The sequence below is a fragment of the Bombina bombina genome, chromosome 10, assembly GCF_027579735.1.
Source record: "Bombina bombina isolate aBomBom1 chromosome 10, aBomBom1.pri, whole genome shotgun sequence".
Lineage (NCBI taxonomy): Eukaryota > Metazoa > Chordata > Amphibia > Anura > Bombinatoridae > Bombina > Bombina bombina.
This window is the reverse complement of record NC_069508.1, coordinates 27,357,091-27,478,986: the sequence shown is the minus strand read 5'-3', so window position 1 is coordinate 27,478,986 and position 121,896 is coordinate 27,357,091. Positions and strand designations below refer to the sequence as shown.

The window sequence follows — 121,896 nt, the reverse complement described above, 5'->3', positions numbered from 1 at the left end:
TATATATTTATAAATAGGTATAGATATATATTGTACAAAAAACATTTTATATATATATTTATATATATATATGTATTTATGAATAAATAGAACATATTCTTATGTGAAGAACATTGGAATGTAAAATATTCATATTTTCATGTCGGGTTAGCTCATATGAGAATATGCGATCAGGTTTGCGCAAGAGTAAATATTGCTTTTTGCACTCGTCAGGTTAGCACATGAGCGAAAACAGTTTACTTTTAACTCGTAATACGAACGCAACCCAACAAGAGCAAAAAGCTTACTTCTAGCACAGTTAACGCTCGAGTGGGAGGATTAAATAACGCTTCACTTGTAATGTGGCCCTTCATATTTAAAACTAATATTTGGATGCGAAAACAATCATTATTCTAATGTTAATATTCATTAAACAGCAACATATTAGAGATTAAAATTCTATTAATATTTTAATTATTGACATTATATAGATAATCAGTAGGAGACATATTGACTTTCAAAGGAAACATAATCTTTTAATTGTAAGTAGATTAAAAATATTTTATTACAATACAGTATAGCCAGAATTATTCATCTATGTTTCAGATATAAATATTTTGGGGAGATTTTAAAATTATTTTTAAATCTGCCTTATTTTCATTTGATAATTTACAATCTAAGCAACTACTTACTGAAATAAGAAATTAAGCATTATGCGTATTAATAGAAGTACACTAGTTGTGCATATTCTTTCTGAACTAGTATTTGTAGTTAGAGTTGGTTTAGGAGAGGTAATTTTAATGGGAAGTGTAGTTGTTTGATTTGTTGTAGTAGGTAGGGTAGCTGGGTCATATGATGTAGGAGTTAGGCTAGTTGTGTCATATAGTGTAGTAGGTAGGGTAGTTGTGTCATATGATGTATGAGGTGGGGTAGATGTATTATATGATGTAGGAGGTGGGGTAGTTGTATTATATGATGTATGAGGTGGGGTAGATGTATTATATGATGTAGGAGGTGGGGTAGTTGTATTATATGATGAATGAGGTGGGGTAGATGTATTATATGATGTAGGAGGTGGGGTAGTTGTATTATATGATGTAGGAGGTGGGGTAGTTGTATTACATGATGTAGGAGGTGGGGTAGTTGTATTATATATTGTAGGAGGTGGGGTAGTTGTATTATATGATGTAGGAGGTTGGGTAGTTGTATTATATGATGAAGGAGGTGGGGTAGTTGTATTATATGATGTAGGAGGTGGGGTAGTTGTATTATATGATGTAGGAGGTGGGGTAGTTGTATTATATGATGTAGGAGGTGGGGTAGTTGTATTATATGATGTAGGAGGTGGGGTAGTTGTATTATATGATGAAGGAGGTGGGGTTGTTGTATCATATTGTGTTGTAAGTGGGTCAGTTGTATAATATGGTGTAGTAGGTGGTTTAGTTGTGGGTTCAGGAGTTGCAGGAATAAGCAGAGCTGCCTGTGCTATATTAGATAGATCTGATTTCTGTGATACCTCATCAAAAGCAATCAGAGCAAAATATAGGATGGTGCCATTAGCTATAACAACATTTTCTGGAACAAATGTAAATGTTTCGCTGGATCCAGATGGCTGTGGCGTTATATCAGATATATTCACTGAAGTACAATTTTCAAAATTGTCTCTGAGATCCTTAGGGCTGGTGCTCATCCTTAAGTCATACCTTGATGCTGAAATGAAAATAAGGAGAAATTAAATTATTTTCATTCATGCTATAATAAATGTGCCTATAACCCAGTTTCAGCATTGTGCTTGCAGATTGCATGAAAATATGTAAGTTAATAAATTCTCTTACCGATAAAAAGTTTATTTACATAGAAAATAAATTATCATCCTGGTGCTGAGAATGTCTCCCAATCATCATATGCAATTAAGGGCTCATTTCCATTTATGTGGTAACGTTTGTAAACTGGTGATAAAAAACTTTTATCTCTATTAAAGTCTACGGATACCACCAGTTTCCAAACTTTATCACCTCAATGGAAACTAGGCCTAATCAAGGTCAAGATTTTAAACAGTACTGGTCTGTTCTCCAGCAGGATTTTTTTTTTTACGCATTTATCATTTTGCAAATCTATGTAATTGCTATCAAAATATCTCAACAGCAATTTTCATTCACCTCTGTGGTTGTGCATTCCCTAGTTAGATAAAAGAGTAAATGGTCTAGTTTCCATTGAGTTGGTAAAGTTTGGAAACCGGTTCTAAAAACATTTATCTCCATTAAAGCCTATGGATAATTTTTATGTTACCACCAGTTTCCACATTTTAGCACCTGAATGGAAACTAAGCCATTATTGCCTGTGAAATTTGAATTTTACTGCAAAGGTATTTACCTCACTTAGGCCTAGTTTCCATTGAGGTTTTACATTTTGGAAACTGGTGCTAAAAACATTTACCACAATGTAGAATTTTTATGTTACCTCCAGTTTCTAACGTTTACCACCTCAGTGGAAACTAGGCCTTACTTGTAATGAATATATCATAATGGTTTGTTCCAGTTGTTGCTGTTTATATTTGTTGCAGTTCATATATTCTAACACTAGGGACAAGCATGAGGTATAACAGTGAAATGGGTGTGTTATCTTCAGTTAATAAAATGTTCTTGAAGTTGAACAATGGTGCCTTAATGAGTTCTGTGCATTCTATAACAGGAGATCTTTACATGGTGTCAGAAGTAAACAGATTTATTTCAGTTTGATTGTCATGGCTGCAAGCAGACAGCAAGTGCCTCCTATGGACTTTGATAAAGGCAATGTATCTGAGCACTGGAGAAGATGGAGAGAGCTCATGGAATTATTATTTGCTGGCCCTGATGCTGCACAGTTTCTCATTTGCATTGGAGAGAAAGGCAGAGATATTTGCAGATTATGGAGTGCAAGTGGAGCTATATCTGCTGAAGGTAAAAAGGATCCCAATGTGTTATTTGAGAAATTTGAGGCATACTGTAATCCTAAGAAAAACATAACTGTACAGAGAAAAGTGTTTTATGAAAGACATCAGGGTAAAGCAGAATCTATAGATGAGTGGGTCACACAGCTACATGTCATAGCTAAAGACTGTGCCTTTCAGGACTGTGATATGATAAAAGATAGAATTGTGATGGGATCAAATTCTAGAGAAGTACAGGAAAAATTACTGCTAGAATAGGATCTAACCATAAACTCTGCAGTAAAAATAGCTAGAGCATATGAAACATCTAGAACTCACATGCAGTTAATTCATAGTGACACAGAAGTCTTACACATGGTGCAAAGGAAAAGTGAAAGTAATCTGATTCATAGCAGAAAAGCAAATAACCTGCAGGATTGTGCAGAGCAAACTCTTTACAGAAGCTGTACTAAATGTGGTACAAAACACACTAAGAATACACAGTGTCCAGCACAGGGAAAAATATGCTACAAATGTCAGAAAAACAACCATTTTGCCAGGGTGTGCAGAAACAACACTATAAAGTATAGGAAGTCATTGAATCAAGTGGAGCAAGATGAAAATGAAACTGATAGTGACATTGATCAAAGTACAATATTTCTAGCTATGGTGGATAAAACAAATGTAGAACAAGATGAAGTATATGTTGAGATTCTTGTGAGCACACTAAACATACCAATTAAATTCAAGATTGATACAGATGCACAAGTAAATTGCATTCCTGCTAGCACATATTATGAAAAACTTGCAAACATATGTGAGCTTGAAAAGTCTGGTCTGTCAAAACTTGTTGGTTATGGAGGACACCGGCTACATGTACTGGGAAAGTACTCATATCAATGCATGTTACAAAACAAAAAACGTAAATTGGAATTGTATGTTATAGACACCCCAGTAAACCCTGTTTTAGGGTTAAGTGCCTGCAAACAGCTAAATCTTATAAAAAATAATCATGACTGTTGATCAGTATAACAAAGGTTTATCTAAGCAACAAGTTGAGGAACTATTTTCAGATGTGTTTCAAGGGCTAGGTTGTTTGCCTGGTGAATGCAGCATTAAACTAAAACCAGATGCACATCCAGTAATTCATTCACCAAGAAGGATTCCAATTGCCATAAAAGACAAACTCAAAGAGGAACTGGATCGCATGGTACATTTAGGAGTGCTGAAAAAAGTAGATGAGCCCACTGAGTGGGTGAGTTCAATGGTTGCAGTAGAAAAGAAAAACTCAGGTGCTTTAAGAATATGCATTGATCCAAGAGATTTAAACAGAGAAATCATGCGAGAACACTACAGTTTACCAACTCTAGATGACATCACACACAAGTTAGCACATGCAAAATTCTTCAGTGTATTAGATGCACAGTCAGGATATTGGCAGCTCAAATTAGATGAACAGAGCAGCAGGCTCACCACTTTTAATTCACCATTTGGAAGATGGAGCTTTACTAGAGTTCCCTTTGGTATTGCCTCAGCACAAGAAATATTTCAGAAAAAAGCACATGAAACCATTGAAGGCCTTCATGGAGTAGATGTAATCATAGATGATCTTCTGGTATATGGATCTACACGGAAAGAAAATGATCAAAATCTGTGTGCACTATTGGAACGGTGTCGTGAGAGAAACATGAAGTTAAACCCAGGTAAAATGCAAATCGGTGTTACACAAGTTAAATATTTTGGTCATATACTGTCACAGGATGGGCTAAAAGCAGACCCAGAGAAAATAGCAGCAATACAACATCTGGATCCTCCTACCTCTAAGAAGGAATTAGAAACCATTCTGGATATGTTTAATTATCTGTCGAGGTTTGTTCCTGGACTAGCAGAAGTTACAGCTCCACTAAGAGAACTACTCCAAAAGGATGCACTATGGAGCTGGAATGACTCAATAAATAATGTTTTTGAAGATGTCAAAGGTCTTATTGTGTGTTCATCGGAAACTGGATTACAATATTTTGACCCCAAGAAGGTGGTAACAATACAGGTTGATGCCTCTCAGTTCGGTTTAGGAGCAGTCCTAATGCAGGAAGGCAGGCCTGTTGCATATGCTTCCAGATCAATGACTCCTACGCAACACAACTATGGCCAAATAGAAAAACAAATGTTGGCCATTGTAATTGGTTGTGAAAAGTTTCATCAATACATCTATGGGCAGAAAGTCACAATTGAGACTGATCATAAACCACTTATGAGCATCATGGAAAAACCACTTGTGTCCGCTCCACCAAGGCTGCAAAGAATGATCCTAAGAATACAAAAATATGATATGCATGTAGTATATGTACCTGGCAATAGAATTCCAGTAGCTGATATGCTTTCAAGGACATTTAAGCCTGGACAAGATGAAAGAGAGGAAAGGGACTTGGAAGAGCATGTGCACTCTGTACTTTCACAATGACCTGCTACTGATGAGAAACTTAAAGAAATACAGCTAGCAACAGAAAGGGATGCAACTATGGCCAATTTGGTTACAATAATAAGGCAAGGATGGCCAAACTCAAAAGCCAAAGTGAATGTTGACTTAAAACCTTACTGGAATGTAAGAAAAGAACTGTCAATAATTGATGGGATTGTTTTTAAAGGGGATAGAATTGTGGTTCCCACAGAGCTCAGGAAAGAAATAATAAGAAAACTGCATATAGGGCATTTTGGAATAGCCTTGTGTAAAAGACGTGCTAGGAATCTCTTATATTGGCCTGGAATTAATTCACAGATTGAAGACATGGTCAATAATTGTGCAACATGTCAAGAAAATCAAAGAGCAAACCAAAAGGAGCCAATGGTAACAAGAGTAAAGCAAGAGAGAGCTTGGCAAAGAATTGCATCAGACCTATTTACATGGAACCATAACAACTATCTTATAATGGTAGACTACTACAGTTGTTACTTTGAAATAGTTCAACTAAGAGACACAAAGTCTAGTGCAGTGATAAATGTCATTAAATCTGTCTTGGCAAGACATGGCATATGTGATGAGTTAATATCAGATAATGGTCCTCAGTACTCCTCAATGGAATTCGCAAACTTTGCAAAAGAATGGGGTTTCAAACACACATTGTCCAGCCCACATTACCCACAATCAAATGGCTTAGCTGAAAAATATGTACAAATTGTAAAGAACATTTTGGAAAAAGCAGCCCAAACTAATCAAGGTCCATACCTGTGTATTCTAAACTATTGTAACACCCCAATAGATGGAATTGCATCCCCTTCACAATTACTAATGAGTAGACATTTGAAATCAGTTTTGCCTTCAACACCTACACAACTTGCCTCCAAAGTACAGAATCCTGAAATGGTTAAACAGCGAGTGGTAACATTAAAAAACAGGCAGAAACAGTACTATGATCATGGTCTAAATTTCTAAAACCTTGTGAGCTTGGCGATAGGGTAAGGATGCAAAATTTAGAAGGAAGGTGGAAACCTGCAGTGGTAACCAAAGTAACAAGTGCCCCATGCTCATACATTGTCCGCACCGAGAATGGCCAAGATTACCGGCGCAACAGAGTACATCTGCGTCATAACAGAGGTACAAATACAGGAGTTACAAATATTCCAGATGCAGTGCTTCATGTACCACCAAGGATGTCACATAGTGATATAAATGAGACTCTAAGCTCAACTGATGCTTCACATGTGGACATACAGGAGGGACAATTACTGAGTACAACACCAACCGCACAACTCTCTGATCACAGCTCCAATGTGATTCTTCCTAGCACAACAGAAACAGCACAAGTTGAGCCACCCAGTAGATTCTCAAGATATGGACGGAGAATCAAGCCAAAGTATTGGGAAGATTATGACACTACATAACTGTGTGCTTTGTTTGTTTGTTTGTTTTAGTGCTTGTTTTTTTTGTTTTTTTTTTAAATGTATATTCCTTTATATCTAATATATATTGTTTTATTTTTTTATTTATTTTTAAGAAGGGAGATGTAATGAATATATCATAATGGTTTGTTCCAGTTGTTGCTGTTTATATTTGTTGCAGTTCATATATTCTAACACTAGGGACAAGCATGAGGTATAACAGTGAAATAGGTGTGTTATCGTCAGTTAATAAAAAGTTCTTGAAGTTGAACAATGGTGCTTTATGAGTTCTGTGCATTCTATAACAGGAGATCTTTACATTACTGAGAACCCTAAGGCTTACTTTCCATTTAGGTGGTAAAATTTGGAAACTGGTTGTTACATAAAAAACTCCATAGACTTTAATGAGGAAAAATGTTTTTAACACAAGTTTCCAAACTTTACCACCTCAATGAAAACAAGCTGTTGAAATCATTGAATTATTACTGTCTAGCTTTCCTAGCAACTTTAATTAAAAAAAGATGACTGAGGAGCCATCAAGAAAATATTGTAAGTTTGTTAGTTGTGAGACCTACTCAACTAGGCCTAGTTTTCATTGAGGTAGACTTTAATGGTGATAAATGTTTTTACTTTACCACCTTAATAGAAACTAGGCAAAAGTATGAAAATGTAGTAATGTGTAATTTTTTTTTGTATTTTGTTTTGCAAATACCCTATATAAATGGGGGGGATATGCTTTGTAGTTATGATAACAACACATACCATTGCCCTGGTCCAGGTCATCACCAGTTGCGGTCCACGTCAGAGCAATCATTTGATTCTGTATTCTTGCTTTCAAGTCTGTTATTCTCTCTGGTTTATAGATATCTGGTAGGGGACCTGAGGGAACATTTGAAACAATAAAAGAACCCCCTGAAGCTGTCCTGCTGAATGGTCCGAGGTACAGTTGAGAATTATCATCATTCACTTGAGGCCTAGAGGGGTTCATGCTGATTTCTCCTGCAATAAAAAGACATTTAGTTTGTTTGCCTGTGTATGTTTCATTATTAAATTAAAGTTTTATTAAATACTGATCAAAGTCTCTACAGAAATACAAAAAGGTTCACAATAATATTTTTTACAGTCATCTATAGGTATTTACATTACTGTAAAAATACAATAACATTATTAAATATTGTCAATGGCCTAGATTTCCAGTTGCTTAACATTGCCATACATAAACATCATTGCATGGGGGATTTTTTACTACCTTTTCTAATCCATTTTAAAAACACTTACATTTATAAAAAAGGAAAAATTACTTAAACACATGATAAACAAACAATAACTAAAATAAATGGGTATAGCAGTTGTTTAAGGGATTTTTGTGTTTGAATTTTCACAGTCATTCATAAAAACAAAAGTAGCATGGCTATGCAGCTTGGTAGCCCTTGACGTGCAGGCTTCATGCCCGGTGCAAGTGGTTAACATCGGAATGTAAACACTCGCTTGAAAAATGAAATCACTCAGTCATCAATGTGATCACGTGATTTTAAGGCTGGGATCGGATCACGGAGGACTGCCTACGATGTTAGGCACGCCCCCTAGTCTGATTTTGCATTAAACAAAAGGAGGAGGCTGCGGAACTCAAAAAAAGTTAGGACGTCCCATGCTGTCCTAAGGGCATTAAAACCCAGCACTGTTAAGATGGCATTGAACGTCCTAAGGGCGTTAAGAACACTGCTTTCTAACCTCTCCTCCAAAGAAGTGAGTCAAAGCATCTAAGACGCATTCATCAATGAAGACTGAAAAAGCCCTGTTTTCCCACAGCAGGAAAGAGGATAATAGGAGTAGGTGGTGAATGTATCCTTGCTCACCAAGAATGTGGGGTGACAGGTTCCCTGACTGGGAAGAAAATATGTCCACACTCTGGGGTTGTTAGTATAAATTTATGATACATGTGCAATTAATAATTTATTTTTATGAAATAATAATAAAAATGTTTAAATATCCAAACACTTCATTGCAATCATAAATTAGGATTCTGATGATTCTTTTTAATTTGTTCAAAGTTATCTTTTTTATTAAAAATAACTTGTGCATCCTATATGTAAAACATTGTTGCAAATCCAGCTGCTATATTGTGCTTACGCCAACCTCATTATGCTCTCATGGAAACTATTTAAAGGTTTTTCTTTTGTGATTCAGCAAACAATTTAAAAAAAAAAGTTTTTGATTTACCTCTATTATAAAATTTACTTCATCCTCATGGTAATCTTTGTTGAAGAGATATAGAGATATCTAGATAGGTGGCGTGTATATTTGTGGAGCAGTACATGACAGTAAACACTGCTGCCACCTACTGTTCATGCAAATGTATGACATAGTTATAAAACTGCTGCCATATATTGCTCTAGTCCCGTGCACATTCCTATGCATTCCTACTTCCTTTCCAACAAACGATACCAAAAGAACAAAGTACTTTTTATAATAGAAGTTAAATGGATTTTTTAAAATGTTTTCATTTTACACTCTATCTGAATCACAAAAGATATTTTTTTGGTTTTATGTCCCTTTAAGTTTCAACAGAGGAGACCAAGAAAAAAACTTGATAAGAAAAGTAAACTGGATTTTCAAGGAAAAAGCTGCACAAATAGCAGTGAAACTTAAGTTGGAGATAGCGAAGGTTGGTCAAAGAGAAGGGTAAGGATTGTATACCCACACTAAAAGGGGGTAATCAGACAGCGTGTTGCTTCGGATCATATGAAGAATATCCGTAGACTGACTTTTCCTCGTAATTTGAGTGTTACACCCTGAGTGACCATTTTACCTTTTAATTATATTGTATTTGAATAAATCATTTAAAGAATTTGATCCTGCAGTCTGCCGGTAGGTTTATCAATACGCTTCTATATCTCAGAGCTGGATCATAGCTCTGGAAGATGTGAGCACTCTGTTAATTCCGGCTAATGATTGTCTTCATATACAGTGTTATACTATAAGATCTGGTTTCTCTCCTTTTTGAGGACATCTAATGGGATAACAGCTATAGGAATAATTCCATATGGACTTGTGCCATCTACAGTTTCACAGAATATAAGTATTCAGTGTTGGTTATATGGTAGTTTACTTTTTTTTTTTTAGTGTATTCACTGTTTTCTGAAAACCATAGAGCTTTATAATTGTGTTATAGCCTTGTTTTTTATATTACTTAAAATATATAGTTGAAGGTTTGGTATGTTAATGATTAATGTAAATATGCAAAGTAGCTAAAAGGTAAAGTTTAAAAAGTACTGATTAAAGTGAATGTAAAGTTAACCATATAAGCAAAAGTGAAACGATAGAAGTGAAAAAATGAATGAGAGTTTCATTCATGAAATCGTCAGTATATACTTATCTTCAGATATATTTCCCTAGAAACGCTATACGGATAACATTTTCAGCAATTGATTGACAGAGGAATCATCTGCAATCAACTAATCGTTGTTTCCCCCCAGGGCGTTCCGTATTCGATCTGGTTGATTTCTGTCGATTTCTGTCCGCCGCCTCAGATCAGGCTGACAGGTTATGAAGCAGCGGTCTTTACAAACACGGGGGTTTCAAGCTCCATATGGAGTTGATAAATATGCCCCATAATCTTCATTAGTGATTAAAAAGGGATTATTCTATGGGTTCCATTTATCAAGTGGGGCCAGAGAGGAGCCTTGTTTGCCCAGCCTCGCAGCAATTGGGCAGCATTCGCTGTCCTCATTTAACAATACAGGATCGGATTGGGATGATTCACATCCGCCACACTTTAGGTAGTGGAGAGGTTACGTAACGCGCTTGAAACACTGGGGCTCCGAAGCTGCATTTGCAGAGTAATAAATGGAGCCCTACATCATTTTTCTGAAAAGATTGAAAAACTTTACAAACATACCATTTTCTACATAGCCAGGTATATAGTAAGCACGACTTTTAGAAAGGGCAAGATCACTTTTATTTTCTCTTCCTTCTACACGCACTTTTAAACTATATCTTCCATTTCCTTTGAACTCGGTGAAGTACCTCGAGTAGATTCCGTCATTTTTTATAATATCAGCACCTGAAATACATAAATATTATGTTTATTATATGCAGCACGATCTACTTTATTTTATCTACAAATTCCGTCATTTTGGTAGTTTTTTCTACATTCAGTCAAATAAATGAGTATTTGTTCTAAAGCTTCAAAATTATGAAAAATGCCAAGATAACAACTGATAGACCAGAGATCAGATTAATTAAGGAATTTCAAAGCAAAGTCTAATCCTACATAAAATGTATTATTAAAATAACATGAAACACATTGAGACTGTAATATTAATTATAAAATTATGCTTTAAATAAAAAGTCTTCTCTGTATATGTTTTCTGAATTTGTGAGTTTGCCATTTCTAAAATTTAGAAGTGCACACTGTAGAATTCACAATTTAACCCTGCTACATATCTGCCCTTAATTGTTTGCAGCAGAGGTGATGCAATGAAATACAGCAAAGCAATGTACATTTTACTGTACAAAATGACAGTGGCTAGCCTTGCCTTCAATAACAAGCCCAGATAAAGCATCGATGCAGGTTGGTCATTGAAAATTAATTGCAGCAAAAAAAGATGTTAATGTTTCAGAAAGTTTTCAGACTCAGCTGGTTGAATAATTAATTGCAATGCAACAGAAAAGTCTTTCATTTACACATTTTTTTATACCCCTTTAATTTGTTATATAGAATATGTAAAAGTACATATTCTATATACATATTTTTCACAAAAATTGTGTTACTAGTCACTTAAAATTTGTGAGTAGAATGAATGTTTGTCTTACCACTTTATTAGTATTTCTAATATGTTTATTGATATTTCATTTTTAAAAATAATATTACTTTATAATAATTTATACAATTACCTGCTCCATTGTCCAACAGTTCTTTTGTAACTGGGCTTCCAATCTGTGGTTCAACAATAGCTGTGACTTTTGCCCCTTTGATAGGCAGATACCCTTGGCTTACTGTTGCATACACAACCATAGGATTAGGGAACATATTTATGTCTTTGTTCATCTGTGCACTGACCGTAACAGGAGCTACATTTTCATCAACGGCTTTTGAATTCACTGTTATGCCTATGACTTCCTTTGCTGTAAAACTGTTGCACAGGCTGTACTCCCAAGGCCCTTTCTAGAAACAGAAATTAAATTTTAATATTTTAATGATTTTAGGTTTGTATACAATAAATCACCAATTCATAGTTTAAGATATAAAAAAGAAAACAACAACATATCTTTCATAAAGGGGCATTAGATTCAAGCAATAACTATATAGCATTAGAGAGATTTCATAAAACAACACAGATATTTAGTCATTTTCAAGGACTTGGGTTTATGTATTTACTGGAGACTGTTGATCAATAGCTATGGCTGAGTAAAAAAGCCAGGCTTTGTGTTATATACTTGAAGAGAAGAAAAGTTGAATACATATGAATTTATGTTAATAAGAAAATATATTCATATTAACAAGAATGAACTATCTCCAACGAGAATGGAGTTTTATAGTTATGTAGAGTTTGCTTAGTTCAGTTATTTTTGTTAGATCTAACTTGTTAGTTGTTATAACAAAGTGAGTTATGCTTTATTTAATCATTTAGGAATGTATTTAATTTCTTTAAAAGTTTTATTGATTAAGCCCTAGATTACAAGTGGAGCGCTAATTTATTGTGCGGCCGTAAATGGGCACGCGATAAATAACCAGCCATATTTAATAAAGCGTTTAAATGTGTCTTTACTGTAAATATTTCACATTCAAATGTTCTTCACATAGGGGAATATGTTCTAAGTATTTATAAGTAGATATTCTTTTTTATATATATATATATATGGAATAATCTTGTTGTTGGAGGGCACTCACAGGACTTATTGAGAACATGAATATATCATTTTAATTTTCAAAATTAATTTCACATTAATAACATGTCATTTTGACATTTTATTAATGTGAAATTAATTTTGAAAATTAAAATGATATATTCATGTTCTCAATAAGTCCTGTGAGTGCCCTCCAACAACGAGACTATTCTACATACTAATCTGAGGATAGCACCCAGGCTGTGGGTACACAATTGTGGATGAAGTGCTAGGCCACCGGCTACATATTATATATATATATATATATATATATATATATATATATGTATATATCTATACACACACATATATATATATATATATATATATATATATATATATATATATATATATATAATCTAAAGAACATTAGATATAAATAGAAATATGTATTTATGAATAATTAGAACATATTATTCTATGTGAAGAACAATGGAATATGAAATTTTATTATTTCATGTCGGGTTAGCACACTTGAAAAAACATAATCGGGTATGCGCATGAGTAAGGGTGTTCGTTTTTTTCTATTTTTCACGCTCCATTTAAGTCTATGGGGGAATGCATTAATATGGTCAACTTTGGATACGCACTCTAATTAACACATGCAAAAAGCCTCTGTCTAGTAAAGTTAACACGAGTGGGAGCACAAAGTACCGCTCCACTAGTGATCTAGCCCATAATGGGGAAACTTACTCTAAGGGGCCAATTCAACAAGCTCCGTATCGGCCCCAATGCCTCTGTATCCGAGCAAGCCTTCAGGCTCACCGAAAACAGGAGTTAAGAAGCAGTGGTCTTAAGACCGCTGCTCCTTAACTCGTCTGCCACCTCTGAGGTGGCAGACAGCAATCCACCCCCTGCTAGCGGCCGATTGGCCACGAATGTGCAGGGGGCAGCATTGCGCAAGCATTTCTAGTGAAATGCTTGTGCAATGATAAATGCCGACAGCATACATTTATCGATGTGCGGGGGACATGATCCTCTACAGCGGATCATGTCCGCACGCACTTTAATAAATCGGCCCCTAAGTGTGTTAGAATTTTATTCTAAACCTATGATTATTTAAAATAACAGTCCTTGTAGCTTTAGTTCCTACGTTATGCTGTATACTTATTTATTCACATTTATGCTAATGACCATGGCCAGTATTTTTTTCCAGAAAAGATGGCAACTCTAATTTAACTTATCTTTTTTATTGCATTACTGAAATAGGATAAAGTATTAAATACAATGTTAAATACACACACTTGTAAACTGTAGGTTAAAAACCAAGTTGCAAAAAACTGCTTGCATTTTTAATCAGCAGCTTAACTGTGTGCGTCTATTACATTTTGTTCTATTACTGTTGAGACTATTTCCTCTTCATTTGCAAGCACCCAATGGCAGTGTGGGTAATGTAGTCCCCTTTATCATTTCCTGTTTTGAGGGACTATTATGTGATTATGTATTATGTGACCTTGTAGCAGCAATTTTGGATTTCTCTAAAAAGCTTTAAATGTCTTGACATTATTATTCTGGAACTCTCTTGAACAAGCTAATAATAAAAATTATTATTATTATAATTTGTAAAAATATAAAATTGATTTATGATATTTATAAGCATCAAGTCCCCATTATCTGTCCGAATCACCACAAGTTTTTAACCCTTTAAGGTGCCTACTATTTAGACATAATTTGTTAGAGATTGGTTGCTAAAAAATCCTCTACATCCTCTGTAAAGACAGTACAATTATTTTTAAAAATAATTTAAAACAGGACAGGACTTTAAAACACAAACATTATTTAGCAATAAAATTATACTGGACTCAAGACATTTGTTTAGATTTGGTTAATGTAAGGCTTATCCACTGTAACTAGGAATATTCTAATATTTTTTCAAGAAAAAAATGTAAGTTATACAATTATCACAAACAGTTGTAATTTTTTATGTCTTTAGCTGACAGTACAGGTTGTCATGTTAATATTTTTTTCATAACCATTGACATTTAAAGGATAAAGATTAAAGAGATAAACACAACCTTTAGAAAAAGCGTATCAACTGAATTCCCTACAAACAAAATCCCCATAGATTTGATGGTAAATTTTGTCGAAAATTAATTCGATAAACTTTTGTAAAGGATTGTGTTTGACATTTGACCCATAAATTATCATATCTTTTGATTAGATTACCTCTGCGGTTCCTGGAATTTCTAGTCTGGAAGACTTAGAGATTGTGTCACTGATAAAGTGGGCGGCAGTATATTGCTTTCCCGTTGGGTCTTTCAGTTTGATAGTCGGGACTGAACTTTGCCATGTGACTAGGAAGAATGTTTTGTTTCCCACTGAATTGTCAATAAAGACTGTACCATTCAAACATTCTTTTGGTGAAAGATTTAAAGCAGTGCTTTCCAACTGTTTAAATAAAAATAAAAATTATTAAGCCCTGTAAAAAAAAAAACTGAAACATTTATATAACTTCTATCAATGGACATTGGCATTTGCTCTTCAATGAACCATTCCACTTGTATTTAAAAAAAAAAAAATTGTATTGTAATGGTAAAAAGAAGTAGAGTATCTATTTATTAATGAAGTCAACCATCAATTTCTTATTTAAATGGACAGTCTACATGGTATCAACACGCACCTCAATCTAACTGCTGCACATTGTACACCTCACACCAATCGGTGCCACCTCATGCAAGGCAAAAGTGAATACAGTATGCTAAGGAAACTTTCTTTATTCGGCCGCCCTAATATGGCCGCCAAACTCCTACTCCCTCCTCCTTCCTCCTTCTTGTGGGTTTGGTAGAAATTGCTTCCAGCAATGTGCGTGATTGGATTGGATTACAGGAGACACTCGGGCTGACACATTGTGCATGTGCAAAACTATGGCGCACATCATCAATTTTTTCAAGTGAGAGCCTGATAATTGGATGCTGCTACACAATAGACGTGCCCACGGATTCTCTAGGAGGAGTTATGCTGCCATCCTACAACAAAGTATTTTTTAAAATACTTTTTTCCTTTTGCCATGCATGAAGTGCCACAGGATGGCATAGGGTGCCCTCAGCACAACAATCCCAACAAGGTACTTGAAATCCCATGTAGACTGTCCCTTTAAATGTAAACAAATTGAAAAAAACTTAAATATCATTACACTGTAGGTATAGATTTTGTTTCGTACCAAAAAAGAGAACCACTGGCGCTGTTAAAAACAGCTAGGATTTAAACTACCATATAGGTGTGTGCAAATATAAATTCCTAAAACCTCTCTAGGTAATAAAGTGCGGCAGGGAGTGGGAGGGAGTGGGCAGGCCCTAAGCTTCAGAAATTATTTGTTTAAAGGAACAGGGAGGGATCAGATAGCTACACTACAGAAAAGGGGTTTGGGGTGCAGGGGGGATACTAAATGGCAATCGCGGGAGGAGGTAGGTGATGGGACCACTACACTACAAAATTGTTTTAAAAAAATTATTATTATTATTTTATTTTTTTTAAAAAAGGGTTTATAGGTACTGGCAGACAGGAGGGAGGCAAATCCTCAAAGAAAAGTATGGAAAACAGCACCAAGAGATATGTGGCTTGTGGGGCACAGAACCCAGGATCTGCCTTATCCTGCAAACACTCCAAGCAATGTAATAATTTGTTCCAGCCACCGATAATTAAAAGACCTTTATTTCTTCATCAACTAGGGTCTTAGACAAACATACAACGTTTCAGGCCTGCTATAGGCCCTTAGTCATGTATACTAAACATACACTGATTCATCACTTAAATACTTTACACCTGGTCAATTATTCACCTGTTACCATGTGACTATTCAATGTTACATCACTGCCATCTTGTGGACAGCTAAAGTATATATTCCTGTTTCAGATAAGCATTCTAAACAATCACATTGGAAAGGTTTAAATATCAAACAATATTAAAAGATAAAACCATATGTACAAAATTAAAATAGAAGAAATATTGCACATAATATGCAGATGCTATGTACTTATTTCATAAATACTGATTTCAAACCCTTTCATTTTAGAGTAGGTCTTATAAATTTCAAAAGATTGCTATTAAAGATTATATAGATTACTGTCAGTTAATTACTATAGGCCTGCCTTAATAAAATTCTCTCATTTCCTTTTTAATTTTTTATATATACAGGTAATTTTCAGACATTTCCATCATATTTACTCAGCCCATTAGATTAGGGTTACAATTAGGGTTGAAATCAGTATTTATGAAATAAGTACATAGCATCTGCATATTATGTGCAATATTTCTTCTATTTTAATTTTGTACATATGGTTTTATCTTTTAATATTGTTTTATATTTAAACCTTTCCAATGTGATTATTTAGAATGCTTATCTGAAACAGGAATATATACTTTAGCTGTCCACAAGATGGCAGTGATGTAACATTGAATAGTCACATGGTAACAGGTGAATAATTGACCAGGTGTAAAGTATTTAAGTGATGAATCAGTGTATGTTTAGTATACATGACTAAGGGCCTATAGCAGGCCTGAAACGTTGTATGTTTGTCTAAGACCCTAGTTGATGAAGAAATAAAGGTCTTTTAATTATCGGTGGCTGGAACAAATTATTACATAGACAGGAGGGAGGGTTAGAGAGCTGTTTGAGGGGGGGGGGGGTCTGAGAGGTTGGAGGGTTAAGGGGCTCCTACACTGCAGAAAATAAGAGACAGAGGGATAGAGTTAGAGGGATAGGGATAGATGGATAGAGATAAAAGGATAGAGATAGAGGGATAGGAATATAGATAGAGGGATAGGGATAGAGGGATAGAAATAGATGGATAGAGGGATAGGGATAGAGGGATAGGGATAGAGGGATAGGGTTAGATGGATAGAAGGATAGGGATAGATGGATAGAGGGATAGTGATAGAGGGATACAGAGAGAGGGATAGATGGATATATATAGAGGGATAGGGATAGAGGGTTACAGAGAGAGGGATAGGGATAGAGGGATAGAGATAGAGGGATAAAGGGATAGATGGTTAGAGGGATAGATGGTTAGAGGGATAGGGATTATTGAGGGATATGGATATATGGATTGAGGGATAGATGGATATAGATAGATTGATATAGGGATAGAGATAGAGGGATAGATGGATAGGGAAAGAGATAGAAGGATAGGGATAGATGGATATGGATAGAGGGATAGGGTAAGAGGGATAGAAATAGAGGGATTGATTAATAGAGGGAAAGGGATAGAGGGATAGATGGATAAATGGATAGAGATAGAGGGATAGGCATTGAGGGATAGAGAATAAAGGGTAGGGATGGAGGGAAAAAGATAGAGGGATAAATGAAAAGAGGGATAGGGATAGAGGGAAAGAGATAGAGGGATAGATGAATTGAGGGATAGGGATAGAGGGATAGGGGTAGAGATAGATGAATAGATGGATATAGGGATAGAGGGATAGGGATAGAGATAGAGGGGTAGGGATAGATGGATAGAAGGATAAGTATATTTATTTCCATAAAAATTTTGGCCCATGTACACGGCTTTAACACTAGTATTTATATATTTATGTACTTAATACAACATATTACCTGGATTGCCTGTTGAGAAATATTTCCATTGCCGGCAGAAATTCCATTGAAGCTATCAATTAGTCCATTGGTGCTTAAGTTATCTGTTGCTGAAAATTGTAATCCTCCTGAAACAAATATATAAATATATATAAATAAATAAATCAGTTTATTTATTTAGAAATCCTAATAAACTGTTTGATTCAATTACAAATCCAATAAGGTGTGTGTGTGTGGGGGGGGGGGGGGGGGGGGGGGTATAAATATGGCTCAAAATTCCAAGTCCTATGTTACTATCCAGGACAAAATGTTACTTACCACTTCTAATCCCACCACACCACCACACCCACTACTTCACCCTTTTTTTTCTCCATTCTCTCTTAACCTTTTTCTCCACTTTCACTTTTCCTCTCTAATCTCTCTCACTGCCCTGTTTACACTCTCAGAAGTAACAGTCTAAGCACTAATGAGGTCCCTACAGCCCTAGATGAATAACATATCCTTGCATTTTCATGAATACTTAATATCCCTTTAGATAATAGTTTTAGTACATAGCCCAAAATGTGTGTTTGCCAGTGCTGCAATAGAAATGTACATTCTGCAAATAAAATGTTCCAACTTTGCTGCTTACCACAAGCCACCAGACTCAACATTCACTAACTAACTGACATTCGCTAACATTCCGTTAAATCTTCACTCGCCAATGGCTAGTGGGCTAATGGTAATTTTGAGCCCTGATATATTTATATTTATAACCCCCAACATAAATACCACACACACACACATATATAATGTATTTATTATATGTAACTCTAAATAGGCTTGCAAAACTCTCAACCATTTTACATTTTGTAACATGTACATGTGTTCATCCTTGGGTTGGGACCACTTACAGTCCATTAAGAAGCACTGCTTCCAAATTGATCCTCCATGCCCTCAGGCTTCCTTTTCTAGCCCACAGAAGCCCTTGTAATGCCTACAGACCATTGTTATATTATAAATGGACCACCCTTAATCTTACCCTGGTCAAGATTCTGCTACATATTGGTGCTATGGGCTTGTATAGCTTAAGCCCTCAGAAACATTTTTCAGCATGATAACGATCCCAAGCTCACTGCTAATGCAGTGAAATCATATATGGAGAGAAAAACAGCTAATAAAACACTGACAGTCTTGGACTGGCCTCCACAGAGTCCAGACCTGAATATTATAGAGGCCGTATGGGATCACCTGGACAGAGAAATAAATAAAAGACAACCTAAATCTAAAGAAGAACTCTGGGAAGTGCTGAAAGAAGCCTGGTATAATATACCAGAAGATTACTCCAGAAAACTTCAGGACAGTCTCCCCAAAATAGTTCAAGATGTGCTTAGTGCCAAGGGAGGTCACACTAAATACTGACTTTTGCCTGAAGAAGCCATTTTGTTCTCACAATTTAGTTTTTTTACATTTTGTGTACATATTTCTTGTATTTTCTGTTATCTTAATAGAGACCAAATAATAAATATGGATGGCCATTAAAACTTTACTAAAACAACAAATCTAATGGTGGCCTAAGACTGTTGCATAGTACTGTACATCATGTCATGAAAGCAAATCTAGGCACTTATGCAAACCACAACAATAATGTTCTGTTAAAGCATAACTCACCTAAGGCAACTGTCACATGATCAAAGTACTGTACATATTATAGTTTTGTTTCATGTTTTTAACTGTTAAATGGTATGATTCCAACTTTGCATAAAAGCTTTGCATTTATTATTATTATTATTATAATAAATGCTCTTTGGTTAATCAAGTACATTAATTTTGATTTCTGATGAGCTCACCCGTCATATTTGCAATTTCCTCTAATGCGCTTGCTGCATTTGGTCCCAAGGCAATAACATGAATGATTGATCCACTTTCTTTTATATCAGGGAAGCAAAGACGTGTATCATAATTGTCCTCGCCATCTGTTAGTAGCAATATCTCAGTTCCATAGGAGGAACCATCAAACCCCTTGTTTACCTGAAAATATATTAAAATATAAAAAGTTTGCATACTGCTCAGTTTGGCCATACCCTAAATACTGGTTCTTTATGTGTGAATTTTGTGTATGTAACTATATAAGTGGTCATTTACAAGCAGATTAATAGGCAACTGGCCAGGTACAGGTAGGTAAATAGGCCAGTGGTCATGTATATGAGGAATATTAGGCTTTTGGTCAGGTAAAGGCAGGTTATAAGGCCAGTGGTATGTTACAGACAGGTTATTAGTTCAGTGGTCGGGAACAGGCAGGTTATCAGACCAGTGGTATTTTACAGACAGGTTATTAGTTCAGTGGTCGGGTACAGGCAGGTTATCAGACCAGTGGTATTTTACAGACAGGTTATTAGTTCAGTGATCAGGTACAGGCCGGTTATAAGGCCAGTGGTATTTTACAGACAGGTTATTAGTTCATTGGTCAGGAACAGGCCGGTTATAAGGCCTGTGGTATTTTACAGATAGGTTATTAGTTCAGTGATCGGGTTTAGGTCAGTGATCGATTTACATAATCGAATGTTGATAAGAACGAATATTCTTAAAAATTCTATAATCGAATGTTATTTCCAGTTCTCAAATGTCACTTTCAAATTTGAATGCAACTTTTGAATTAGAATGTCACTTTCGAATTTGAATGTTCATAATAGATCGAATATACACATTTAAAAATCAAATGTGTATATTCGATTTATTAGGAACATTCAAATTCGAATATTACATTAATAAAACACAGTTGTAGACTAGAAATACTATTTTTAATTCAAATATTACATTTATAAAACACAGTTGTAGACTAGAAATACTATTTTGAATTTGAATCCTGCATTTTGAAATGTGATAAAATACATAGCTAAACAATCTCCTATTCAAACTAATATTTTCGAATGTTATTAAAAAATTCGATAACGAAAATTCGAAAAATAGAATGTAAAAAATGCTGTATGAACATTCGTAATTTGATTCAAACGAATGAATGTATCAAATTCAAAATTCATTTTAAATTTTGAATTTTTAGAAACATTTGTCCATCCCTACCAGAGGTATAATACAGACATGTTATTAGGTCAGTGGTCAAGTGCATTAGAAAATCACTTTATTATTGAAATGTTATTGCAATTTTACTTTTCTCTTCTGCAGTTAGTAAGAGTCAAGAATGTTTAACAGCATCTTGAATACTGATAACCAACTTTTCATTTTACTTAATAGCATCAAATAAAGTTACCTGTAAGCCCATCTTGATTCCTGCACATATGTTTGTTCCTCCAGATGCAGAATTTGGAAGCAGAGATGCTAACTTTAAACGCTCAACTTCACTGATTATTTGTAGGAGATTTGATATAACAAATGCATCAGATGAGAATTTGACCAAACCAACATAGGACCCTGGTTCAATGATCTGGTTAAGGAACAGGTCTGCTGCTTGATATAGACGACCTATTCGATCATACTGATGAAACAGCAATACACAGGATTATTGTCATTGATTGTATATGTAAAGCTGATACACATACAAAAACTGTATTATGTATGATCAGTATTATATGCTGCAGATATGTTAGTATAACTGGCACATTCTTCTTCTTTGAAATACATGTATATATGAGATTGAGGTGATCCACATATCTTCATCATATCCAATATGAGAAATATATCATTTGCATTCAACATATTTGTGTGTCTACAAATATGTGTGTCTACAAATATGTGTGTCTACAAATATGTGTGGCTACAATGTGTGTATATATATATATATATATATATATATATATATATATATATATATATATATATATATATATATGCATATATATATATATATATATATATATATATATATATATATATGCATATATATATATATATATATATATATATATATATATATATATATACATACATACATACATACATACATACATACATACATAACATGATTAATCTGTAATATGATCATTTGGGTAAAAATACCAAAAATCTTATATATAGGCAGGTTAATTTATTAATTAATTAATTAATAGCAATTAATCAGAAACCTGGAATACATAATATGAATGAATCCTCTTTTAATTAATAATTGTTGGCTCTATATATAAGATTATTTAATTCTCATAGGTTAATATATTCATTTGGTTTCCATAGAATGGAAGGCATGCTGATATATTTAGGATATACTTACACAGTAACTAAGATAAATGGATATTAGTTAATCTTGCCCCTGTTGTATAGGATTGAATTACATTGTGCCAATATACAGATTTGGTGACTGTGCATTGGGCTATTTAGTTAAATTTACTAATGTAAGTATTATTATGGTCTGGTTTAATACCTTTGTTACAAGATTTAAAAAAAAGTATTTGCAATTGCTTTTTTTTTTTTTTTAATGATTTTTTATTCAGTTTTAGAATGAAAGGTAACACTTGGGGACACACAGGACCCCTGTTCAAACATACACAAACAAAAGGATCGGACACGCAGGTCCAGTTGCAATAGCTGTCAAAATATATATGATACAACATAAGGAAATTGCAGGGATTTGTGGTGAAAATAATTCACCAAGATTGAACCCTAGTGTGGGCTCTGACTATGGGGGGAGGTGGTGCTTATAAATGAAATTTAATGCTCCAAAGAGCAAGTCAGGATAAGTTGCTGTAATATGTAGTAATGGGTTTGTCCATATAGATTGAGGAGCAGGTTCTGCCAACATCTTGAAATGTAGGTAACAAAAAAAAAATTCCAGAGACAAGTGAGATGCACATTGTACCTAGTACACACTGAACCTAGCACTCATTGCACCTAGCACTCAGTGCACCTAGCACCCATTGTACCTAGCACTCATTGCACCTAGCACTCATTGCACCTAGCACCCATTGTACCTAGCACACACTGTACCTAGCCCTCACTATACCTAGCACACATTGCACCTAGCACCCATTGCACCTAGCACTCATTGCACCTAGCACTCATTGCACCTAGCACCCATTGTACCTAGCACACACTATACCTAGCCCTCACTATACCTAGCACACATTGTACCTAGCACACATTGTACCTAGCACACATTGTACCTAGCACACGCTGTACCTAGCACACGCTGTATCCACCACACGCTGTGCCTAGCAAACATTATACCTAGCACACATTGTACCTAGCACACATGATACCTAGCACCCACTGTACCTAGCTCACGCTGTACCTAGTGCATGCCGTACCCAGCACCTGCCTTGCCTAGCACACGCAGTACCTAGCACACATTGAACCTAGCACACATTGTACCTAGCACACATAATACCTAGCACACATTGTACCTAGCACACACTGTACCCAGCACACACTGTACCCAGCACACACTGTACCTAGCACACACTATAACTAGCACACCCTGCAACTAGCACACACTGTAACTAGCACACACTGTACCCAGCACACACTGTACCCAGCGCACACTGTACTTAGCGCACGCTGTACCTAGCGCACACCGAACCTAGCACAAGCAGTACCTAGCACAAGCAGCACCCAGCACAAGCAGTACCTAGAACACACAGTACCTAGCACACACAGTACCTAGCACACACAGTATCTAGCACACAAAGTACCTAGCACACAAAGTAGCTAGCACACAAAGCACCTAGCACAAATAGTACCCATCATACACAGTACCTAGCACAACCTGTACCTAGCACACAAAGTACCTAGCACACACAGCACCTAGCACAAACAGCGCCCAGCATACACAGTACCAAACACACGCAGTACCCAGCTCAAACAGTACCTAGCACACACAGTACAAAGCTCATACAGTACCTAGCACACCTAGAACCCATGCTGCATTAGAGTATACAAATAACAAAATATAATTGTGGTGGTGCTTACAAATTAAATTTAATGCTCCAAAGAGCAAGTCAGGATAAGTTGCTGTAATATGTATTAATGGGTTTGTCCATATAGATTGAGGAGCAGGTTCTGCCAACATCTTGAAATGTAGGTAACAAAAAATTCCAAAGACAAGTGAGATGCACATGGTACCTAGTACACACTGTACTTAGCACCCACTGTACCAAGCACTCATTGTGCCTAGCACACACTGAACCTAGCACTCATTGCACCTAGCACTCATTGCACCAAGCACACGCCTTACCCAGCACGCACCATACCCAGCACACATTATACCTAGCACACGCTGTACTTAACACTCATTGTACTTAGCACACGCCATACCCAGCACTCACAATGCCCAGCACACATTATACCCAGCACACACTGTACTTAACACTCATTGTATCTAACACTCATTGTACCTAGCACACACTGTACCTTGCACACACTGTATTCAGCACACATTATACCTAGAACACACTGAACCTAGCACTCATTGTACCTAGCACACACTGTGTCTAGCACACACTGTTACTAGCACACGCTGTATCCAGCACACGCTGTGCTTAGCACACAGTATACCTAGCACACATTGTACCTAGCTCACATGATACCTAGCACCCACTGTATCTAGCTCACGCTGTACCTAGCACACGCCGTACCCAGCACCCGCCTTGCCTAGCACACGCAGTACCTAGCACACATTGTACCTAGCACACATGATACCTAGCACACACTGTACCCAGCACACACTGTACCCAGCACATACTGTACCCAGCACACACTGTACCCAGCACACACTGTACCCAGCACACACTGTACCTAGCACACACTGTACCTAGCACACACTATACCTAGCAGATACTATACCTAGCACACACTGTACCTAGCACACACTGTAACTAGTACACACTGTACCCAGCACACACTGTACCCAGCACACACTGTACCTAGCACACACTGTACCTAGCGCACACTGTACCTAGCGCACACTGTACCTAGCGCACACTGTACCTAGCGCACACCGAACCTAGCACAAGCAGTACCTAGCACAAGCAGCGCTTAGCACAAGCAGTACCTAGCACAAGCAGTACCTAGCACACACAGTACCTAGCACACACAGTACCTGGCACACGCAGTACCTAGCACACAAAGTACCTAGCACACAAAGTACCTAACACACAAAGTACCTAGCCCACACAGCACCTAACACAAACATTACCCAGCATACACAGTACCTAGCACAACCTGTACCTAACACACACAGTACCTAGCACACAAAGAACCTAGCACACACAGCACCTAGCACAAACAGCGCCCAGCATACACAGTACCAAGCACACACAGTACCCAGCTCAAACAGTACCTAGCGCACACAGTACAAGGCTCATACAGTACCTAGCACACCTAAAACCCACGCTGCATTAGAGTATACAAATAACAAAATAGAATTGTGCTACACTTTAACACTTTGAAAGTTGTATGCCCTAAAGCTATGTACAATGACATCCTGGAAGTAAACCTACTATAAAGGTTTCATAAATATTAAGGAGGGTAGTGCCATAATCAACGGTTATATAGTGAACGTATATGTTCATAAATAACTAGCATAGCTAAACCTTAACTAGAGTATAACAATAGACTGAACGAAAGGTCTCATATATGATGTCTCTTGTTGTATGTGCAGGTTTGGACCATATTGTATGGTATGCATATCAACAAATATATAACACATGATCAAAATAGGGATCCCATAAAAACATATGTGTTTCAAATGGGATAGGGATATGTATTCTTACATGAGTGATATTACTAGGTGTGTCAGTATGGTGTAAGTTATAAAACATCAAATAGTTGGGGGATGTTCAGGGAGATCACTTTTCATGGCTATTTTTAGGGTATTAAGGGCACCTAAGCCATATCCTGCCCGTGGTGTGCGTTAGGTATCTGATATTCTTCCCACTTGCAATTGCTTTTTATAACAGAATTTGTGATAGTAGAACTCAAATTCCTTCATAGAACTGTTAAAGGGATAGTCTAGTCAAAATTAAACTTTCATGATTCAGATAGAGCAGCAATTTTAAGCAACGTTTTAATTTACTCCTATTATCAATTTTTCTTTGTTCTCATGGTATCTTTATTTAAAAAAGCTGGAATAAAAGCTTAGGAGCCGGCCCAGTTTTGCTTAAGTAGGTGGATAGTGCTTGCTTATTGGTGTCTAAATGTAGCCATCCAATCAGCAAGCGCTACCCAGGTGTTGAACCATAATCTTCCAGCTTTTTAAAATAAAGATACCAAGAGAACAAAGACACATTGATAATAGGAGTAAAATAGAAAGTTGCTTAAAATTGCTGCTCTGTCTGAATCATGAAAGTTTAATTTTGACTTTACTAACCTTTAACCGTGTATTGTTATGTAGTTTATCTAGTATCTCCCAACATTTGCAGGGTTGAATATTGTTAAAGGGACACTCAGGTTAAATTAAATGTTCATGATTCAGATACAGCATGTAATTTTAAACAACTTTCCAATTTACTTCCATTAAAAAAAATGTGCACAATCTTTTATATTTACAATTTTTGAGTCACCAGATCCTACTGAGCATGTGCAAGAATTCACAGACTATACGTATATGCATTTGTGATTGGCTGATTGCTATCACATGGTACAAGGGGAGTGGAAATATACATAACTTTGAAATGTGTTATAAAAAAAATCTACTACTCATTTGAAGTTCAGACTAAGTGCTATTGCATTGTCTTGTTATCTTGCATTTGTTGATTATGCAAATCTACTGTGTTTACTGGTCTTTTAATGTTTCTTGTTACATAAACTTGGTAGTCTGTGGTTACATCTAATCTGTTATTGCTACTATAACATTAAGTAAAAAATATTCCACAGGAAATGCTAATTTGTAAATGTTTTTGTTACCAATTTGTACCTTTTATTTTATATTATTAAAGTCTAAAATCGCAATCATTGTGTCTTATTGTGCTGTACGTTAGACTGAGTGTATATGCCAAATACACAATCTAAATGAATTTACGTATTATTATAATTAGTAATGAAAAATTATAGTCACTCCTGGTATCCAGTGACTATATTTGGTCAAAATGTGGTGAAATATTGACAACATAAATTTAAAGTTTTAGTTTCAATAAAGTAGTAGAGTACTGCCATGTTGAAACTTAGATTTCCCTTATCTAATATCTTCTGCTGTGGACAACTAGGGACATATTTAAACAGGCAATAAAGTGACCAAACACTGATCTGTGCAAACAATGGCTGGGTGGAATATGACATTGCTAAAGTAGCCATCTAAAAGGGTATCCCTGCTGTCAGCCATTATGTGCACAGTTTAGTGTTTGGACAATTTAGTGCTTGTTTGATATCTGTCCCTAATTGTCCTCAGTAGGAGAGAGAAATAAGGGGAAAATTTAGGTTCCAACATGGTATTACTTTATTTAAAAAACACATAAAAAACATGGGGATTCATAAAACCAATAAACAAAACTAACAATGTTATATTACAGTAAAGGGGACTAATTAAATAATGACACGTTCTTAAACATTTTATATTACAATGTTATACTGTTTAATGTGCATTTACGTTGTTAAAAGGATACTGAACCCAATTTATTTCTTAATGATTCAGATAGAGCAACAATTTTAAGAAACTTTCTAATTTACTCCAATTTAAAAAAAATGTTCATTCACTTGCTATCCTTATTTAAAAAGCAATAATGTAAGCTTAGGAGCGGGGCCATTTTTGGTTCAAAACTTGGGTTGTGCTTGCTGATTGGTGGCTAAAAGCACCCACCATTAAACAAGTGCTTTCCAGGGCCTGAACCAAAAATTGGCTGGCTCCTTAGCTTAGATGCCTTTTATTCAAATAAAGATAGCTAGAGAACGAAGAAAAATTGATAATAGGAGTAAATTAGAAAGTTGCTTAAAATTGCATGCTCTATCTGAATCATGAAAGAAAAAAAAATTATGTTTAGTGTCCCTTTAAGTTCTTTGTTGACATTTACAACTTGAAATTGTGTATGGTATAGTTTAAGGGGCACACAATTTGAAAGTGCGTTATAAAATGTTTAATTCTGCATAGAAAACAAAAATATAGACTCTGCAATATAATTTCATTATTTATTTTTCCAAATTTTCTAGTAATTTAAAGGGCCATTATAGTAAAATATTACATGCCCTAATCCTTTAGAGAATGTGATTTTACGCGTTATCAGACCTGCTCTACCTCTGAAAAAGAGCAGAGGTGCTGCTCAGGATCCGCAGTGCACTGCTGGTCCCAAGCGGAATCCACAATTAATTCAATAGCAGCACAATTGTTTGTATATCTTACTCATGTAGTGCTGCTGATTGGATCAGCAGCAATATCTGCTCGGGACCAGCAGTACACTGTGGGTCCTGAGTGGCATTTCTGCCGTGTGTTTAAGCCCTTGGCAGGGGTTAAACACACAGTAGAGCAGGGTTGATGGTCTAAAATTCTAGTTTTGCTAACAAAATTACCATGGCTTGCTTTGTCAATTCCAGTAACAACTGGTTCCTCTAGAAAAGGCAGGTATTGGAGAAGTTTGGAAATTTAAAACAATTGCATCAAATTAAAGGATTACTTTCTGTTATAATTTTTAAGCTAAACAACTAACATATTAAAGTTAATAAACATTAATTAAAACCTACTGACCTATATTTTCTCCAAAACGAAGTTTCATAACGTTCTAAAAGTTATATCTTTTATTTGCCGATAATGTCACGTTATCCTGCCCACTATTTTCAGCACTGCATGTTCAAAATACTTAAACCAATAACTTTGTGTTTAAAGCGCCATTTTGAAACCTAGGTATTGTAAACGGATTGGTACAGAGCAAAGGATACCCATGGAGTGGGTTTGGAAAACAATTAAATTTGCAGACAAGATTTCTGATATACGGTAGAGATGTTAATGAAATGCTATTGATAAAAAGCGTATTTGGGGTAGTTAGTTAGAACAGGCATAGAAAATATTTACTTACAGTGGCCCTTTAAGTGTAAGTACATTTAGAAAGTGTTTACACCTGGTCAGTATCCTAAATTATTATGAGACTTAAAAAAAAATTCTAATTAAAGGGACACTGTACACTAGATTTTTCCTTGCATAAATGTTTTGTAGATGATCTATTTATATAGCCCATCTGGGGGTGTTTTTGTAACAATGTATAGTTTTTCTTATTTTTTAATAACATTCTGATTTTCAGACTCCTAACCAAGCCCCAAAGTTTTAGATGCATACTGATGTCTACAGATTCCTACGACTTCTATTTGTATAATCTGTCTCTTTATATGCGAGGGGGGGGGGGGTGTCTGCTGTTCTGGTTTTACCAGCCCTTCTCACTGGGTGTCCCAGCCCAACCTCATCAACCGTGTTAAACTGGGAGCTTCTAAGTAAGTTTTTAAAAGGTTTTATACTGGATTTTTAGATCAGTATTTGTGCCTAATCTTCTTTATAGTAATGTCTATTACAAGCAGTTAGATAAAAATTGGTGTATATCGTTCATTTAAAAATAGTTTTATCTGATACTGAACCATGCTCTATTATAGGTGGAAGAAACAAAATATTTATTAGATGTACTTTTTGATTTATATAAAAGCTTCTAGAATGCATTATGTTTTTCCTCTTAGGGTGATAAATGTATTTCACTAAAAGAACATTCTTACAAGTTTATGTGATTTATTGCAACTATTTGGTAGGGAAATACCTGGTTAAAGGGGCAATATACACCAGATGTCATATAACTGCTTGTAATAGATTATACATACAGGAGCAGCCGGAATCTGTTGACATCAGTATATGGGGGTAGTTATCAAAGCGTCTAATATGAAGCATTCGCGACGTCAAGTACGCTCGCCACACTTCGACATACATCGCCGTCGCGGACCGTAATACGTTCGCCTTAGTTATCAAAAAACCAGTCCAAAATATGCGCGTCAAGTACGGTGCGAAGAGCCGCGTACTTTTGTTAACTAAACAGTCATCGATGTCTCATCGATTCGAGCTTTTCCCAACTTTATTTATATCTCAAGTACATTCAATGAACAGAGCACATAACATACCTTGTCAGCAGATGATTAATATATCTCAATATAGATAGATAGATAGATAGATAGATAGATAGATAGATAGATAGATAGATAGATAGATAGATAAATAGAGATATATTAAGATAGATATATACACACTGCAATTTGTTTTGCTAGCAATATTTTAAATATAGCAAGTAGCAGACATAATTCATATCAAAATGTATATTTCTTGTTCTGACAAAATGTCATATATTGGAGATATTTATCCTTATAGTTTCAAGTGTAACGTGTATGTATATATACAGAGTATATGTATTCAATAACAAATATCTAAACGGGATATGACACAAATATTTACACCAGTGGGAGCTAGATGATCATTGAGACATTTCTTTATATATTAATTCATTGCGCCAAGTAAGGTTCAACAATGTGCACTAAAGAGAGACATACTTGGAGCCTAATTATTTAAAAACATTCATTTTGTATTTGATATTTCAATTCCGGGTCAACATATTTTCTAATTGACATGTTTCTTTTGCAGCATCATATAGATAGATATAGATAGATATAGATATCGATATATATCTATATATCATATATTGTTTGCTATCCCCTTCAGATATATAAATATAATTTACACCTGTGACAGCTAGCTTATCTGTGAGCCTATTATTTTTTATTTTACTATTTTGATATCAATAAATTTTGTCAGGTTATTTCCAACACTGTGCACAAACTATGTAATCAGTAATATTTAGAGAGAGACACACTTGTAGCCTAATTCATTACAGGCATTTTATTTTTAATTAAAATTATATGTCAAGCATTGCATGTCACCTCCCCCCCCCCTCGTGTCTACATATTTTCTAATAATTATTTTTCTTTTGCATCACATATATGTATAGATATCTATATATATATATATAGATATAGATATAGATATATAGATATGAGAGATGTCTCTCTCTCCCTCTCTCTGTTTTTTAGATATATATATTAATATATAAATAAAAAAAAAATATATATATATTTCTCTCTCTCTCTAATTTAATATCTCTCTCTGTATGTATGTACATATTTTTAAATGTCCATTTCCAATATACTAATAGATGTGTTTATGTATGTATATATATCTCTCTCTATATATATGTATATATCTATATATGTACATACATACATAGCAAGAGATATTATGTAATAGATAAAAATATATAAAAATATTACTCATAATACTACAAAGTTACTATTCGAAGCATGAACAATAACATTTGATGTGTATTTTCACTTTACTCAGATAATCTATTTTACTTGAAATAGCAATGCATATGTGAAAGTCAATCATATAACGCTTCTAATTTTACAAATATCTTGCGGACCTTTATACGACAGTGCGGATAAGGTCCGCAAGACCTTGCTGATTATCCTTTCTCTATTCAGCATTGCACCGGCGCTCTTCTGTGCTCCTGCTGCAACACTGCACCCTGCAGACTTGAGGATAATTGACTACCAGCAGGGAGTGTCAATCAACCCGATGGTACTGTTTCATTTCTAACGTTTGAGATTACTGTCCGCCTCATAAGATCAGTTGGACGGGGTTATTGATCATCAGTCTTTATACTGCTGCTCCCTAACTTGGGTTTCTGTTGATTCCTAATTTCCATAATCACATCTCCTTAATAAATGTGTGTCAATGCATCTATGTGCTTTCATTAATCAGCAGCTATTGATTTATAAATATTGTAGCATATTTATACTGTTTTTTTTCTTGTTTTTTGTCATGTCACTATAAATTAATCATTAAATGAATACAGTGAGACATCAATAACTATAAAATAAACAATTTTTATTATAATTATTATATTTTTTTTTTTTTTTTTAAATCCAACAAATTTTAATTATTACATGTCATTTAGGGCATGCTGTATGTGTCGAACTGCCCTGGAAACAGCTGTTAGGGCCTCAGCCAGTTCTTCAAAAAGGGGATTTAAAAATGGATCAGTTTGGGTCCCCTGATCTCGATCTAGAAAAAGAAGAAAATAATGTATGTTAGATAAATTATTTATCAATATTGAATTTGTCAAACATTATATTCTTTCAACTTACATTCCCCCATAGGCACCTCCTCATCTTTCTCCCTAGGCACCTCTTCTTCACCAAAATCCACCTCCTCCTCTTCCTCCCTAGGCACCTCTTCAAAAAACAAATTAACCTCTTCCTCCTCCGCCCTAGCCACCTCTATTTCTGGTGAACCAGCAGCTTGTGGCTCTCCCATTGGCGGTATTTGGTCTTCTGTAATAGATGAATCATAATAATGAATAAATATTAGTAAGATCAATGTCATATTCCAAATTTAAAAAATCTTCCGTTAAAATCAATTTTATAAGTCTGCAAAATGCCTTTTTTTGTTATAAATAAATACATCAAGTGTAAATGAGAAATTAAAAAACAATCCTTTCATCTTTTATAAAGAGATTCTAAATGTTTTCAATCATGATAATTTAATGAATTGTTCTATTATATTTCTAATAAAAGCATATCTAGATTTTCTCTGTAGTTGAAGATTTGTTAATCATCAGAGATGCCTTGATTACATGACACATCCATATGCAATCTTATTACTTCATCAAATGATATATATATAATGAAGTAAATGGATTACCACTATACTGTCAACTTTAAAAAATAATCAAATCTTTATCTAGATTGTGAAAGTAAATCTTTCGTTTTATTGTCCTTTCAACATGATGCCTTTAATAACATGTAAAATAACAAAAATTTAAAAGTTAAATAATTAAAACACAATATGATAATATTCTAATTACCATGAGGAGCTGTTAGAAACCGTGCAGGCAATGGCGGTGAGGAGCGGTTGCTCCGTGGCGTAGCCATAGACACTGGCTGAATGTATCTGGGTATCTGGGCACGCCTGCGATCTGTTAAAATATAAAGTTGTATGTACACATTATAGATACAGGTTAAATATTGTTGAGTTATGTATCTTCAGCATCAATGCATGAGAGAGAAGAGAGAGAGAAGAGAGAGAGAAGAGAGAGAGAAGAGAGTAGAAGAGAGAGAAGAGAGAAGAAGAGAGAAAAGAGAGAGAAGAGAGAGAAGAGAGAGAAGAGAGAGAAGAGAGAGATATAGCTTTATATAGATATATAGCTCTATATACATACATATCCATATGAATCTCTCTCTCTCTATATATATATATATATATTTATATATATATATATATATATATATATATATATATATATATATATATATATATATATATATATATATATATATATATATATAGATAGATATAGATATATATATATATATATATATATATATATATATATAAATATATCTTAAATATATTATTAAACTTTGTTTCATTGTTAATAAACATGATGGAGCATGAATGTTTTATTTAAATTTTCTATAGATTCAATTATGTTGATAATCTAATGTTGCACTAAATTGTATTGCATTGATCCTCTACAGCAGTGTTTTTCAACCAGTGTGCCGTGGCACACTAGTGTGCCGTGAGAGATCCTCAGGTGTGCCACGGCAGACTTACAACAGTGTGACATATTTTTAAAAATCTTTTTTTTTTTATACTCCCAGTGCAGGGGTAGTTTGTAGGAGGCATGGCATAACAGCACAATACCTACAGTATGTGTTTGTGTACATGTGTATATATATATGTGTATATATATATATATATATATATATATATATATATATATATATATATATATATATATATATATATATATATATATATACTGTATTAGGCTTCAATGTGTGATTGTTTTTTAATTTTTGGATGGTGGTGTGCCACAGGATTTTTAAAAGGAAAAAACTTTACCATGGCAAAACAAATGTTTAAAAATCACTGCTCTACAGTAATAATTTTTTGGTGTTATGCTAATTTTTGGTATTGAAGAAAATAAAATACAAAAGAAATATAAAAAATAAAAGGACTGCTAAAAAGGCAATAAGATTGTTGAAGAAATCAAATATATAATCATGTAACACAATAAATAAAATTAAAAAAATGATCCACTAATGTAATTGTTCATTGAATTGCGTCATTTAAGTATCCATTATCTATTAACTTCGAAGACAATCACTTACACATTCGGACCTGCGCTCTCAACGCTTCATAGCGCTCTGTCTCCCGCCGCCTAAGGTCTGAAAACCTTCTCAAACAGCTTCGACGTGTCCGGGTAATCCCGGACACCCTCCTCATCCTCCGCATCATCTCATAGATGATGCGGTCTCGATGTTCGTGTTGAATCCCCCTTACCCCGCCTATGCGACGGGGAAAGTACCTATTCATCCCATACACCAGAATAAGCAATTCTCCCTGGGTGAATGGGGTAGACATACTTGCAACTCAATTCCAAAAAAAAATTTCTAAATTTTTTTAAAGTGCGACGTATATATAGCAATCATAGAGAAATATCATTGGTTGTGCAAGTGTACATAAAAATATCAATATTTGGTTGGCGGATTATATGTAGCACGTGTTCCATTTTTCACATTTTCTAACACATGCGCCACTAATTACTTGCATGTCAATAACAAACAATTTAAAATACAAACGATTGTCGAATCATACGTCCTTTAAATTTCAAATATTGAAATCTTCCTTTATTTAATGTCAGGTATAATGCTGTCGCCTTAAAAAATAAAAAGGTGTATAAATATTCCGTCAACATTCACTTAGGCCCAACTGTTAATTATGTTTGCAATGAATATATTTCAAAAAATAGTGAAAAAACATTGATGTCGACATATAAATAAGTGCTAATAATCCGTCATGCTAGTCTATAGGATGTCATACATATATACTAGTATTCATCCCAAACAAACATTTACAATTCTGCCTGAGTGGATGTAGACAGCATTATTACATAAAAAATATATATTATTTATTATTGCGACGGCGATATACAAAATAAAGCCAAATTTGATTGGTTATTGGTTGTAAATAAATATGATATTCGGTTGGCTGATTGCATGTCTCACGTGTTCACTATAACTTTCTTTGCATGTCTCACGTGTTCACTATAACTTTAAAGTGTACCAAAAGTTTTTGCTTGTCGGTTTATGTTTCACGGGTTCATAACTTGCTGTTTAACTCCTTAACATAAACAAATCATGCGACAGTATTAAAGCAACGTAAAACAAATTAATTTACTTACGGTTTATTGAAATAAATTGTGATTGCCTTGTATTCATGCGGCTACAAAGTAAATGCCAAAAATTAGAGATCCCTCCTGTCGGACAATAGACCTCAAAGTACAAAATAAGCTGACCCCTTTTATAGACAACTATGACACACTGTAGGCATGTATGACACTGTAGACACGGATGACACACTGTAGACAAGTATGACGGCTTATCCGTCAAACAATAATTAATACTGCGACATAGATGTAATATTACAGATTATCTAAGACATCGAGGTCGTTCGATCGTTACATTAAACGGGCGTCATAAATGACGTATTTATATCAATATTAATAGTTTTATAATTACAATAAATAAAAATGACAATTCTTAACTGCTAATTTCGATTTTTTTTCAAGTCTATAAAAGGGAATGTAAAATGGAGTCTAATCACCTATGCTTTACAAGAGCTGTAGGTACAAGAGCTACAAGACTGTTGAGATATTTATTGACTGCTTATTTATTTATTCTCTTGCTGCTATTTTTATCTTTGTCATGTCTGCGCCTGGTAAAACAAAGTCAGGGCGCAGCATACAATTTAATCATGAGCAAAACAAAGTTTTAGTGACCCTTGTTATACAACATTACGATTTTATTATTGGTTCTAAAGCCCAGAAAACCTCGCTCTCCAGGAAAAAACAAATCTGGGGAGCAATCGCTGACAGTGTGTCCGCCGAAGGAAATCATCCAAAACCGGCGGATGCATGTAAGAAAAGGTTTTCGGACATCAAAAGACACTTAAAGGCCAAGCTGTCCAGGGAGTTACAGTCTGCACGTCGGACCGGTGGTGGCGAGCCATATGTGGCTGAACTTACTGAATATGAGGTTCAGCTGCGGGAGAAGCTGGGAGCAAACCTAACGCTCGGTCTGGATTTAGTGGGGCATGATACTGACGAGTTGGCAGGTAAGATGATATTACTTGAAATCTTCATGTTGCACATTTTAGTGATTGTTCCATCAAATGTTTATTAAAGGGACATAACACCAAATTTTTTATTTTATGATTTAGAAATAGAATTAAATGTAGAACATCATTTTAAGTTACTTATATTATCTAATTGGTTTGATTCTATTCAGATTATTTTATGAAAAGCATATCTATATATGCTCAATAGCTGCTGATTGGATGATGCACATAAAAGCATCATGTGATTTGAAAAACATTGTGCATTGCTTTCTCTTCAAATAAGGAAATTTTACAAATAGAGAAAAATAAGATATGAAAGTCAATTGAAATGTGTTTTACATTTATATTCTCAATCGGAATCATGAAAGAAAGATTTTCGGTTTAGTGCCCCTTTTAATATCATTATGTGCAATATTACTCATATTTTATTTCTTGTATTTTGTTGAAGCATCTACCAGTGCAGCAGCTGCTGTGGCTGTTGATGCTGAATCTGAGAGTGAAGATGCTGAAGATGGCGATAATACACTGCTATTGCCCGTCAGTATCCACACTGAATCCAGCCACAGCTTCTCCTCGGCCGACACGCACCCGGACATTATGTGCAGCACCCCTGATGTAGCAAGCATTGGCCGATCTACAGGTATGTTTAATATTATTAGCTTGCTTTGAATTTAATTGTTTTCACTTGTCTGATTGGTCTAAGTTCTAAATATGTATATTCATTTTTATTTATCTAGTTGATGTCCGAAGGGCTTTAGGACCACCTCCAAGATCTACGATCTCCTCCTCAGGTAAAAGAAAAAATAAATATAGAATGTTATCTTACTATCTTTCTTTTAAAATCCTGAATGTAAGCTTAAAAGACAGGCCATTTTGGATTTACCACCTGGGTACCGCTTTTTAATTGTTCTCTATATGTAACCATCCAATCCAAAAACGGTCATCATTTTATTGAAAAATAATGTGCCTGCTGGTATTATTACTTTGTATAGATTTTCAAGGAAATTTAAAAAGAAAAATAATCATTATTGATAATAGGATTAACTAATAATCTTGCTTAATATGTAATGATCTATCTGAATCATGTTTAGTTCTTTCTAGACTATCACTTTGATGATCATTACATATATTTTAATTTACAACTCTTTAGAAATTAAAATGAATTTAAGGATTGGATAATCACCTGTGTATTGCATGACCATTCTTTGAGGCCTATTTACAAAACAACAGTGCGGATCAGGTATGACAGACATAGCTGAATGTGTAGAGAAATAAGTTCTCAGAAATCAGAGCAGGTGGACAGGGTTATGGAGCAGGGGTCTTTAGACTGTTGCTTCATAAGAGTTGTTTTCAAAGAGTCAGTATACTCCCAATAAAAACGTCCCTTAAAGCTACATAAGGAGCTTGATAAATGGACCTCTATGTCTCTCTCTCTCTCTCTCTCATGTTTTAACCGACAAATGGAGTTGTAGGTACTAATTTTATTGCGAGCATCCAGGATTTACACAACATGCATTTATAATCATACGTATAAAGAAAGCTGCTCCATACCCTTGACGCTATTCACCACAATTGAGTCTGATCTTGTTTATTGAACAACACAGTGCTGACGGGCCATTGTCCATGACTCTGAAGGGGGCATTCTCTACATTCAGTGAGTTATTGTGGACATGATCTGCACTGTTGAATCATGTCCAACCGAAAATAGATAAATAGGCCTAGAATATATTCTCTGTGCAACATCATTGTCAATACTCAAGCTCATAACACCATTAGTGGTGCTTGTAATCATGTCATTGATTAATAAACAGAATAAACCGAGTTTTATATGATTTAATTTATAACATTGATGTGTTAAAAATGATGTGGTAGGGTCTTTAATTCTTCAAAAAATTGAATATGATATATTTTTGATACTAAGCCACTTTAAAAGTATAAATTAATATACACATTCTTATTTAGTTTATAAATTTAAGATAACATACAATATACAAATCAGTAATGTTAAAATACTGTGTCTTAACAATTTGATTGTGTTATGATTGATTTAAGATATATGTTTAATATCATATGCATTTAATACTTCCAAATACATTAAGTTAACTAACAATATATATATTTTTTTTAATTTCTTTAGATGCCGAGCGCGCATTACTGACTTCGGAGGAGATCGACTGTTGTCTTCATGAGCTGAGAGGTTTCACAGAGGAGTCGTCCCTGGGAGAGAACCTATTGCCAGAATCACAGGATCAGGGACTCTCCCAGGGAACATCAGAAATAGGTTCTCTCAGCCGTTCTGCCCCTCCTGACCCCGAACAACCAGCTGCTTTGGACCCTGGTGACCCTCATGCCCCTGTTGGTCATGCCCCATCAGCTCATGGCCGTGCTGATCCTGGCCACCGACTGCCTCGCATCACTGATGAGGAGGCAGTTGGGGAAATGTTAGATCTGGCCAGGCAGTACCGGGCAGAACACCGTGAGTTGCGTGGGGCATTACGCTTATCTATTGACCAACAGGGGCAGATATTAGATCGGGTCATCTCAGTAGATAGGGAAAGATTAGATATAGAAAGGGAAAGGTTTAGAGTAGAAACAGCTAGATTAGATTTAGAGAGGGAAAGATTTGAATATGAGCGACGTAGGGACAGTATCAGAATAGAATTAGAGAGGGAAAAATTAGAATTAAATAGACGTATGGATAGTTGTAGATTAGAATTGGAGAGGGATAGGTTAAATTTGGATAGGGAAAGATTAGCTTTTGATAGGGCCAGAGCAGCTGAAGACCAGCTAGAACGGCAGCGTCGGGAGAGGGTGGACGAAGACAACAGGGTTTTAAATCGTCAGATGATTTTAAACTTTGGGAGAAGGGCAACAAGGGAGAGATCACCCCCCCTCTCTCCCTCACCCAAAAGAAAAAAAGATTAGGGTGTTTTAATGTGCTCATTTTATTAGGGTTTTTAATATAATTTTAGGTTTCAATTATTTAAAAATTTAAAAATATGAATAAAATAATTTTAAGTTTTTAACTAAATGTCTTGATGTTTTTATGATTTTTAATTTAAAAATATGTATACAATATTTTTAAATTATTATATGTTTTTCTCTTTTTATGAGTATTAATTTAAAAATATGATTACATTTTATTTTTCTTTTTTTTTTGGTTTGAAAATAAATATATATTTTTAAACATTAACAAATGTGTTTGTTATTACTTGATTCACACGTTACAAATGACTGATGTTCTAATTGAATGCATAAGTAATATATTAAAGGGACACTAAACTCAAAATCTTTCATGAATCATATAGAACATACAAATTTAAACAACATTACAGTTTACTTCTATTATTTATTTTGCTTAATATTTTAGATATACTAATTTGAAGAAAAAACAATGCACATGGGTGAGTCAATCACATGAGGCTTCTATGTGCTGCAACTAATCAGCAGCTACTGAGCATATCTAGATATGCTTTTCATCAAAGAATATCAAGAGAATTTTAAAAATTTTATAATCGAAGAAAATTAGAAAGATGTTGAAAAATGCATTATCTTTCTAAATCATGAAATAAAAAATGTGGGTATCATGGCCCTTTAACTACTCTTATTATTAAATGTTAAATTTAATAAACATATTACATTTTATTTTCAATGAAGATTTATAATATTGAGCTTTTGGATAAAAAAGTTATTATAATAAAGTGAACTTGAATCAATATTTATATTTAAAATATTAATTGTTAACATGTGATATTCACATTTGAAAACACTTTTGCTAATTGATTTTATATCTTTATTTTAAAATTAAAGTCCATACCCTTGGACCAAACTTATTTATTGGTGGATGAATGTATACACCAATCAACAAGAACAACCAAGGTAGTTCAACAAAATGGGTTGGTATGTAAAGTTACAAAAATGATTATTTTATAAAATATATAAAGATTATTAAAAAAAAAAATTGAATAATTAATAATTTGATTACATTTGTATGCTCTATATAAATAACACATAAAAAATCATTAAGTTCGGGGGTCTCTTTATTAGTTAAAACATTATAAAAAATATATTTAGAGAGAGAAAAACTTAATACATAGAGATATTGAAAGAGAGAGGGTTTGTGTTAGAGAAAGAGGGAGGGATTGTGAGAGAGAGAGATGGATTGTGAGGGAGAGAGGGAGAGAGAGAGGCGATTGTGTGAGAGAGAGAAAGAGGGGGGATATTGTGTGAGAGAGAGAGAGAAAGAGCGGGGATATTGTGAGAGAGAGAGAGAGAGAGAGAGAGAGAGAGAGAGAGAGAGAGATAGAGAGAAAGAGGGGGGATATTGTGTGAGAGAGAGAGAGAGAGAGAGAGAAAGAGAGAGAAAGATGGGGGATATTGTGTGAGAGAGAGAGAGAAAGAGGGGGGATATTGTGTGAGAGAGAGAGAAAGAGGGGGGATATTGTGTGAGAGAGAGAGAGAAAGAGGGGGGATATTGTGTGAGAGAGAGAGAGAGAGAGAGAAAGAGGGGGGATATTGTGTGAGAGAGAGAGAGAGAGAGAGAGAGAGAGAGAGAGAGAGAGAGAGAGAGAGAGAGAGAGAGAGAGAGAGAGAGAGAGAGAGAGAGAGAGAGAGAGAGAGAGAGAGAGAGAGAGAGAGAGAGAGAGAGAAAGAGAGAGAAAAACTGTGATGTAGATAAAGACAGACAGCACCCAAAAAAACATGTATAGAACTGTAGTGCATTGCTGCTAGGTCCATTAATGTAAAAAATAATTGTATCTTAGATTTTATATTATTATAATGTGACCGTTAAAATTAATATACATAACATTGAGCTCATGCACGTTAAAGGGACAATGAACCAATGATTTTGTTTTATTTGTTATGCAGATAGAGCATGACATTTTAAGCAACCTTTTAATTTACTACTATTCACTGATGTTCTTCATTATCTTGTTAGATTAATTGTAAATGCAAGAATGTAATTATTTATTCTGGAACATTTATGGTGATAAACCTGTTTATTCTAAAACACAAGTATGCCTAAATAAATGAAATAAAATGGTCATTTAAAAAAAATTAAATACAGAGAATATTAACACATTAATAAATATTTATTGTTATAGCCTTACAAATAACAAAAGAGTCAAGTGTAGATCTTTTAAAAATTTGTTTAATGAGATTTTATTAAACATGTGTCTCATCAACTTTACATTAAACAATAGCAACATTTTCAAAAATAAACCATTTTCAATCAATGGATTTACAATGATATACAATTTCATTCATAGAAACGACAATATTTGCTCAAAGGTAATCAAAAATATATCATCTTTTAGATTACAAATAATAATGTAAAGTAAAGAAAAACACAAATAAAAACTGTATGTTGCACAATCAACTTTCTTGCCCAAAAACCCCCTGGATATAGACTGATCGAGCTTGGACACCCAGAGCATTGTGCTCCATGTCTGGGTCAATGAATTCACCATATTCATTGTCCAAACTCTCCATATCTATATCCGGGATTTTTAGGGCAATATTGTGCAACATACAGCAAACCATAAAAATTAAGGAGACTTTGGAGGGGGCGTACTGAAGGACACCACCAGAGATGTCCAAGCAGCGGAAACGGCTCTTCAGCACGCCAAAGGTGCGCTCAATGACAGATCTTGTTGCCTTGTGTGCACGGTTGTAGCGCACCTCTTCCACTCCGTTGGGGTTTTGGACGGGTGTGAACAGCCACGGAAGACACGGATACCCAGAATCACCTGAAAAAACAAAATAGAGAATTGACATTAGCAATAGGAATGATTAAAATATTTCATATACATATGGTTAAAGCATTGTTTTTCAACCAATGGGCCGTGGCACACTAGTGTGCCATGTCAGAGATCCTCAGGTGTGCTGTGGCTGACAACAGTGCAGTTGTGTACCTCTTTCAAAACTCTAAATATTGGGAGGTATTTGACGGGCTCATCAGGCATCATTTACAACCATGACATTGACATTCATTCACAGACAATCACTATGATTGATTGTGAATGAGTGTCAATATGTCATGTATATTTTGTAGGAGGCATGGCATGACAGCACAGTACAGTGTGTGTGTGTGTGTGTGTGTGTGTGTGTGTGTGAATATATATATATATAAACATATATATATATATATATATATATATATATATATATATATATACACATAAATATAAATAAAAATATATTATATATATATATATATATATATATATATATATATATATATATATATATATACATATATATACATACATATATATATATACATACATATATATATACATACATATATATACATACATATATATATATATACATACATATATATACATACATATATATATATATATATATACATACATATATATATATATATATAAAAAAACACATATATATATATATATATATCCTGTATAAGGGTACAATGTATGATTTAGTAACATTTTTAAATGTAATAAAGTGTGCCACGGACAATAAAAGGTTTCAAATCACTGGGTTAGAGTATGTAATATATATTTACCTATCAGGATTCCCTCTGGTATTTGGCCCTCCTGGAACCGATGGTAGATGGCAGAGTTCCGGAGGACGAAGGAATCGTGATTGCAGCCAGGGAGTCCAGATCGAACACTCATCACCCTCAACCTGGCGTCACAGATGACCTGGATATTCAGCGAGTGATTGAATTTCCTATCCCGGTAGGGCTCTTCTTCATCCCTGGTAGGCTGCACTAGGATGTGAGTGCAGTCGATGGCCCCCAATACCCTTGGCAATCCAGCTCGATGGTAGAACTGGAGCTTGACAGCATGCCACTCCTCCGGTGTGTTTGGGAAGTGGACATGATGGACTAGGCGTCGGTGCAAAGCATCCAGGACAACCTTCAGATGACGTGAGAAGGTTGTCTGGCTCATACCAACGCCTAGACCTGTCACAGCCTGGAATGACCCAGTTGCCAAGAAATAGAGGACCGCCAGAAGCTTTACCATCCCAGGGATTGCCCTCGTTCTTCTAGTGAGTGGCTCGAGAGAGTCCGCGATCTCGACATAGAGCCTCTCAATAGAGGCCCTATCCAGTCGAAATCGACGGATCACCTCTCGGTCACTGAGGGCATGGAGCCCAATCCTTGGGTAGAAAACCCTTGGCACTCTCCGGCGTCTTCCATGTTGTATTGCAGCCATCAACACCCGTCTTGCCCTGCGTCTCCTTAATAAAAGCACAAAATTGACAACATTGAGGATGTCCATCCTCAAACCAGGAACCAAACAATAATAAATATAGCTGCAAGCAGCGATAGAGGTGGCCATGCGCATTGACATTGCAATGGCATACAAGCAGCTAAGTCACAATATAAAGCTTTATAGAATTTTTTAAAATTCTAACATTAGCAGTTGGAAAAAAAAACATATTTTCGAAAATGTTGCGTTTTTCATGATGGCTGCCCTGCCATATGACCAATACATTCATCACAATCAGATGTAACTCTAGGTCACAAGATATTGTTTTACAGCAAATTTCACAGCTTTTACATAAGCGGTTGCAAAGAAAGCACATTTTCGAAATTTTTACGTAAACCAATATGGCTGCCACAGCTTGTGACCAATTCCTTCAACATGAACAACTGTGACTCTAGGTCACAATATAAGGTTATACAACAAGTTTCACAGATCTAACATAAGCAGTTGCAGAGAAAATAGATTTTCAAAATATTCGCATAAAACAAAATGGCTGCCAGATCATATGATATACAGTCTCCATATCATGCACAATAATTCTCACTATAGATGTCAATACACATGGCAAAAATAAAGCATTTTTGTAAAACGGTTTTTGTTTTATTATGAATTTAAATAGATCGTTAAGCAATTTTGAACAATTCAAAATGGCTGCCAAACCACATGACGTATCAACTTTTCTTGAACAAATCTGAATGTTAGTCATAAGATAACTCTATAAACAAAATTTCAAGTCTGTCCCATAAGCGGTTTCGGAGAAGAAGATTTTTATAGTTTTTAAAAATGGCGCATACGAAACAAAATGGCTGCCAAGCTATGCGATGTATGGCTTTCAAATTGCACATACTAATGCTCACTATAGACCTCTACAATTTGCAGAAGTTTCATGAAAATTTGCAAATGTTTTATATCACGAAGGCGACTGCGCAATGTGAATTTTAACTGCAATATTGTCTTTAAGGGTTATGACTATGTGTAATCATGTGTCTATTACACTGTAATATTGTTAAATATTGTAAAACTAATGTATAAAGTGCAAAATTACGCAATTAAATGGCGATAAAAAGGTTAATGTCTCACAGCAGCCATGTTGATTATGGAAAAATCGCAATTTTAACAATCTTGGTAGAGGACCTTGCAAGGAGCATACGTGCAAAATTGTGCTTTATTGCACTAAGCGGTTTAAGAGAAGAAGAGGTTTAAAGATTTTCGCAAAATGCAAGATGGTTGCTACATCATGTGACCAAGTCACTTCTGTTGAGCAATGGAAAATCTAGGTCATAGCATCATTATGCCCAGCAAGTTTCAAAGTTGCAACATAAGCAGTTCCAGAGCTAAAGATTATTAAGCAGTTCTCGAAATTTGTCGCAAAAAACAATATGGCTGCGTAACCTTATGATCTATGAGTTCAATATTGGATGAGATGTAGCATTGCAATAGGCTGTACCAGCATACCTGATTTCAAGAGTTTAGCATAAGTAATTTGTGTTTTGTGAGCAATTGACTCAAAAGAGGAAGTATTGAATTGCAAATAATTACGATAAACATAAAACCGATATTGCTGCCGCATCATGTGACTGATTCTCTCCTAATGAGCAATTATGAATCTAGGTAACAATATAAGACTGTACAGCAAATTTCACAATTCTTACATAAGCGGTTGCAGAGAAAATAGACTTTCGAAATTTTTGCGTAAACCAAGATGGCTGCCCAATCGTAAGATATACAGCCTCCATATTAAGCACAATAGTGCCCACTATAGATGTCAATAAACATGGCAAAAATAAAGCATTTTTGTAAAACGGTTTTTGTTTTATTATGAATTTAAATAGATCGTTAAGCAATTTTGAACAATTCAAAATGGCTGCCAAACCACATGACGTATCAACTTCTCTTGAACAAATCTGAATGTTAGTCATAAGATAACTCTATAAACAAAATTTCAAGCCTGTCCCATAAGCGGTTTCGGAGAAGAAGATTTTTATATTTTTTAAAAATGGCGCATACGAAACAAAATGGCTGCCAAGCTATGCAATGTATGGCTTTCAAATTGCACATACTAATGCTCACTATAGACCTCTACAATTTGCAGAAGTTTCATGAAAATTTGCAAATGTTTTATATCACGAAGGCGACTGCGCAATGTGAATTTTAACTGCAATATTGTCTTTAAGGGTTATGACTATGTGTAATCATGTGTCTATTACACTGTAATATTGTTAAATATTGTAAAACTAATGTATAAAGTGCAAAATTACGCAATTAAATGGCGATAAAAAGGTTAATGTCTCACAGCAGCCATGTTGATTATGGAAAAATCGCAATTTTAACAATCTTGGTAGAGGACCTTGCAAGGAGCATACGTGCAAAATTGTGCTTTATTGCACTAAGCGGTTTAAGAGAAGAAGAGGTTTAAAGATTTTCGCAAAATGCAAGATGGTTGCTACATCATGTGACCAAGTCACTTCTGTTGAGCAATGGAAAATCTAGGTCATAGCATCATTATGCCCAGCAAGTTTCAAAGTTGCAACATAAGCAGTTCCAGAGCTAAAGATTATTAAGCAGTTCTCGAAATTTGTCGCAAAAAACAATATGGCTGCGTAACCTTATGATCTATGAGTTCAATATTGGATGAGATGTAGCATTGCAATAGGCTGTACCAGCATACCTGATTTCAAGAGTTTAGCATAAGTAATTTGTGTTTTGTGAGCAATTGACTCAAAAGAGGAAGTATTGAATTGCAAATAATTACGATAAACATAAAACCGATATTGCTGCCGCATCATGTGACTGATTCTCTCCTAATGAGCAATTATGAATCTAGGTAACAATATAAGACTGTACAGCAAATTTCACAATTCTTACATAAGCGGTTGCAGAGAAAATAGACTTTCGAAATGTTTGCGTAAACCAAGATGGCTGCCCAATCGTAAGATATACAGCCTCCATATTAAGCACAATAGTGCCCACTATAGATGTCAATAAACATGGCAAAAATAAAGCATTTTTGTAAAACGGTTTTTGTTTTATTATGAATTTAAATAGATCGTTAAGCAATTTTGAACAATTCAAAATGGCTGCCAAACCACATGACGTATCAACTTCTCTTGAACAAATCTGAATGTTAGTCATAAGATAACTCTATAAACAAAATTTCAAGCCTGTCCCATAAGCGGTTTCGGAGAAGAAGATTTTTATATTTTTTAAAAATGGCGCATACGAAACAAAATGGCTGCCAAGCTATGCAATGTATGGCTTTCAAATTGCACATACTAATGCTCACTATAGACCTCTACAATTTGCAGAAGTTTCATGAAAATTTGCAAATGTTTTATATCACGAAGGCGACTGCGCAATGCGAATTTTAACTGCAATATTGTCTTTAAGGGTTATGACTATGTGTAATCATGTGTCTATTACACTGTAATATTGTTAAATATTGTAAAACTAATGTATAAAGTGCAAAATTACGCAATTAAATGGCGATAAAAAGGTTAATGTCTCACAGCAGCCATGTTGATTATGGAAAAATCGCAGTTTGAACAAACTTGGTAGAGGACCTTGCAAGGAGCATATGTGCTAAATTGCGCGTCATTGCACTAAGCGGTTTAGGAGAAGAAGATGTTTGAATATTTTCGCAAAATGCAAGATGGCTGCCACATCATGTGACCAAGGCACTTCTCTTGAGCAATAGCAATTTCAGGTCATAGTAGCACTAAGCACAGCGAGTTTCAAAGTTGTAACATAAGCAGTTCCAGAGCTAAAGATTTTTAAGCGTTTGTCGAAATTTGTCGCAAAAAGCAAAATGGCGGCCAGAGCATGTGACCTATGAGTTCAATTTTGCATGAGATGTAGCACAGCAATAGGCTGTACCAGCATACCTGATTTTAAGAGCTTTGCAAAAACAGTTAAGCAGTTATGGGCAATTGAATACAAAGCTTGGCGGAATAAAAAGAATAATAATAATAATAATAATAATAATAATAATAATAATAATAATAATCCGAACAATAACAATAGGTTGTCCTGCAACTTTGTTGCTGGCCACCTAATGAAAAGCAGTGATTGAACAGCCCCTTTTATAATGCCTAGTTTCACAGATGTGAACATTTTCAGTAATTAATTAAATTGGTGCAGCAATCATTACCTAAGACATGGCTTGCACATTTCGTTAAGTATCGCGTCATATAACGCTCAATTAAAGTGACTAATTAATCAACTACTAAATACTAGTGACGTATATGTCTTTTTTATCGCGTCATTTGACGAGCACAATACGATGTTCATAAACATATCTTATTGAGCCATTCAGCTGTGTATCACCTGTAAGAAATGCAGGTGTCTGTTTAATTATCAAAATTATTTATTCAAAACACATGAGTATGTTGCTCTAGTTTCAAGGTTATTTCATATTTTTCTGTTTGGATGGCAGCATTATGAAGGTGAAAAAGGTCAGTGATTACTGTGTTTTACTATTACATATTAGAGAATTAAGATTTTTCAATCCTAATTCACAAAAATGATGCTGTGTTGAACATTATGTGAAATATTTTCATATTCTTGATGTGATTCCTAATAACATTTACAACTCAAATGTATTTTGAAAGTGCAGTTAAACATTGGCATAAAGCTGACATTTATAATTATTGTAGCTACAAAAAGGGATCCTAGCAAATGACTGAAATCATTTCAATGTATTTTTATAGTACATAGTTACACAGTGACATAAAGCCATGAAATTTATAAAGGCATTTTATCTCCAAAAAGGGATACTAGCAACTGACTTAAAAACATTATCAAACATTATCCTAATGATTTACCTTAGCCTCAACGATGCTGCCATCCAAACCAAATCAGAATTCATATAATGCCGATGTAAATTTGCATGTGTTTAGTATAATTGATTGATAGTCTAATCTGTATTGTGTGTAATTAAATAATAGCCTCTTTTGTATTGTGTATAATTAATTGATAGCATTATTGCTGTGCATTGTTTTCATTCTTTTCCTATCCTTTGTGTGCCTGTGTTTTTCATTTTCAAAATTATAACATTTTCTGTGCATTGTTTTCATTCTTTTCCTATCCTTTGTGTGCCTGTGTTTTTCATTTTCAAAATTATAACATTTGCTGTGCAGTGTTTTCATTCTTTTCCTATCCTTTGTGTGCCTGTGTTTTTCATTTTCAAAATTATAACATTTGCTGTGCAGTGTTTTCATTCTTTTCCTATCCTTTGTGTGCCTTTGTTTTTCATTTTCAAAATTATAACATTTGCTGTGCATTGTTTTCATTCTTTTCCTATCCTTTGTGTGCCTGTGTTTTTCATTTTCAAAATTATAACATTTGCTGTGCAGTGTTTTCATTCTTTTCCTATCCTTTGTGTGCCTGTGTTTTTCATTTTAAAAATTATAACATTTGCTGTGCAGTGTTTTCATTCTTTTCCTATCCTTTGTGTGCATGTGTTTTTCAGTTCCATAAACTGTAACAAGTGAAAAAAAAAAAAAAATTCCCATAGTTTTATTAGGTGACATGATCGACTCGAGCCCATTAATTACTATAGGATCCGCAACCTCTGAGGCGGCGGATTGAAAATGAGGTACGCTGCGTCGGATAAGACGCGAGCGTAAGTGGTCATTTTTTGATAACTATCAGAAAGCTTCTAATTGTGTCGAAGAGCAGGGCGAAAGCATTGGAATCCGCAAGTTTTCCAGAGGTTTTCTACTCTAATCGATCTGTGTCGAATTGAGAGCGCCGAATCGTATGTTACGTCACCAAAAATCAACTTCGTCCGATTTAGACACTTTGATAACTGAGGCGAAGCCAGTTCGCGACATGTACGACACGGATTTCCGGCGGATTTCAAGTAGACCTTTTGATAACTACCCCCCTATATCTGATACTTTGGGGCTTGGTTAGGAGTCTGAAAATCAGCACAATGTAATTTAAAAATAAGCAAAACTATACATTGTTACAAAAAAACACCCAGATGGGCTATATAAATGATCATCTACAAAACATATATGCAAAGAAAAATTGAGTGTACAATGTCCCTTTAATTAATTTACAACATGTTTTATGTCATTTATCATAAAATTATTAGGAGACACCTATATCAATCAGACACTCATTAACATAAATCACAATCGTTATGTAGATAAAAAAACAGAGAACATAGGTATAAAATACGTACAGATGCCATGCTTCCTGACACATCCAGTACTAAAGTGACGACTCTTCCTTGATAGTGCAGAAGTGAGACGGTTGGGACAGGAATACTGAAATCTGTCTTTGGAGGAGTAGATATGATGTCAGGGGATTTATTGATGACGTCCCATGTGCTGCGGGAGTTGCAAATTCTGTTTTGCAGGGTTGGCGCTTCAGTGTTGTGATTGCTTGAATTACAGAATTCAGAAACCTGGAATGCGTAAAATAAATTAATCCTCTTTAAATTACCTTTGTACTATGAAATGTTCCATCCTCTATAGAAAAATTATACAAAGAGAGAAGCGCTCTACCAGGAACAAACAACAGCTCAGTAGCGTGTTCTATGGCGATTTGCTACCTAGAAAATGCCTCTTTTAGCTCAATTGTGCTTTTCACAGAAGAAAACTTTCCTGGAGTATGGGCACTAAATCGTTTTGTGTGCCAATATGCGCTGGTATTACAAGTAAATCGCAATGTGAACGCAAGCTCGCTTTCGCATTGCTAGGAATGATTGCGCTCATGAGAGCATGCTTCCATAGGTTCCTATGGGAGCCTCGTTCTGATGCCATCAGAGACAGCATCAGAACCTCATGCCGCAAATGGGCTAAGTCGAGCAGCGATGGACAGCATTCTTAAATATATATGTTTATGGATATATGCATATATATATGTGTTACTATGTGTATATACAGACATATTAACACGTAAATATATATGTATATAATCATAGACATATACAGTATATTTACATTGCGGTCTATGGGAACACACTTTTTAATGACGTTTTTTTTCTAACACCCCACAGCTGCCAACTTTAAAGCCCCAAAACTGCCTAGTGCCGTTATTTTGTATTTTAAAAAAACAAACAATGCTAGATTTTGTTTTTTGCCATTTTTTGCAGTACAGCGGTCCCACCCCTTGCTCTCTCTCTACCCCCCCTCTCTTTTGCTCTCTCTTTCTCCCCTCTCTTTTGCTCTCTCTTTCTCCCCTCACTTTTGCTCTCTCTCTCTCTCCCCCTCTCTTTTACTCCCCCCCTCTTTTACTCTCTCTCTCTTCCCCCTCTCTTTTGCTCTCTCTCTCCCCCCTCTCTTTTGCTCTCTCTCTCCCCCCTCTCTTTTGCTCTCTCTTCCCCCTCTCTTTTGCTCTCTCTCTCCCCCCTCTCTTTAGCTCTCTCTCTCCCCCCTCTCTTTTGCTCTCTCTCTCCCCCTCTCTTTTGCTCTCTCTCTCCCCCCTCTCTTTTGCTCTCTCTTCCCCCTCTCTTTTGCTCTCTCTCTCCCCCCTCTCTTTGCTCTCTCTCTCCCCCCTCTCTTTTGTTCTCTCTCTCCCCCCTCTCTTTTGCGCTCTCTCTCCCCACTCTCTTTTGCGCTCTCTCTCCCCCCTCTCTTTTGCACTCTCTCTCCCCCTCTCTTTTGCTCTCTCTCTCCCCCTCTCTTTTGCGCTCTCTCTCCCCCCTCTCTATTGCGCTCTCTCTCCCCCCTCTCTTTTGTGCTCTCTCTCCCCCCTCTCTTTTGCGCTCTCTCTCCCCCTCTTTTACGCTCTCTCTCCCCCCTCTTTTGCGCTCTCTCTCCCCCCTCTCTTTTGCGCTCTCTCTCTCCCCCCTCTCTTTTGTGTTCTCTCTCCCCCCTCTTTTGCGCTCTCTCTCCCCCCTCTTTTGAGCTCTCTCTCCCCCTCTCTTTGCGCTCTCTCCCCCTCTCTTTTGCACTCTCTCCCCCTCTCTTTTGTGCACTCTCCCCCCCTCTCTTTTGTGCACTCTCCCCCTCTCTTTTGTGCTCTCTCCCCCCTTTCTTTTGTGCTCTCTCCCCCCTCTCTTTTGCTGTCTCTCTCCCCCCTCTCTTTTGCTGTCTCTCTCCCCCTCTCTTTTGCTGTCTCTCTCCCCCCTCTCTTTGTGCTGTCTCTCTCCCCCCTCTCTTTTGTGCTCTCTCTCCCCCTCTCTTTTGCTGTCTCTCTCCCCCCTCTCTTTTGCTGTCTCTCTCCCCCTCTCTCTTTTGCTGTCTCTCTCTCTCCCTCTCTCTATCCCCCCTCTTCTGCTCTCTCTATCCCCCTTCTTTAGAGCTCTCTGTCTCTTAGCCGCTGGCCCCAGTATCTGGTCACGTCCGGCCCCGCCAGTGCCATGCCCGGCCCCACCCCACATCCTGCCTGGTCACACCCACATCGCACCAGCCCGGCCACGCCCACTCCGCACCTGCCCCGTCATGCCCACTCCACCACACGCCGCCAGGTTAGTTGAAAGGCCAGGTGTGTTTGTCTTTGCACGCAGTCTCTACTGTGCATGACAGCTTCGGACAAACACACTTGACCTTTTATTATATAGGATAAAATAATGCCCTCTATTTTGAGGGCATTTGGGGCACTTTTAGAAAATTAACCAGAGATTGGATCTCTGGTTAATTTTTGCAGCGTTAATTGCTACTACTAGGTCGCAGTAGCAAATTTGCCCATTTGCGGGAGTGCGATAATTTAGCGTCCCATTTGTAATCTAGCCTTATATAGTTTTTGCACAGTGATTGAAAATGAGAGTAGGGTTACAATGAACACCTGATAATATTTTCATGTGCTTGTAAAATGGAATAAAGAAATATGTTTACCTAGTGAAAAACAGAAATCACATCAACGTAAACTTAACTGTAAAAAATATACATGAAACCATAAGGCTTAGGTTTAAGTAACAAACTACACAAACATTTCGTCAGTCATTTTGATGTTTCTGTATATTCTTTTTATTATGGGATATCCTTATATATATATATATATACATCAAAAAGCTTGGGACCCCATTTATCATTGTCCATGGGTAGAGAGTTCCCAACCAGGGTTCCCAACCAGGGAACCTGTCCACCAAGGTTCTGCTGCCAGCATTTATTATCACGTAAGTAGATGCTCTTGCAATGCCACATTCTGCTCATTTGCAACCAATTGTCTGAAAGCAGAGTCTGTCACTCACCCCAATTGGATTGACTCTCTAGTCTCTAGTAAAAAACAGTAGTCTTAAGATAAATCTAATTTGCATTCCACAAGTAAGAAACTCCTGTTGAACATCTTTACCACTGAGTGAACTGGTGTCATTAACTGATACTTACAGAAGGTAGTGCCTGCATATACATAATGGACTCTTTTACAAATTGATTCTTCTCAGGTATAAAGACACAGCCATCTTCATACAGGCCAGTACTAGAATCATGTAGGCAAGGTTGTAGGATGCAGTCAGCTCCATCACATTGCTGCTTTCTGTTAGTACCAGTAATGTCAAGAGAACACCTAGTGAAGAAAAATATGGATGTTATCTATAAATATAATAATGCTGCATTTTAATTTACAGATTAAAAAAATCTTAAGTGTAAAGACAGCCGAATTTCCACTATTGCGCGTGATAACCTACTCCGCCATAGAAGTCAATAGAGCAAAAAAAAAAAAAAAAAGAACCACTCACGTGCTAACCCACTAGCATATTCTCAAGTGTGCCAAATATAAATATTTTACATTCCAGTGATCTTCACATAGAATATTATGATCTATTTATTAATAAATACATATTCCTACATATATCTGATGGCATTTCGATACAATATACTGTATATCTATATCCTGTATACACATGATTATATATAGGTATAGATATATACAGATATATATATAGAAATATCTATTTAAAAAAAACTTATAACATATTTCCCAATGTGAAGAACATTGGAATGTGAAATATTTACAGTAAGTTTAGACCTTTATTAAACATGAATATTGCTCAATTGATCGCGTTTACTTTCAACTTGTAATACATGCGCTACTTGCGATACACTCAAACAGGCGCAATAAGCTTGATATCGCTCACTCCAACCATTAGTGAGCTATTGTAATCTGTCCCTAAGAGTTGTTTGAATATTACAGAACAAAATAAAATAAAATATGAGAGTATGTGTGTGTGTGTACCTTTATATATATATATATATATATATATATATATATATACATGTGTGCATATACATTACTTTTGTCACTAAATGATCAGTGCATACATTTATATACAGTATATACGTGTGCATATACATTACTTTTGTCACTAAATGATCAGTGCATACATTTATATATATATACATGTGCATATACATTACTTTTGTCACTAAATGATCAGTGCATATATTTTTATATATATATATACGTGTACATATACATTACTTTTGTCACTAAATGATCAGTGCATACATTTATATATATATATACCTGTGCATATACATTACTTTTGTCACTAAATGATCAGTGCATACATTTATATATATATATATATACGTGTACATATACATTACTTTTGTCACTAAATGATCAGTGCATACATTTATATATATATACGTGTACATATACATTACTTTTGTCACTAAATGATCAGTGCATACATTTATATATATATATATATATATATATATATATATATATATATATATATATATATATATATATATATATATATATATATATACGTGTGCATATACATTACTTTTGTCACTAAATGATCAGTGCATATATTTATATATATATACGTGTGCATATACATTACTTTTGTCACTAAATGAACAGTGCATACATTTATATATATATATATATATATATATATATATACGTGTACATATACATTACTTTTGTCACTAAATGAACAGTGCATACATTTATATATATATGTATACATGTGCATATACATTACTTTTGTCACTAAATGAACAGTGCATACATTTATAAAGAGATAAATACTGTACCGTGTTGCTTCTACTTTACCACTTCCAGAAATGTAAAAAGGCGCCTCATTATTGTACTCGTCATACACTCCCCATCGCAGATGAGCCCATTCATGAACAAATACTCGACCTGAAAACAACAGAATAAAGATGTCATCTCCCCAGAACCATATGCAGCTTTTCAAGACAAGAGGTAATTACTTAAACTATTCTTTAAGCTGAAGGAACTTTTTAGCCTGTTTAAAATTATTTTTGAAGAACATTAAAGGGAAATGTAATACTTTGATAATGTAATATAAACTGTATAAAGGGATAGGACAGTCAAAATTAAACTTACATGTTTCTGATAGAGCAGTGATGGCACCCCAGATGTTTTCAAACTACATTTCCCATGTAGGCATCCTGCTGTCTAGTAGGGCATCATGGGAAATGTAGTTTTGAAACATCAGGGGTGCCAAGGTTAGCCACAGCTGAGACAGAGCATGTCATTTTAAGACACTTTTAAATTCACTTCTATTTTCAAATGTACTTTGTTCTTTTGGTATCCGTTGTTGAAAAATAATACGCACATATCCTACACTAGTGGGAGCTAGCTGGCGATTGGTGACTGCACCCATCTGTTTCTTGTGATTGGATCACTAGATATGTTAAGCTAGCTCTCAGTCGTGCAATGCTGCTCCTTCAACAAAGGATAACAAGAGAATTAAGCAAATTTGATAACAGAAGTAATTTGGAAAGTTGCATAAAATTGCATGCTCTATCTGAATCATGAAAAAAAGTTTAGGTTTCATATCGCTTTAATAATGTATAGTAATACATTTTTGCTAAGTACTTAATTTTTTTGTCCCCTTTTCATGTAATTTAACTCCACACCTAATTGAAACCTAGGTTTATTCTTATGTAATCTCTTTTGTTTAGGATAATTAGGGACAAATAAAGTGTGCAGGCAATGGCTGTGTAGAACTTTAAATCCTGTTAAATAGTTACTTTAAAATTGTTATAATAAAATGATAAGAATTAATCTGTTTCTTTTTATTTCTTATTTTTAAGATTAAGGGACATAAAACAAGTTTAGATAAAAACAAAATATAATAATATGTACTTTAATTACTTTACCTGCAAATTTATAGTGCAGTGCCTCTCCATTAACCCTCCGTATTGTACAGCTCTAACTCCCCCCACACATTTCCTTCTATGGCTGTATCTATATCCACCTTTGCTTTGGTAGAATGCAGAAGTGAACACTCATTATCTGCTGGAGCATGGCTGGAAGCAAATAAGCAGCTGTGACCTCAGTTAAAATACAATGCCTGTGTTTCTGATGCTAAACACTGATATGGGGGGGGTGGATCAGACTACTTTAGACAGCATGGCTATGTAACTAACTCATTTTGAATATTGTTGAAAATTATTTTAAAATACTTGCCAGCAATTTTTAAACATTTTCTTTATGCAAACTATTGTTACTTAATAAGCACTTTTAGGATATGCAGAGATATCAACATGTTTTATAGCACTTTAAAGAGACAGTAAAAATATTGAGATTTTAATAACAGTAATGTGTAATACAACACGTTTGCAATATACTTTAATTATTTATTTTGACACCTTTTCATGTAATTTAGCTCTCAAAATTGTGGATTTTCTAATTTCCAGAACTTAAAATGTACAATGCAGACTACAAAGGGCTAACCCAGCTACATATCTGGCTTTAACAGATATTATACTGCAAAACAATTCACTTTATATTAATAAAATGATCATGGCTAGTCAGATTCAAGCTGATTGGCTTCTCCAAAAAAGGCAAGTGATGGGCAGAGAGTTTGACAATTGGAAAACAATTGCAGCAAGCAATAGGTTAATTTGACATAAACGTGTTGTTATTCTATAGCAAGGCAACATAAATGTCTTGTAATTACAAGGTGTGTACTGTCCCTTTAAAAAATGTAGTTTTATCTGAGTAGAAATGCAGCTCATTAATAAAATATTTGTTATTTTGTATCTTTAGTTTAACAAGGATATTGTCTAAATGGAATTATATAAATATGATTAAATACATTTGTATTTACTGGAAACAAATACAAATAAGATATTTACCTATAAATAATTGATACATTCTGAGTTCACTAACAATGTAAATAGGGAAAATAAAGATACAAATATTTACCTCGAGGTCCATACACTTTGGTCAGTCGGTCATCCAGTAGAAAGTCAGGTGTCAAGTGAATGTATTTTCCAGGTTCCCCACATCCACCATATTGTAAAGTATAAGGGTCATCTCTATATTTCATTAACGGACTAGCAATAATAATATCTGCCTGGAAAATGTAAAAAAAAAAACTATATGTAGAATTGAAGCTGCTTAATAAGAGGACAAAAAAGTCAAAATTAAACTTTCAGGATTCAGATAGAGCATGACATTTTAAACAACTTTTCAATTTATTCTATTAAACAAAAAAACATAACTAGGTAAAGTCAGGAGCTGCTGATTGGGTGGCTGCACATTTCCCTTGTCATTGGCTCACCATATGTGTTGAGCTAGCTCCCAGTAGTACATTGCTGCTCCTTCCACAAAAGATACCAAGAGAATAATCCAAATTGGAACAGAAGAAAATTGTAAGGTTGTTTAAAATTGAATGTTCTTTCTGAATCATGAAAAATGTGTGTTTCATGCCCAATCCCAATTAAAGGTACATAATACTTTTTTCTATCATATCCATATGAGAGAGCATTTGTTAAAATATAATATTTTGGATCATGAGACCTAAACATTTTTCCTTCTTGATTCAGCTACCACATACAATTTTAAACAACTTTCCAATTTACTTCTTTTATCAATGTTGCTTCTTTCTCTTGGTCTTTTTTTATTGAAGGAGCAGCAATGCATTACTGGGAGCTAGCTGAAGACATTGGTAAGTCAATCAGAAGAGGCATATATACGCGCAGCCACCAATGAGCATCTAGCCCACCTAGGTATGGTTTTCAACAAATGATACAAAGCAAATTAGATGTGTTTCATGTCCCTTTAAATAAAAATAAGTGCATGATTCAGTACATGTTGGTTCTTTTGACTGATAGAGACAGTTTCCTCATAAAAAAGGGTTTATTCAGCACATAAACATTTTTTTTAATTTAAAACAAAACAAGGAGTGTTCAACATTCTGTTTTAGATAGAACAGAAATAAACGTATCATTCTTCTTTACCTAAGTGACATTGTCATGTTTCTAATGGAGTGAGAAAATAAAATCAGAAACCACCAATTTTGGATTCAAACCTTTGACCAAACAAAGTCTAGTTGATTAGAATGGAGGCTTAAAAAACTATAAGACTTATTTATGTTATGGGAACTATAACTCAATTGACTTGCATTGAAATAAAATATAAATGTTGTTTTATATCTGTTTCATTGTACCAGATACTTCTATGCTTTCTGAATGGTTATTTGTATGTTTAAAGGGACATTCTACACTAATATTTTCTTCCCTTTAATGTGTTCCCAATTGTCCATTTTACACGCTGTAGTGTATTCAATTGTTTGCAAACAATCAATTTACCTTTATTTTGATATTTAAAATAGACAATTTTGCCCAAATAAACTGCCACCTACACTAATAAATATAAGTAACAAACATATTCTCTGTAGAAAAGCTATGTAAACAAGAGTAACGAGCACGCATTTATCTTTCTGTGGCGGGTAGGAGATTTTCGAATCTGAAAAAGCTGGTTGTGATTATTGAACCCCTGAGCTGTAACTGACATTTTAATACCTAACTATTGAGATGAGTGTTTAGACAGATAAAATTAGCAGACCTGTTTTACTTGCAGGCCCAGATTACTTTTATGGGCTTGTCCTTGAGAACAACACGTGATGATTTTTATGAGCAAATCATACACAAAAATAAACATGTAGCAACAGCTTCACATACATTTAATACTCTGCAGTAGTTGTCATTTGAAATAAATTAAAGGAAAACACATTTTAGAGTACAGTGTCCCTTTAAATATTTTTATTAACCCTAAGGTGCATAAGAATACAATGGACAACAGAAAACTTGGTCTTTACAATCATATGAATTTGATGTATCTATCAGTGAGCAGTTTTGGCCTAAAGGGATATTGAATGTCTTTTGTTTTTGTGTAAAACACGTGCTTTGTCCCATACTCCCTTAAGAAGCCAAATTCTGTAATTTAGGTCTTCAAAATGCTGCAAAAAATGCTCAACCAGCTTTTTGACTTTAAGCAATTATCTTTTTGGTCTCTCTTGGGAGTGTGGTACAAGCACCAGGGCTGGCGCTCCCACTAGGCAATTTAGGCAGCCGCCTAGTGCGCACTGCCGCCTAGGGCGCAGCCAGCCACGACCCGGGTTTCCCAACTTGCAGCCTGCTACAACTATGTCAGAGTCAGCAGCCGGCAAGGCTGGAGTGGGCTGAAAAGAACGTAAGTGAAATTGTCAAACTGGGTGCCGTCAAATGCTGGGTGCCGCCAATATCTATGGATTAAGTATCCAATCCACCTTAAGGCAGCCGCTATCCCTGAGTTACCACCTTAAGCAGCACAAGCTGATGACATCACTCTCTGGCGCCAGGTTCCGTAAAAGAGCAGCAAGAGCGGGGTGTGCAGCTAAGTGCTGGTAGGGATATGCAGTCGGTCACTACACACGGGTGTCCCGGTGACTTGTGTGGCTTTAGCCTGCGGGGATATGAGGCAGCAGAGAGGATAATCACACTTTTGCAACTTTCAAGACACACAAACAAGGAAAGACAACGAACAGAGCTGTGGAAGTGTAAAGTACTATGCAGGGACTCTGTAACATCAAAATTGCTGGGCTTGATGAAGCAATAGGGTGCACTTTAATCCAGATCCCCTGTTTAAGTATTAACCCTTTCAGTGTAACATGGGCTGATGCAGCACCTAACTCAAACAAGCATTTTGGATATACCAGACATTTTTTATAGCTCAAAACCACAAAATGTCCACAGCACCTCTTGTGTCAAATATCTTTATTCAGACATTGTGATGTCGCGAACCTAAAAAATTGGGTTCGCGAATGGCGACCGCGAACTTCCACAAAAGTTCGCGAACGGGCGAACCGCCATAGACTTCAATAGGCAGGCAAATTTTAAAACCCACAGGGATTCTTTCTGGCCACAATAGTGATGGAAAAGTTGTTTCAAGGGCACTAACACCTGGACTGTGGCATGCCGGAGGGGGATCCATGGCAAAACTCCCATGGAAAATTACGTAGTTGATGCAGAGTCTGGTTTTAATCCATAAATTGCATAAATCACCTAACATTCCTAAAAAATTTTTTAATAACGTGCCTTAAAACATCAGGTATGATGTTGTATCGATCAGGTAGTGTAAGGGTTACGCCCGCTTCATAGTGCGCAGTGTAGGTGATATACCTGCCCTGACCATGCTTTGCAGACCAGGTATCAGTGGTCAGATGGACCCTTGCCCCAACACTGTGTGTCAGACATGCCATTATAGCAGACTTATATGGCTTTGGCGTTGCTTTTTGGTAATTAGAAGGCTGCTAAATGCCACTGCGCACCACACGTGTTTTATGCCCAGCAGTGAAGGGGTTAATTAGGGAGCTTGTAGAGTTAATTTTAGCTTAAGTGTAGTGTAGTAGACAACCCAAAGTATTGATCTAGTCCCATTTTGGTATATTTCATGCCACCATTTCACAGCCAAATGCGATCAAATAAAAAAAAATTGTTCACTTTTTCCCAAACTTTAGGTTTCTCACAGAAATTATTTACAAACAACTTATGCAATTATGGCATAAATGGTTGTAAATGCTTCTCTGGGATCCCCTTTGTTCAGAAATAGCAGACTTATATGGCTTTGGCGTTGCTTTTTGGTAATTAGAAGGCTGCTAAATGCCACTGCGCACCACACGTGTTTTATGCCCATCAGTGAAGGGGTTAATTAGGGAGCATGTAGGCAGCCTGTAGAGTTAATTTTAGCTTAAGTGTAGTGTAGTAGACAACCCAAAGTATTGATCTAGGCCCATTTTGGTATATTTCATGCCACCATTTCACCGCAAATGCGATCAAATAAAAAAAAAATTGTTCACTTTTTCACAAACTTTAGGTTTCTCACAGAAATTATTTACAAACAACTTATGCAATTATGGCATAAATGGTTGTAAATGCTTCTCTGGGATCCCCTTTGTTCAGAAATAGCAGACTTATATGGCTTTGGCGTAGCTTTTTGGTAATTAGAATGCTGCTAAATGCCACTGCGCACCACACATGTTTTATGTCCAGCAGTGAAGGGGTTAATTAGGGAGCATGTAGGCAGCTTGTAGAGTTAATTTTAGCTTAAGTGTAGTGTAGTAGACAACCCAAAGTATTGATCTAGGCCCATTTTGGTATATTTCATGCCACCATTTCACCGCCAAATGCGATCAAATTAAAAAAAAACCTCTAATTTTTTCGCAATTTTAGGTTTCTCACTGAAATTATTTACAAACAGCTTGTGCAATTATGGCACAAATGGTTGTAAATGCTTCTCTGGGATCCCCTTTGTTCAGAAATAGCAGACATATATGGCTTTGGTGTTGCTTTTTGGTAATTAGAAGGCTGCTAAATGCCACTGCGCACCACATGTGTTTTATGCCCAGCAGTGAAGGGGTTAATTAGGGAGCATGTAGGCAGCTTGTAGAGTTCATTTTAGCTTAAGTGTAGTGTAGTAGACAACCCAAAGTATTGATCTAGACCCATTTTGGTATATTTCATGCCACCATTTCACCGCCAAATGCAATCAAATTAAAAAAAAACCTCTAATTTTTTCGCAATTTTAGGTTTCTCACTGAAATTATTTACAAACAGCTTGTGCAATTATGGCACAAATGGTTGTAAATGCTTCTCTGGGATCCCCTTTGTTCAGAAATAGCAGACATATATGACTTTGGCATTGCTTTCTGGTAATTAGAAGGCCGCTAAATGCTGCTACACATCACATGTGTATTATGGCTAGCAGTGAATGGGGTTAATTAGGTAGTTTGTAGGGAGCTTGCAGGGTTAATTTTAGCTTTAGTGTAGAGATCAGCCTCCCACCTGACACATCAGACCCCCTGATCCCTCCCAAACAGCTCCCTTCCCTCCCCCACCCCACAATTGTCCCCTCCATCTTAAGTACTGGCAGAAAGTCTGCCAGTACTAAAATAAAAGGTTTTTAAATTATTATTTTTTAGCATATTTACATATCCCCCTTAGCCCCCAACCTCCCTGATCCCCCCAAAACAGCTCTCTAACCCTCCCCATCTGCCTTATTGGCGGCCATCTTGGGTACTGGCAGCTGTCTGCTATTATTTCACAGTCAAATTTTTTTTTTTTAAATGTACACTACTGTTACACCAGATATGAGTGGTGGCACTGGGCAAGTGGGCACAGTATACGCTGTGTGCCTGACACACACGCTGGCAGTCAGGCAACTGCAATTAGATTACAGAGGAAAAAAAAAAAAGCAGACTGATGTTCTAGCCGTAAAAAGGGATTTTGGGGTGCTGTCCTTACAGCAGAGATCAGATGAGTCCTTCAGGACTGTAGTGGACACTGAATACACTAGCCTAGCTATCGATTTCCCTATTATATCAGCAGCAGCTACACTATCCCTCCTCTCACTAAGAATGCAGCTTCCAAATAAATCTAAAATGGATGCTGTCCAGGAGGTGGGAGGGTCTGGGAGGGAGGGTCTGCTGCTGATTGGCTGTAATGTGTATTCTGACTGAGGTACAGGGTCAAAGTTTACTCAATGTTGACGAATAGGGGGCGGATCGAACATCGCATATGTTCGCCCGCTGAGGCGAACGCGAACATGCTATGTTCGCTGGGAACTATTCGCCGGCGAACTATTTGCGACATCACTATTCAGACATAATAAAAAGCAACGTTTCGGGGGTTGTCCCCTTAGTCATGCTATACAATGCAATACATGAAAACACAGATTTTAAACTTTAGTTTTTCGCGCCAGTCAATCTCCTGTTGTACACTGGCTCCCTCTAGTGGTCATCTTTTTCATTCACAAAAAAAACTGTGTTGCAAATTAAAAACATTTTGTAACTTTTCATGGCATATTTGTCAGCATACAGAGTTATATATCACTTTCACTTTCTCATTTAGGTAAATCTACGAGGAATTAACCAGCACTATATTTAATGTTTACGCACAAACAGAGGTATATGAGATCTTTTTTTGAAAAAATGTATAATCAAAGGTTCTACTACATTCTCTAAATAATATAACTAGGGAAGTGATTAAACGCTAATCTATCAAATACCATGATGTATGTTTACTAACTCCTGGAAGCAGAATTTAAATGTTGGAAATATGTTTAAAAATTCAATAGGCTACCATGAGTCAAAACACTTAGAGAAAACCTTTAGAAACAACCTTTTAGGAAAAACATCTAGAAAAAACAGGCTAGGTCCAAGTTCTTATTTAGGCCCTTTGGGGTCAATGTATCAAGTTTGTGGATCCACAACATTTCTTTTTGTTTCAACAATTTTTACCCCATGCCATTCCTGGGTGTTTTGATGTGGTCAATGACCTGCCATCTTAAAGGGACATTAAACACTAAATACATGCTAGATAGAATGATGCATTCAAAGAAAAGATTAGTCCATGACTAACACGTAGATGTATTTTTTTAAAGTTTCATTAGTTGTTTAAAAAGTGACAAAATAAGTGTAAAGTTTTAGTGTCTATAAAACACTGGGAGCTCCCATGTTGTAACTTGTGTTACCCTCTCTGCTGTGGCCAATTAGGGACAGTTATAAATAGGTCACTAGAGTGTGCAGCCAATGGTTGTGCTGGATTTAACAGTGTTCTGCACTTCCATTTCTAACAGGAACTGAAAGCTCACAATTTCAGAATGGAATTACAGGCAAAGAGGACAAAATAAATAATGAAAGTATATTGCAGAGTTGTTTTATTATATACAATTTATTATTTTATATTACCATCTCAAAGTGTTTAATTTCCCTTATGCCATGTCCTTTATCCAGGAAGTGCCTGGAAAGGGGGGCCTCTAAGTTTTTACACCTTATATTAGAGCGGTGCTGGCTCATGCGGTCCCTAACCTTACGTGTGGTCTCTCCTAAATATACAAGGGAACATGGGCATTTGATAAAATACACATCATGATATCGTACTTCTTACGGCTATGTGGATAGAGAAAATTTGGGCCTTTGATGATAGAACGGCAACTCATGCAATTCAGACATGGATAGCTACAACTCTGTCTAGTGCCAATAAGTGTCTGTTTAGATTACCTACCAGGTCCTACATCTGTCTTTATGAAATGGTCCTTCATATATTTAACCCTCCTAAATGCCATAAGTGGGGGATACTTAAATAGAGGTACCTGTTGATTACACTCTCTCAAGACGTGCCAATTCTTACGGATAATCTTAGAGACTTTTTCACTGAGGGGGCTTTACTGGTACACAAAGACCATCCTATTCCCTTTATCCTGTTTATTATTTCTCTGGACCGGATTTTTTATTTCCTCTATCTTTTTCCGTATTAATTTAAAGGGATACCCTCTATTTAGGATTTTTTATGTCATCTCCTTCATCCTTGTTTCTCTACTAAAAATCCTCTTTACTCTAAGGTGTTGGCTCTTAGACAATTAATTAATTAAATTTCTAGGGTGGAAGCTGTCGTAATGTAATAGTGTGTTTTTGTCCGTATCTTTTGTATATAAATCAAATCTGAGTGTATTTCCATTCTTATAGACCCTTGTATCCAAAAAGGTAACTGTCTCCTCACTATAGAATACGGTAAATTGTAACCCCCTAACCATCGAATTAAGGTCATTAACAAAGTCCATTAGGGTTCCAATGTTGCCCCACCACACACCAAACACGTTGTCAATGTAGCGCCACCACACTGCTCCGTGTTTTCTAAATGTCTTATGTTCATATACCATTCTCTCTTCAAACTCATTCATGAAAAGGTTGGCGTATGATGGGGCCACATTGGAACACATAGCCGTCCCTTTTATCTGCACATACCACTCATCTTGGAATATGAAGTAATTCCAATAAAGGATTAACCTGAGCAGTTGCTCGATAAACTCACTTTGAGCTGAAGAATACCTACTGCTCACCATAAGGATCTTTTTAATTATAGCAATGCCTATTTTAAGCTTTAAGGAGGTATAAATACTTTTAACATCCATGGTGAACAGCAAGTATCTATCAGAAGGAAATTCCAACTGTCCAGCTTTCTCTAAAAAATTATTGGTATCTTTTAAATAGCTAGACATTTTAGCTACCTCAGGCTGTAGAATCTTGTCAATAAATATGGAAATATGGAATATGGAAATGTTGGTATATCCACACTATAAGGTCTTTTTGATGTATTTATGGACTTTGGGGACAGTATAGAAAATGGGGTTTTGTGGGGTGGTTACATATAAATACTCAGCCAATTTTGATCTATGATCTCTTTGTCCAATGCCAATTTCAGTATGGATTGAATCTCTTTCTGAATCTTAAAAATAGGATTAGCATTGTTTTTTATATAAGTCTCGGGGTCCCTGAGCTGTATCTTTATTTCGGCTATATAGTATGACTTATCCATAACTATAGTTGCTCCGCCCTTGTCTGCCCCTTTAAGAATGATTTCTCTATTCTTTTTTAACTTATTCAGTGCATAGTTATCCTCCTTAGTTAAATTAACCATTTTAACAAAATGGCCCCCCTCCCATTTCATAGCCTGATTTTTGTCATTTCTACTTTTAACCCGTAGTGTCTTAACCTCATTTTCTATCAAATTGATAAAGGTTTTGATACTATGATTATTCATAGTAGGATTAAAGGTACTTTTTTTTCTTGAGCCCTAGGTCCTGCAAAGACCATTCACCTTGGTTCATATTGCTATTCATTTTATTGTTATTTATATCACTGCTAAACCAAACTTTCAATTTAATGTTTCTGCACAGTCTCTGTGGGTATCCGGTCCGCACAAGGAGTAGGAGGGAGACGAAGAACCTATCAACGGAGGAATAACCAACAACGTAATGGAGGCAGTGCCAGTGGTTGTAGCACGCCGGACACGTCATCAGATAGGGCATCACTTTCCCCTTTGGAGCAGAGCGGTGGAGAGGGCGATATCACCAGGGTGGCCGCAAACATCGCAGGCATCAAGTCGACAGGAGCAGTGAGGAAGTCACACCGCACAGGGAACAAGAAGTAACTACGGACCATGAGACTGTGGTAAATATTTCAGGGCATACACTCACAAAAGAGGAAAGTAATCTACTCAAGAAGGGTCTCTCTTTTTGCCCCTATCAGAGAACAGACTTTTTTGAACTCAAAAAAGACCTACAGAGACTGTGCAGAAACATTAAATTGAAAGTTTGATTTAGCGGTGATATAAATAACAATAAAGTGAATAGCAATATGAACCAAGGTGAATGGTCTTTGCAGGCCCTAGGGCTCAAGAAAAAAAAGTACCTTTAATCCTACTATGAATAATCATAGTATCAATACCTTTATCAATTTGATAGAAAATGAGGTTAAGGCACTACGGGTAAAAAGTAGAAATGACAAAAATAAGGCTATGAAATGGGAGGGGGCCATTTTGTTAAAATGGTTAATTTTACTAAGGATGATAACTATGCACTGAATAAGTTAAAAAAGAATAGAGAAATCATTCTTAAAGGGGCAGACAAGGGCGGAGCAACTATAGTTATGGATAAGTCATACTATATAGCCGAAATAAAGATACAGCTCAGGGACCCCAAAACTTATATAAAAAACAATGCTAATCCTATTTTTAAGATTCAGAAAGAGTTTCAATCTATACTAAAATTGGCATTGGACAGAGAGATCATAGATCAAAAATTGACTGAGTATTTATATGTAACCGCCCCACGAAACCCTATTTTCTTTACTGTCCCCAAAGTCCATAAAGACATCAAAAAGCCTCTAGGGAGACCTATTGGGGCATATGTATCAAGCTCCGAATGGAGCTTGATGCCCCGTGTTGCTGGCGAGCCTGCAGACTCGCCAGAAACAGCAGTTATGAAGCAGCGGTCACAAAGACCGCTGCTCCATAACCTGTCCGTCTGCTCTGAGCAGGCGGACAGACATCGCCGGAAATCAACCCGATCGAGTACGATCGGGTTGATTGACACCCCCCTGCTGGCGGCCCATTGGCCGCGAGTCTGCAGGGGATGGCGTTGCACCAGCAGCTCTTGTGAGCTGCTGGTGCAATGCTGAATACGGCGAGCGTATTGCTCGCCGTATTCAGCGAGGTCTGTCGGACCTGATCCGCACTGTCGGATCGGGTCCGACAGACCTTGATAAATATGCCCCCTTGTCTCGAGTGTGGACTCAGTATATACCAACATTTCCATATTTATTGACAAGATTCTATGTTTGCCAACCAGGTGCCCCAGTGTAATAGTTTTGCAATATTAGAACATTTTCTGTTAATTATAATTTTTATTTAAGATTTCCAAAGCACAAATAAATTGCATAATTTAACATAAATTGATTTAATGATAATTTGTACAGCTGCAAAATCTGTTGGAGCTCTACAAATAACTAATAATAATAATAATTTGTGCTACAAACATTGAAACAATATAATATTATTTCATTTTAGTTTTAATATTGGCTTAAAGGGACACTAAACACACATTTTTTTCTTTCATGATTCAGATAGAGCATACGAATTTAAGCAACTTTCTAATTTACTCCTATTATCAATTTTTCTTCATTCTCTTGCTATCTTTATTTAAAAAGCAGGAATGTAAATTTTAGCAGCCAGCCCATTTTAGGTTCAGCACCATGGATAGAGCTTGCTTATTGGTGGCTGACATTTAGCCAACATAAAGCAAGCATAACCCAGGTTCTCAACCAAAAATGGGCCAGCTACTATGCATCACATTCCTGCTTTTTAAATAAAGATAGCAAGAGAAAGAAGAAAAATTGATGATAGGAGTAAATTAGAAAGTTCCTTAAAATTGCTGCTCTATCTGAATCATGAAATAAATAATTTGGGTTTAGTGTCCCTTTAAGTTTTAGTTGTGTGGTCAGTAAAATAATTGTCCAGAAATTACATAGGATCAGCACATCACCTGTTATAGTAAAAGGTGCATTACCTAGCAGGCTCCCTTAATGAAGCTAACTAGTAAAGTCCAAAAAAGAAGAGTAGGTGGCACTCAGGTTAAAAGCAAACCTTTATTGAAGAGCAACGTTTCAGGCTCCTGTCTAGATTACAATTGACCCGCTATTTAGCTATCCCACTTAAGCAATAAATTTGCTGAAAATAAAAAGTCTTCGCACGAGTGCTAACCCAACGCTCGCAAAAAGACAAACTTCAAAAATTGCAATGAAGCTTTTATGATCTTCATGATTTCGTTTTAGAGTTTAATTTGTACATTTACATTTTATTCTATATATAATTTGAGCAAATATGATATTAAATGAGATCATTTCAAACACAACATCTAAGAAGTTTGCAAGCACAATTCCTACTCTTACCTTATCATACGTTTCTGTTTTTGGCTTTGTATAGTTCATTTTTGATGACCAGGTGGATGGAATTAAGATCTTTACGCTCCTTACAAACAGTCTTTGCTTTGTTGCATGAAACAGATAATTGGAACCTTCATTTATCATATCCTTCAATGTGAGATGTAGGTAACAAGGAATAAACAGATTAATTAAAATATACAATAATACATCATGTACTGAAAATGTCCAATTAAACACAGTAATTATAAAGTGAAAAATATCATTACAAAATCTTCCCTGGCCATAATGAGAATATGTAAGGGTTAATCAAATCTTCAGAAAGGAACATGGTAGACTTTATATGTCTTGTGGCTCTTTCTATATTACATCACAATTATCTATACTTATATGCTCTTGCTTGTTATTTATATTTGTATAATGAATAAAGGAAGTTAGTGAAAACATTACATACTCTCATACGTTAGAGCATGTGATTATATCACTATTAACCCTGCAAAAAGGTTAAACACATAGGTACCGCATGAGAGCAACAGATAACTGCTGGTCCATAGAGGAGACTGCTACTAATCCAATCAGCAGGGTCAATAGTGATAACATTTTACGCTCTCATTCTTTTTTTATCACTATATGGCCCCTGCCTTAAAGAGACTTGGAAATGCAAAAAAAACTGCATCCTCTGATTCATTAGACAGATCATTAAAGGGACATGAAACCCCCAAAAAATATTTAATGATTCAGGTAGAACATACAATTTTAAACAACTTTCCATTTTACTTTTGTTATCAATTTTGCTTCATTCTGTTGCTATCCTTTGTTGAAGGAGCAGCAATGCACTACTGGAAGCTATCTAAGCACATTGGTAAGCCAATGATAGCAGGTATATATGTGCAAACACAAATTGGTAGCTAGCTCTCAGCTCCTGAGCCTACCTAAGTATGATTTTCAACAAAGGATGCCAAGAAAACAAAGCAAATTAGATAATAGAAGTACATTGGATTTTTTTTTTTATTGTATGATCTTTCTAGCTCATAAAAAAAAGAATTTTGTGCTTCATTCCCTTTTAAAGTATGTTATTTTTGCTGATCATAGTAGCTATGTGTTTAACCCATACAATGAAGTTAAACACATAGGTAAACTCAAAGTCAGTAGCTGCAGAACACAACACAGCTGATGAACCAACCAGTGGTAACCAATCACCAGTGATTTCCTGCATGGAAACTGCAGTGCATGTGGCTCTCAAGTGAAAGTTTACCTATGTGTTTATCCATTTTAGCAGAGGTTTAACAAATAGTTAACCTAGAACCAGTCGTGTTCTAATGAATAAGAGGAAGTCATTTATCCATTAGAAGCTCAACTTAACATATTTAATTTAGCAAATTCAATTTTTATATTGGTCTTACCTTAATGGTCTCAATAATGTTTAGATCTTCATTTATTGCTGGATTAATGGCAATTACTATATTCTCATATCCTCCATTATTAAGTGTCACCATAGAGCTTTTGGCTAGATTGGGTACTTGAAATGCAAAGATTATAGAAAACACTTTCCAAAATAGCATTGTGCAGGTTTTTCCCGTATATTCTCTATTTGCTGGCGTAGTTGTGTGTTTGGTATATGCAATGTTCTGCGAGTTTACTGTAAGAATTTTATCTGAGCTTCTGTCTGCATCTGTGATATTATTGGTAGATATTTCAGCTTTGGGCAGTCGTGTCTTATGACACCAGCAATAACTGATGAGTCAGATTTACGATAAAGGACCACTGAAAAATGCAGCTTCTTTCACCTTAAGCATTTTATAGGTATTGCGTTCTTCATAGTTTTACAATCACATTTTACAAAGATATCAAGGTGTTTTCAAAAATGCAAACTATTTGTAGTTATAGATGTTATAAATAGAAGTCAGAGTAATGTGTGCAGGTATATATATAACAAAAAACAAGGACAAAGAAAATCAACAATTGACGCAGCTGAAACAGGTTTAACTAAAGTTAAAGCCAAATAGGAGCAAATATATAGCAGGGTTAAGCCTTGAGAAATCAGCAGGTGCATTTACAGTTCTGAGAATTAAAAATTTCTTTATTTTCAGAGCTAAATTACATGAAAAAGGGGCAAAATAATTAATGAAACTATACTGCAGAGTTCTTTTATTATGTATAACTAAACCTTTTATATAAAAATCTCAAGGTGTTTACCTCCTTTCTATCAGAAGTCAATCGGTGTAGGAAATAAAACATTGCAATAGAATGTAACTACTATATGTGACATATTTCTGCTCACAATAAGTTTGTATACCATTACTCAGTACTCCCCAATATGTCTAATTTTCTTTAGTTTCTAGCGTCCCATCTAGGATTGGCAGAGGTGTCCAGTATTTAACCTGTCTGTCTAGTATTTCAGCAGTTTGTCCAGTTAAATCTTCACAAAAATACTAGTGGACACTTAAATGTCCAGCTTTTAAAGTCTCTTGATTGCCAGCTAAATTGTAAAGGCCTCCTATGAATCTACACCTAACAAATATGGCCCACATAGAAGTGACTCTGTACATGCACTGCTCTTTGTATTACTGGCAGCCAAGGAGTGTTAAACACTGCTCTGTTTGTGTTATATGGATCCACTTAGGCAAAGTATGTGCTATGTGTTTTATACTGTCAACCTGAGGAACTAAAAAACATTGGTCTTTGTTTCCTACTGCCAGTCAAGTAGGTCAAATCACTGCTGTGTATGTGTTACTGGCAATGAAAAGGGTAAAATAATTTGTGTGTTTTTGGCATCCAAGGGTATACAATCACTGCTCAATTGTGAAAAATCTTTATCTTGTGGTATTGGGTTTGGCCTAAGGTAATGATTTAGGGTGGGGCCATTGTGTGACCCACTAACCACCTGTACCCATTCACCTGCAAGTCATCCATTGTTTTTATGGAGGGCAACTCTAGTTCCAACCATACTCTTCACTGTACACTTTTTTTACTGTTTGATGAAGAAAGTAAGAATATCCCTGGTATGTATTACAGTCAAAGAAATACTGTAAGTGGTTGTCTATGACATCTTTTCTATGTGATGATGAGTCACTGTACATTTTAAGTAAAGGAATATATAACATCAGTTTTAAGTGGTGGACTCTCTGCTTCTGTGAAACACAAACTGGATCAGCCTCCCTCATATTAATAGAAAGCTTGTGAGAATCCATAATCATTGGATCTCCTCCCACTCATTATGTCTTTCAATTTTACTTGAGATACACTTGATAAATGTCTGTATTGTATGCACAATAGGCCATATATGTATGTTATTAAAGAATCATTTCAGCTGGTTATTTTGATGATCCTCTTAAAACTGTTGATGTGAAAGCAAGTACCTAATGATAGATAAATACCACCTTATTATTTTGTAATAGTGTTTTTACACTCCTGGTTCAATCTTTATTTTTTGTTTCTGTGCAGATAACTGAGGATTATTTAAATTATTTTTGATATAACCATACTTCCAAATTGTATAAAAACTAAGATCAGGTGGGAAGGAGGCAGTCTGGGGGTCCACAGTCAGAGCCATGCAATCCTGTAGCAAAGTTTTGTCTGTCTGTGAATGGGGCTGAGTGATTTTGAGATATGGTCTTGTGGCATGGGATGGGAATTATGATGATCTTTGTTAGTACCTGCCATGCCCTCAGAAGTATTCTGATGCAAGATAAAGGGTGTGCTAAGCCTACATGTAAGGCTGCTTTATGTATCTGGGGGCACGTTAAATCTAAGAATTTGAAAGCAGCTGAAGTCCGAGGATGCTCTATTAGCTCAACTAACAGTGCAGGGTGCATTGTATGTTCTCCATGGCTGAAGATGGAACCAGGAAGATACACTTAGTTTAGCACACAGAATTTACAAACTTCTTCTGTTTAATTCTATGTGCCCTACACTAAGGGTAGAACTATTTGTTGCTTGGACGTTTATAGTAACATAGTAGATGATGATGAGGTTGAAAAAAAGATAGGAGTCCATTGAGTTCAACCTATACAAATCTTAATATACTTTAATTAATCCCATTAAAAAAAGGTGACCCATTTAACACAAGCAATCTTATCCCTAAATTCTGTTTCTAGCCAGAAATGTATCTAAACCATTTTTAAATGTATCTAAGGTATTGGCATTTACTACCTCCTTAGGTAATGAGTTCCACAATTTGATTGCTCTTACAGTGAAAAAATGTTTACGTTGCAGGAGATTAAATCTCCTTTCCACCAGCCTTAGATTGTGACCTCTTGTCACAAACAATTTTCATGGAATAAACAGAGCTTCTGCCATCTCTGTATATAGGAACATAAATAAATTACTGGCACTAGTCTAAATTGGTAAATAGGAAATAATGGAGTTGTTAAAGAACTCACTCCAGTGCTACCCCCCAATAAATACAATGAGGTTGGAGACAAGGAAAGACCAAAGTGGGGGTTTAATCTAAGCACTCTTTCCTATATTAATGTGTAATTAAATTGATTAAAAGTTCAATACTTTATTCAGTTAACCTAAAAAATAAGGAGGGTAAGAACTCCTCATAACGTACCATTAAGAGCCAAAAGATTATTAAACTGATATGTTAAGTCACCCCCCTGTTTCCTGGCCGATATCTGCAGCCGTCGGCGTCAGGTGACAGGGGTGACAGACATAACAAAGCACATAAAAGTGCAAATATATGCACAATAACCACAAATGCGTTTCAGCCATCAAGCAGCCTTTGTCAATGTGAAAGATTAGGCAAACCGAAGTCCGAGTGCCACCTATTTAAATACATTTAAAGTGTCCAGTGATAGACCAATCAACTAGACTCTGTGATAACTATGCCCCCCGTCAAGCAAATCATCGCCATCAACGTATTATATAGTGGGCGTGTACTTCAGCTTATTGCTGATTGAGTATCGGCTCATTACATCAGACCCGGAAAGGCGGAATTGTTAATATTCTAGCAACACACATGGGTGACTGTAAGATCTATTGTTACCCATTATTTAACATCACTTATAGTAATCCTGCTTATTAATCACTGGCATGTACAGAGCGATTAATTAACGAAGCACTGCTTTTTATGATTACTATTAATGCTTATATAGATACTGCTTAACATACAATGATATGTGTTAAGTGATCGTAATGTATATAAAGCAACTTTAGTTAAACCTAAATGATGATTAGGTACAACGCAAATAGGGTTATCGATGTCTATGAAAAACATGGGAATTTAGAAGAAAATATGACCCATGGATAGTTGCTACTAGTGTATTATCATCTGAACGATGAACAAAATCTGTGTGTCAGTTAATATGAGCTAATTCCAGAGCTCCGATATGGATTGTGCCTATCATCGTTCACATTGTATTAGGGCAGCACACAATAGTGGAAAGTATCTGTTCGACCAGTTACATGTCAAATAACAACCAAAATACCGATGTGTGATGGTCATGTGCTGTATGAAACCGGTTAAAGCACTCATGTCCTACAGTAAAGAAAGAAGCATGTACCTTACATATGTGCTCTGTAAATAATATCTCAAATGTTAGTAAACAGATAATGTCTTTATGCTATTACAGTTTTTATATTTTGGGCATTCAAATTTAGTGCTATGATAGTAGAAATTGCACTGGTGAAAATAATCGGATCATTGGTAGTGTATAGGATGCAGTGACATTAGTCATCTTCTATATGGAACCCTATCAGTTAGTTTACCGATGTATGTGCCAATGAGATTAATTCATTTCCCTATACATACACAAAGGAGCATACAAGTCTAGTCCCAATAGGTTGCCTGCTTATTTTTACTTCTAAAATGTAGAACCTTGCATTTTCCAGTATTAAATCTCATTTTCAATTTACCCCCATTCTTCTAATATTTTAGATCCCCTTGTAAAGCAAGTTCATCCTGCCCCGACCTAATGACCTTACACAACATTGTATCATTTGCTATTTAATCCTTGCTCCAAGTCATTAATACAAATATTAAAAAGAACATGACCCAGTACAGATCCAAGGGGGACTCCACTGATTACGTTTGTCAAATCTGAGTATGATCCATTTACTACTACTCGTTGCTCCCTATCTTTTATCCAGTTATTTATCAATGAGCTAACATTTTCAGCTATTCCCAGTCCCTTAATTTTGTACATTAATCTCTCATGTGGCACTGTATCAAAGGCCTTTGCAAAATACAAGTATATCACATCAACTGGTTCCCCATTATCTATATTTTTACCAACGTCCTTGTAGAATCTAATTAGATTACTTTTACATGATCTATCTCTCATAAAACCAGATTTCAGTTAAACTGATAATATCATAGTCCTAGGGGCCCATTTATCAAGCTCCGTATGGAGCTTGATGGCCCGTGTTTCTGGCGAGCCAGTTTTAAAGATCACTGCTCCATAACCTGTCCGCCTGCTCTGAGGAGGCAAACAGACATCGCTGCAATCAGACCCGATTGAATACAATCGGGTTTATTGACACCCCTCTGCTAGCGGCGAATCTGCAGGGGGCGGCGTTGCACCAGCAGTTATCAAGAGCTGCTGGTGCAATGCTGAATGCGGAGAGCGTATTGCTCTCCGCATTCAGCTATGTCTGTCGGACCTGATCCGCTGATCAGATCATGTTGGACAGACACATAATAAATAGGCCCCCTATTCTGCAACTAAGAGCTCCAGCTCCCCCATTTTATTCATCATGCTTCTTGCATTTGCTGTCATACATTACATTTTCATGTGCATTTTGCTGCTACTTGGTGCGTTTTCCTCCAAACTTTCTAATATGACATTTTGCTAAGTGTACCCTTCTGTCATCCCTTCCTTGAGATGTGTGTCTGTTCTATTATGTTTGGACTAAATGTCCCCATTTGCCTAGATTAAAAGATTCTCTAAGTGTGCTACCATCCTCTCCCCCAACACACCTGCACCTATGTCATTCAGATGCAATCCATCCTTACTGTTCAAATTGTACCCAAGTGAAAAGTCAGCTGACATCTGGTTCTGTCTATTTAATTATAACCTTGGCCTGTTTCTGAAATCCACATGTTTTGCATCTTCTGCAAGCTTGATTCCAGACTGAAAGCAAAGTAAACGTCTTATTGCCTTATATAGGGGCGTATTAAGGCATAGGCCAACAAGGCCGGTGCCTAGGGCAGCAGATTTTTAAGGGGCAGCAGAATTTTGAGTCCCTAGGGCCACTCTACTGAACTCAGGGCCGGGTGGCTAAATCAACCAATTACTAATGAATTAAATGGCTGGTCCGGCTATTGCTATCCTATGGGATTGTATATGGGTGCGCATGACGTGGTGACAGTGGAGGCGGAGCTCACTTGCGCAGCCTGGCCTGGACAGAGGGAATGCGGTATTTTTCCTGGATCCACCGCGTGATTGAGACTCACACAGACTACACAGTGCAGTGTGCATTACAACGTGACCACTGTGAAACAGCATATGCTTTTCTCCCTTCAATACATCTTCATTAGGCATTAAAATACTTAAACGGATTAGTCACTAAATACTTGCACATTTGCTGTTTGTCTATCTGTCATACATGCAAAGAATAAGTATTTATTGCTGAATCTATACAACTATGTGACTTAAAACACAACTGAAAATATGTTGTATGCATTCAATACATTCAGAAACAATACAAGTATATACTTTATTATGATTGTATCATGTGACTGTATCCCCTAGGATACAATTCCTAAACCTATCATAACTACTGTTGTATTTTTTAAGTACTTTTAAAGGCCAGTTTGTATATTCATTACATATTTATCCAAGCAGATATTTTGCTTAAATAACTGTCAATCACCAAAGAAGATGTTTAAGGTTAAACAACTACCTACTGACAAACTATCATAAAGTGAAGGATATTTTTTTCTGATATAAACACTTTAATCATCTGACTTGCAAAATAATGTATTTTTATATATATATTTATATATATATATATATATATATATATATATATATATATATATATATATATATATATATATATATATATATATATATATATATATATATGTGTGTGTGTGTGTGTGTGTGTGTGTGACCAGAGTGACTACAAGCCCTGGTGAACATCTTTTTCCCCCCCCCCATATTTTTTTATTTTTTTTTACACCCTGCCCCAAAAATATTATGTCTAAAAAAAGGCCTTAAACCTGGAGTGGGGTGGGGAGGGGCAGCAGAATTTTGAGTGCCTAGGGCAGCACAAAACCTAAATACGCCCCTGGCCTTATAGTAACCACCCTATTTTTAAGATCTAGGACCACAACTATTTTAAGAATATGGGACAGAAGTAAAAATCACCATCTGTGGAAGTGGTCTTTTGGCTGGTGCAAAGGATTAAATGTATTATCTAATTCAGAGATACTCTGTGTTTTGAGAACTATATTCAGGATATGGGGCAGGTGATGGTGGTACAACCGGAGAAAGTATAACCAGTCACAGAGTGCAAAGAGAGTTGACACCAATTCTTATCTTATTCAATGACCTAAGACTAGAAACATATACAAAAAAGACAGAATATGGGTAAAAGTGAAAGTTCTTTATTATAATAATTAAAACACAAAATTAAGGGAAAAGGGCTAAAGATGTTACAGGTTATGGAATGTATTTGCCTAAAAGATACAAACATTTCAGATTATAACTGCGCCAGTTACAAGTTAATTACACAATGGAATACAAACTATGTCACAAGAGTTTCTTATAAGACAATACATTATGCTTTTAATACACTTCTAAGACTGGAAACTTATTTCTAAATAACCATTTCATACATTGTCTGTGCTGTTTTAACACTTGATTTAAATAAGCCCCCCCCCCCCCCCCCCGCCTAATGGCTGCCCCCTCATATGCCCCCCAACTGGTAAAATCCTTCATTTTCCCATCACCACTCTGCCCAGCCCACCCCAACGCCATCTGGCCACGCCTTCACAATATGCTCGGCGCATCCAGGAACATACCTGAGTCCACGCAAAGAAACACCAAGCCGCCACTCTCCATTTATATATTTTATGGAGATACTAATACATGTGCACTCTAGTTATGGGAAATGTCATAAGTAACATCTCTTGGAAAAATTACAATTCCTGATACAAAAAGTGTTACAACCCTGTGCTTCAAATGCAACCGCTTCTGATAGGCTTTACCATTACTTTACACCGTTATTTTTCACATACTCTTGAGAAATCATAACTTGTAACTAAATGTACACTCATTTCCTTTACATCTATTTTATGTAATGAAAAAATGTTTATAGTGGTATTGTGCTAAACATAATGGAACTTTTATTGAATTTTTTTATATGGACTACAAAAAAAACCAACACCTCTGGCACTTTATTACACTTTACTATAAATAAAGTGAGATTGCAAGACGAGGTTGCCTGGTGTAAAAGCTTTGATGCCTTAGAAAAAAAGAGAGGCAACAAAAAGTAAAATCTCAGAAGCTGAGATGACTATAGTTTGTATCTATAGAAAAGTAAGAGGAAGGACTAATAGTAACAGTAAATCGTTTAAGTGCCCTATCACCCAGCCCAAATTACAGGCATGTTTGCAGGGATGCTGGTTAGTTTGATAATGGTATCTGGGGATTCTGGTAACTCACTGCTCGAAATGTTTAAGTGTGGAATATGCATTTTGTAACCTTCATGAGAATTGAAAAGCACACAATTTTCATAGTTGATTTTTTGCGCAAACTGTACAAAATAGGTAATGAAAATACTGTAACATGTTGTTACCACATAATAAAAGACTTAGGGCTAGGTTACAAGTGGAGTGCAAAAATACTGTGCACTAACATTGCTTCCATATTTGCACTCATAATAGAATATTGAGTGAAAGTCTATGGTGCACTAAAATTTGGATTTGTATAGTATGGGTGTGTTAAATCCCTTACATAATTGACTTCTATGTGGGCAGGCAGAGAAACTCATGTCAGATATTGCTTGAGCTAAACCTTCACTCAAGGTGTACTAAACCGTTACTAAGGGTGCACAAAACTTCCACTCAAGGTGCACTAAACCTCCACTCAAGGTGTACTAAACCTCCACTCAAGGTGCACTAAACTTCCACTCAAGGTGCACTAAACTTCCACTCAAGGTGTACTAAACCTCCACTAAAGGTGCACTAAACCTCCACCCAAGGTGCACTAAACCTCCACTCAAGGTGTACTAAACATCCATCCAAGGTGCACTAAACCTCCACTCAAGGTGTACTAAACATCCACTCAAGGTGTACTAAACCTCCACTAAGGGTGCACTAAACCTCCACTCAAGGTGTACTAAAATCCACTCAAGGTGCACTAAACTTCCACCCAAGGTGCACTAGACCTCCACTCAAGGTGCACTAAACCTCCACTAAAGGTGCACTAAACCTCTACTAAAGGTGCACTAAACCTCCACCCAAGGTGCACTAAACATCCACTCAAGGTGTATTAAACATCCATCCAAGGTGCACTAAACCTCCACTCAAGGTGTACTAAACATCCACTCAAGGTGTACTAAACCTCCACTAAAGGTGCACTAAACCTCTACTAAAGGTGCACTAATTCCTCACTCAAGGTGCACTAACCCTCCACTCAAGGTGTACTAAACATCCACTCAAGGTGCACTTAACCTCCACTAAAGGTGCACTAAACCTTTACCAAAGGTGCACTAGACTTCCACTAAAGGTGTACTATACCTCCACTAAAGGTGCACTAAACCTCCACTAAAAGTGCACTAAACCTCAACTTAAGGTGTAATAAACCTCCACTCAAGGTGTACTAAACCTCCTGTCAAGGTGCACTAAACTTCCACTCAAGGTGCACTAAACCTCCACTCAAGGTGCACTAAACCTCCACTAAAGGTGCACTAAACCTCTACTCAAGGTGTACTAGACCTTCACTAAAGGTGCACTAAACCTCTACTCAAGGTGTACTAATCATCCACTCAAGGTGTACTAAACATCCACTCAAGGTGCACTAGACCTCCACTACAGTTGCACTAAACCTCCATTAAAGGTGCACTAAACCTCTATCCATGGTGTACTAGACTTCCACTAAAGGTGCACTAAACCTCCCCTCAAGGTGCACTAAACCTCCACTAAAGGTGCACTAAATCTTTGCTCAAGGTGTACTAGAACTCCACTAAAGGTGCACTAAACCTCTACTCAAGGTGTACTAATCATCCACTAAAGGTGTACTAAACATCCACTCAAGGTGCACTAAACCTCCATTAAAGGTGCACTAAACCTCTACCCATGGTGCACTGGACTTCCACTAAAGGTGTACTATACCTCCACTAAAGGTGCACTAAACCTCCACTCAAGGTGCACTAAACTTCCACTCAAGGTGTACTAAACCTCCACTCAAGGTGCACTAAACCTCCACTCAAGGTGCACTAAACCTCCACTCAAGGTGCACTAAACCTCTACTCATGGTGTACTAGACCTCCACTAAAGGTGCACTAAACATCCACTCAAGGTGTACTAAACAACCACTCAAGGTGTACTAAACCTCCACTAAGGGTGCACTAAACCTCCACTCAAGGTGCACTAAACCTCCACTCAAGGTGCACTAGACCTCCACTACAGGTGCACTAAACCTCCATTAAAGGTGCACTAAACCTCTACCCATGGTGTACTAGACTTCCACTAAAGGTGTATTATACCTCCACTAAAGGTGCACTAAACCTCCACTCAAGGTGCACTAAACCTTCCCTCAAGGTGCACTAAACCTCCACTAAAGGTGCACTAAACCTTTGCTCAAGGTGTACTAGAACTCCACTAAAGGTGCACTAAACCTCCACTCAAGGTGTACTAAACATCCACTCAAGGTGCACTAAACCTCCACTCAAGGTGCACTAGACCTCCACTCAAGGTGCACTAGACCTCCACTCAAGGTGCACTAAACCTCCATTAAAGGTGCACTAAACCTCTACCCATGGTGCACTGGACTTCCACTAAAGGTGTACTATACCTCCACTAAAGGTGCACTAAACCTCCACTCAAGGTGCACTAAACCTCCACTCAAGGTGCACTAAACCTCTACTCAAGGTGTACTAGACCTCCACTAAAGATGCACTAAACATCCACTCAAGGTGTACTAAACAACCACTCAAGGTGTACTAAACCTCCACTAAGGGTGCACTAAACTCCACTCAAGGTGCACTAAACCTCCACTCAAGGTGCACTAAACCTCTACTCAAGGTGTACTAGACCTCCACTAAAGGTGCACTAAACATCCACTTAAGGTGTACTAAACAACCACTCAAGGTGTACTAAACCTCCACTCAAGGTGCACTAAACCTCCACTCAAGGTGTACTAGACCTCCACTAAAGGTGCTCTAAACCTCCACTCAAGGTGCACTAAACCTCCACTAAAGCTGTATTTGTATAATTTAAAACTAAACAAATAATTAATTTTAGTTAAACATTTTCATTCGTTTTTAACAAAACAAATGTAAATGTTTAAAAAGAACAGGTGAAAAAATTGACCTGTACCTAAAATTTACCTAGAGGCGCCGTAGAGTGGGGTAACCCGCTCCTCTTCACTCTAGAACCCGGCCAACGCTAACTGGAGGTCCCAGGAGCAGAGAACATTAAGCATCAAGTTAGCACAGGCCGGGATCTGGACTGAAAAGGAACAGGTTAGCAATCTCTCCAGCACATGTAGGTAAGTATTTTAGCATTGTTTGAGAAAACAAAGGAAAATTGCCAAATTCATTGGTTTTAGTCAATTTTTCCTATGCATTATTTTGAATATAAGATGCTTTCGTTCCGAAATGAATGCACATCTCTATTTGCCAGTACTGTGAGGTCCTAAAACTAATTTCAGAAAGGCACATTTTTGCTGTGGTTTTTTTTTTGTTTAGTTTTTCTTTGGTACAAAAATGTATTGGTATTATGTGAAAAAAATTACATTACTAAGCAAGGGGTAATTAGGTCATGCTAACAAGGGCCATCTAATTTGTATGTTTTATACATTCTCTGCTTGTTGTATAACAGAAACGGAAGTATAAGGTAATGTTCGTGTTAAAATACTACAATGAGAACACATTATAAGAGTAATGTACCTTTATTGCAACATTCTTGTTCAAAATATGTAGATAGAGTATTAAAGATACAGCAAAACCTGACTTTCAATGAGAAGAGATTAAATATTAATATTCAGTGTATGAAAAGAAAAAAATAATATTGAAAAACATTTGTTTTAAATTATTAGGAAGTCCATTTTTGTGCACAACTGATCCCAGGGAACAGATTGCTCATTGGCTAATTAGGTTAACTTCCTCACTTTTATTGGTGCATAGAGACACACCCCTAACAGCATAAAAATACAAAATGATATGATGTAGGTAAAAGACAAACTATTTTTCCAAACACACACACAAAATAATATTATATTTTAAAATACTATAGTTTAAAATCCACAAAAAAAATATATATCCTTAGCACTCCTTTAGTGAAAACAACAACAGGTTGTTCGTAAAAAAACAATGACTTGATTTAGTTTAATAATTCATCATTTGTGATTGATTTAGAAAATGTGCAGATTTCATCAATAAATAGATAATTAATAAATAGGAAAATTGTTGCATTGTTGTTTGATGACTCACACTGCAGACATTAATGAAGTCACAGTAGCTGCGAAGAAAATCATTACCATTGCCATAAAGTTCATTTTTCCATTGCTTTGACTTGTTTTTGAGGTTATTGAGGTCACAGGAACAACAGTAGGAGATTTTTCTTCAGGAATGAGAAGTGCTGCCTGCGCTATGTTAGATAAGTCGGATCTCTGAGATGCTTTATCAATGGCAACCAAACCAAAATAGAAGATGGTGCCATTTGCTATGTGAACATCTTTTGGCACAAAACGAAATATTTCACTGGATCCGGCAGGTTGTGGTGTAACCATGGAGATATTAACCGATGTAGAGTTGTCAAAGTTTTCTCTGAGGTCGTTGAGATTAGAACTCATTCGTAATTCATAGCTTGTAGCTGGCATGATAAAAAATAATGAACATCATTGTAACTATAAAATATATGTTTTAACTCATAATAAAGACAAAGGCCTTATTTGCTTTGAAGCTGGTAATAGTTTTAACAGGCCAATAGTTAAAATGGCTGTAAAAAGTTCTAACAACTTTGTTTGTTCACAAAGGTATCAGACGACCATTATGCAAAGGCCTCATTCTAGTAGCTCAGGGCTGGTTGGTGCCATTAAATGTTAATATTAGCTTAGTACTCACTGATGCCATTAACAATTTACAGGTAGCCAAATGGGCAAAAATGTGCATCTACCTAAACTTGATGTAAATGCAAAAGAATGCCCTATATGACTAGTAATACAAAATGTGAAACGCTTTAAAAACATATTTAAAATATCATATTAACATTTAAGAATGATGTTCCTATTAAATATCAATATTAGTATATTCAACCATGTAAATTAAAGTTTAGCTTATCTATACTATAATTGCGTTTGTAACGCGTCCGTTGGTGTCGCCAGTTGCGCACGCATTCCTCAAAGGAATGTTGGCAGCGCGAGGCCGTGCAGTAAAAAGCTGCATCCATGGTGGATTCCAAAAATGGCAGGGTGGTGAAAGAATCAACCATTTTCAGAATCCACCGGGATGCAGAAAAGGCAAACGGAGCATAAAAAAAAAACAACTTACCGCCCGCAATAAGTATTAAAAAAAAAACTAACCGTCCGCAATAAGTAATAAAAATAAAAATAACCGCCCACACAATAAGTATTTTAAAAAAAAATGAACCGTCCGTACAAACTATTAAGAAAAAAAATCAACTATCCACCAGCACGAAGTATTAAGAATAAAAAAATACCCAATAAAATTATTAACCCCTAAATACGCCAACCACATCTTAAACTACCTAATATATCTATTAATCCCTAAACCACCAACCCCCACAACGCAAAAAACTAATGACTTAACCCCCTACTCTAACACCCCCTAAATTAACCCCTTAATTACATAAAAAAATTACTACATTACAATTAAAATTTAAATAAAAAAATTACATAAATCTAAAATTACAGAAAATAAAAAAGGCTAACATTACAAAAAATAATAAACAACACTATCCAAAATTAAAATAATTAAACCTTATCCCTATGAAAATAACCCCCCCCAAATAAAAACACCCCCTAATCTAATACTAAACTACCAATAGCCCTTAAAAGGGCTTTTTGTAGGGCATTGCCCTAAAGAAATCCGTTCCTTTACATAAAAAATAAACAAAGTCCACCCTAACAGTAAAACCCCCCACCCAACAAACCCCCCCCAAATAACAAAACCTAACACTAATAAACCTAAACTACACATTGCTCCTAAAGCGGCATTTGTATGGACATTGCCTTTAAAAGGGCATTCAGCTCTTTTTCACTGCCCTTAAAAGGGCATTCAGCTCTTTTCCAAATTTCCCAATAAACCCTAATCTTAAAAAAAACTAACACTAACACTAAAGCCCCAAATAGGTACTCACAGTTTCAGAAGTCCGACCGAGAAGGTCTTCTTCCAGGCTGGTCCATCATATTTTTATCCACAGCGAAGGCGGCACGGAGCGGAGGTCCAGAGCGGTCCTTGGCGGCGGTCATCGGTGGTGGCACTCCTCTGTGCCGGGGCTCCTCGGTGAAGGCGTGGAGTTTCCTCTTCATGCAATCAATCGTCTGTCGCACACTGAAGATTGAAATCAAGGTACCCCATATGTATTGGGGTATCTTGCATTCCTATTGGCTAAAATTTTCAAAATCAAACAATAGGATGAGAGCTACTGAAATCTTATTGGCTGATTTGAACAGCCAATTGGATTTCAGTAGCTCTAATCCTAAATTCAGTCAATAGGAATGTAAGGTACACCAAATTGATTGCTGTACCTTGCGTTCAATATTCAGTATACGACGGACATCAAATGAAGAGGAGCCTCCATGCCGCCAAAGACCACCGCTGCCACGGACCGCCAACGCCGCCACAGATGACCACCACCAAGGATCGCCACATCTTGGAAGACCGCTCCGGACCTCCGATCCATGCCGCCTTTGCTGTGGATGAAGATGATGGACCTCCTGAAGAAGACCTCCGCCGGACTTCTGAAACCGTGAGTACTTATTTGGGGCTTTAGTGGGGGTTTTTTTAATTGTTTTTTGGGGGGTTTTTATTTTAGATTAGGGTTCATTGGGCAATTTTAAAAAAGAGCTGAATGCCCTTTTAAGGGCAGTGAAAAAGAGCTGCATGCCCTTTTAAGGGCAATGCCCATACAAATACCCCTTTAGGGGCAATGGGTAGTTTAGGTTTTTCAGTCTTAGTTTTTATTTTTATTTTGGGGGGGTTTGGTGGGTGGGGGGTTTTACTGGTAGGGGGAACTTTGTTTACTTTCAATGTTAAATAGCTGATTTCTTTAGGGCAATGCCCTACAAAATGCCCTTTTAAGGGCTATTGGTAGTTTTAGTATTAGATTATGGGGTGTTTTTATTTGGGGGGGATTTTTTATTGTTTTAGGGGTATTAGTTTAGGTTTAATTTTATTATTTTGGATAGCCTTGTTTATTTTTTTCTGTATTTTTACTTTTTTATTTTTTGTAGCCTGGGGGCTTGCATTTTAACACATAGACTACCCTCTGGGCACGCTTATCAACTAGTTAATATATAAATATATTTGCATATCGCAGTCAATCAAAGATGAAAATCACAAGCAAAACAATACTTTTTTTAACATAGGGCTAGAGCTAATAAGTAATATGCTCAGAGATAGCCATTTTTGCTCAATACACACAAACACATATATATGTTAGCAGCTATACAAAAATTGATATGCATAAACAATAAAAAAAAATTATATGGAGAAATATTAACTGATTTCATCTGCAGCTCAGAATAATATTATATACCTTGTCCTTGGTCCATATCATCACCAGTTGCAGTCCACATCAGTACAATAGTTTGGTTTTCTATTTTTGCTTCCACATCTGTTATTTTCTCTGGTTTGTAAATGTCTGGTTGGGGACCAGAGGGAACCATAGAAACTACAAAAGATCCTCCTGAAGTTGTCCTGCTGAAGTCTTCCAAGACAGGTTGTAGATCCTCATCACTCACAACAGGTTTTGAAGGGTTCATGACAATCTCACCTACAATAAAAATGTTTGTTAGCAATTTCAGGCAGTTCTACAGTTGACTGTATTTATTACTATAATCAAATTGTCAATTACAGGAAGCAGAATTTATTAGTAATAATTTCTATAAGATATTTCTGTAATAATATTAATGATATTTTATTCACAATCAGAAAAACACAATACATGTTTCTAGGGATGGGCAAATGTGTCAGCAGATTCATTCATTAATTTATTCAAAATTAAAGGGACAGTTTACCCAAAACATTTCTCCTCTTTAATTTGATCCAAATTATCTAATTTACCTTCTGGAGTGTATTAAATTGTTTACAGGTAGCTCCCCCTTATTTTGGTATTTGAAATAGATGATTTATCCTGTGGTATCCCCACCTATGCTGTAGGTTTTTGGACTTAACACAGCCAGCAGAAGAAATTACACTCCCGGTGTGGAGTAGAAGAGATAACTAATAAAATATAATTTTCCATTGTTCTCTCTAAGTATTGGGCTTGGGTTTACAAACATATATATATATATACGATAAGCAAGCAATTATGTTTACACAAAGGGATAACATAATGAGATCTCCTTATTACCTGCGAGGTCAACCCATTTTAATAGGCTGTAGTTTCAAAGCACAAAACCAGCAATTAAATAAATAAGCCTGACAATTCAATTTCTCATACATTTCATACTCTAGTTTGCAGTTGGTAAAACAAGTAATTGGAAATACATTAAGGGAAAAACTATTTTACGGTATACTGTCCCTTTAATATAATGTATTTACTGAACAAAAAAAGTTATTTTTCCATTTATTGAATATAACATTCAAACATTTGAATATTAACATTTAAATGTTGACTTGAATAGACTTCAATGTACGCAATATTAAAATTTTATTAATATGACAAATTGATATAGGAATTACATTATTTTTATATAAACATTAAAATGGCAGAACATATTTTAAAAGGGACATTTGTTTGTTTTACCAGGTTTCAGACATTGACACATCCCTACATATCTCTCAAAGTTATTTTCTATTCATCATCAAGAATTTGCAATATGAAGAGAACAAACTATTATTTATACCTAGAAATAGTGATGTTTTCCAAACATGTTTGAGAATATTTGTGATAAATAAGTGTAACTATTTTAACAAGATACAAAATAATTTACTCTATGACAGTAAATATTACTTAAAGGCACAGTCAACACCAGAATTTTTGTTGTTTTAAAAGATAGACAATCCCTTAATTACCAATTCCCCAGTTTTGCATAACCAACACAGTTTTAATTATACATGTTTTACCTCTGTAATTGCAGTGTAAATAAAATTATATGCGCTATAGAATACAACCTAGCTTAACTATGTATTTCCCCTCCAGGAAAAAACAGAACGTTAGAACAAAGAGATCAAGTATAGTTAAGCGCTAAGAGCGAAGGTTGAAGAGGAGATAAGTAATTATATAGGAAAATATATAATAGGCACAGATGCAGTGAGTGTGGTCAAAATAAAAAAAAATCAATATATGTATGATTATTGGTGCACAATATGTATACAAAAAATATGCTAAGAAATGAAATGAAGTGGAGGATGCTAGTAGATACAATAAAAACAATTTATTAAAATATATCAAGTGAAGTGCAAATGCAACAAATTAGACAAATGTATCTAAAAGTATAGGGACGTCTCCCTTACTCGTTACTATTAGTAACACTCTTAAAATGTAAAATTCTTAAAAAAGTAAAGAAAGGAATTATTTCCGTATTCGATTACTTGCGTTTTTAGCAAACAGTGCATCTTTGCCTATTATATATTTTCCTATATTATTACTTATCTCCTCTTCAACCTTCGCTCTTAGCGCTTAACTATACTTGATCTCTTTGTTCTTACCTCTGTAATTACCTTGTATCTAAGCTTCAGCAGACTGCCCCCTTATTTCAGTTCTTTTGACAGACTTGCATTTTAGCCAATCAGAGCTGTCTCCATGGTAAATTCACGTGCATGAGCTCAATGTTATCTATATGAAACACTAATGCCCTCTAGTTGTGAAAAACTATCAAAAGGCATTTAGATTAGAGGTGGACTTCAAGGTCTAATAAATTAGCATATGAACCTTCTAGGTTTAGCTTTCAACTAAGAATACAAAGAAAACAAAGCAAAATTGGTGATAAAGGTAAATTGGAAAGTTCTTTAAAATTACATGCTCTATTTGAAACATGAAAGTTTTTTTTGGACTTGACTGTCCCTTTAAGTTAAAATATTATAATTCTATAAAAGGAAAGTTTGGCCATTACCATCTTCTACATAACCAGGAACGTAGTAGGCGCGACTTCTCCGAAGAGCCAACCTTGTTTTATCCTTTCTGCTTTCAACTCTTATTTTTAAGCTATATCTTCCATTTTCTGTAAAATTTGTGAAGTATCTTGAGTAGATCCCATCATTTTTTATAACATCAGCACCTAAAAATAGTCAAGTGTAAAATAATTATCCAAATTTTGTACATAGAACATATATACATAAAGCACCGTTCAATTCAATTTAAATCATTTTAACATGTAGCAGTGGCAAAAAAAATTGGTGTGTAGAATATTTTGGAATAAATATTCATCTGCTGCCCTATTTGCTATTCATTTGTTTAAAACTAAATGAATACTGAATATTTGAAGAACATTTTAAAAAAAAATTGTTAAACAAATGTAAATGTCCCTTTGCTACATGTGAAAAAGTTCACTTGTAGCGTTATTGTGGAGAGACGCACTAATCCCAAATCTTCACAGAGCTCCAGGCCACGCTATAAGAAGGCTTACTGTGGTGGATCTCAGAGCCCCCACTAAAGGAGCTTCTCTTTTAATGCCGATTCTGGGATCTTTCTGCTGTTAGTGTAGCCAAGGACTAGAGGTAAGTATAACGCTACACGGGAACTTTTTCACCTGTAGCAAAGGAACATTTACGTTTGTTTAATGAAAGCAAATGTAAATGTTCCCCAAATATTAAGTATTTGTTTTGTTTTAATGAATATAAATAATGCAGTGGACGAATATTCGTTCCTAGCCTATTAAAATCTCTGCTATAATATGTAGTTTTTATTAATCTACCTTCCATAAAGCCCTAATGCGTACCTCTCTACATAGTGATTGGAAATCTGTGATGGAGAGACAGAAAGACGGACTAAGGTCAATCAGAGGGAGGAGCCATGATGGTCTGGAGGTATTTGAACATCATTTTCTGATTCTTGGTCTAATTTCCATTGCTATTAACTAATACATTGAGTAAAAGAGTGGTAACAACAAGTATGTACATTAAAGTCTATGTAAATGGATTAAAGGGATAGTCTAGTCAAATGTAAACTTTCATGATACAGATAGAGAAGCAATTTTAATCAGCTTTCTAATTTACTTCTATTATCAATTTGTCTTTGTTCTCTTGATATCTTTATTTGAAAAAGCAAGAATGGAAGTTTAGGAGCCGACACATTTTTGGTTCAGACCTGGGTAGCGCTTGCTGATTGGTGTCTAAATGAAGCCACCAATCATCAAGTGCTATCAAGGGTGCTGAACAAAAAATGGATCGTCTCCTAAGCTTACATTCCAGCCTTCTCCAATAAAGATACCAAGAGAACAAAGAAAAATTGATAATAGGAGTAATTTAGAAAGTTGCTTAAAATTGCTGCTCTAACTGAATCATGAAAGTTTAATTTTGATTAGACTGTCCCTTTAAGTTTAGTAAATTAACAGCAATGGAAATTAGGCCTAAGATTAATCAGAAAATTATGTTTGAATATTACAAAAACAAGCAATGAAAATATTAACATAAATATCTATTCATTCCTATACTTTAAAGGGACACTGAACCCAAATTTTTTATCTCATGATTCAGATAGAGCATGCAATTTTAAGCAACTTTCTAATTTACTCCTATTATCAAATTTTCTTTGTTTTCTTGCTATCTTTATTTGAAAAAGAAGGCATCTGAGCTTTTTTTTTTATTCAGAACTGTGGACAGCACTTTTTTATTGGTGGATGAATTTATCCACCAATCAGCAAGAACAACCCAGGTTCTTCACCAAAATTGGGCTGGCATCTAAACTTACATTCTTGCATTTCAAATAAAGATACCAAGAGAATGAAGAAAAATTAATAATATGAGTAAATTAGAAAGTTGCCTAAAATTTTAATTCTCTATCTGAATCACGGAAGAAAAAATTTGGGTTCAGTGTCCCTTTAAGGGATTTAAAATTAAATAGTTTTTTGGACCATGCAATCTGTGGTGAAGGTCTGTAAAAAACAGAGCTCCTAAATATTATATAGAAATGTATTCCTATGTTAGTGTACTCTCTATACTGTTCTAACCTAGGAACACATTTCTAATAATTTATTTATCAAATCGAATAAATACAAATAAATAATAATACCTGCTCCATTGTCAAAAAGTGGCAGAATGACCTGATTTCCGCTCTGTGATTCAACAATTGCCGTCACTTTAGCCCCTTTCACAGGTAGGTAACCTTGGCTTACTGATGCATACACGACCATGGGACTGGGGAACTGATTAAGGTCCCTATTCATATGGGCATTTACAAGCACAGGGGGAATATTATCATTGGCTGCCTTAGAGTTGACCAGTATCCCGATAACTTGATTCCCTGTAAAACTATTGCACAGACTGTATCTCCATTGACCACTCTAGAAAGTGAAAAAGAAATGTTGTTATACACATGACTTTGGATTACGGTAATTCATTATCATAAAATATTTTTCCCCATAGAAATTTTCAAAAGGATCACTAAATATAGAAGAATTGAAAAAGAGAAAAATACACAATAAAAAGATAATGCATGAACATTTACTCCTATTTGACATGAGCAGTAGAATATTTTCTGGCAACATTCAAAGTTAATCCAATTTGTTCCTTCCCCTTTCTTATGAGACAGCTGTAGCCAATCACAAAATGCATATATGTATATACTGTGCACTTTTGCACATGCTCATAAATATTTTTTTAAAAATTAAATAGAACATAGTCTGCTATGTGAAGAACATTGGCATGTGAACTATTCATAACTCATAGATATAAACAAAAAAACAAAGGAGGGCGCTAGAGTGGAGTTAAAATTGAATAAGTGATAAGTGAATTAAAGTGAAACAAAATTGTATAATGGAAATAATAGAAATCATAAAAATAGTAGAAATAGTACAAAATTAAAAAGATAATACCTGTATTAGGGTAATATATAACCTGGTGCTAAACAGTGCAGTAACTCAATTGAAATAAACAAGGTTAAATATATAAAGATTTTTTAATAATATAAAAATCAGACCAAATATCTAGAAGAAACATTCAAGTATCCAGAAAATTAGCGTTCGGATGAATATGTGGGTGCCCACAAATAGACAAAAAATTGAAGAATTAAAATCCACTTTAAATGCAATAGTGATTGCAGCAACAAGTCTGATATTAGGTTTGGCCAAACTCTCACTTCAAGGATGATAGATTACCGGAACAAAAGGTATAGATCAAGCTGGCAGTACTTCAACGCATTTCACCCATAGCTTGGGCTTTATCAAGATCTATACGGGTGAAACTCGTTAAAGCACTGCCAGCTTGATCTATACCTTTTGTTCCGGTAATCTATCATCCATGAAGTGAGAGTTTGGCCAAACTTAAAATCGGACTTGTTGCTGCAATCACAATTGCATTTAAAGTGGATTTGGAAATCTTCCAGTGACCTGCGTGCAAATGCACTAAGTGCAGGTACCTAAAGATCAGCAGAGGAGCTCCACAGCTGATTTTGAATCCAACACTCTCAGCATCTGTGACGTCAACAACCGAATCTCTGTGGTAAAAATACCTGAAGTGTAAGCAGGGCCGGAACAAAGTGCCTGAGGAGAGTTGATCATAAAAAGGTACATCTTCCCATACTGCAATACACCCTGACTTATTGTCAAAGAACAAGAGGGTGAGTACTTTGTTCCTGCTAAAGATTTAAAGCACCACTACAGAGCATTAGTGGCTATTCGCTGTGATTGAAGATACTGTGAGCATATGCTCAATTTGACACCACTCACACGTTATTGAAAGTGTTTGTAATCACCTGCTTTGGACTTTTAATACTTTTATTCGGTGGTATTTTGGGAGTCATCCCGCTCTATATACACATAGGCTGACCCTATACAGGTTCTATAGTCAGGTTTTATTAAGGCTTGCTCAGTACAATTCAAATACTCCTATTTGTTATTAATTATTTTATACTATGTTGCATATGTGTATCCTATCATGTGTAACTTTCTAGTACCTATTTTTAATTTTGATTTACTTAACATTTTAGTTCTTCAATTTTTTTGTCTATTTGTGGGCACCCACATATTCATCCAAACGCTATTTTTCTGGATAATTGAACGTTTCTTCTAGATATTTGGTCTGATTTTTATATTATTAAAAAATCTTTATATATTTAACCTTGTTTATTTCAATTGAGTTACTGCACTGTTTAGCACCAGGTTATATATTACCCTAATACAGGTATTATCTTTATAATTTTGTACTATTTCTACTATTTTTATGATTTCTATTATTTCTATTATACAATTTTGTTTCACTTTAATTCACTTATCACTTATTCCATTTTAACTCTGCTCTTGCGCCCTCCTTTGTTTTTTGTTTGTATCTGCGTATTTTTGGTCACTCTTGTGGAAGGGGTACCCAGAAGAGCCAGTGAGTCACGTATCTAGCGCAAACACTTACGGCTAGATTTGGAGTTTGGCGGTAAAAGGGCTGTTAACGCTCCGCGGGTTTTTTTCTGGCCGCACCATAAATTTAACTCTGGTATCGAGAGTTAAAACAAATGCTGCGTTAGGCTCCAAAAAAGGAGCGTAGAGCATTTTTACCGCAAATACAACTCTCGATACCAGAGTTGCTTACGGACGCGGCCGGCCTCAAAAACGTGCTCGTGCACGATTCTCCCATAGGAAACAATGGGGCTGTTTGAGCTGAAAAAAAACCTAACACCTGCAAAAAAGCAGCGTTCAGCTCCTAACGCAGCCCCATTGTTTCCTATGGGGAAACACTTCCTACGTCTGCACCTAACACTCTAACATGTACCCCGAGTCTAAACACCCCTAACCTTACACTTATTAACCCCTAATCTGCCGCCCCCGCTATCGCTGACCCCTGCATTACACTTTTAACCCCTAATCTGCCGCTCCGTAAACCGCCGCCACCTACGTTATCCCTATGTACCCCTAATCTGCTGCCCTAACATCGCCGACCCCTATGTTATATTTATTAACCCCTAATCTGCCCCCCACAACGTCGCCGACACCTACCTACACTTATTAACCCCTAATCTGCCGAGCGGACCTGAGCGCTACTATAATAAAGTTATTAACCCCTAATCCGCCTCACTAACCCTATCATAAATAGTATTAACCCCTAATCTGCCCTCCCTAACATCGCCGACACCTACCTTCAATTATTAACCCCTAATCTGCCGACCGGAGCTCACCGCTATTCTAATAAATGTATTAACCCCTAAAGCTAAGTCTAACCCTAACACTAACACCCCCCTAAGTTAAATATAATTTTTATCTAACGAAATAAATTAACTCTTATTAAATAAATGATTCCTATTTAAAGCTAAATACTTACCTGTAAAATAAATCCTAATATAGCTACAATATAAATTACATTTATATTATAGCTATTTTAGGATTAATATTTATTTTACAGGTAACTTTGTATTTATTTTAACCAGGTACAATAGCTATTAAATAGTTAAGAACTATTTAATAGTTACCTAGTTAAAATAATTACAAATTTACCTGTAAAATAAATCCTAACCTAAGTTATAATTAAACCTAACACTACCCTATCAATAAAATAATTAAATAAACTACCTACAATTACCTACAATTAACCTAACACTACACTATCAATAAATTAATTAAACACAATTGCTACAAATAAATACAATTAAATAAACTATCTAAAGTACAAAAAATAAAAAAGAACTAAGTTACAGAAAATAAAAAAATATTTACAAACATAAGAAAAATATTACAACAATTTTAAACTAATTACACCTACTCTAAGCCCCCTAATAAAATAACAAAGACCCCCAAAATAAAAAATTCCCTACCCTATTCTAAAATACAAAAATTACAAGCTCTTTTACCTTACCAGCCCTGAACAGGGCCCTTTGCGGGGCATGCCCCAAGAATTTCAGCTCTTTTGCCTGTAAAAAAAAACATACAATACCCCCCCCCAACATTACAACCCACCACCCACATACCCCTAATCTAACCCAAACCCCCCTTAAATAAACCTAACACTAAGCCCCTGATGATCTTCCTACCTTGTCTTCACCATGCCAGGTTCACCGATCCGTCCTGGCTCCAAGATCTTCATCCAACCCAAGCGGGGGTTGGCGATCCATAATCCGGTGCTCCAAAGTCTTCCTCCTATCCGGCAAGAAGAGGACATCCGGACCGGCAAACATCTTCTCCAAGCGGCATCTTCTATGTTCTTCCATCCGATGACGACCGGCTCCATCTTGAAGACCTCCAGCGCGGATCCATCCTCTTCTTCCGACGACTAGACGACGAATGACGGTTCCTTTAAGGGACGTCATCCAAGATGGCGTCCCTCGAATTCCGATTGGCTGATAGGATTCTATCAGCCAATCGGAATTAAGGTAGGAATTTTCTGATTGGCTGATGGAATCAGCCAATCAGAATCAAGTTCAATCCGATTGGCTGATCCAATCAGCCAATCAGATTGAGCTCGCATTCTATTGGCTGATCGGAACAGCCAATAGAATGCGAGCTCAATCTGATTGGCTGATTGGATCAGCCAATCGGATTGAACTTGATTCTGATTGGCTGATTCCATCAGCCAATCAGAAAATTCCTACCTTAATTCCGATTGGTTGATAGAATCCTATCAGCCAATCGGAATTCGAGGGACGCCATCTTGGATGACGTCCCTTAAAGGAACCGTCATTCGTCGTCTAGTCGTCGGAAGAAGAGGATGGATCCGCGCTGGAGGTCTTCAAGATGGAGCCGGTCATCATCGGATGGAAGAACATAGAAGATGCCGCTTGGAGAAGATGTTTGCCGGTCCGGATGTCCTCTTCTTGCCGGATAGGAGGAAGACTTTGGAGCACCGGATTATGGATCGCCAACCCCCGCTTGGGTTGGATGAAGATCTTGGAGCCAGGACGGATCGGTGAACCTGGCATGGTGAAGACAAGGTAGGAAGATCATCAGGGGCTTAGTGTTAGGTTTATTTAAGGGGGGTTTGGGTTAGATTAGGGGTATGTGGGTGGTGGGTTGTAATGTTGGGGGGGGGGGTATTGTATGTTTTTTTTTACAGGCAAAAGAGCTGAAATTCTTGGGGCATGCCCCGCAAAGGGCCCTGTTCAGGGCTGGTAAGGTAAAAGAGCTTGTAATTTTTGTATTTTAGAATAGGGTAGGGAATTTTTTATTTTGGGGGTCTTTGTTATTTTATTAGGGGGCTTAGAGTAGGTGTAATTAGTTTAAAATTGTTGTAATATTTTTCTTATGTTTGTAAATATTTTTTTATTTTCTGTAACTTAGTTCTTTTTTATTTTTTGTACTTTAGATAGTTTATTTAATTGTTTTTATTTGTAGCAATTGTGTTTAATTAATTTATTGATAGTGTAGTGTTAGGTTAATTGTAGGTAATTGTAGGTAGTTTATTTAATTATTTTATTGATAGGGTAGTGTTAGGTTTAATTATAACTTAGGTTAGGATTTATTTTACAGGTAAATTTGTAATTATTTTAACTAGGTAACTATTAAATAGTTCTTAACTATTTAATAGCTATTGTACCTGGTTAAAATAAATACAAAGTTACCTGTAAAATAAATATTAATCCTAAAATAGCTATAATATAAATGTAATTTATATTGTAGCTATATTAGGATTTATTTTACAGGTAAGTATTTAGCTTTAAATAGGAATCATTTATTTAATAAGAGTTAATTTATTTCGTTAGATAAAAATTATATTTAACTTAGGGGGGTGTTAGTGTTAGGGTTAGACTTAGCTTTAGGGGTTAATACATTTATTAGAATAGCGGTGAGCTCCGGTCGGCAGATTAGGGGTTAATAATTGAAGGTAGGTGTCGGCGATGTTAGGGAGGGCAGATTAGGGGTTAATACTATTTATGATAGGGTTAGTGAGGCGGATTAGGGGTTAATAACTTTATTATAGTAGCGCTCAGGTCCGCTCGGCAGATTAGGGGTTAATAAGTGTAGGTAGGTGTCGGCGACGTTGTGGGGGGCAGATTAGGGGTTAATAAATATAACATAGGGGTCGGCGATGTTAGGGGCAGAAGATTAGGGGTACATAGGGATAACGTAGGTGGCGGCGATTTGCGGTCGGAAGATTAGGGGTTAATTATTTTAAGTAGCTTGCGGCGACGTTGTGTGGGGCAAGTTAGGGGTTAATAAATATAATATAGGGGTCGGCGGGGTTAGGGGCAGCAGATTAGGGGTACATAAGTATAACGTAGGTGGCGGTCGGCAGATTAGGGGTTAAAAATTTTAATCGAGTGGCGGCGATGTGGGGGGAGCTCGGTTTAGGGGTACATAGGTAGTTTATGGGTGTTAGTGTAGTTTAGGGTACAGTAGTTAAGAGCTTTATAAACCGGCGTTAGCCAGAAAGCTCTTAACTCCTGCTTTTTTCAGGCGGCTGGAATCTTGTCGTTAGAGCTCTAACGCTCACTGCAGAAACGACTCTAAATACCAGCGTTAGAAAGATCCCATTGAAAAGATAGGCTACGCAAATGGCGTAGGGGGATCTGCGGTATGGAAAAGTCGCGGCTGAAAAGTGAGCGTTAGACCCTTTAATCACTGACTCCAAATACCAGCGGGCGGCCAAAACCAGCGTTAGGAGCCTCTAACGCTGGTTTTGACGGCTACCGCCGAACTCTAAATCTAGGCCTTAATTTTCTTAAATCACTATTCATAATTCATGTCCGGTTTAGCGCACTTGAATAGAGATGGTCAGGTTAGTGCACGAGTATGGTTGTTAAGGTTTTTTTGCAGTTTTTTGTGCTCTTTTGAAGTTTACGGGAGAATATGTTATTGTGGTCGTGATATTCAAAGTTTAACTATTTGCGCGTGTCGGGTTTTCACTGGCATGCTAACTTTTTAACTTTCAAGTTGTAAGGTGAACGCAATCTGATGCACAACAAGGGGCCAAATTATCATGCTCCGAATGAAGCTTGATGCCCCTATTTCCGCGCAAGTCTTCCCACTCGCCGGAAACAGCAGTTATGAAGCAGCAGTCTTAAGACCGCTGCTCCATAACTGGCCCGCCTGCTCTGAAGCTGCGGACATCAATCGCCCGATCCTATACGATCGGGCTGATAGACACCCCCTGCTAGTGGCTGATTGGCCGTGAATCTGCAGAGGGCGGCATTGCACAAGCAGTTCACAAGAAATGCTTGTGCAATGATAAATGCTAACAGCATATGCTGTCAGCATTCATCGATGTCTGTCGGACATGATCCGCTGAGCGGATCATGTCGGACAGATCGATGATAAATCGGCCCCCAAAAGTTTACTTCTAGTGAAGTTATTGCTTGAGCATGAGTGCAAAATAGCGCTCCACTCATAATCTAGCCTTATATTTGCAATTTATTACATACAGCATCAACAAAGTATTTTTTTCACTTTCCTGCATTGTACTCTACAGTATTGTTACTTACGGAGAATCAACGTATCAATTTACTGGAAAGAGACAAAGGAACATTGAAATATCTTAAAATTAGCCAAGATTACCTGAGCAACTCCTGGGATTTCCAGTCTGGATGATCTGGAAGCTGTGTCACTGATGAACTGGGCAGTAGTATATAGTTTTCCATTTGGGTCTTGCAAAGTGATTCTCGGGTTTGGGCTTTGCCAAGTGACTAAAAAGAATGTTTCTTTTCCAACAGCGCTGTCAATAAAAATGGTGCCGTTCAAGCATTCATTTGGTTTCAGATTTAATGCAGTGCTTTCCAGCTGTCAACAGATGAAATAAATATTAAGATGCTGAAGTCCAAGTAAAAAGCAGGCTCTAAGTAAATTAACAAAATAAAAAACAACAAATGAATAAATAAAGACAAATTGATAATACAAGTAAATTAGAAAGTGGTTAAAAGTCACATGTTCTATCTGAATCATGAAATCATTTTTTTGGGTTTCATATCCCTTTAAGTAAGAAATAAAATGTTTAATAAACATAACGTAAATTACCTGTATAGCCTGTTGTGAGATATTTCCATTTGCAGCTGTGATGCCGCTGAAAGCATCAATCAGACCATTAGCATCAACTTTATCTGTAGCAAAATACTGTAAACCACCTGTCAATATACAACAGTGTTTAATCAATCAGTGTTTTATCTTTATTTTTTAAAGAGATTACACATGACAATTCTGTGTTTCTAATCTCTTGACTAATAGGAAGGGCTACGTTACAAAGTGTTACAAAGTTAAGGACTTTATTAGTATTAGTATTATTTTTTTAATAATTACAGTTAGTGAAGAAATTTAGATTTATTGTTACCTTTTTATTGGGTGGAGGACTGACAAATTCACTCAATGCTTAATTAAAGGGACAGTATACACCAATTTTCATATATCTGCATGTAATAGACACTACTATAACGAATAAGATGCACAGATACTGATATAAAAATCCAGTATAAAACTATTTAAAAACTTACTTAGAAGTTCCCAATTTAGCTCTGTTAAAAAGGTTAGCTGGAACACCCACTGAATGTGGCTGTATAGCAAAAACAGGAGACCCCCCCCCCTTCCTCCTTCTTTTGCATATGAAAAGATCCTTTACACAAACAGGAGCAAGCTGGAGGATGTATACAGCAGTATTCTCCTAAAACTTTGGGGCTTGGTTAGGAGTCTGAAAATCAGAGCAATGTTATTTAAAAATAAGCAAAACTATACATTTAAAAAAACAAAAAAAAACCTGTATGGGCTATATAAATGGATCATCTACAAAACATTTATGCAAAGAAAAATCTAGTGCATAATGTCCTTTTAATTATATAAATGTAAGATGAAATTTCCTTTACTTTACAGTTTCATATGCCTTAATGCAAATCGTTTTCAAATTTTGGCTTAAAAAATATTTTTACAGCTTACACCTTATGTAAATGTATAAACAGAATACTATAATAGCTACAGTTTACATACATTTCTAGTGTATCTCATAGATTTAATACATGTTCTCTCTCTGATTAGCTCACCGGTCATTTTTGCAATTTGCTCTAGAGTTTTGGACGCAGCTGTTCCCAGGGCAATGACATGAATGATTGATCCACTTTCTTTTATATCAGGGAAGCAAAGACTTGTATCAAAATTGTCCTCTCCATCTGTTAGTAGCACTATCTCAGTTCCATAGGTGAAATTATTAATCTGTTTGTTTACCTGAATATGAAACGATATATGAATGGAAGTATAATAGGTATCTCTGTTATTCATACAACGAACGCTGGGGTTTGTGTTACCTGATTCACATGTATTTGTCTTGGATACCATTTGGTTTCCTAGTATTCTAAATACTACTTGATTCATTAGACTGAAAATAGAGACTTTTATGTTTTTCTTAAAGTGTCTATAAGAGATTTTTCAATTGTATGTTTGTGTGTGTGTGTATATGAATTTGTGTGTATATATGTATATATTTGTGTATGTTTATATATGTGTATATAGGCATGTGTGTACATGTATAAATGTATGTATGGGAGAATATATATTTATATAGGTGTGTGTGGTGATGTGTATGTGTATATATATATATATATATATATATATATGTGTGTGTGTGTGTATGTTTTCATGTGTGCCTGGGTGCTGGCGTGTGTCTGTATATGTGTGTGTGTTTGTGTGCATGTGTGTATGCATGTATGTATGTGTGTGTGGTTATATGTATGTATGTATTTATGTATATATGTAAGTGTGTATATGTAAACTGCACCTCACTGACGAGGCCCATAGAAGGCCGAAACGATCGTCTGGGGTTGTTGTTTCTCTTGTTCAGAGAAGAATTGCCTGGTATTTCGGCACTGGACTGTCATTAGGCAGGATCAGACTGATATGCTACAGGATATTTTTTCTCTGTGAAGGGGCATAGTGTGCAAAAAGAACGCGCACCCTGAGTTATAAATTTAAATGAATAGGCATGGAAGTTATTCTAGCTTTTGTTCTATCTCAGGAGTGCTTTTCTCTTTTTTCATATATATATATATATATATATATATATATATATATATATATATATATATATATATATATATATATATATATGTGTGTGTGTGTGCGTGTATGTTTTCATGTGTGTCTGGGTGCTGGCGTGTGTCTGTATATGTGTGTGTGTATGTATGTGTGTGTGTGGTTATATGTATGTATGTATATATGTATATGTGTGGGTGTGTATATATGTGTGTAAGTGGTGATATATATGCTTGTGTGTGTGTATATGTGTCTGTGTGCTGGTGTGTGTCTGAATGTGTGTGTTTATGTGCATGTGTATGTATGGTGTCTGTATAAATGTGTCTGTGGGTGGATGTGTGCATGTGTATGTGTGTGCATGTGTATAAATGTATTTATGTTGGTGGTTTGTGTGGTGAGTGTGTATATGTATGCATGAATATATGTGTGCATAGGTATGAGTGTATGCATGTATGCATGAATGGGTGTGTGTATTTCTGTATGTGTATGTATGTGTGTGTGTTTGTGTAAGTGTGTGTATATGTGTGCATAGGTATGAGTGTGTATGTGTATGTATGAATTTATGTATGGGTGTATGTATGTGTATTTGTGTGTATGTGTTTGTGTGTTTGTGAGTGTTTGTGTAGGTGTGTGTATATGTGTGCATAGGTATGTGTATGTATGAATGTATGTACGTATAAATGTGTGTATGTGTGTGTAAGTGTGTGGGGGTAAGTGTGTGTGTGTATGTATGTGTGTGTTTGTGTAGGTGTGTATATGTGTGCATAGGTATGAGTGTGTATGTGTATGTATGAATGTATGTGTGTGTGTGTGTGTGTGTGTGTGTGTGTGTGTGTGTATGTGCGTCTGATATAGAATAGGAAAACAAAAGTTATACAGTCCAAATGTCAGTAACAGATGTGATAGTTACAAATACAGTTAGTTACCTGTAGACCCATTAAAATTCCACTGCAAATGTGTGTTCCTCCATTTGCAACAGTTGGAATGAGATTCGCAAGATTGTCCCGTTGCTGTTGACCGAGTACTTGTACAAGGGGCGAAACAATGGATGCAGCACTTGAGAAAGTGACAATGCCGACCTGAGATCCAGTTTCAATGATTTGGGTAACAAATATCTTGGCTGCCTGATTCAATCTTACTATACGCTCATACTGTAATTAAAAAAAAATATAGATTTCTGCTATTAATTGATTTGATCATACTTTTATGTTTTTTACAAAAATATATAATGCACCAGAGTACCATACAAAAAGCTGAACGGAATTTAGTGATTTCATTATTTTGTATCTGCAGTTTATTCATGTAATTGATATTTTTTTATTCCACAAATAAAGGTAAACAGTTTAAAGGGACAGTGTGCTGTAAAATTGGTTCCTTCTTAATGTGTTTCCATTTACAAATACCAGCTGCAGTTAATAATGTATGGGAATCTGATTTTTTATGTATATTTTTATATATGAAATAGCTGTTTCTGCTAACTGAAACCCTAACCAAAGTACAATGGGCTGATCTTGTAGGGGGAGATTACCTCATTACCTTATGTGTCTAATTATTTAGACAAACTCTTCCATATCTCATTTATTACTGTTTACTCAAAGGCCAACACTTAGAGGGAGCAATGGAAAATAAACATTTTAGTACCTCTCTGTCACAACCTCCCACTGGGAGCATTATTTTATCTAAACCTTCTTGTTTAAATATTTGTTTGTTTTTTTGTAACCAACGCTTCGTTTTAGCAATGTTTACCAAAGGTGGGGATACAAAAGGCAAAATCAACTATTTCAAACTAGAACATAAAGAAATAAATATTTGTATTAATAAACTACACTCAGTAAAATGTATCATTTGGAACACATTAAAGGAGAGAACATTTTGCAGTATGTCATTTAACTGAAAACCTACATTTAAACATTTAGGGCCAGATTACAAGTAGAGCACAAATGTTTGTGCTTAATCGATAAGGGGGTTATCATGGGTGTTTCCACTTGTCGGGCTTACCCCTGGCATCATGTCATTTTAAACAAGTTTCCAATTTACTTTTATCATCATATTTGCTTTGTTCTCCTGGTATTCTTTGATGAAAGATAAAAGTTGATGGGCTCATATGCTGATTTCTTTGAAGGCCGCCTCTTAGATCAGTGCATTTTGACAGTTTTTCACAGTTAGACAATGCTAGTTCATATGTGCCATATATATAGCATTGTGCTCACTTTCTTGGAGTTACTTATGTGAGGGCATGGATTGGCTAAAATGCAAGTCTTTCCAAAGAACTAAAATAAGGGGGCAGTCTGCAGAGGCTTAGATACAAGGTAATCACAGAGGTAAAAAGTATAATAATATAACAGTGTTGGTTATGCAAAACTGGGGAATGGGCAATAAAGGGATTATTTATCTTTTTAAATAATAACTATTCTGGAGTAGACTGTCCCTTTAACTGTTTTGCAAAACAAAAAGTTGCACAAAACACATCAAAAAGACATTACAAAGTACAATTACACTCATAATAACACATAATAACATAAACACTAACACACACACACACAAACACTCATACACACCTATACACGCTCATACACACACACACACACACACTCATACACACACTCACACACACACACATATATACACACACACACACACATATATACACACACCCACATACACACACATATATACACACACTCATACACACACACACACATACAATCACAAACACCTACTAATAACTTCCCCTTGTCATACACCAAATCCCTTTCATTCTGCCATAAAACTTTATTTTCATTAAAACTTTGTTTTATAGATAAAAAAATGCAACTTAAAACCTTTATTCCTTGTTAGCAAGCGATAACCGTTTACTTCAGGTATCAAAAAGCACTACATTTTACAGAGGTATTTTGGATTGCTCTTGAGTGCAACACTTAACTCACCACTTGTTATAAGCTCACCGTGAGCTTACTAACATTACACTCTGTCCTATCCACTAAAAGTATAGGGTGCTAAATAAGCTTCAGTCGCATTAAAATCTTTAAGTTAAAATATTTAACCACCCACTTAGAGTACCAGATTGTGCGTTATTTTTTGCGCAAGATAGCGCACCCTGTACTGTTGTTTTGTGCCCCACTCCATCTACCCAATGCATTGTACAGACATTCTGATGAATGATAATATAGATAAATTAGAAAAGGAGACTTACAGTTCCCATGCTTCCTGAGACATCAAGTACTAATGTGACAATACGCTCTTTGTGCTGCAGCAATGAGAAAGTAGGGACAGGAATATTGCTGTCATTCTTTGCTGGTGTGGATGTTATATCTGTGGAATTCACAATAATGTCCCAGGTACTCCGAAAATTACAAACTTTGTTCTGCAGGTTCGGAGCTTCAATATTGTGGGTACTTGCATCACAGAATTCAGATACCTATTGAAGTTAATTAGATTACGTTAATATTAAAGCTGTATTGCTATTATATATATATATATATATATATATATATATATATATATATATATATATATATATATATATACACTGTATATCTTACTCATAAGTAAACATAAAGGGACATAAAAGTACATAGAATATCTAATGTATTACTATTTTATTGCACTATTGGTTGCATAGAACTCCTGAAAATTAGTTAATCATTTAAATAAGGTCAGCACAAGAGCAACACTGCACTACTGGGAGCTAGCTTTACACATCTGATGAACCAGTGACAAGAGGCATATGTGTGTAGCCACTAATCAATAGGCAGCTTGTAGTAGTAGACACCAAAAGGATGAAGTACATTTGATTATAGAAGTAAATTGAAAAGTATATTAAAATTACATCCTCTATCTGAATTTTAAGGATAATTATATATTGATATATTCATGATTCTTTAAATTAGGTATATTCATTCAGAAATTAGTTTTGTTAAAACTAAAGGAATATCTATATATTCTTCATGAATGTGAATTTATGACAAACCCAATGCTAATTTCTAAAGCAAATGCTGTAATATATTACCACTTCATCTTATTGCACTATTATGTCCATTTAATATCACCACTTAGTTAAAGGACTAGTAAATATAGTGGATGTACATAATAAACAAATGCATTATAAAAAGACAATGCAATAGCATTTAGTGTGAACGTCAAATTAGTAGTTGAATTTTTTTCTCACAAATTTCAAAGTTATCACTATTTCCACTCCCCCTGCATCATGTGACAGCCATCAGCCAATCCCAAAGGAATATATGTATATTCTGTGAATTCTTGCACACGCTCAGTAGGAGCTGGTGACCTTAAAAAGTGTAAATATAAAAAGACTGAGCACATTTTGTTAATGGAAGTAAATTGGAAAGTTGTTTCAAATTGCTGCTTTATCTGAATCATGAAGTTTAATTTTGATTTAAGTATCCCTTTAATAGCACATTTGTCTAGCTCTTTTTATAACATGTGTTACCGTTTTTGGTGTTTATTGTTATTTTTTATTTTAATAGCTATAGACAGTTTTTGTTTGTGTTGATATCGAGTTGTTAATGTCTGTGAAGTGTGCAATACATTTACTAAACTAACAATAGGTTGTACATGAAGGACCAGTAATGCTACAATACTCACAGTGGGCAGCGCCTGCATATACATGATAGACTCCTTTACTTTCTGATTCTTGTCCGGTATAAAAACACAGCCATCTTCATACAGGCTGCTCTTAGAGTCTTGTTGACAAGACAGCATTTTACAAGAGGCACCGTTACACTCTTGCTTTTTGTTGGTGCCGGTGATGCCAACGGAACAACTATAATATTTAAATAATATATCATTTACTAGTTTCACTTGCTTTATTTCACATAACCTCTTAGTTTGTACAGGTAGAATACATAGAATATTCATCATATTTATCACATAAAATGACCAGTATTTGCCATGTACTGTCAGAAAAGTATCCATAACGTGCATTACCTATCCATAGTTTGTTACAATAAAAGTTCAAACCCTCTCAATGCTGAGTATGATTCGTCAGGCTGGTTCTATGGCTAATCAAAATGCTCTTATAAAGCGGAACAACAATTTTTTCAACGTTAAAGCAAATTACAGTGTCGCTTATATTTGCGGGAGCTTAAAGGGACACTGAACCCACATTTTCGTTTTGGGATTCAGATAGAGCATGCAATTTTAAGCTACTTTCTAATTTACTCCTATTATCAAAATGTCTTCATTCTCTTGGTATCTTTATTTGAAATGCAAGAATGTATGTTTAGATGCCGGCCCATTTTTGGTGAACAACCTGGGTTGTTCTTGCTGATTGATGGATAAATTCACCCACCAATAAACAAGTGCTGTCCAGGGTTTTTCAAATAAAGATAGCAAGAGAACAAAGACAAATTGATATTAGGAGTAAATTAGAAAGTTGCATAAAATTGCATGCTCTATCTGAATCACGAAATAAAAAAAATTGGGCTCAGTGTCCCTTTAACTGCAGGATTAACACTTTTTGGTTCAGTGACCAAAAATAAAAAAAATAGTAAAATAAAGTCCTTTATTCATTCCATAAATAAAAACATTCCGTAAATAAAAAATGCATTAAAATTTACAGTTTTAGCAGTTTCACTGACCCATCATATCAACTGACGGATTTCACCAATGACTTTCACAAAGATGTAATATTGTTGCTGTGGCCATTATTGAGAAATTAACATATGTGAAAACGAGGACTAACACTATCCACAGCTATAATCCTATCCCTAAATCTATCTCTAAACCTAGCCATAATCATAATCCTAGACCTAACCCTAGTTATAACCCTTAAGCAAGCAATAGGCAGAAATCTAACCCCAATCTTTGCTGTTACCCTAAACTAGACACAATCCTAATCCTAGCCATAAACCTAACTCTGGCTCAAGTCCTAGCAAAAATCCTGACCCTTATTCTGGCCCTTAACGTATCCATACACATATGCCTAACCATAGCTATAATCCTAACCATACTCTAGCAATAACCTTAACTCTTACCCTAGAACTAACCTTAACCCTAAGTCAATGCCTAGCCTTAAAGGGACACTGAACCCAAATGTTTTCTTTTGTGATTCATATAGACTATAGAGCATGCAATTTAAACAACTTTCTAATTTACTCCTATTATCAATTTTTATTCTTTCACTTGCTATCTTTATTTGAAAAAGAAGACATCTAAGCTTCTTTTTTGGTTCAGACCTCTGGACAGCACTTTTTTATTGGTGGATGAATGTATCCACCAGTCAGCAAGAACAACCCAGGTTGTTCATCAAAAATGGGCCGGCATCTAAACTAGACGTGGACTCCTTGCTCAGTGTGCTTAGAGGAATATAGCTACACCTCACTGACGAGGCCCAATGAAGGCCGAAACGATCGTCTGGGGTTGCTGTGTTCCTTGTTCAGAGAGGAATTGCCTGGTATTTCGATGCTGGACTGACCGTAATAGGCGGGATCAGACTGATATATTACAGGAAAGTTCTACTCTGTGAAAAGCATTACTGGGCTAAAAAGTTGCACCCAGGTGGTAAATCGCCATAGAACAGGCTAACAATGTTATTGAGCCAGTTGTTCGTTCCTGTGAGTGCACTTCTCTCTGTATGTATTTAGTCCCGGCATCTAAACTTACATTCTTGCATATCAAATAAAGATAGCAAGAGAATGAAGAAAATTTGATAATAGTAGTAAATTAGAAAGTTGTTTAAAATTTCATGCTCTATCTGAATCCCGAAAGAAAAAAATTGGGTTCAGTGTCCCTTTAATCACAGCCATAACCGTAACCCTATCCAAAATACTAACTTTCACCATTAGTCTCAACCCTAGCTCTAAAGGTAGAATAATCTTAACCTAAGCCAAAACCCTAGGTCTACCTTTTACCCTTGACCTAAACACAACAATAGCCCTAATCCTAGCTTTTACCCCACCCATAACCCTAACACAAAAGTATAAATGTTTTAGCATTTATAGCTCCACCTTACAATAGCTGAAATGACATAATACAAATAATACAGTACCTTGTTTTTTCTACTTTGCCTTTTTGAGTAATGTAATAAGGCACCTCATTGTTGTACTCATCAAACACACCCCATCGTAGATGAGCCCATTCATGGACAAACACTCTCCCTGAAATAAAAAAAATATTTGTATTTACTTTAAAAGAGGCCATTACAAAATGTATTAAATGAGTAAAAATTAAAAATGTACAGGCTGAAGTTTGCTGTATCAGATGGAGTACAATTAGTACATTGAGACAATAAAATATAATTAGTATCAATTAAAAAGACAGTTTACCCAAAAAACTTTGTCTCCTCTCATTTGTTCCCAATGATCCATTTTACTTGCTGGAGTGTATTAAATTGTTTACAAATAGCTCCTTTGCCTTTATATTGGTATTTGAAAAATATGATTTAGCCTGTAGTATCTCTACGTATACTGAAAGTTTCTATACCTAGGTATAGGCTAATGAGAAACTATGTAAACACAGCCAGCAGAAGAGATTACACTCACAGTGGGAAGTGGAAGAAATAAAGCTCTAAAGTGTTTATTTTCAGTTGTTCTTTCTAAGTATTGTACACAGAGACAGAGATGAGAAAATTAAGTAATTGAGTGATAAGATAACAATCTGATCTGTCAGCAAGCTTAGCCTATTTTGATTTGCTGTGGTTTCAAAGAGCAAATCCAACTATTTTGATTGCAAAAAAGAAGAATAAGTGTGCAATTTCTTATAGCTTTTATAAGCTGCAGCTGGTACAACAGTCATGGGGAACACATTCAGGGAAACACAATTTTACAGTGAACTGTCCCTTTAAATAAAATGTAGTGGCTACCATGTAAATGTGAGGTCAATTAATGTATAAGGTAATAAGATTTGGAATTTTCTCTGGTTTGCCATGAATATTAGCACACCCAATTTATGCCATTAAACATAGTGTTTCTTTTTTGTTTTCTTTAACAAAAATATTTGTGCACAGGAAACATAAAAGAGACATTCTTGAACCCAGAAAGCTCTTCTGAGTAATATAAAAATATGTTGGTTAAAGGGACACTAAACGTTGCTATAAAGTTCTCTTGAATCACTAAATCAGTATGTATCAATTATATTTTTAATCCGCTTTGTGTTTCATACTTTTACCGTTATCGAGATATTCTGCTCTAAGAATTTATTGAATTCCAAACCCACCGCTCGAATCTTCGTTTCCATGCACCAATCATCTACGATAACCTGAGTTATTAAAATGTCAGACTTACGCCGCAATGCGCATGCGCGATTGTATGACCTCGTCATCGAATACGCCACTCTCCATCTAAACAGCAGATGCTCTGAATCTTCTGGCATCACCGGTATAATATGCGCATGCGCAAATGTCAGTAACGAAGTGCGCATGTGCATGATGACGAAATTAGCTTTTTATGATATGCGCAAAAACAAATTTTGATTGGAGAATAGTTTTGGTAGTGGACGGCCCATAACAGGGGGTTTGGCTTCAGGTACGTCAGAATCGAAAAATAAAATATATTTTTATTAGATTTATAAACTTAGTTTTTGTGTATAAGTAGGTTAGTTATGATATATAAACATTTGTGATTTAAACTCTGATAATGTAATTACGGATACAAATTCAAAGTTTTGTGATCCTTTAAGTATATATTTGCACCAGATCATTATTAATTCGATGTTGTCGAATTGGGCTTTATCTTACTTAGAAAGGTACACAATCCTAATCAGCATTTATTGATTAGGCATGAATCAATTATTGATCATATATTTCTGATTTATAATCTATTTAATTAAGCTTTTTTATATAAATCTGGCCTCTGATTAATTTATAGGGGCATTTTTATCAAGCTCTGTACGGAGCTTGATGCCCTGTGATGCTTTATAACTTCTGTGAAAACAGAAGTTATGAAGCAGCGGTCTTTAATGACCGTTGCTACATAACCTGTCCGCCTGCTCTGAGGCGGCGGACAGACATCACCAGAAATCAACCCGATCAAATACGATCGGGTTGATTGACAATGACACCCCCTGCTAGCGGTTGATTAGCCGCAAATCTGCAGGGGGCAGCATTGCACCAGCAGTTCTGGTGCAATGATAAATGCCAAGAGCGTATGCTGTCGGCATTTATCGATGTGCAGCGGACATGATCAGCAAAATCAGAGCATGTCCGCTCGCACAATGATAATTAGTCCCCATAGCCTAACTGAAATGACTTGCAGCAGGATTAAAGTAGATTCACCACATGAATGGACAATTGTTTAATAATGATAATACACCAAGGCATATTTCATACCTATTTAAAAAGGAAAGGCAATAAGCGAACGCAGTCTGGATTTTATTGAAGCCATGATATGCCAACAAAAAACATTTGCACGGAAAATTTTATTGCTTCAATTGAAAACCATATAAATGTTTTTTGGTTTTTATTTTGTATAAAACCCATAAAATTTTGATCAAGAATCATAAAATTACAAATCAAATATACATAGTTTTTTTCTGTGATTGTGAGATTGCATCTTACCTAAAATAAATTATACTGTATTCTCATAAGTCATTAATACATTTGTATATTTTTACCTCGAGGTCCATACACTTTGGTTAATTTGTCATCCAGTAAGAAATCAGGCGTCAAATGAATATATTTTCCAGGTTCCCCGCAGCCACCATATTGTAAAGTATATGGGTCATTTCCATACTTTATATAAGGATTTGCAATAATGATATCTGCCTAGGAAATTAAAATATATTTACATGTGTAAATATAAAACATATAAGGTAAAAGTACTCCACTTAACCTTCCTTTTACAATTTATGGTCTAGATTACAAGCGGAGCGTTAAATTATTGAGTGACTGGTTATTGCTACCGTGAGCTCGCGGTAACAATTAGCGCTCAGAAAATTACCCATAGATCTGATCTCTGGTTAATTTTCTGAAAGTGCCCCAAATGCCCTCAAAATAGAGGGCATTATAGTTTTTTATTTTAAAAAATTTGTAGCATTTTCTTTAAAAAAAAAACCTACTCTAGGCAGTTTTGTGGCTTTAAAGTTGGTGGGAGTGGGGTGTTAGAAAAAAACAGCACTGAAAAGTGCCTTTACATTGCAGTCTATGGGAACTGTGTGTTCTCATAGACCGCAATGTAAATACATATGTATATGCTGATATACATAAATAAATATATATATATAAATATAAATATGTGTATATACATATTAACACATAAATATATATGTATATCAATAAATACATATATATTTACTAAGTGCTGCCTATCGCTGCGCAAGGTTCCGATGCCATCTGTGAAAACATCAGAAAGAGGCACCCATAGGAGCCTATGGAAGCACGCTCTCATGAACGCAATGCTTCCCAGCAATACAAACGCGAGCTCGCTTTCGCATTGCTGTAAACTTATAATGCGCGCTTGTATTACAAAGTGGAGCACAAATAACACTTTAGCTAAAGCAAAAATTTTGCGCTCCACTTGTAATGTGGCCCTAAATGTTAATGCAAAGCAAATGTTAACATTCAAGTTTAAAATCTTAACATTTAAAATGACATTAAACAATTCTTGCTTTTGTGCAAAAATTCTGCTTGATTAACACTCCGTAAGGGGCCAAAAAGCAAATTGTGTAACCTACAAATGCTGCACTTCAACAGTTTAAAGCAATTTTTAGCATTTTCATAACCTAAGTTACAGAATTTGCTTTTTGGCCTCTCTACGGTGCGAGGGAGAAGCACCATTTTTACACGAAAGCAAGAAGTCTATAGTGTCCCTTTAAATATCAAATGTAACTTTTTAATTTCTGAATGTGACCAATGACTATTAAATTTCAATACTGACTACATTTTTCTTTGCATAAATGTTTTGTAGATGATCCATTTATATAGCCTCTGAGAAAGCCGTGCTAGCGGCGAAATGTACATCAGGCATTGTCTGTGTGCATGAGACTTGCTAATTTGTGTTTACCTTTCTAAGCTCATATTGATGTGGCAATTGCCTTCCTTAATCAGTCATTTATAAACCGTTTCCTCTCCTGCTCTAGATACCAGTATTGCTCAGATTAGGTAATGTTGTTGGGGTCAATCCCCTTTTTAGATTAGCTTTAGAGCAATCCGTGTATTCTCTGAGCCCTGAGGGTTACGGTGTATTTGAACTTTTACCCAGGGAAGTAATTCTGTTTTTGAAGTCTCACACACACAGTCCTGATCTGTTTCTTAATCTAAGTTTTAAATGTATGTCTCACATATTTATGTTATACATTTGGTACTATTTACCACCCTTTTTATTCTATCATTAGTAAAAGTTACGTTTTAATAACCAGTTCTTGACACAATCCGGTTTTCAATGCATACTGTTACTATATAGTGTTTTGTGAGTGCTGGGTACTGTCAAACTTCTCTCTCTTTTTTGTATCCATTTATATAGCCCATACAGTTTGTTTTTTTATAAAAATCTATAGTTTTGCTTATTTTTAAATAACATTGTGCTGATTTTCAGATTCCTAACTGAGCCCCAATGTTTTAGAAGTATACTGATGTCTACAGACTCCAGCTTGCTCCTGTTTGTGTAAATGGTCTTTTCACAGGGGAGGGTGGGGGGGGGGGTGTCTGCTCTTTTTGCTTTCCAGACCATTTCAGTGAATGTCCCGGCCTAACCTTTTCATCAATGCTAAACTGGGGAGATCTAAGTAAGTTTTTAAAAGGGTTTATACTGGATTTTTAGATCAGCATCTGTCCATATTTTTTCTTTATAATACTGAGTTGATGACATGCAGTTATATGAAAATTGGTGTATACTGTCCCTTTAAACATCTTTGAAAATTGACTTTGACATCCAACTTTTACATATGATAATTACATTAAATTAAAGGTATATTTATTTCTTGATTGATTGATCTAAACATTTGATGTTTCTTCAGACTGTGGGTAACATTTGTTATTATAATAAATCTGCTGATACAGTTCCCTATTTTAAATGGCTGATATATTTCTAGAACCTTCCAAAATACTTTTTTCCACCTTAAACCTTTCATTAAAATCTTTCTAAAATCTAAGCAAATTCTTTAAATGGTTATCCTTTCACCTTTTTATGTAAAGGATAACACTGATACCTTTATCTTTACAGAACAGCAAGGTTACAAAATGGTATATTTTGAGAATTTTGGCATTGCCTATCTATGTGAACATTCAACATTTAAATGTTAATTTTAAATATTAACTTTCAATATTCAATTTTACATTCAGTATTCAATTATTATATTCCATTATTCAATATTCAAAATATATGAGCCTATCTCATAGATAGATAGATAGATAGATAGATAGATAGATAGATAGATAGATAGATAGATAGATAGATATTTATATATTAGTATTATTTATAAAAAATGGAACAAGCAGAGCTATTGACACTTACCTTATCGTAAGTTTCTGTTTTTGGCCTTGAATAGTTTTTTGATGACCATGTAGATGGAATTAAAATGTTTACACTCCTTAAGAACAGTTTATTTTTTGTTGCTTTAAAAAGGTAACTTGTAGCTTCTTTCACCATATCCTTTATTAATTAATTATCAGAAGGAAAAATATGTTTCAATAAAAGCATACAATATTAGGCATTATTATGAACACATACAATATGAATTCATGTTATACATATACAATATTAGGCATTATTATTCACATACAATATTAAACATTATTATAAGGATACAAAATTAGACATTATTATATGCATACATTAGTCATTATTATACGCATACAATATTAGTCATTATTATAAGCATACTATATAAGGCATTATTATACGTATACAATATTAGGCACTATTATACGCATACAATATTAGGCACTATTATACGTATACAATATTAGGCATTATTATACGTATACAATATTAGGCACTATTATACGCATACAATATTAGGCACTATTATACGTATACAATATTAGGCATTATTATACGTATACAATATTAAGCATTATTATATGTATACTATATTAGGCATTATTATACGTATACTATATTAGGCATTATTATACGTATACTATATTAGGCATTATTATACGTATACAATATTAGGCATTATTATACGTATACTATATTAGGCATTATTATACATATACTATATTAGGCATTATTATATGCATACAATATTAGGCATTATTATACGCATACAATATTAGGCACTATTATACGTATACAATATTAGGCACTATTATACGTATACAATATTAGGCATTATTATACGTATACAAGATTAGGCATTATTATACGTATACAATATTAGGCATTATTATAAGCATACTATATAAGGCATACAATATTAGGCATTGGCTGTGAGCTCCCATAATGCAAAATATTATTCATATCAACCTCCTTTCTATATAGATCTATTTCTAGGTCATTTTGTCCCCTATATATCCTAGTGTCTAAAAAGATGATAGAATGTTCACTGTATTTCAAAGTAGATCTAATACACACCAAAAACATCATCAATATAGCACAAACATGTGGCGCCATATTAAATAAAAAGTAAATTTTTATAAACAAAATGTTCTTCAAATGCATTCATGTATAAATAAATAGGGGCGACATTGGAACCCATAGCAGTTCCCTGTAACTGCAGGTAGAATTAGTCTTGAAACAAAAAGAAATTACAATGCAGGATAATTTCCAACAATTCAATTATAAAGTCAGTTTCTTTTTGACTATACATTTTAACTTGAGCTAATAATTCTTTCACTACCCCATCATCACTGGCATGGGGATGGAAGTATATAGACAATACATCTAGACTATATAAAATTAATTTTCCTTTTGTTAATTCTAACTCTAATCCCCTGTATCTCTGATATAGGAGTTTGACCTCTCTACAAAATGTCTTAGGAGTCTGTCCAAATAGATTGCAATATTAGAAAGAGTTGCGCCAACCCCTGACACAATTGGTTATTTTTTTCAGGTTCTTATGTTTTTATGTGGTAAAGTATAAAAAATAGGGATCCTAGGATTAACAATAGTTAACAATTGCTGCCTCTGACTTTCTATATGTTATAGGCTGATGGTGTGAGGCGTGGCAGTAAAGCCCACTGCACTGGTGCTAAATTAGCTTTGTCTATTACGCATACAATATTAGGCACTATTATACGCCTACAATATTAGGTATTATTATATGTGTACAATATTAGGTATTATTATACGCCTACAATATTAGGTATTATTATATGTGTACAATATTAGGCATTATTATATGCATACAATATTAGGTATTATTCTACGTATACAATATTAGGCATTATTATACGCATACAATATTAGGTATTATTCTACGTATACAATATTAGGCATTATTATACGCATACAATATTAGGTATTATTCTACGTATACAATATTAGGCATTATTATACGCATACAATATTAGGTATTATTCTACGTATACAATATTAGGCATTATTATACACATACAATATTAGGTATTATTATATGTGTACAATATCAGGTATTATTATACACATACAATATTAGGCATTATTATACGCCTACAATATTAGGTATTATTATATGTGTACAATATTAGGCATTATTAGACGCATACAATATTAGGTATTATTCTACATGTACAATATTAGGCATTATTCTACGTGTACAATATTAGGCATTATTCTACGTATACAATATCAGGCATTATTATACGCATACAATATTAGGTATTATTATATGTGTACAATATTAGGCATTATTAGACGCATACAATATTAGGTATTATTCTACGTATACAATATTAGGCATTATTAAACGCATACAATATTAGGTATTATTCTACATATACAATATTAGGCATTATTCTATGTGTTCAATATTAGGCATTATTATACGCATACAGTATTAGGAATTATTCTACATGTACAATATTAGGCATTATTAAACGCATACAATATTAGGTATTATTCTACATATACAATATTAGGCATTATTCTATGTGTTCAATATTAGGCATTATTCTATGTGTTCAATATTAGGCATTATTATACGCATACAATATTAGCCACTATTATACACATACAATATTAGGCATTATTATACGCATACAATATTAGGCATTATTATACACATACAATATTAGGCATTATTATACGCATACAATATTAGGCATTATTCTACGAGTACAATATTAGGCATTATTATACATGTTCAATATTAGGCATTATTATACACATACAATATTAGTCATTATTATACGTGTAAAATATTAGGCATTATTATACTTGTTCAATATTAGGCATTATTATGCACATACAATATTAGGCATTATAATACGTGTAAAATATTAGGCATTATTATACTTGTTCAATATTAGGCATTATTATACAACATACAATATTAGGCATTATAATACGTGTAAAATATTAGGCATTATTATACTTGTTCAATATTAGGCATTATTATACACATACAATATTAGGCATTATTGTATGTGTACAATATAAGGCATTATTATACGTGTACAATATTAGGAATTATTATATGTGTACTATATTAGGCATTATTATACGTGCATTATTATACACATACAATATTAGGCATTATTATACGTATACAATATACAACATTATTATTCGTGTACAATATTAGGCATTATAATACGCATACAATATAAGGCATTTTTATACGTGTACAATATTAGGCATTTTTATACGTGTACACTATTAGGCATTATTATATGTGTACACTATTAGGCATTATTACATGTGTACACTATTAGGCATTATTATATGTGTACAATATTAGGCATTATTATATGTGTACACTATTAGGCATTATTATATGTGTACACTATTAGGCATTATTATATGTGTACAATATTAGGCATTATTATATGTGTACACTATTAGGCATTATTATATGTGTACACTATTAGGCATTATTATATGTGTACAATATTAGGCATTATTATATGTGTACACTATTAGGCATTATTATATGTGTACACTATTAGGCATTATTATATGTGTACAATATTAGGCATTATTATATGTGTACACTATTAGGCATTATTATATGTGTACACTATTAGGCATTATTATATGTGTACAATATTAGGCATTATTATACACATACAATATTAGGCATTATTATACGTATACAATATACAACATTATTATATGTGTACAATATTAGGCATTATTATACAAAAACAATATTAGGCATTATTTTCTAAAATTAGATTTTTGTTTCTTTAAATAAACTTTACAAATATTAAAAAAAGCAGGTAAAGAAAATTCTATGAGTGCTGATACTATTTGCTTTTCTCTTTATAAAATATTGCTTGGAAAATGTATTATTTTGATCTTACCTGAATATTTTCAACAATTTTGACATTTTCTTGAACGTCTGGTTTTATTGCTATTAAGATATCCTCATATCCTCCATTATTTACTTTAATCGTTGAACTGTGTGAAGCATGAAGTGCTTGGAGTATAACAACAATTAAAGCAAACACCTTTTGAAGTGCCATCGTTTCTCCTACCTGCTGTTGGTCTGGGAGGCGTAGTATATATACTGTTCTGATAATGCACAGTCAAGATTTATTAATAAGTTGACTTCATTGTATTCTGCTATTGGTTGATTTACATAATTACTCATGACGTGCTATTACTTTAACAATAGAAGGAAACAACAATGAAGGTATTTTCCCCATGAAACTATGTTATATTGTTTGTCAATCTAAACTGAAAAGATATCAGTGAAACATAAATGACCCTGGGAATTCTATAGACAGTTCAGGTACTTGTGCTTCAAGTTTGTAAACTGTTAATCTGTTCCTGACATCTGGAATTCAGACTACATAGGCGGTAAAGTAAATAATAACTGAATTATAACTAAATTAGTCACAAACTTTATAGGCCAGACATGAGTTCTATGGGGTATTGAGCAATTGTTTAATGGTGCTGGATAGATTCTCAAAAAATAGTATGGAGTAAAGTTATCTTAAAGGGACATTAAACACTTTGAGATGGTGATATAAAATGATAAATTGTAAGATGACAAATCCGACTATCCAACCATGCACATGGTCAGACCATGATATGGTCTATTTAGACTTCTCTGAATTACAGACCTTGACTAGTAGACCCCCTTGGAAACTCCCTGACCAACTATTGACTGAGAGAGAGCTACCCTCACTTCTGAGGGAATTAACTGACCTCCTGACACACAATGACACAGGCTCCACTACCCTAGACATGGTCTGGGCAGCCCTTAAGGCATTCTTAAGAGGATATTTCATCAAGACGTTAGCTCACCGTCGTAAGACAGGATACCAGCCCTTAGCCAAGCTCTATGGAGAGCTTTATTCTTTAGAGGCTACTAACATATCATGCCCCGAATCCCTATTAGCCCAACAGATAGGCCGCATTAGAGATGAAATTGCCAGAAGAGAAACCTTGCGAGTGCAGGACAGTTTACATAGACTTAAGCAGCTATATTATTACAAAGGCAATAGGGCAGACAGGCTGTTAGCCAATAAACTCAGAAAGCGCACACAGCAGAGCAGGATAGCCTCTATCACAACTCAGAAGGGACCGGTCCACTCCCCCAAAGCAATAGGAGTAGCCTTCGCAGAATATTACTCCTCCCTCTATAACATCGCGTCAGCTGAGCTGACGACTAAAGCCACTCCAGATGACATCCGTCAGTTCCTGGAGGGACTAGACCTACCTATACTGACAGCTGATGTCAAGGCCGCACTAGCAAAGCAGTTTACATTAAGGGAGGTCAGCATGGCCATAGCTGATCTGGCACCCCACAAAGCCCCGGGACCAGATGGCTTCACTGTCGCCTTCTATCAAGCCCTTAGCTCCTCACTCTCTCCATTTCTGCTTCGTCTCTTCAATAGAGTGGCCCAACGCGGTGAATTCCTCCCAGAATTCTTGGAGGCTAACATCACTACGATCCACAAAGATGGCAAGGACCCATCGCTATGCTCTAGCTATAGGCCCATCTCCCTCATAAATGTTGACGCCAAGATCTACGCCAAGATCCTTGCCAACAGACTAAACACACACCTACAGACACTAATACATTTAGATCAAGTAGGTTTTATCCTCAATAGACAAGGCTCTGATAATACGCGCCGTCTCCTGAACATATATTCAGAGGTAGCGGACCTAGGCCTACCCATGCTCACTCTGTCACTCGACGCTGAAAAAGCGTTTGACAGAGTGAGATGGGACTATCTGACTCAGACCCTGATGGCATTTGGGATCCCTGATGCTTATATCAAAGCTACCATGGCGCTTTACTCATCCCCCACAGCTGTGGTGAGAGGCTTGGGTTTCTGCTCCCCCACGATACGGATCACGAACGGGACAAGACAGGGGTGTCCCCTGTCCCCCCTCCTGTTCGTACTGGCAATCGAACCGCTAGGCGCAGCCATTAGGAAGTGCCCTGAAATACAGGGACTCCAGCTCCATGACACCATTCAGAAACTAGCTCTATTCGCGGACGACCTTACGGTCTTCCTCACGGAGCCCCTAGATTCTCTCCCTTCATTGTTCCACCTACTGCAGAAATTTGGCGAACTCTCATATTACAAAATAAATGTTAGTAAAACTGAGGTATATTCCCTCAATCTCCCTTTGGAAGAGGAACGCAACATTCGGCTCCTTTATCCTTTCAATTGGTCCAGAACGGGCATTAAACATCTAGGCATATTTCTATCTCATTCCAAACGGATCATTATAAGAGAAAACTATGAGAAATTACTAAAGGAGATCACACTCGAATTGAATACCAATAGGTATGGCGAGATCTCATGGTTTGGCAGAATAGCGGCTCTCAAAATGATGGTCCTGCCTAGACTCACATACGCGTTCCGATGTATTCCTATCCCAATTCCAGTATCTTTGATCCGGAAGTTCCAGACTCTCTTTAATGCCTACACTTGGCATAACAAGAGACCACGAGTCGCAGCCCACATACTGCAAGCTCCCATAGAAAGAGGAGGTGCGGGCCTTCCTAACGTGAGGAAATACCATGAGGCAGCAATGGTCACCCATGCTTCAGCGTGGGGTAACGACCTTCCAGAGACCAGATGGAAGGAGCTAGAACGGGCATCCCTGCCGGCACTGATGGAACTGGAGGACCTTCTGTGGTTCCCTCCACATTGGCGGACAAAAATTTGCATCCCTAATAACATAGTTAAGGAGTGCCAGGAGACCTGGCTGAAATTGAGACATAACAGACTCATAGCCCCACACCCCTCACCCACACATTCTATCAGAGGCCTCCTTATGGGTTTGCCTGATATCCCTGTCAACTCCTGGTCTACCACGGAAGTGAACTCTCTAGCAGACTTCTATGATAATAAGAAGTTGAAAACCCATACGGCCATGTTGGCTCTACCCTCTGTAACCCCGAGGCTCCATTTTACACTTCTTCGCCTTCGAGCGTTAATGCGTTCTTGGGGCTTTTTAGAAGATGCGCTGAGAGACCCTACCCTATGGGAATTACGCTGGAAGGCTAACCTTCAACTCCACAAGCCTCTCTCGGTACACTACCAGTGCCTACTGGGAGACCCTGTCCCCTCCAAAACTATCCACATGAAGGCCTGGGAGAAAGACCTACAACTCAACTGCCCACTAGAGGCTTGGGAGGAAGCAATTAGTATCACCAAAAAGGCCACCCATTGTGTCACCCTATATGAGCTTTATTTTAAGCTACTTACAAGATGGCATTTAGTACCTACTAAACTGCAGAAGCTCTACCCTGATCACTCCCCCATGTGCTGGCGAGAGTGTGGAGAGAGGGGCTCCCCGACACATATTTGGTGGTCATGCCCAAAACTGTCAGGTCTCTGGAAAAGGGTGGAAGCCCTATGTAAGGACCTTGAGCTGGTGGAAACAGTCAGCCCGGCCTTGGCGATACTACATTTGGGAGTGGACCTGCTCCCTAGAGCTAAACGAAACCTACTAATATACATCCTCATCTCCACCAAACTACTTGTAGCCAGAAATTGGAAGAAAAGCCAGCCCCCCAGATGGCAGGGAGTAGTAGACTGTATGAATTACATCAGAAGTATGGAAAATTATGTATATGGAGAACGCAAAACACTGACTGATTTCTGCCTTATCTGGGAACCATGGGACACTCTTATGTCCCATAATGTACGCAACTAGACTACCTGACATTTGACACTGCCACCATACCTTTACAACCATTCCCCCACATCCTGCTATACGAGGAGACCGGATACGGGACACCCAAGGGAGCTGGCGACGGTGTTACTATGGCCTCCCTTGACCCCCACAAGATGCGTGGTGCAATAAACTAAACCCCCATACATGCTCATCCCAGCTGCGCCTGCAATATTCCCCTATCACATAGTCCTAACAATCCTATATGCTAACCCAAAAGCCGTCCCAGTTGTATATTCACTAAAAAGAGCCACTAAGCTCCACATTGTCTAGTAAGATCCTAACTGACGGCCTCTGTAAAAACGAGGTACGTGTACCAATTGAGGCGGTAATACGCCCCATGTTATGTAGTTTATGTACTGTGATATATTGTTATTTACTTTGTTATGATGCATAAGCTGTATGCCTTGTGATTTACCTCAATAAAAACTATTTAAAAAAAAAAAAAAAAAAAATGATAAATTGTATATACAAAACAACTCTGCAATATACTTTCATTATTTATTTTGTCCTCTTTGCCTGTAATTCCATTCTGAAATTGTGAGCTTTTCAGTTCCTGTTAGAAATGGAAGTGCAGAACACTGTTAAATCCAGCACAGCCATTGGCTGCACACTCTAGTGACTTATTTATAACTGTCTCTAATTGGCCACAGCAGAGAAGGTAACACAAGTTACAACATGGCAGCTCCCAGTGTTTTATAGACACTAAAACTTTACACTTATTTTGTCACTTTTTAAACAACTAATTAAACTTTAAAAAATACATCTACATGTTAGTCATGGACTAATCTTTTCTTTGAATGCATCATTCTATCTAGCATGTATTTAGTGTTTAATGTCCCTTTAAAGACCTCACTGAATTCTTAAACTAAACCTGAAAGTTTTAGAGAACTGTGAACTAACCTCTAAAAGAAAAGGTACATTTAAGGATATAAGTAAAATGGGAAATGTATATTTTTTTCTTTCAAATGAATGCTCTATCTGAATTATGGTTTTTTTTTATTTGCATATCTTTTTAAGTAAATTAAATCTCAAAGTTACATGTACGTAAGTAAGTTAAGTGGGTTTGTCAGATATCTGTCACAGATAATCAAGTATGGAAAAGATTTATGGACAGATGACGAGTGGGGTGCAAAATTGCGCTTTCACGAGTGCAATATTTGCGCTCCCCTCGAAATATCGACGTGCGCAATTGTGCGCTGGTATCTGAAGTGGACTTTAATGTGAATTCGACCTCCCATTCGCATTTCTAGGAAGCTATGCACTCAATAGTGCATCTATGCGCTTTTATATGCTCCAATGGGAGCCTCGTTCTCATGCCGTAAGTCGCACAGCATTAGGCAGCAATTTTAAATATATATTTATATGAATATATACATATATATTTATGTATTAATATGTGTATGTGAGCATATTAACACATGAATATATATGTATATACACATATTAACACATAAATATATATGTATATACACATAGTAACACATAAATATATATGTATATACACATAATAACACATAAATATATATATGTATATACACATAATAACACATAAATATATATGTATATACACATAATAACACATAAATATATATGTATATACACATAGTAACACATAAATATATATGTATATACAAATAGTAACATATAAATATATATGTATATACACATAATAACACATAAATATATATGTATATACTCATATTAATACATAAATATATACTCATATTAACACATACATATATATGTATTTACACATATTAACACATAAATATATATGCATACAGAGAGAGAAGCGCTCTAACAGGAACGAACAACAGCTCATCAGCTAGTTCTCTGGCGATTTACCACCTGGAGCAGCCTCTTTTAGTCCAGTGTGCCTTTCACATTGGAAAACTATCCTGAAGCATATCAGTCTGATCCCGCCAGTTAAGGTCAGTCCAGCCCCGAAATACCAGGCAATTCTCCTTTGAACAAGGAACATGACAACCCCAGATGATCGTTTCGGCCTATTGGGCCTCATCGGTGAGGTGCAGCCACATTCCTCTAAGCAAGCACTGGCCAAGGAGTCCATATCTGGTTGCCCCTAACACCCATAGGGAGACTTCCCCAGGGTCATAATTAATTTGCATACAGAGAGAGAAGCGCTCTAACAGGAACGAACAACAGCTCATCAGCTAGTTCTCTGGCGATTTACCATCTGGAGCAGCCTCTTTTAGACCAGTGTGCCTTTCACATTGGAAAACTATCCTGAAGCATATCAGTCTGATCCCGCCAGTTAAGGTCAGTCCAGCCCCGAAATACCAGGCAATTCTCCTTTGAACAAGGAACATGACAACCCCAGACGATCGTTTCGTCCTATTGGG

At 35.8% G+C, this 121,896-nt stretch overlaps 2 protein-coding genes across 2 annotated transcripts; both read right to left on the bottom strand.

The window, feature by feature from the left end:
• Window positions 1–489: 489 nt before the first annotated feature.
• Window positions 490–69,667, bottom strand: LOC128641299 (calcium-activated chloride channel regulator 1-like). Its single transcript, XM_053693903.1, has 14 exons — window positions 69,369–69,667; window positions 67,975–68,115; window positions 56,631–56,781; window positions 54,485–54,593; window positions 52,820–52,997; window positions 49,729–49,953; window positions 21,427–21,651; window positions 20,009–20,189; window positions 18,201–18,307; window positions 14,819–15,040; window positions 11,660–11,930; window positions 10,662–10,826; window positions 7,526–7,762; window positions 490–1,689 (listed from the first exon to the last, which is right to left on the bottom strand). Exons 1-14 carry the CDS (start codon window positions 69,525–69,527, stop codon window positions 668–670), a joined length of 3,393 nt encoding a protein of 1,130 aa, XP_053549878.1. The 5' UTR covers window positions 69,528–69,667; the 3' UTR covers window positions 490–667.
• Window positions 69,668–81,436: 11,769 nt separating this feature from the next.
• On the bottom strand, window positions 81,437–115,899 carry LOC128641108 (calcium-activated chloride channel regulator 1). Its single transcript, XM_053693683.1, has 14 exons — window positions 115,690–115,899; window positions 111,755–111,892; window positions 108,918–109,068; window positions 106,357–106,465; window positions 103,953–104,130; window positions 102,541–102,765; window positions 100,274–100,498; window positions 98,363–98,543; window positions 97,353–97,459; window positions 96,897–97,118; window positions 89,501–89,771; window positions 87,384–87,548; window positions 84,863–85,099; window positions 81,437–81,955 (listed from the first exon to the last, which is right to left on the bottom strand). The coding sequence occupies exons 1-14, from the start codon at window positions 115,849–115,851 to the stop codon at window positions 81,570–81,572; spliced, it is 2,757 nt and encodes a 918-aa protein (XP_053549658.1). The 5' UTR covers window positions 115,852–115,899; the 3' UTR covers window positions 81,437–81,569.
• Between the last annotated feature and the right edge of the window lie 5,997 nt (window positions 115,900–121,896).

What these genes read in the sequence shown, in the direction of transcription:
- LOC128641299 (XM_053693903.1), bottom strand. Translation starts at nt 69,527, where the DNA reads ATGCTATTTTGGAAAGTGTTTTCTATAATCTTTGCATTTCAAGTACCC. An exon ending in AAATTCCAGGAACCGCAGAG is followed by an intron (nt 11,931 to 14,818) that starts GTAATCTAATCA and finishes TTCTGTTTCTAG; the next exon opens with AAAGGGCCTTGGGAGTACAG. An exon ending in ACCTGGCTATGTAGAAAATG is followed by an intron (nt 7,763 to 10,661) that starts GTATGTTTGTAA and finishes TTTTTATTGCAG; the next exon opens with GAGAAATCAGCATGAACCCC.
- LOC128641108 (XM_053693683.1), bottom strand. Translation starts at nt 115,851, where the DNA reads ATGGCACTTCAAAAGGTGTTTGCTTTAATTGTTGTTATACTCCAAGCA. An exon ending in ATATGCAGGCGCTGCCCACT is followed by an intron (nt 102,766 to 103,952) that starts GTGAGTATTGTA and finishes TAACTTCAATAG; the next exon opens with GTATCTGAATTCTGTGATGC. An exon ending in GCAAATTGCAAAAATGACCG is followed by an intron (nt 97,460 to 98,362) that starts GTGAGCTAATCA and finishes GTATATTGACAG; the next exon opens with GTGGTTTACAGTATTTTGCT.